The following is a 116,154-nucleotide window of genomic DNA, read 5'->3' on the forward strand; positions in this document are numbered from 1 at the left end:
CATGGGTCTGGAAGTCAGGTGACATAAATCTCACCCCACTTCTGTGACCAGGTCAGGGTAGTGCCTTGGGTGAGTCTCTTCCCCTCTCTGGGTCTTAATAGCCTCAAAAAAGGAATTGGACTAGATGGCTGTAAGCTTCCTTCCAACCCCAGAATGACGTGATTCTATAGCTCTATCTACAAATGTACACGCTTCTTGTTTGTGACACAAAGCCCCACCGAAAAACAGAGTCGGTGAGAAATTATGAAAAACATCGGGTGCCGTGATCATTTGCACACTCTAAGGATGCTCAATTCAATAAATTCCACCCCTGTACCTAGCCTGCCTCTCCAGGGCAACAGAAGATTCAAGGCTGTCAGTGGAGCAAACCAAACAGTCTCTCCCCATAATTGTATTGACAGGATATCAGTCGAGTTCTGATGGCAGGAAGGGTGCACCCTGACAGGTTCTGTAAAGGAGCCTTGAAGGCTATTGTCGCAGGATCCTCTGTTGAGTCACAGAGTTCTGGGGAAATGAGAATCAAGCAGGGAGAAGCCTGGCTCTTTCTCTATTTAATTTTATTCTTCCCAGAGAGTCACATTTGAAGGAAAACTGGCTAACCACACGTCACTTTATACAATAGAATAGATGCCCTTTCTAATGGAAAACACCTGCATCTTCTTGTGGCCACATTAAAACATGCAGTTGTTTCAATCAGCCCCACTCAATAGCCAGCTGGCTTGGTTTTAAATGAGGCAAAGAGTTGTTGAGCTCTTGCTGATAAAATATCTGCTTGGATGTCTGAGGTTTTCACTTTTCACTTGGTTACAGTGACATCTGGCAGACATGTTCTTGAATAACTGATGTGTGTACGTCCCGGTAAATTCCATGGGTGTGAAACAGCAGTGTTGTGTTCGTTCAGGCAGTGTGTCTGCATTTTAAATGAAAAAGAAAATTGCAATCCTATTCACTGGAGAAAACAATCTGAGCAACAACCTCCCAACATGGGGGAGTCAATGACTCTTTCTCAGGTGCTATGTTCCCCCAATACAGATGCAACGTTCAGATTCAGACGGAGACAAAACCAAAATATACTTCAGTTCCAATCATTCTCCTGCAGACACCCCAGGCAGAGGGCACTCCCACCTCTGCTGCACACAATGAGAACTCGCACAGAAACAAGGGTTTGAAAATCTGGGATTGTGAAACTGACATGCCACAGTCAAGAAATCCACAAGCCATGCCTCAACAGAAATTTCAGCAATACATTATTGTTTAAAAAGATTTTTTAAAGGCTCCACCATCTTGGATACTTTCAATCTTCCTTTCTTGAGAGCTGAAAACCTCAAAGTTTTTTTTCATAATTTAAATTTCCTTTAAAATAGAGGAAGCTTTTTGGAGTGGTAAAAGTAAAGCTGGGCTGGGAGCCAGTGAACGAAGCTTATACCACTGGCTCTGCCAGAACCTGGCACAAATAACCCACCACAGACCTCCTCAGCGTCGCCAGTGTAAGGAGGGGTCTGAAGAAGGTAATAATCAAGGTTACTCCTTGCTCTCAATGTTTCTGCAGCTTTTACTTTGGCCAGATTTTAGTAGAAAAATCTGGTGGTGGTGGTCAGTATTGAAATGTGGACATAATCTTCACTGCTACTGAAACTACCTTACGGCCATTCAAGAACTGGAGGGAGAAAAGTAAGAAGGAAACACCTGCTTTCCTGACAGGAGACAAGCTGGGCACGATCACCAGGGCGCCCCCTGCTGCTTGAGCCGAGTCACCGCTGACGGGGCAACCCTGCTCTGTGTCACATGCTCTGAAGACAGAACCCTCAGTGGTGGGTCAGTGTCTCCCGCACGTTTTCCAACCCAAAGTTCAAGTTCAGGAATTAGGACTGAATTCATCTGGAAGCTGTTCAGCTAGTGCCATCCAGAGGACAAATACTGTCTTTCTTGATATGCAGCACGAGCAAAAGGAAAAATGGGAGGGGAAATGTTTACTTAGAGATGTATGTTATACATGTTAAACACATGTATATTGTACATACACATGTGTGTATGTGTGCATACATATGTGTATATACAAGGTGTATATATCTATGCATATACCTATATGTATGTATGTGTCTCTATGGCTATGTTATAGCTTGGGGTGTGCATCACACTTAATTCACCATGGAGAATAACTCCATTACACTGTCCATTTTGTATTTAACTAGGAAGGCGTTGGTCCCCCGGTAACTGCTTGAGTAAAAGCAATGATCAGAGGTGAGGAAATTGATTCTCCCCTTGATCCGAGTGGTGAACCCCATCTGTCTGTGCCATCTGTCCTCTGAGAGTGGCTCTTCTCACCTATAAATAAGTGAAGGATTTTGCTCCACTTTGGGAGGCCTAGGAAGGGGAGGTGTTAGATGGAAGGGTGCCTAGTGTGATAAGCCAGCTTCTCCCAGCTGCTGGTCCAGGAAACAGTTTGGGTAGGGCAAGAGCAGAGAATCCATGTTTTCACAGGAGCCAGTTAACTCAGCTAATTCTACCACGATGTTAAGAAAGCCCAGGTTCCCTGTACGAAACAAACAAAAAACTAACAACAACCAAAACCTCTGGGCTCTAAACAGCTCCTGGCGTTCAGATAAATAATTGTTACTGAATCCACGGTTGTCACCTGCGCCGTCCACCCCCGGAATCTGGGGAACTGCGCACATTTTTAAAGGCACACTGCCCTCCAGTGGCGCAAGGTAAAATTGCTCCATGACCAGCTTCCCAAGCGCCAAACTTCAACTTGACCTTCCCTGAGGCCCCGGAAAGGGGCGTAGATGCCACGCCAGCGTTGGGTGATCACCATTCCCGAAACGTGACTAATGTAAGGGAGCGTGCGATCAAAGAGGCGGCGACCTAGTTGGAAACGGCGGCTCCCTCGCTCGTTTGTGTCTGTGGGACCCCTGGGGCAGAGATTCGCGCTTTTTGTCTCTTAGGGTCGTAATTCTGGTTAAGAGTATGATTGGGTGGAAATTAGCGTGTGATGTGATGCTTCCAAGGGACGTACAGAACACTGGCTACATAACAGCAGCCCAGGCATGCAGGGGAATCGGGACAGGCGGCCTGCACCCTGCGAGGGCTGGCTGGTGGTAAGGAAGCTGGTGGTAAGGGTGCTGCTACCTGTCTGTCACCCTGGGGGTTCACCCTGCGTGAATACATATGCAAATAGCCGCCAACGTGGAGCACTTACCACGTGTCAGGGATCTCGCAGGGATTACCTTATACAATCTTCCCAGTCACTCCCTTTAATGAGTGCCATTATCCTCCCACTTTGAGGATGAGGAAACTGAGGCTCAGCGAGGTGATGCGGCCTGCCCATGACCGCCTGGGGGTCCAGGTCTGTCTGGACCACAGCTGGAGCTCCCAGTGCCAGGCTTGGAGCGGGGCGGTGGGGCTGGGGCAGGATGGGTGGAAACCCCCGGCCGCGTGGGTGCCCAGTGAGGGGACGAGTGCAAGAGGGTGAAGGGCGTGGGGGCGGCTCACCTTGACGATGAGCGAGCGGGTTCTGAAACATGGAATCCCGCACGACCCCCAGCCTCTCATTCTCCATGGCCGGTTGGATGTCGGCCACGGTCAGGGGCCGCCGCGGGGGCAGGCAGATCTGGCTGACGGTGTGGCGCACCGGCTGCTTCTTCTTCCGTCGCGTGAGGTCGTGGCAGGAGGTCCTGGCCTCTGGCATCCTGGGGATCGTGGCGAGTCGACCAGCCGGCTGGATCGAGCGGCCTTCCCAGGTGGGGGGCTGGTGCGGAACTCGGAGGGGCCCTCCGCCGGTCCCAGGACATACCACCCGGACGCCGGGGTGGACACCAGACGCCGGGCTCCCTCCGGAGCGAGGCACACCCACCTCGCGCCGCCCCCTCGTTGCAAGGAGCACTAAGACCTACAAAAGCCCCTCTGGCTCCTGAGAGCGCCTTCTGGGCTCTGCGCTGTGGATTCGAAAAGGAGAGAAAATCACAACCACCCCTTGAGGAAGAATGGAACCGTCCGTTTCCATGGTGACAGGGGACCAATGACACTGGAACAGGGCTGGTCGATTTACTTTCAGGAAACTTTTTGGCGGCCACCTAAGTGGACGTGTTTTGAGTTTTCTTAAGTAGACCTGAGAAAAACCCAAGAATCACCACTGGGCTGTGTTAAAAGCGACGGAGTTCTAGAAGGCCAGCTACACTTGACTTCCAAGTCAAAGACACATACACCCCCCCACTCACCACGACCCTTCTCGCCGCCCCTTCCCACTTCTCCCAGCGACACACACACACACACACACACACACACACACTGCCCGGGGCGGAGCATTACGTGTTTCAGAATGAAATAGAAATCCGCATGCCAAGCCTGATGTTACAGCTAAACCACTGTGTGATCTCAAATTAGTCACCTTTTGGGTCCTCGGTATTTTCTTCTGTGAAATGTGTAGGGGGGGAAAGGCTAGAGTTGAATGAAATCAATGGTACCCAACTTTGTGCAACAGAAAAAAAGGAAGTTGAGAAATACAGATTCACTGAATCAGAATATCTGGAAATGGGATCTGAGAATCTGTATTTTAATCCTTCTTCCCCTTTGGATTTTTTTTTTAAGTTCAAAGCTATGGAAACTTTGAAAGAAGAGTACAAGGAAAACCCATATAGACTTCACCTAGATTGACTGGTCCTTAGTATTTGCCACGTTTACTTTCTGTGTGTGTGTGTGAACATGCACACACACACACTGCTAAACCATTTTGAAAAGATCTGCAGACAGCATCATATCTGACCCTAAATACATGTACCTGCCAAGAACAAGGACAGTCTCACACAGAACTACAATGCTATTATGTCTATGGATTTCAATGTCACAATAATGGTGCCTGGTATGCAGTCTGTATGCAAAGTGGGAAATCTGCACTTTTTAAGAGCTTCCCGAGTGATTGGTGCAGTGTTTTGGGAACCACTAGCCTGGATGATCCCTAGTCTGCCTTCTAGTTCCAGCCTTTAGTGCTGTCATTCACCCATCATTATCATCTTCATTAAATGTGCAGATATCCACAAGGCTCTGGGTAAAGGGTTCACCACAGAGAAGTTGCACAGACAACAAACCTTCACTGCACGGCCTTGCACAGCAACAGTGGACAACACCAGCACTGCCTTTCCAGAGCAAATCAGACAGACTTCCGACTGTCCATCCAAGGCCTGAAGAGGCCCTTGGGTGGTGACAGGTGTATGATGTACGCTTTATGGTTTCTCTAGTCTGCTTCACTTTCAGACTTTCACATAAGTGCGTGTTGTGCACTTTTTAATCAAAGCTGCTTGGCAGCTCACACAGAGGAAGTCAGGTGGTGCAGCAAGGCGCAGGATACTGCAGTAGTAGGAAGATCACAGGTTTGAATCCTAGCTGGGGCCACATAAGTTCCCCGGTGACAAGTTACATGAAGCCCTAGTTTTCTCATCCACAAAGTAAGGCTGATATTACCTAATAACGATTTCCTAAAACAGGGGGTTGTTATAGGATTCCATGAGAAATCTCTTTGCTGGTGTGATTGTCTTCACTATGCAGTAAGACTAAAAGTTTGGGTGGCATGTATACTGGCCTCGACTTGATGGCCTGCTTAAAGCTTTACTTTTAATCATAAGCTAAGTTTCTTCAGGACTCAGTGGAAATGGGAGAATCGGAATAGATCTACAAGGTTTCTTCTACCTCTAACCTCCACCTAAGTTCAATATGCATTAGACTCCACACCACTGACACCCTGCCATCCCCTGACTTCACCCCTTACCTCTGTCCCCGTCACTCACGGTGCTCCCGCTACCCTGGCCTTCTTTCAGTTCCTGCAGCAACCAAGTTCAGGGCCCCTGGATTTGCTCCCAGCCTGGAACACTCTTCCATCGATTTTTTTCACCCTTTTCATTTAGAACTCAACTGTCACTCGTCCAAGGGCCTTCCTTACTATCTAACCTAGCTCTCACTGTCCCTAGTCGCTCCCTATCACATTACTCTGATCTATTTTCCTTAGAGGATAATCTGAAATTATCTTGGTTGATTAGTTTGTTTTCTGTCTTCCTCAGGTTAGCCCTCAGCATCTTGTTCACTCCTAGACTGAAGACGGACCTCAGCAAAAAAAACTGTTGAATAAATGGCATGCATGCACGAATAAGCAAGTCGGCGGAAGGGCTCTGTCCCACTTTCTTAGTTTTAGGATCCCGCTCTACCCTGTCCCACCCCACTCGCAACAAGCCCGGGAGCAAATTGGGCAGAAAACGACGCGAGTCACAGCCCCACAGCCAGCGAGCTGCTACGGCAGGGCGATGCCGAAGGGGGCGGGCCGGAAGTGACACACCCACTTCCGCTTTCGCCACACCAGCACTTCCGGATTGGAAGGCAGGTGGCCACGCGTTCGGAAGGTAAGTGAAAGCGCCTTATAGTTGCTCCGGCTTTTTTCCCAGTTGGCGTGTCTGAGCCGAGAGGTGTGTGGCTGCTGTCTTCACCTCCCCGGAGGCCTGCCTTTGGCCCAGGTCCCCAGGGATGAGGGTGGCGCCTGTTTTCTCCGCAGCCGCTCCAGGCCCCTCCACTCGGGAACCTCTCGTTCGTTCCTCCCTCTCAGCCCCTGAACGCCCACCTCGGGGCAGAGCAGCGTCTCCAGGGCACCCCAAAGTGGGGAGGGGATCGGGACCAGGCTTGGGCACGTCCCTGAAAGGCGGGAAGTGGTATGTTCCGAATAAGTGTGAATAAATGTATATCCATACATATCGAATGCCGGGGAATCATTTGGGAGCCAGACGGACGAGAAGATCCCAGCCCTTAGGAGGCCGGTTCTGTCCCAACGGAGCGAAGTGCAGTAGGCAAGCAGCTGGATTGTTGAGAAACATTGTAACGAGAAGGCGGGACCCAGAAGTGATGAGAGAAAGTGAGTTTCAAACTTAGACCAGTTATAGCGCAGAAAGGTAACGGAGGAAAGGCATTCCTGGGGAAATGAGGTGCTTTTGTAAAGTCCCTGATAACGAGAAGGATCACGGTGTATTCTGGGAACCGAAAGAAGACAGGATGTCTGAAACCCAGGGAGAAATGAGCGGTGGAGGGGTAGGCATGGACTAGACTAGCTCATGAAGGGCATGGTAGGTCTGTAAGGATTTGGAACTTTATTTTAAGAATAATGGAGGGACTTCCCTGGTGGTGCAATGGTTAAGAATCCACCTGCCGGTGTAGGGGACACGGGTCCGAGCCCTGGCCCGGGAAGATCCCACATGCCTCAGAACAGCTAAGCCTGTGCGCCACAACTACTGAAGCCTGCGCTCCTAGAGCCCGTGCTCTGCCACAGGAGAAGCCATGGCAATGAGAAGCCTGCACACCACAATGAAGAGTAGCCCCCGCTCGCGGCAACTAGAGAAAGCCCACAGACAGCAACGAAGCCCCAGCACAGCCAAAAATAAATAAAATAAAATAAATAAACTTACAAAGAATAATGGAGAAGCCATAAGAAGGTTTTAGTGGGACGTGACTATATATTTAAAACGTGGTGCTGAGTTCAAGAGACCAGAAGGAGAAGCATAGAAGGTATTTACAAAAAGAAAGAAAGAAACTAATGGAAGGTAAAAATACTAAAAGGAATTATCTGCTCTGTTCATTGTTATTGAGAGATCCTGAGGGAATTCCCTGGTGGTCCATTGGTTAGGACTCTGTGCTTCCACTGCAGGGGGCACGGGTTCGATCCCTGGTCAGGGAACTAAGATTCCGCCAAGCCACGTGGTGCAGCCAAAGAGAGAGAGAGAGAGAGAGAGAGAGAGAGAGAGAGAGAGATCCTGAAAGATGGGCCAGGAAAGTATCTCTTGAATTTAGTGGCTCTAAGGTCATAGGCACTCTAACTGGAGCAGTCTCAGGGGGCGTGTCTTGGAGATGGAAGCTGCAAAGAAGTGGGTTAAGAAGGGGTTTCTGTGCATCTCTGGGTGACACCAGGGAGGAAGGCCTTAACCAAAGCTCCTGTTGCCTCCGTTGGAGGTGAGATCCTGAGGCTGGTAGTTTTGGCTTATAGGTATCAGTCCATATGTTTGTTATTCCCCATCCTTCCAGCTAGACAATTCTTATAGCTTCTTGACTACCGAGGAGAAAGTAGGTACCTTCTGGTAGAAAAGGTGCTTAAGCATTCAGACTTGAAAGACCACTGACACAGAGAGGTCTCCAGGATCTGTTGTTAAGTGAAAATAGCAAAATGCAGATCAGAATATACAGATGCTGCCTTCTCTGTGAGAAAGGAGGGAAAATAAGGACAGATTATTTTGATGTTTGAACCATGTAAACGTATTACCTTTAGTATTACTTTTAGTCGCAGAGAAATAAAATCTTAAAAATTGAAACCCAGAAGCAATACGGAGCAAGGAGAGTTGTAAGCTGTGTTTGTAAAATTATATTTTTAACCATGTCTTTTGTGAAGTACATTTCTATTCCTGTACTTAAACTCCAGGATGCACGTGCTCTGTATAAGAATTGACATTGGAGCCTTATTAAACTTCATTCCAACTTATTGCAGAACTTGGACATTTTGTTGGACACTAACAAGGCCCATTCAGCCTCTTTCTCAAAGATGCGATCTACTAGTTTGAGGTCAGTGGATACTTGATGTTCCCGCTCTGAACCACAGCTGGGCTAAATGCTACAAAAGAAAAATAGTTTGCTATGAAAGTATAGCATTTGGGGAATGGACCAAGCTCAAAGGGTCAGGAAAGGTTTCTTTCTTTTCTCTCTCTCTCTCTCTTTTTGGTAAATACTTGAAACAGTATGTTTACATCCTTCAGTTGCTTGTTTTTACGCTTGTATTTTTTAAAAATAAATTTATTGATCCATTTATGGCTGTGTGGGGTCGACGTTGCTGCCCGCAGGCTTTCTCTAGTTGCAGCGAGCGGAGGGCTACTCTTTATTGTGGAGCATGGGCTCTAAAGCAGAGGCTCAGTAGTTGTAGTGCAAGGGCTTAGTTGCTCTGTGGCATGTGGCATCTTCCTGGACTAGGGCTCGAAACCGTGTCCCCTGCACTGGCAGGTGGATTCTTAACCACTGCGCCACCAGGGAAGACCTTAATGCTTATTTTTCAGTGAAAGGAGTCTGTATTCTTGTTCTGCCCCTTGCTTTTTAGAAAGTGAACTATTTCAGTTCTCTTTAAAAGAGTAGACAAATAAGAGTAGACAAAAATATAACAAATACCCCTGTACTCGTTACTCCAGTTAAGAAATGAAAGATTGAAGATATAAGAGTAACTGGCTCTCTACTTGTCCCTAATCCCTGAATTTACCAGTTACATTCCCCATGCTCTATTCATAGTTTTACTACATATGTATCCATTCAGAAAAGATACATGAAACGATTTTGTGTTTTGAATGTAATATACATGGCATCATAATGTATGTATTCTCTTAACTCAATATACACGGCATCATAACATTTATATTGTCTTAACTCAGGATGCATGGTATCATAATGTTTATATTCTTTTAAAGCTTTCTGGAAGAAGCGATGCTCAAGCCAAGCTCTGAAGGATGAAAGGAGGCAGGGAGGGGTAGGAGACAGCGGAGAGCGGCCCAGAGTGAGGGAGTCGTGATTTATAAGACCTCAAGCCAGGGAAAGGAGTGGAGCATGTTTGGGGAACCGAAAAAAAAAATAGTCCCGTGTAGCTGGAGCAACAGAGTTTGAGAGGAGAGGTAGAAGATGAGGCCGTGGGGGAACAAGGGCCCGATCATGGCAGAGCACTGTTCTCAATTAACTATATTTTTTCCATATCATAAAGGCAATGGAACCAGACAAGTGAATTACAGTGAGCTTGCTACACATTTAGAATAATGGAAAACTTATAATCATGACTCCAGGCTTGCCATTTGTCCTGCAGTTTCGTTTTTGTGTGATTTATTTTTTCCTCCTGAGGCTAATGTTTAAAATGCTCTGCGAAAAGAAACCATGTGGTTCTGTTTCCCTATAGGAGTAAAATGGAAGGAGGATCAAGCAGATTGGAAACCCACACTCCAGTTTTCGTCTAGAAAAAGATCAAGCATTCTGTACATAAGGAGAGACATGGGAGGCATCCCCATGAAAGATTCAGAGACTCCTCCCTGGCAAAGGAACCGGCTGACATAACTAAGGGTAAAAAAAAAGAGAAAGGATGCCCAGCATCTTGTTTCTTCTGCTTTGAAACAATCAGAAATGTGTGATGAGCCTGAAAAGACCACTTCTATACCGAAAAAGAATAAAAAGAGAAGAAAAGGTGCTTTGGGAGTCTATAAGGAAACAGGTATTGTGTACATCCTGGTGGATAAAGAAAACATTGTGGGGGCTTCCCTGGTGGCGCAGTGGTTGAGTGTCCGCCTGCCAATGCCGGACACATGGGTTCGAGCCCTGGTCTGGGAGGATCCCACATGCCGCGGAGCGGCTGGCCCTGTGAGCCGCAATTGCTGAGCCTGCGCGTCTGGAGCCTGTGCTCCGCAACGGGAGAGGCCGCGATAGTGAGAGGCCCGCGCACCGCGATCAGGAGTGGCCCCCACTTGCCACAACTGGAGAAAGCCCTCTCACGGAAACGAAGACCCAACCCAACACAGCCATAAATTAAAAAAAAAAAAAGAGCTGGTGACACGTACGTGCGCCGAGACAGCGCAAATTGGAGGAAAAAAAAAAAAAAAACCTCAATAGGTTACCAGAGTAATTCAAGGTAAACTACCAATAAAGGATAATTGAGACAGAATTTTTTAAAAAAAGAAAACATTGTGAACACACCCAAGAATTTTAGAAAGCATGTCGATGTCATTTACATTGATGTAAGCAAGCGGCAAAAGTCAACAAAAGGGCCTGAAGCACATTTAGTTACTAAGTCACGTGAAAATGAATCAGAACTGCATGATAAAGTTCGGGGGAAAAAGCATAAAAAAACATCGGAGGAAAGTCACGTCCTGTGATGCTGTCCAGGAGAGTCTGGGTGCAAGCATCACCCTGCCCAGATCAGAATCCCAAGAGCAGGAACCCCAGCCTCCCATGGGCCAAGAAGGTGAAATCGCACAACTACCAGTGTCTGCAGATCAAAGCAAGTCTAAGACAAGAAAGAGGAAGCGTCCAAGTGACCAGGAATTCGAGGCCTTGCCTGCGCCTGAGAGCGCTGAGAACATATACTCAGAGGGATCTCAAGTGATTGGTGAGGTCGGGACTGCAGGGGGCAATCAGGAGTCCAGTGGCCTTAAGAAAAAGTCTAAGAAAAGGAAGAGAAGATCTTCTGTTGATACTGCCGTGGCACCTGCTGGTGAGTTTTCAGTGCTCAGGACGAGCTCTGAGGACACGCGCTTTGATTCAGTGGAAGGTACTGGTACCTTGATTGAAGAAAGTGTGAAACCCAGGCCACAAGAGGAGAAACCCCAGGCCTGTTCGGAATAGGTGCAGAGGTAACGTGTGGGTGTAGAGCCTTCTGATGGTGTGCGTCTTGGGTGTGAAGTCTGCCCGTTACCTCTTTGTTCAGCACGGCCATAGGAAGTGGCAGAAATCATAAAGAGATAGACCATCGAATGTATAGGATGTTGTGCACATTTAACTGAGTAACTTGGCAGGTACCTTGCGTTCTTCATGTACAAAATAAGGCAGTTACAGTCTGTTTTCACTAAGAATTATTCCAGCCCTGAAATTCTATGTATAAGTTTAAAAAGAATTTTAAGACCCCACAATTACCTTGTCTATATGTACAGAGAGAGGAGAAAGGATCAGAGAACTTAGAATGCTACAGAACAGGAAAAAAAACTTGACTTAGGGTTCTCCCTAATAAAAGAAACTTAGATATCGTTCTTTATATAATTATCATTTAAGTATACTGGCCGATGAATAGATGCAGGAATTTTTTTGAAGCACTTTATTTCAGTTCCTGGGAGTTGGGACAGGTTTTCTCCCCTTTTCTACTCTGTGATGTTCTTACATTTGCTAGATTGTCCTGGCTTAAAATAGTTTCACATAGAAGTTAAATGGCAGAGGGCCCAACTCACATCATCCTCTGTGCCCTCTCTTTGGGGACATTTTTAGATCACTGATAATGATGCAGGAATGTTCTCGGCCTGTGGTTCTTAACTTGTATGGGGCTGTGGACCTGTGAAAGCTGTTGACCCTTTGCGCAGACAAATGCGTACAGTTTTGTTTTTGTTTTTGTTTTGTTTCAGTTTCCTGTCTGGGTGGTTAGCTGATGCCCTTGGCTAAGAACACCTTTGCACATCTGGCAGAAAGTCTGTGGGAATGAATTAGTGATAGATACATAGAAGAGTATGTTTTCTTTATACTGCCAAGGGGAAAATATGTGGCCATTGTTAACTGCAAGGAAGCAATTGTAACGATGTAAACCCTGAATATTGACTTAACTAATTAGTAACCATTATTATAAAACAACTCATTGGTGGGGGGGAGGTGTCTTGAGTATCCATGGGTGTAGAAGAGGGCTGAGCTTATGAGGAAGTCAATATCTGAAACAATACAGTTGAGAAATAGTAACATAAGCAATGCCTGGTGGAAATAGGGCTTAAGGCGACATGTTTACCTTCCAGGCAGCCTCTGAGGTGTATCCAAGTTAGTAAAGCTACATTAAAGAGTTCAGACATCACAGACGGAATCAACTCCAAGATCCCTTCCAGCTTTAATGCTGTCTTAGTCAAAGGGAGAGTCACTGTAAGGAAAGAATCTGAAAGCCATTAGGGCACGTGACCTGTCAGTGTTAATCAATCCACTTTTTCTCCTTAGATTAGAACCCACAAATGAAGAAGAAAGCAATTTGGAGTCGGCTATAGATCCTGAAACGAAATATTTATCTGAAGATTCGAGAGATTCAGATAATTCAGACGTGGATTTGGATTCCACTGTGAGGCAGCTCCAGGAGTTCCTCCCTGATATCAAGGAGAGGGCTGCCACTACAATTAAGTGAATATATCGGGATGACTTGGGACGCTTTAAAGAATTTAGAGCCCAGGGTAAGCTTGTGGGACTTGAATATTTGTTGAACTTTTCTATATGCGTAACTAGCCCTGACTTTCTTTTGTGAGTGGTTCATATTTATAGATTCACAAAGAGCATCCCTTAGCTACTTTCAGCTTTATCTCCTTCCAGAATCATTATCTGCACTGTAAAATTACCAAACTGAAGTGCACTAGTTTTCCTCCTCTGTGCCCAACTTCTGGTAGGGGAGGCGAGGAAAAACGGGACTAATGGATCCAGGTGATCCACAGACTAGAAGATCAAGCCCGGAAGAAGAGGGGGAGGAGGTTAAGTGGTTGAGACACTGGGAGGGGGGCACAAGTGAAATCAAATTAAAACACGCATATCAACATCATCAGCTTTGATGAGGTGTAATTTCAAGGATATTAATTTGAGGGTGAGCTGGTTGTAGTGGGCATGGCTTCAGGCAACACCCAGCTTGGTCTCCTTCTTGATTTCACTGTGTTACAAGAACCTCCCAGAAAGCTTATTGGGTTTCAGAATGAACTACAAATGTAAGGTTGTGTACTGCAAGTGATAAAAGATTTTTAAAATAAGTTTAAGATTAGGAAAATGTACTGTGTAATGCAGTCAATAATAATGAGACTTGAGTGCTTTGAGTTATGACGAGGAATAGAACGTAAATTGCAGTGACATTGTCCCCACCTCCCCCCAACATATATTCGTAGAGAATATACATGTTCATGTTTGTGCCAGCCAGTTCCCAGCACTGCCTTGGGGGGAGGAGGGGCAGAGGATAGTGAAGTGTGGGGGGGGCGCTTCTTTTAAACTTTTATTTCAACACTGTTTGAATTTTTAATGAATATCTATTACCGTTAATTTATTTCTTAAATAACTGTGTAAAAAGGAATTGATGACACAAGAAAGGTCACATTGGAGTAGGATGGCCAGGGAAGACTTTGGGAGGACAGTGTGGCTTTGGCCGAACTCTGCAGGAGAGCCAATGTCAAGGGCACAAGCAGGGGCTGCTCCCCGATAGGTGGGGAGGAGCTGACGGGTGCTGTTGTGATTGCTAAAGACAAAACGGTGGTTCGCTTTCATTCATTGTTGACAGTTGTGTACCTTTTTCTCCTTCCCCAAATCCTAGGTGTCGCTATTAAATTTGGCAAGATTTCCGTGAAGGAAAATAAGCAGTTAGAGAAAAATGTGCGAGAATTTCTGTCTCTGACAGGAATCGAGAATGCAGACATGCTGCTGTACACAGACAGATACCCAGAGGAGAAATCTCTAATCACCGACTTAAAAAGAAAATACTCGTTTAGATTGCACGTTGGTAAGTTTAGAACTGTGGCCTCTTTGACCATCTGCAGCCTTCCAGCCTTGCACAGATAACCATGGTGAGTATTGAACACAATGCCTGGCCCGTCCAGTACATGCAGTGCATGTTAGCCGCTGCTACGTTAATAGTATTTTTATTGCCAGCCTATACGTTCAGGGATTTGGAATGTGTTCACGTCTCCCAAGGATAGTGCTTTTACAGATTTTCTAACAAATTAGATGATCAGCTTCCAGCTTTCCTACTTGGTAACAATTACGGTTTTGGTTTCTCTTCTTGACCTCTATTGTGTATTTTTTGCATACACTGCACAAAGTACTCTGGTATACACCAGAGTCTCAGAAGTTTTTTTTAAGTAGAGCCATTTTTGCGCTTTGAGCTGGAACCCTCCTCTTGGAGGTATCCTGGGGAAGTTAGAAGGTCACGAAGCAATGTAGGTTTGGACTGGAAAAAAAAATCTCTCTTGAATTTAAAGAGGATAATTTCTAAGGTGAAATGCACAAAGGAAAACAGAACAGTGAGCCCCTGCTGGGGGATCCTTTCATCTTTAGAGTGGCAAAGCAGGAAGAAGCTTATTCAATTGCAAAGTTTTTTTGTTTATCTTATGGGGAGCTGCTGGAGTGTGTCCTCCACCTCCAGATTATGGTAAAAGCTCTTTGCCTAATAAGGGTCTTTTCCGTGAATTTAGCAGAACAGAAGCTAGAGCCCCTACATACTAAGCATCTAGTTTCCAGAGATGGCCACGGAAACTGGGGATTTTGTATATCTGCTCCCCAAGACGGCTTTCTGCAGGACATAGGAAACCGCACCCTCCACCTGGGGTCTAGGATAGCGTGTGCTGTAAAAAGGGGCCCTTCTGGGTTTCTTTTATAATTGCGACTGTGTTTCATGCCACGCTCCGGTTGTCCCTCTGACCACCTCTCTTCCGACTTTAGGTAAGGGCATTGCCTGGCCCTGGAAACTCATATACTGTCGAGCAAAGAAGATGTTTGATGTCAACAATTACCAAGGCAGGTAAGAAAAAACTTGAGCAGAGCATTTCTCTAGTCTTTGCTGATACTGTAAATCAAAACGTACACAACAAAATCGTGAAGAGTTTCGTGTGTGAAACCAGATGTGCCGTCAGGTGTATGTCTCCAAAGTCCCTTTCAGTTTCCACCTCTTGAATAAATCTTCTGTCATCTTCCCCTTTCTAAATCCCTGGCTTTTACTTTATGCTGTCAATTGTAGCATTCTCCACGCGCTGCCTCTTAGCGTCACCTGTGCAGTTTTCTCGGCAGTCTCCTAAGTTGTAAGCTCCCTGCGAACCCAGACTTTCCTTCTCAGTGTGATGTGTGCCCTTCAGCACTGAGCCCAGTGCTTTGGGTTTTCAGTAAATATTTGAAGGTGGGGGTGAGCATTTGTGTGAGGTCATTTAAGTGTGATTCGGTAACATCAATGCAGAGCTTCATGTGGCGGTAGCCTTTCTGTCCTCCCTTTTTTCCTAAATAAAATACCCAATTATGTTCTGTTTCCAACATTCCAAATAAATCAAATGTAGACTGAGCGTCAGTGGTGGGTAAGCACTCTGCTTAAGGACAAAGGGATGAGGGAGAAAGCATCAGCTCCTACCCTTGAGGGCCCAGACAGCCACCTAGGGCTCAACTACTGATCTCACTTCCAGGAGGCAGATGGAGTGAATCTGTCACGGCCAGTTGGGTCCTACTGAGCGCCGTGATCTTGAATCAGGACATAGGTACTATCAGAACGTAACATTGATATGACCTCGGCTTCTTTTTAAAAATTTTTACCAAAAGAAATAAACCGGAAGTAGAGGAAAGGCGCCTCCACACAGACTGAAACCTGCCCTCTCTTTTTCCCAAGCCCCCGCCATGTACTTTAAGGAAATTCACTAAGGGTGACATTTTAAGTGGGACCAAAATGATGCTTTTGGTAAATGAATGAGGTAACCTGTTTTTCTACCTGTTACATCACTGTGGGAAATGGCATTTTTCAAATAATGAAGGTCTGTCATTCTGATAATAAAGTTCATTCACTGGTACCATATTACTTGTGTTGTGCTGACCATTTACCCTTAAAGTATGTTTCCAACTTAAGGAACTCTTAAGTGAAAAAACCATAGAAAGTCAAAAATCAAAGAATTGTAAGGCTCCAAGGGGCCATGGAGGTCAGTACACCTGTTTCCTCATTTTCGTACACTCTGTTTTTCTCTCATGTCCTCTTTTTTGTTGCTTCAAGGGTACTTTTAAGTCTTGTTTAAATCTCAGGAAGACCCTGCTTGCCTTATAAAGGAAACTGCTAAAAAGCTTGATTCTTAATGGTGAAGGATTTCACATCTCTGTTCACCATGCTCTGCATTTTAGATCCATTTCTGAGAATGCTAGGATCTTACTGTCCCCCGGTAGTTGTGGATCATCCTCATTAGAAATGGTTAGTATTTTATTAGGGCTGCTTTTGTGTTGCATTAGTAATAACATAAACTACCACTTCTGACCCCTCTTCCTTCCCACCAAAAAGGAATTATAAAATGTCATAATGATGGCTTTTTTTCCCTTAAACATTTAAGATGTTTAATCTCAAAATCTGCATATATTATAGTGCACTTTAGTTCTTTTCTTTTAATGTATTTGCTTTTATGTGGGATTGCTGCCTCTTAACTTCCTTAAACTGTGACCGATTTGTGCTAAGGCATCTGTCACATCTTTTATTTTTGTCTGTGTTCGGTCTTTGTTGTTGCACACGGGCTTTTTCTAGTGGTGGCGAGCAGGACCTACTCTTCGTTGCAGTTTGTGGGCTTGTCATGGCGGTGGCTTCTCTTGTTGTGGAGCATGGGCTCTAGGCGCACGGGCTTCAGTAGTTGTGGCTCCCAGGCTCAGTAGTTGTGGTGCACAGGCTTAGTTGCTCCACAGCATGTGGGATTTCCCAGACCAGGGATCGAACCCATGTCCCCTGCATTTGCAGGCAGGTTCTTAACCACCGCGCCACCAGGGAAGTCCCTGTCTCATCTTTATTGAGCACCTGTTGTCTGTCAAGCATTACCGGGTTCCAAAGTGTAGAAAACTGACAGGGTCCCCACCCTCCGAGGACTTCCCCTCCAGAGCTGTGCTGTCCATCCATGTGACCACCAGCCTCATGTGGCCATGGAGCACTTGAACTGTGGTTAGTCCAAGCTGAGATGCGCTGAAGAGTGAAGTATACAATGGACTTAGAAGGCTTGGTGTGGAGAAGAGAGTGTAAAGTATCTCATTCATACTTTTAGGTTCTGATTACATGTTGAAATGGCTGCATTTTTAGTATATTGAGTTAAATAAGATATGTTATTAATTCATTAAAACTAAATAAAATTAGGGACTTCCTTGGTTGTCCAGTGGTTAAGACTCCGTGCTTCCACTGCAGGGGGTGTGGGTTTGATCCTTGGTTGGGGAACTAAGATCCCACATGCCGCATGCTGCCGCTAAATAAAACCCCCAAACACATGGAAGGCAGAGTGGAATGGTGGAAAGTGGTCCTTGGTGATTTGACTGAGCTCCTGGATTAAGCTCACCCTAGGGCCCACTTGTATCTGGACTTTTCAATTGCCTGAGCCAATAAATTATCTTTAAAAAAATTAATAAAATTAATTTTCACCTGACCACTAGAAAATTCTAAATGACATCTGTGGCTCATATTTCCATTGGCCAGTGGTGGCCTAGACGAAGGGTCAGATAAACCAGGGAAGCCACGAGCGTACAGTTGCCAGTGGTGACGGGGGCAGTGAGAGAGCAGCAGAGTGTCCTGTGGGAGAGGACAGCAGGACACCTCCAACCAGGTGGTCAGGGAAGCCCTCTCTGAAGATGCACCATTTAAGCTGCTTCTGAAGAGCTTGCAGGAGCTTTCCAGCGGTGGAGGGAGGCCATTCCCAACACAGGTCCAGAGGCTTCGAGGTGAGAAAGGCCGATAAGGCCAATAGGGTTGAACTTAGGGAGCACCGAGCTTTGCAGGCACAGTCAGAAGTTTGGGTTTTATTGTGTGAAGCCTTTATGGATTTGGCTGGGGAATAGCATGATCAGATTATTTGCCCTGGCCTCTGTGTAAGTGAGCCAGGGACTGCGGTGACTGACTTACAGGGTGCTCATGGTTGCGATGCCGAGACAGGAAGTATCTGGGCTCAGGACCTTGGTAGGACTGCGCTGAGCAGGTTTCCTGACAGCCCGCCCTATACGGCTTCTCCCAGCGTCGCAGCGTGCTGTAGTGAGAATAGTGGTTTTAAGCTTGTGGTTAACGCTTAGCTGTGATCTGTTTTCCCTTCCTCTAAGGTATAGCAAAGGAGATACCGAGAAGCTAAAGATATACCAGTCCCTCCATGGAAACGACTGGAGAAAGATTGGCGAGATGATGTCTGGAAGTAGCCTCTCTGTGGCCCTGAAGTTCTCCCAGATCAGCAGTTGTAAGTCGTGGTCTCTAGAGCCCACTTTGGTGAACAAATCAGCCCACAGTGGCCCAGGGCCCAGGCATCACTGCAGGCCTGTCTTCTGAGAGAGTCATCACTCTTTCAGCCATTCTCTTACTGATTCATTTATTTCTTCATGCATATTGATGCAGCCTTTATTCACCAGACTGATTTCTGCCACACGTTATGTCAGTAGCTTTCAGTGTGACTCCAACTGCCAGGTAAACTGAAACCCACTCAGCCGGTGGGCAGGAGAACCTGGGCCACCAAGGTCCTTTCCCCCAGGTGACCAGGGAAACCATCAAAGGGAGGGCCTGTTAGTCAGGGACGTTTCCCAAAGCCAGTGTCAGTCGTCTCTTGTCTGTTCTCTTCTTTCATAAAAAGCTTCCTTGGTTATATTCTTCACCTTAAAAAGTCCCCAGTTGCTTTCAGAAGACAGTCCTTAGTGGGTGTTAGCTTCAGCCCAGAGGCTCACATGCTCCGGCCCTGCAGGCAGAGCCGTGCAGCGGGTCCCAGCAAGGCGTCTGCATGTCCGCACGTGGTAAACTCTGAGGTGGTGGAGACCACGCCTTTTGTGCCACCAACTCTGGCCACCGGTGCCACGCGAAGACTCAGCACAGCCAATTCTGCCAGTTTCCAAGAAGTAAAGCAAACATCTGGATTTGCACGTGTGTGTGAAATCAAGATCTTTTTTTTCTTGGGACTCTCTTTTTTAAAATAAATAAATTTATTTATTTATTTATTTATTTATTTATTTATGGCTGTGTTGGGTCTTCGTTGCTGTGAGCGGGCTTTCTCTAGTTGCGGTGAGCAGGGGCTACTCTTTGTTGCAGTGTGCGGGCTTCTCAGTGTGGTGGCTTCTCTTGCTGTGGAGCATGGGCTCTAGGCGCGCTGGCTTCAGTAGTTGTGGCGCACAGACTCTAGAGCGCAAGCTCAGTAGATGTGGCACATGGGCTCAGTAGTTGTGGCTCGTGGGCTCTAGAGTGCAGGCTCAGAAGTTGTGGTGCATGGGCTTAGTTGCTCCATGGCATGTGGGATCTTCCCAGACCAGGGATTGAGCCCGTGTCCCCTGCGTTGACAGGCGGATTCTTAACCACTGCCCTACCAGGGAAAACCCTCTTGGGATTCTCTTGATTTTTAAATATTCATCCAAATTGTTATTGGGGAAATAGTAACAATAACATTCTGTAGGCCAGATCGAAGATATCTGTAGCCTTCCAGCTTGAGGCCTCTTCCTTAGCATGACTGTGAGCATGTAGACAAGAAGAGCGAATCATAGAAGCTTTTGATGCCCTGCACCAAGGACTGGCTTTAGGAATTTACAGGTGCTGGGACTTCCCTGGTGGTGCAGTGGTTAAGAATCCACTTTTCCACTTCAGAGGGCATGAGTTTGATCCCTGGTCAGGGAACTAGGATCCCACATGCTGCAGAGCAACTAAGCCCACTCTCTGCATCTAGAGAGAAACCTGTGTGCCACAACGAAGGTCCTACGTGCTGCAGCTAAGGCCGAACACAGCCAAATATTTTTTTTAATTAAAAAAATAGCTTAATGAGTGCAATATGTTAAAAAAAGAAAGAAAAAAAGAAATTCACAGGTGCCTTCATCAAGTACTGTGGTGACGCCATTGTAGCTGTTAATTTCACTCCAGAAACTCTTGGGGAGAGTTATTTATATAACATGAAAGTCGTTTGGTTATTCTCTTTCCACTAAATGTTTGGGAACCTCACAATTTCTTGCAGTAGGTATTACTCTTAGAAACAGGAAGAACAGCTTTCTCGAAGATAAAAAAAAAGATTGCATTAAGAAAGGATTTGTTTTCTTTGCAGTTGGTTGTGTATGTGTGTGTGTGTGTGTATGTGTGTGTGAGTGTGATTGGTCCTTAAAAGGAATCTATGGCCACTTTTGTAGTTTCATTTTGATTTGCATGTAACTGATAGTTTTTTTGGTTTTGTTTTGTTTTGTTTGGCTGCGTTGGGGCTTCATTGCTGCGCGCGAGCTTGTTCTAGTTGTGGCGAGCGGGAGTTACTCTTTGTTGTGGCGTACGGACTTCTCATTGCCGTGGCTTCTCTTGTTGCAGAGCACGGGCTCTAGGTGCGCAGGCTTCAGTAGTTGTGGCATAAGGGCTCAGTAGTTCTGACACGCGGACTCTAGAGCACAGACTTAATAGTTGCGGCGCGTGGGCTTAGTTGCTCCCCGGCATGTGGGAACCTCCTGGACCAGGGCTCGAACCTGTGTCCCCTGAACTGGCAGGCGGATTCTTAACCACTGCACCACCAGGGAAGTGCATAACTGATAGTTTTATGTTTGTGTAATTGAGATGTTGCCCATTGTCTTCTGAAAAGTGTCTGATTTACCTTTTTGTTTATAAAGGCTTTATTTTGGGACTTCCCTGGTGGTCCAGTGGTAAAGAATCCTCCTTCAGATGCAGGGGACGCTGGTCGGGGAACTAAGATCCCACATACCGCAGGGCAGCTAAGCCCGTGTTCCACAGCTGCTGAGCTCACGCACCCTGTAGCCCATATGCCACAAACTACAGGGGCCATGCACCACAACTAGAGGGAGAAAATTCACACGCCACAACTAGAGAGAAGTCCATGCACCATAACAAAGAGCCTGCGCTGCAACAAAAGATCCCACGTGCTTCAACAAAGATCTCATGTGCCGCAACTAAGACCCAACACAGCCAAAAAAATAAAGAAAATAAATAAATTAAGGGAAAAAAAAGACTATTTTTCTAGAGCAGTTTTGGGTTCACAGGTAAAGTGAGAGGAAGGTACAAAGACTTCCTACTTATCTCCTGCCCTACACATGCACGGCACACCCCCATTCTCAACAACCCCCAGCAGAGTGGTCCATTTGTTACAATCCGTGAAGCTACCTTGACACATCTTAACCCCCCAGAGTCCACAGTCCACATTAGGGTTCACTCTTGGTGTTGTAGCTTCTGTGGGTTTGGAGAGATGTCAAATGACAGATACCCCTCATCATCATTTTGTTGTTAATATTGTGTTTGAAAGCAAATAGATGAGCAACTTCAAGACCATCCTTTTATGTCAACAGAAAGAAATCATGGTGCTTGGAGCAAGACGGACACCCAGAAACTAATCAAGGCTGTTGAAGAAGTGATTCTAAAGGAAATGTCTCCCCAGGAGCTAAACGAGATGGATTCTAAACTCCAAGAGAATCCTGAAGGTCGCCTGTCAGTTGTTTGGGAAAAACTGTACAAAGGCATATCCTGGGTAGAAGTGGAGGCAAAAGTGGAAACCAGGAATTGGATGCAGTGTCAAAGTAAGTGGTAAGTTTGAGGCTTCTTACATAAATTTCAACAAGAAGCATTCCCTGCCCCTCTCTCAGCAACTTCCGGAGAGGGGTGGACTGCTGAGGTTACTAAGAATATCTGTAACTAACACGTGGAAAGCCTTACAGTAGGTCAAGAATGATCCTCTCTAATCCGCTGCTCCAACCACTTCAATATCGAAAGCTGATTTAAGTTAGCATTTAACCACCCCTGATTCATTGTGTGGCTTCTTCATAAAGAACTTGGACCTTTTTATTCTATTTATTTATTTATTTAATTGAAGTAGAGTTGATTTACAATGTTGTGTTAGTTTCTGGTGTACTAAGTGATTCAGTTGTGCATATATATTATTTTTTTTGATTCTTTTCCAATGTAACTTATTACAAGATAGTGAATACAGTTTCCTGTGCTGTACAGCAGGACCTTGTTGTTTATCTATTTTATATATAGTAGTTTGTATCTGCTAATCTGCAATTTCAAATTTATTCCTGCCCCCTTTCCCCTTTGGTAACCATAAGTTTGTTTTCTGTATCTGTGAGTCTGTTTCTGTTTTGTAAACAGAACTTGAATCTTTTTAATATTGAATATTGACTTCTGATTTCTTCACTCTGTCCCTTTCTTCATAAAACAAGATTGTTACCTATTTATAGCATGAAAGAAATACAAAATTAACGTCTGGATATTTAGGAGGGAAATCACAAGTGTAGTGATCAGTAATACCTCCACCTTTTTACTTTTGCTTTCTAATTCAGCAGTTCCTCTGTCTTCATCCAAAGCAGGGCAGTCATACTCTTTCATCCTAGAACATCTTTAGGTACATCCATCATGAAGAAGTAGTTTCGGTCCAGATGTTGCTGCATGTTCTTTGCCCAACGTAGCTTTTCCCAGCCCTGGAGGGATTCCGAGCTAACTTTCAGCTGCAACATGACAGCTTGAAGCAGTGGTTCTACAGCCCACGACCCAGGTCTCCTGTGTAAACGGGGCTCCATCATCCTGCATAAAGGGGGCTCCGTCATCTTGACCATTAAAGAAGAATGAAATCCAGAGTGGGCATGTTGTACGTTAAAAGCAAACTGCTAGATTATACTGAGTATTGTTTATATACCTTACCGTTCTGCTGTAGAATATTTATCTTACTAGAAGACTACCCTCAGGAAATAAGGACAGATAATGTTTTGGGGGGGAAGTGTGTAATATGGAGGAACCAGAGCCCTTTCTACCCCTATATCTTAGGCTTAAAAAAAGGAGTGGGGACTTCTCTGGTGGTGCAGTGGTTGAGAGTTTGCCTGCCGATGCAGGGGACATGGGTTCGTGCCCTGGTCCAGGAAGATCCCACATGCCGCGGAGCGGCTAGGCCTGTGAGCCATGGCTGCTGAGCCTGTGCATCCAGAACCTGTGCTCTGCAACGGGAGAGGCCACAACAGTGAGAGGCCTGCGTACCGAAAAAAAAAAAAAAAAAAAAAAGGAGTGGGGGCTTCCCTGGTGGTGCAGTGGTTAAGAATCCGCCTGCCAATGGAGGGGACACGGGTTCGATCCCTGGCCTGGTAAGATCCCACATGCCGTGGAGCAACTAAGCCCGTGTGCCACAACTACTGAGCCTGCACTCTAGAGCCTGTGAGCCATAACTACTGAGCCTGTGTGCCACAACTACTGAAGCCCACCTGCCTAGAGCCCGTGCTCTGCGACAAGAGAGGCCACTGCAATGAGAAGCCCATGCACCGCAATGAAGAGTAGCCCCTGCTCGCCACAACTAAAGAAAACCCACGTTCAGCAATGAAGACCCAACACAGCCAAAAATAAATAAATTATTAATTAATTACTTTTAAAAAAGGAGTGGGTTATAAAGCCTCGGTTGGAAGATGATATGTCAGTGTCTTAAAAAGGAAATGATGAAGGGGAGCCGTGCTTCAGAATCAGCATAATTAAATAACATGCAAGGGTTCTTTTTTAATTTGAAGAAAAAAGTAGGAAACTTGAATGCTGAGCATAGGTTTACTTCATGAAACATTGAAATGGCATCAGCGGGTACATTTCAAACCAGTGAACATGGGCGGCTATTCGTAAAAACTGTCAGTTTCTCTGTGTGTGCCTCATGTACCTCCCTGCTCAAGAAAGTAAATGTCACAGCTCATGATCTGTCCATCAGATTGTGACAGATTTCACTCTTCAAGAGAAGCACTTTTTAAATATTTTTAATTGGGCTGCTTCTCTCATTAGGAACTTCAGGGAACCCTTTCCCTCAGCCTTGAACTTGGGGCCTTAGAGGAATCATGGAGTCATTGATCACTTTAGTAAATCTGTGTAGTTTGGTGTTTCAGCAGCTATAATGGTAATAAGAGCAATATCTCTCTGTTTGATAAACAAGCAAAAATAAATTGAGTCTACACAGCATCCTTTAGCACCTGCAAGCAGGCTTATTCTTTTTTTTTCCTCCCTTTTATTATACTGTTTATTATGGAAATTGTGTAACACACACCAACTTAGAACTCCTTGTATCCATCACTCATTTTCAATAACCATCAACTTTCTATCTCTTTATTTACCCTCTCCCACTTTAAAAAACTTTTAAAAAGGTATATTCTTGATGGTGGTAAATCTTAGCTGTGATGAGTTGCAAAAGTTATAAAGTGGTTCTGAATAAGGACAATTTAAATGAGGAAAACAAAGGACATTTTAATGGAAACTTTACCCCGAAAATAAACTGTTTTTCTTTCTTTCAATGTAGGATGGAAATTCTAACCAAGAAGAGGACAAATGGTCGGGACGTATACCGGGGACTTAATGCCCTACAGGCCAAGATCAACCTCATTGAAAGGTACAGAAATAGAAAGTGACGATATTTTACCCGTTTTCCTCTCTAGCCAAAGAGTAATTGTTAAACAGCAGAATCTGCAGTAAGATTACCACGGTTCATATTCCTGTTCCAGCTCTTTCTATGTGCATGACCTTGGATGTGTTTCCTGCCTTTCTAGTTCTTGGTTTGTTCATCTTAAATGAGGATGATAATAACAGTACCTGCCTCTTAGTGTTATTGGCCGAAGAAATGAAAATGCATGCAAAACGTAGCATGCACTCAATAAACATAGCTCTTTGAGTCTTTAAGGCTTTCACATAGACATTGCTTACTTCTGTCCATTGGAAAATGGAGGTAAATACTTCAGGCCGAGCCCTACTGCTCTCTAGCATGCATTAGTTGGCGTCACTGCTGCTTGGTCTTTAGTTTTGTCTTTGAGTTCCTGGTCCGTGCAGAGTCCTCCCTCCCCTGATCGACAGGGAGACACAGAACTGTTTTACAAAGACTGCGAGTCTAGTGGACCTGGCCTCATGTCCAATGAGGAACAGCAAAGAGCAGAAGAAACCTTTGGATTCTGGCCGCCCTGTCCAGCTTCATTATTCTTGCGCTCTGTCAGGAAGCCTGCTTCTCCTTCATTGGTGGGCTTCCTCGTTCTCCACGCTGGCCTGGCTGGGGTTTTTCTCCTCTACCAGAGACAGCAGAGACTAGCAGAGCCAAGGAGGGCATCTCACGTCAGGCAGGCCTGGGTTCCAATGTGGGTACCCCCTATGAATCATGAAACCTTGAGCCAATGACCCGAGCTCTCAACCCTGATTCCTGGCCTGTGGAAAGGACATAATCCCCTAGCTTCATCAGGTGGTGTTGAGGGTAAATGGATTAGTGGGTATCAAGGTCTTAACCCAGTGTTTGTCACTTAGTAAGTGCTGAGTACACATGTATACTACTCTTGTGTGTCTACATTGAATGGTGAAGTTGTGTTTTTGTTTGTTTGGTTGGTTGGTTTTTAATATTGTATTTATTTATTTGGTTGTGCCGTGTCTTAGTTGCAGCAGGCAGGTTCATTAGTTGTGGCATGCAGACTCTTAGTTGTGGCATACATGTGGGATCTAGTTCCCTGACCAGGGATCAAACCCGTGTGCCCTGCATTGGGAGTGTGGAGTCTTAACCACTCTGCCACCAGGGAAGTCCCTGTGTTTTCTTTTTTTTTTAATTGAAGTATAGTTGATTTACAATGTTGTGTTTAACCTTTGCTATACAGCAAAGTGACTCAGTTATACATATATATATTCTTTTTCATATTTCATTCTTTTCTATTATGGTTTATCACAGCATATTTAATATAGTTCCTTGTGAAGTTGTGTTTTTTACTAGGCTTGGTGGGAGATGCAAAGGGCTCAGGAGGAGGAAGGGTGATTTTTTGGTCTGTAGCTCACCCCAAGACCTTGGGCTGACCTTGGGTTAGCATGCCAGTGACACTGGGCCTGTGTAACAGGGGAGCTGGAGCAGGGGTGAACACGCTGAGGCCTTCCAGCTCTTAATATTCTGTGAGCCCATGAAGATGTGGATCCTGTTGATTTTTGGCTTGAAAACTTAATTTTTATTTTTTCTCATAGGTTGAATGAAATAAATGTGGAAGATGTTAATGAAATAGACTGGAAAGATCTTGCTAGCACCATAGGGTAAGGCCATTTGTTTAATATTAATCTAATGAAAAAATCAGAGAGGAGTTCTAATAAATGCCTCTCAGATTTGAAGAACAGGACTGAAATTCCTGCTGCTTATGGAACTCATCTATAAATTGTATTTGTGTATATATGTATTGGGAACACCCTGTCTACGTACCAGACCAGGTAAATCAGACCAGTCCTCCCTCTGCTCCAACCACCACCTCCACCCCAAGACACCTGAGAAGAGTGAATGAAATGTGTGCAGAGTCTCTTAAAAGCTTCATGGAGCACACCAGCTATGACTGGGATGAAGAACCCATGGTCCCTTTGCCCATAATTAGCCTTTTACCATTTGCCACATTGACTTTATCATCCCTCCCTTTCCCGCTCCCTTCTACAAGGGAATAGAATTCTTTCCCTTAACCGTTTCAGTGTTAGTGGTGGACGCCATGTCCTCAGCAAGGCTGTTATTCTGCATCAGCACAGTGATCGTACTGAGGGCACCTGACACTGATGCACTACTATTGTCTAAAACACAGCCCCCATGCAAATTTCACCCAGCGTCCCAGTCCTGTCCTTTATAACACTTTCCCCCTGATTTAAGATCCAGTCCAGGATCTGTCTCCTTAGAGTCTTCTAAACAGCAGAGTTGTTCTGCCTTTTCTTTTCTTTTTTTTTAATTATTGGAGTATAGTTGATTTACAGTGTTTCAGGTGTACAGCAAAATGATTTCTGTTATAGATTTTTTTAAATTTATTTATTATCTTATTTATTTAATTTTGGCTGTGATGGGTCTTCATTGCTGCGCGTGGGCTTTCTCTAGTTGGGGCGAGCAGGGGCTACTCTTCATTGCGGCTCGCGGGCTTTTCATTACGGTGGCTTCTCTTGTTGAGGAGCACGGGTTCTAGGCGCGTGGGCTCAGTAGTTGTGGCTCGTGGGCTCTAGAGCACAGGCTCAGTAGTTGTGGTGCACAGGCTTAGTTGCTCTGCGGCATGTGGGATCTTCCTGGACCAGGGCTCGAACCCATGTCCCCTGCAGTGGCAGGCAGATTCTTAGCCACTGCACCACCAGGGAAGTCCCTCCATTATAGGTTATTACAAGACATTGAATATAGTCCCCTGTGCTATACACTAGGTCCTTGTTGTTTATCTATTCTATATACAGTAGTGTGTATCTGTTAATGCCTTTGTCTTCTACGATGTTGAAATTGTGGGAAAATACAGGCTAGTCATTGTGGAGAACTTGCCTCAGCTGGGGAGTTTGTCAGACGCTTCCTCACTGTTAGATTCGGGTTTTGTATTTTACACGGGAATCAGTCACGGGGGAGGCTGTGTTTGTGTCACCAGGTCACATCCCATCATGAGGCATGTGGTTCTGATTTTGATCCCCTGGCTCTGGCGGCCTCTGCCACACTGCCCCACTGTAGAAAAGTAAGTTTTTCTCTTGGTGAAAAGAAACGGCCACGGGGAGATATTTTGAGACCACATCAAGCTCCTGTTCCTCTTCGGATTTGCCTCAGTGGTTTCGGTGTGCTGTTCCTTTGCATTTCTCCTCCGAGGAGTGAGATTTCATCGGTTGTCACTGTCTGTCTTCATTGCTATGGTCCTTGCATTTTCAATCAGTTCCTGCCACTGGAGGAGAGGCCATCACTCTGAAGACCTGAGTTCACTGCTGGCCAAGCAACAGAGAGCTGGCTGGCAAAGCACAGTCCCTCTAAGCAATGCAAACTGTTGAGCATCACAGGGCTCAGGGGTTGGTGGGCTTTGGGAGGTGGGGATGTTGAGGGACTGTCTGGCCTTTAGTTCGGGAAGGGTGCTGAGGGGAACAGGGCTGCCACAACCTGGCTGCCTTTCAGAAACGTGGCTGCTGGCGTGAGGTTGTCACTGATCCATTAGGAAGGGTGTAAACTGGTTCTGCTGGTTAGTTATTTACACCTTGGGATTATGGACAAAGAACAATCAGTCCTTTTTTTTTAACTTGGAGAATTGGAATCTTTTCGTGGCAGGCCCTGTTGGGAGTCACAGACACATGCCCATGGTTCCAAACCCTTTCCTCTTCTAGCTCGTCTCAGGGGTGGGGCACCAGCTCTTGGGTGTGGGTCCCTGAGAGGGGAGGGTGTTAGGGGCTTTGAAGGAAGGCTGTCCTGCTGTGTACCCCACCAACTCCCATCCTAAGAAGTATTCATGTCGACAGGTCCCTCCCTTTGTAATATCAAACCCCTTTTGAAAAATCTGACTTTTCCAATAAATGTTTGTGTATCTTGTGACATTGCCACAAATCACATTTCTTAAATTAAAATGGGTTTTTAATGATTTTAAGTAGAATTATATACTTAAATATTGATTGTTCTGGTTAAGGTTTAGAAATCTCAAAACTGTAAAACAGACATCATGGCATCCAGTCAAATACCATTGGAAATAGTACATCCTCAAAGTTTTAATAACGAATTAAAACAGTGAAAATAATTAAATTAGAAGTTCGGTCTCTTCAGGTTCTTTAAGCCTCCCTTGTGAATTGTTTAGGCAGGATTTTAAAGAAAGCATCTCCACCTAATGAGATGTAACACCTTCTTCGTTTGAAAATGTCCAGGTCAGTTATTGTTACTTCTTGAAGCCTGAGCTTTGATCTGCAGAACAACCTGGGTGTGGGGCGCTGTGGGAAGAGGGAAGGCATAGATGCCCTAGATCTTGGGCTTTGCAGTCAGGTGGACCGGGCGTCAAGTCCTGGGACTCTGCTCATAATTTAGCCAGCCTTGGGCAGGTCATTCCCTCACTTGCCTCTGCGTAACGGTTTCCTCATCTGTGCAGCTTTGTAACAGCACCGTGATGACGACGACAGCAAGGAGACAGTGCGTGTCATGCCATGCACACGCGGCGGGCAGCTGCTGCCATGAGGAGGCAGAGAGAGCCCAGCCATCTTGTACTTCCACATACCTAGCAGATCCAGTTATTCCCACTAATCATATAACAACTAGATTAATTAATTACTGAAACAAATATGCCACGCTTTTGTGGCTTAGGAAGTGAGTGCCCAGGAAGTGAAGTTAGTGATTTTCACTTTAAAAAAATATTTAAGATGTGGTTGTTTCTGTCCTACTTATTGTAAATGAAAAGTGGATTTGACTCACCAGAATATCGTAAGCATCCACTTTATTTAGCTTTGTAAAGTAAAAAATCCAGACCCCTGCCTTTGCATTGTGACAAATATATAGTTAGCCTGAAGGTAGTGGTTAAGAGTGTAGGATTTGTGAAATGTTGCCATTGGCAGCAACACGGATGGACCTAGAGATGATCATACTAAGTGAAATAAGCCACACAGAGAAAGACAAATAGCATAGGATATCAATTATATGTGGAATCTTTAAAAAACTGATACAAATGAACTTACTTACAAAACACAAATAGACTCACAGACATAGAGAACAGACTTATGGTTACCAAAGGGTTAGCGGGCGGGAGGTAGGGGGATAACTTAGGAGGCTTGGATTAACATATACACACTACAGTATGTAAAATACATAAACAATAAGGACCTACTGTATAGCACAGGGAACTATACTCAATATCTTGTAATAATCTATAATGGAAAAAAAAATCTGAAAAAATTATATATATATATATATATATATATGTACAACTGAATCTTTCTGCTGTACCCTTGAAAGTAACACAACGTTATAAATTAACTATACTTCCATTAAAAAACACTGATATCAAAAAAAAAGAAAGAAAAAAGTAGAATTTGGAGTGGACCCAATTGAAGTCCCAGCCCTTCCCCCCTATTCACTGTAAGATCTTGGGCATCTTCTCTTGGGTTCCCCATCTCCAAAACGAGGGATAAGCATAGGAGGCCCCACACAGAGTGGTCGTGAGGGTTATTTGTTGCTCTGCGGAGAGCCCTCAGGGTGGGGCTGAAGACAATGTTAGCATCAGCCCCTGTGAGCTAGTGTTACACCTTGTCTTCTCAACTGGTAGTTTAGATTATTCTAGTTTAGACAGAATCCGTGTTGTTGTACTTCTGTTTTTCTTCCTTTTGTGTGTGTGTGTTTAACCAGATGAACAATAGCTTTTCATACGTGTCTTATTTTTCTCACATGTGTAGACATGAGGATTAAGAAAGCTGCTTAGGTCTGTAGACCACCCCTCAATCAATGCACTTAGTACACAGGACTGAAATGATTAATTTTTAAACTGCCACTAACTTTTTGACACCTTTTCCTTTCTAAAGGGGTGTTCCTCCATCTTACGTCCAAAGTAAATTTTATAAGCTGAAAGCTTCCTGTGTTCCGTTTTGGCAGAAGAAGACTTTTCCAGGTCAGTATTTTCGATATCTGAATAGTTAAAAACGCAGCATATGGGGACACACGCTGGTAGTGTGACCTTGGGTAGTGACTTTTGGGAACCTCAGATTCTTCAAATGGAAAATGGTAAAAATTGGCAAATTATAACCCCTACCTGACAGGACTTTCAAAAGTACTAAATGAGATAATGAGCTTGAGAAGTGTGGTCACCAGGCGGCCGGGCGTTTAGCAAGCACTGGGTGAGGAGCTGCGAGTGCTTCTGGATTGCACAGCACACATGCTTACACCACATGCCTGCACACACACTGATCCACAAAAAACTGGAGGTACAGTTTCTTCTCTGCAGCCATTTGTAGGTGGTTTACATATGTAATTCCCAAACCTGGACTATCGGAGTCAGGTGGGGAACTTGGGAAAAAAGATACATACCTGGGTCTCATCCCAGACCCAGTCGATCCTAGTCTCTAGTCTGGGTCCAGAGGCTAGATTTTTCTCTAACAAGCTCACAGATGAGTCGCCAGTGGCCTGCCCAGCATCATTGTTTGGGAACCACTGGTTCAGGTAACACTGCACCCTGCAGTGTGTGACAAAATGCTCCTTGCTTTCAGCGGACAGCACTTCCTGGGTTTGAATCCTGGCTTCGCCCTCCTGACTCTATGACTTTGGATGAGCTTCATGTCTTTATGCCTCATTTGAAACACGGGTGAACAATAGTGCCTACCTCATAGCATTTTTGAGAGGATTAAATGAGTGACTATGAATAAAGCAGTTAGAGCCAGGTCTTGCACACAGTAGTGCCAGTAACAATGCATTGTCATCATCTGTGCCATCCGTCCTTTGACCTTGGGAAGAGGCTTTGTCAGATCATCTCAAGATTCAGTTTCTTTTCTTTAGAGATTATAGACTACCTTCATGAGACTAGTCTACCGTTGCTTCAAGAAAAATTAGAGAAGAAGATGGAGAAAAACGGGACTGAGATCCAGACTCTGGCAACCCCCAAGCCAGTCTTCCTGTTTCGAGACATCTTTTGTTGTGACGATGACAGTGAGGGAGAAGACGGAGATGAACAATGTTAAGCGGCTGATACTCTCTTGTCCATTTTTCTAGGTCTGGTTGTGTTTATGTACGTGTCAATAATGCTATTTCCACTATTGATTTTACTGAAGAAGGTGCAACAGCCAAAGGAAGGGTATGAAAATAATAACATACTGTGGAACATTAAAAATTGATTCACATTTCATATTCAAGTTTGTCTGAATGTGAAAAGAAAGGCGAGTACATGAGTTGATTTAATATTTTCTGTGCTATTATATTGAAAATTATCATATTGAAAATACTTACAACTAATGGTTTTCATACAACAACAGGATCCCAAGTCCCTCTAATGGCAGCAGAGGGTAGTCATGTCCAAGGAACATTTTCTTTTTGTTTTTTTTTTATGGCTGTGCCACATAGCTTATGGGATCTTAGTTCCCCACCGGGGATTGAACCCAGGCCCTCGGCAGTGAAAACGCAGAGTCCTAACCCCTGGACCGCCAGGGAATTCCCCAATGAACATTTTCATGGTGTGGATTCAACTATACGTGCATTCAGCAAAACAGAGAATGTTAACAATTTTAATAATGCATGCCATTTTTTTCTGTGTTTCAGTTGTTTAGATGTATATTTTAGTGTGTGTGCGTATTAGGTAAGTGGTACAGGGACGTTTGTGTTCCTGGAAGCTGGTTTCGGTTCCCATGTGCCTGTCATGGTGTGCGTATCTCATCTTCCCGAGTGTGATTCTAGTGTTTAAAGATAAGTATTTTTCATACAAGATGCCCTCTCAAAGCCAGTCACAGAATTCTTCTGGTGTTTAACTGGAAAAAACAAAGAATCCAGCAGTCTCTTCCATTGCTTCTGGAAAAACTGCCTCTGTTAGACTTCCCTTGCTGGCAAGGGGAATAAAGTGCCCAGGCTTCTAGCCTCATCTGTACAGGGGAGAACATAGAAAGGAAGGTGTGGGTGAGCAATATCCCATACAGTGAGGCCACCCTCTGGGCCAAGGTGCAGCACCCTTGTCTCCTGAGTGTAGCATCATGCTGTGTGATGTTGGTTAATTCATCCACAAAGCTAGACATGTTTCCAAGCTTGCCGTCATCAGAGAAGGAAGAATAGAGAGAAACAAGTTTAGGAGTCCTCATTCACCAGTATATCCACAGCACCTATCATGGTGTTGTGCAAATAATAGACACTCGATAAATATTCAGGGCACAAATGAGTATTTTCTTTTTAAAAGTTAATTAATTACTTTATTTTTGGCTGTGTTGGGTCTCCGTTGCTGCAGAGGCTTTCTCTGGTTGCGGAGAGCAGGGGCTACTCTTCATTGCAGTGCACGGGCTTCTCACTCTGGTTGCTTCTCTTGTTGTGGAGCACGGGCTATAGGTATGTGGGCTTCAGTAGTTGTGGCCCATGGGCTCATTAGTTGTGGTGCACAGGCTTAGCTGCTCCGCAGCATGTGGGATCTTCCTGGACCAGGAGGTGAACCCATGTCCCCTGCATTGGCAGGCGGACTCTTAACCACTGCGCCACCAGGGAAGTCCCAGAACAAATGAATATTTTCTTTTTAATAAGCATCTTGCCTTTAGTCACCTCCTTCTATCTGTCAAACATACCAATCTTCAGGCTGATGGGAATATAAATTACATGTTCCTTTTGGAGGACAATCCGGTAGAATACATCAAAGCCTTAAGAATGTACATATTCTGAGGTCCAGCAATTTCACTTCTAGGACCTAAAGAAATAACAGAACTAGTGTAAAAGAATGGCACATTTATAATATGGAAACTAGAAAAATGAATGTTCTTTCATAAGAAATTTACTATATATGATGGTGTATTCCTAGAATGGAATATTAGGCAGTAATTAAAGAATGATAATGAGGGACTTCCCGGGTGATGCAGTGGTTAAGAATCTGCCTGCCAATGCAGGGGACATGGGTTCAATCCCCGGTCTGGTAAGATCCCACATGCCACAGAGCAACTAAGCCCATGCACCGCAACTACTGAGCCTGCACTCTAGAGCCCGCAGGCCACAACTACTGAGCCTGTGTGTCACAACTACCGAAGCCCACGCTCCTAGAGCCCGTGCTCCACAACAAGAGAAGGCACTGCAATGAGAAGCCCACGCACCACAACAAAGAGCAGCCTCTGCTCGCAGCAGCTAGAGAAAGCCCACACATGACAACAAAGACACAACACAGCCATGAATAAATAGATAAATTAAAAAAAAATAATGATAGTGATAGATTTGTTTAACATACAAGGTAAACAGTATCATCAACTAAAATATATACTGTTTTTCATTCAGAAGTGTACATATTATCTTCTTAATTTTGTAACAGTAAAAAAAAATAGGGACTTCCTGGTGGTCCAGTGGTTAAGACACCTTGCTTCCAATTCAGGGGGCACAGGTTCGATCCCTGTTGGGGGAACTAATATCCCACATGCCGCGTGGTGCAGCCAAAAAAGAAAGAAAAATGTGTAAATAGAGATGCATTACAGAGTAACGGAGGAATTAAACCCAAAGTGTTGACAGTGGTTCTCTCCGGGGAGTGGGATTGTGAGTTTATAGGTTAGAAGTCTTGACTTGCAAGTGCCAGAAAATGAGACTCAGATAGCTCAAAGGAATCTGGGGACTCTCAGACTGAAAATCCAGAGGGAGAGGATGGATCCAGCTACTCGGAGTCCCCAAAATGTGTTTTCTTGCTGATTCTCAGCTCTCCCTTCTCCAGAGTCCACTTCATCTTCAATCCACACAAGGGGCCCCTTGGTCCTGAGGGGTGCCTTCATAGAGCCCCATGTTATAGCATCCTTATTATTACTTAAATAGAGGATGCCATTCAGAGAAGAGAACAATAGCTCTTGCTTAAGTCCTGGGTTTCGTTCCCAGTGCCCAAATTAGAGCTTGTGCCCAACTCTGAGCCATCACTGTAGCCACAAAAAATAGGATGGTCTTCAACCCATCTGGGCTCATGTCTGGAGCTCGGATTTAGCTCAACCTGCCTTAAATGGCTGAAAGGGTAAATACCCCTGTGGACAATTGTTCCCAATTGTCATCTCTATTCTGCATTGTTATCACCATACAAACAAGCCATGGTGTTAGCTATCTTTTTTATTTTTATTTTTATTTTTGCGGTACGTGGGCCCCTCAACGCTGCGGACCCTCCCGCCGCAGAGCACAGGCTGCGGACGCGCAGGCCCAGCGGCCATGGCCCACGGGCCCAGGTGCTCCGTGGCATGCGGGATCCTCCCGGACAGGGGCACGGACCCACACCCCCTGCACTGGCAAGCGGACCCCCAACCACTGCGCCACCAGGGAAGCCCAGTATTAGCTATCTTTGATTCTATACAGGTAGAATCAATTACCACTTTCTGCTACACTCCCCCAACTGCCCCCAACTTCTAAATGCTCATGTTCCTCGAGACTTTTTGGACTCTTCACATTCTCCCGGTGCCTCGAAATAACATCTATGTGCTGATGGCTCCCAAATGTGTAGTTATAGGTCAGATTCTCCCCCAAACTCCAGGCTAAAATATTAATCTACCTACCTGCTATTTCCATTCAAACGTCTGAGCTGTTTGACCATAAGGTTAAAAAGGACTTTAGTTTCTCAGAGCAGTTTTAGGTTCACAGCAAAATTCAGAGCAAGCTACAGAGATTTCTGATATACCCGCTGCTGCCCCCCGCCGTATGCATAGTATCCCCCATTACCAATATTCCCTACCAGTGTAGTACATTTGTTACAACTGAGGAACCTGCGGTGACACGTCATTATCACCCAGAGTCCATAGTTTTCATTAGGGTTCACTCTTGATATGTACATTCTATGGATTTGGACAAATGTATACTGACATGTATCAGTCCTTTAATATCAGAGTACTTTCACTGCCCTAAAAATCCTCTGTGCTCTGCCTGAAAGCTCAGTCAGTTCACAAAGAAGATACAATAATTCTCAATCTGCACATGAATAGATTTTCTAGGGCTTCCCCAGTGGCGCAGTGGTTGAGAGTCCTTCTGCCGATTCAGGAGACACGGGTTCGTGCCCCAGTCCTTGAAGATCCCACATGCTGCGGAACAGCTGGGCCCGTGAGCCATGGCCGCTGAGCCTGTGCGTCCGGAGCCTGTGCTCCGCAACAGGAGAGGCCGCAACAGTGAGAGGCCCGCATTCCACAAAAGAAAAGAAAAGAAAAGATGTTCTACATCATTATTCATTAGGGAAATACAAATGAGGCACCATTTTAACCCATTGGGATGACTGAAATTTAAAATACTTACAATAGGGATAGTATTGACAAGGATGTGGAGCAAATGGCAGTCTTATACTTTGTTTATGGTAATTGAAGATGGTCAAATCACTTTGGAAATGGCTTGTAAATTCTTGTAATGTTAAAGACACACCTACCCTGTAATCCAGCAATTCCACTCCTGCATATTTATACATGTTAAATGAAAACATATGAGCATAAAAAGACTTGTACAGTAGTGTTCACAACGGCTTTATCTATTAACAGTGGAAAACTTGAAACCACCCAATATTCATCAGTAGATGACTAAAAGAAAAAAACCCAATCGTGGTGTATTCATTGAATGACACCCTTCTCTGCAATAAAAATGAATTGCTGATACATACAGTAACATCTGTGGACTTCATACACTTCCTGTTGAACAAAAGCAGATGGTCAAAAGAATACATAGTGTATAATTCCATTGATAGAGTTCTAGAATAGTCTAAATTAATCTATGATGATAGATATGTTGATAGAAGTCAAATCAATGTTTCCATTGGGTGAATGGGGAGAAGATTTTCTGCCAAGTGTCCCAAGGGCACTTTTCTGGCAGGAAGAAAATGTTTTATATCATGATTAGAGATGGTTACATGAAATTATGGAGTTGTTAAAATCTCTCAACCATACACCTAAAATGTGTACTTATTGTGTATAATTATATATAAATTATATAAAGTTGACAGAATAATGGACTAAGAGGCTACAATGAAGGTTAATGATGATGAAGTCAATAGAAATTATAATATAACAAATATGTTAGTAATTCATTAAGAACAGATCCATTTCAAATAGAAATAATGTGTAACATGTTCTTGGAATGTTGATGATCCAAATAATGATGAGTAATGAGTCAAATGATCAAACTGGAAAAAAGTACTGAAATTTTGACATAAAATACTGACATATAAAACTCACAATCTGTATCTAAAAATGAGAAAATCTATGACAACCTAGTAGTAATGTGTTATCAATTCCAAGTACTTAGGTTCAATCATTACACCAGAAACTTTATGTGTTCTGAATTCTTACAGCTTATCTGTGAAAAAAGGCTTGATCCAAATTTTTTAAACTTGACAATCCTAAAATGTGCATATTATCAAACGAAGTATTAATTTGAAATGTTCATAAACACAATAAAATTTCATCAATCTTACTAGAAAAGAGACTGAATTACATTTGTGTTCCTTGTATAGAAAATGATCTTCAACCTCATTGCTGAGATAAAAGTGTATGAAGCCCAAATATATAACTTTTATAGAGTTGTGTTTGCAGCTTAAATATTTTTTTTTCTGAATTTTTAGTATTTGTGGGGTTTGTCCATTTAAAAAATTTGTAATTTGTGCTATTCATTTCAAATAAATATTAAAGACACCCCTCAAGTTGTGTAAACTTTGGGCTCTACAACTCCTGAGCATACCTTGGGTCAATGAATCTCTGAGTATAAAAAGCAATTCACGGAAAAATGCATTCAGTCTAATTTGATAAAGCTCAAAAACACGCTAAGCTTCAAATATTTACAGATTAAAGACAAACGTGGTAATATTATAAGGAAAGACCCACAGCGGGCTCCAAAGCAGGATGAAATTATGGCTTCAGTGGCCCTAGGCACTTTTTGCCTTCAGGGGCACTCTCCTCCTTAAAAACACCAAAATTTATATTTTATGACTGTATTGGTATAAAGACAAATAAATGGTAAATATTAAAAGATTTTCTTCAACGTAATATTCCACTTGTTTTTCTGATTTTATAAGAAGTTAAAACATTTCTGTGTGTCCCTAGCCCAAGCTACCCTGTAAAATGGAGGAGCCCCTCTGTTCAGGATTCACGGTAATATTCCGTTTCTTACACTGTGGTGAGTAGCTTAGCATTTTATAAATATCCTTTCATGGCTACTTTAATAAAAACGTATGTAATACATTCTTCAAGGATACACATTAAAATGGTTATCTCAGGGAAATAGAGATTCCGGTGATTTTTTTTCCATCTTCTCTTTCAGAAAAAGTTTTTTTTTTTTAATAGCCAGCCAGATCCCTATTTTACAAAAGTATTAATATTATTTTAAAAAGGATACCTACCCAATTTATAGTGCAATATAGTTCCGCACAGTTTTGTAACTTTCGTATTTAAACACTGGATTTGAATTTGGCCAACACAGTCCGCCTGACAGAGAAAAATCTAGAAACGAGAATAACAGTCTTTGCCTCCCGCTGGGATTGTTAAATTTCCATAACAGGCATCGGGGCTTTCCGATAAGCCACGCCCTCTTTCTGGAATGTTCTTCAGCAGGACCCTGCCCACTTCTTCCCTGGCTCACCCCTTCTCATTCTTTGGTTAGGGTTTTCTGCTCAGTAAGATCATCGCTGGCTGACCGGTCTGGATCGGGCCTAACTCAGCCTCTGCTTTCCTTTAGAGCCTTGATCAGAACTAGTAATTATTTGTTTTTCTGTCTCCTCTATTAGAGTATAAGCTAGTGGTGACGCCTCATCGTCGAAGTCAGCAGTAAGCGTTAAAAGAAAAAACAAAAAATGGGTAGGCTTCCCAGGGGGTTTTACTGTTATATTCTGTACTGTTTTTCCTCTTTCCAATACTTAATGTATCCCTTTTCTATGATACAAAGTATATACTTCCCCCAAAGTACGTGTTGATTACATATTATATTTTAGGTCTCTAAAGGAAATCGAAAGAGAAAAACAATTCCTTCGCAACCCGTAACACCCCTGCTGAAACTCCTGAGGCGTCTAAAAGGGAAGAAAAAGGACTGGGCAGAAAAGACAGCAGGGTAAGCGTCCAGGTCGCCCGGGGTGGGCGCATCGGTGGGCGGCCGCTACCGGAGAAATCCGGGTCAAGGCCGTGGTGGAACCTCGGCCTCAAGCTTTCCCCCAGACCCCGCCCCTCACGGACGCTCCTGATTGGGCGGCCCTGGGAGCCCGGAAGTGACGCCACGCCGGGCTTCCCGGCCTCCAGGCGGAGCCCGGGTGTGTCTCTTCCCAAGCCCCGCCCCTCGGGGCACCAAAACAAGAAAGCGGCGGCCGGGGCGGGGCCTGCGGACGGCCGACGCCACGCAGAGGGCGGGTCCTGCGCTCGGGGCTTCTTCGGTTGGGTGGTCGGTTACGGATGTTGGCGACTGATCGCAGGCCCGCACTTCCGTTCTCGGCGGACTGTTGAGTTGAGGCACGGAGGCGGAGGCTGGTTAGCGGCCGGGGGGAGGCCGAGACGGGTGAGGAGAGCGTTGAACTCACGGCTGCTGGCCCGGTGAGCGTGGGAGTGCGCACGGTGTAACCGTCGCAGCGTGTGAGGCCCGGGCGGGTGGGGTAGGGGCGGCGTGAGCTCGGCCGCGTCCCTCAGGACAGTTGCGGCGCCCATTGGGGCGCCCTCCGGTCCTCTCCCTTCGCGTCGTCTGCAGTGCCGTCCCGTGTGAGCTCTTCTGAGTCTGGGCGCTGCGTAGTTTCTGTGGGAGTGAGTGGGGTGTCTCACTACAGAAAGTCTCTGTCCGCTCGGCGCCCCCTGCTTTCTCCTGCTGGGGTTCGTGCCTTTGGAGAGTGTGCCCCTCCCGAGTGGCCACCTGAGCCCTCCCTGCCCCACCTGAAGGCGATGGAGCGCTGACAGCCAGCCAGAGGGCCCTTTGCCGTCCTCCCCACCTTCCAGGAGCGACGATGTGCCAAGACCTGTGTGGCCCAGAAGGAATCGGGCCCGAGGCTCGAAGGAAGAAGAACCCTTGGCTGGTCAGTCAAAGCGGCAGAGGTGTTAGCTACTGACGATCGTAGGGCTGAACTCACCTGCTAATTGCGGGACTTAATGACAAAGTGCCTCGCTGTCCCCAGCGTGGGGACGAGGTCCCCCGTGGAGCCACTCCCCCTGTGGAGTCAGAATGGCAGTTGCACTGTTTCTTCATTCCTTGTTAGATCCACAGGCATGTTGTCTAACCTCTGGGAGCTTGAGCCCTGTCATCAAATGGTAATATTGGTGGTTCTTTATAAGGATTGATGTGAAGCCCAGGTGAGAGAGCGAGTCTAAAAACCACTTCCTCAGTTTTGTTTTGTTTTGCTTTTTCAGAAATGTTGGGGCCCAGAGTCTGGTTATATATGAATGCAGATCCTCACCCATTCTCAAATAAACCCAGGAATCTCGACTGAAAGGATGGCTTCGCTGTAGGCCATTACCCCAGGTAATTATTTGTTTTTTTTTAATTTTAAATGTTTACATGTTTTATTATTTATTTGGTTGCATTGGGTCTTAGTTGCAGCAGGCGGGCTCCTTAGTTGTGGCATGCGAAATCTTAGTTGTGGCATGCATGTTGGATATAGTTCCCAGACCCAGGGATCGAACCTGGGCCCCCTGCATTGGCAGCACGGAGTCTTAACCAGTGTGCCACCAGGGAAGTGTCGGCAGTTATTTGTTAAATAGACATTTAAGACTTTTTTTTTCAGGCACTTAATATGTGCCAAGCACTGAGAAGTAAGACAAAAGAAAAAAAATACAGAACGGATCCTTGCCCCCTAACACACGCAGAATTGCTGAGGATGGAGCTTGTAGGTGGGAGACAGATAAGTAAACAGCTCAGCCTAACATGGTAAATGCAGTGATAGAGACCATGTACAAAGTCCTGAGGGGATAGAGAAAAAAGTCATCAAAGACAGATTGGAAGGGAGGGAATGAGTCAGACAAGCCTCCAGGCATGATGATGCTCAGAGGTAATTCTCAAATCTGGCTCCTCCCACCCCCGCCCCCGAAATATTTACTTATTTATTTATTTTGGCTGTGCTGGGTCTTAGTTGTGGCTTGCGAACTCTCAGTGGCGGCATGCATGTGGGATCTAGTTCCCAGACCAGGGCTCGAACCCCGGCCCACTGCATTGGGAGTGCAGAGTCTTACCCCCTGGACCACCAGGGATGTCCCCCAAATCTGGCTTTTTATCAGACGTACTGGTGGAGTCTTCTTTAGAACGCATCTGAATTTTCTCAGTGGTATCTCACCATGTGCCTTTGCTAATTTTTTTTGCCAAGTTCCTTTGGTGAGTCTGAGGCACATCCAGGGTTAAGAAGCAGGCAAAGGTATGAAGAGTAGGTGTCCAAGGCAGATGGAAGAGCTTCCATAAAGGCAGGTAATGCCAAACACCAGGAAGCATTTTAGGAAGTGCAAGTGAGGGGGAATGTCAAGAGATGATGCTGAAGCCAGGTCATGGAGAGCCTTGTGTGGTGAGGTCAGAAATTTTAATTTTATCGGCCAAAGGTAGAGGAGTCATTTGTGCTTTTAGAGTCTGGTTTTGGCTTTGGCCTTTGGCAGCACTTTGGAGGAAGAATTGATGGTGGATCAAACAAGAGGCAGATCATTTAGGTTTCTTCTGTAATCCAGACAAATAATGAAAATGTATTGAACTAAGGAAATGGCAGTCTCACTGAGAGTAAAGTACAGAGGTAATCAAGGTGGTAGACTCTATAGAACTTGTAGAGATGGGGGCTAAGGGAGGATAGCATAGGAGAATTCACAGGTTACTGGTTTAAAAAGTGAAGTCATGGTAATACCGTGGATACAGAGAATACAGGACAGATAACACATTGACGGGAAGGACTTTGTTCTGTTCTGGTCCTGTTTACTTTGAGGCAACTGTCAAGTGAGTATAGATTCACTGTACAGTTGGATATTGAGTACGGTCAGCCTTCCATATCTTTGGGTTTCCCATGTGTGGATATAGAGGGCCAACTGTGTTCCCTGTACTCCACTATTTTATGGAAGGGACTTGAGCATCTGCAGATTTTGGTGTGCATGGGGGGTACTCCTGGAACCAATCCCCTGCAGAAACTGAAGGGCAGCTGTATATCTTTGTGGAATTCTAGGCTAGGCTATCATTTATTGAGTAGCTGAAACACAAACATGGCATTGAGTTTTACCTACGTTCTCAGTCTTTGGGGAAGCTTCATTATAAATAGTAGTTGAAGAAATAGGTTGAATTGTCACCCACAAAGAGGATATTGAATGAAGGGTTAGAGTCCTGAGGACAAACCTTTGGAAATGTTGATATGAAGCAGGGGGAAAAGGAACAGATGATTATGGGGGCTGGGTAGAGGAAGTGAGAGAAGAATGGTGTGTTGTCGTAGCTAAGGAATACATGCTTAGCAGTTTCATATGCTTTAGAGGAGTCCATTAAAGAACCTACTGGATTTGGTATTAAAGAGATTATTAGGGACTTTTGTGAAAACATTCAGTGAAACATAAGGTAGAAGCCAGAGTGCAAAGGAGCTAAAGAAGTGAATCTAAATTATTTTTTCAAGGGGAGTTCCCTGGTGGTCCAGTGGTTAGGACTCGGCGCTTTCACAGCCGTGGCCCGGGTTCAATCCCTTGTCAGGGATCTAAACTAAGATCCCTCGAGCCGCTCAGCGTGGCTGAGGAAAAAAATAAATAAAAGCAATTGTGAAGAAGTTTAAAATAAATAAATTTTCAAAAAGTTTAGCTAAGAAGGATAGAAGAAAGTGATTGTTATTTGAAGTTTCTGGCCAGCTATTATTGATAAATGATATCCCCTGGATAAGTCAATAGAAAATTACAGTTATACCTCTGGTGAAGCATCCTATGTTATTGGCAAAAATACTGTCTCTCTGATGCACAGGAGCCGCTCTTACTTCTGTCATGCAGCTTGAGGATTCCCTGGACTCCCCCATTTGTGGTTCAGTAATGATTCCAAGCAGTAAAAACACTGATGAACTTAACAAAACTGTCCTCCAGAAGAACTGAATTGTACAAAAATTTGCAAGATTCATAGTCATCTACCAGCAGTTTTCCCTTAAAAGAAAAATTTCAGTATACCCTGTTCAGATTTTTTTGGGCTTAGCTATCAGGCCAATGATGATTTTAGTTTTAGGAACATAACCACACCCACTTATGGCCTTTGAGAGAACTATGGAAACATGTTTCTATTGTTGATTTGCTGTAGCACTGTTCTCTCTGTTTTCTAAATTCCATGGCACTTACCTGTTATATGGCAGTAACTCCTATCTACATTGAGAACATTTAGTTTGCTTTCTGGAATGTGGAAGTAAGCCAGCTCTCTGAGTGAGTGAAATAAAAAGCAGCCTCCATAATTTTTTTTTTACTAGAAAGTTTATTTTGGTAACTAACTTCTCTGTTAATAATTATTTTAAAGTATACAACATTTTGGGCTTCCCCAGTGGCGCAGTGGTTGAGAGTCCACCTGCCGACGCAGGGGACACTGGTTCGTGCCCCAGTCCTGGAAGATCCCACATGCTGCACGGAGCGGCTAGGCCAGTGAGCCATGGCCGCTGAGCCTGCACGTCCGGAGCCTGTGCTCTGTGACGAGAGAGGCCACCGCAGTGAGAGGCACGTGTACCGCAAAAAAAAAAAAAAAAAAAAATGTATACAACATTTTATTTGTACTTCAGTACCTTGATTTTTTCAAAGTTGCAGTTGACTGCAGTCTTGTTTCCTGCTCAAGTCAAGCTTGAAACAACTGATGTTTGAGAAATCTTCCCTGAGTTTCATTTTCTGTCCTTGCATTGTCTAGAAGGGTGAAACTTGTTGAATTAGATTACATCACTGGAAAAACACAGCTTCTGCAGACTTTTAACTTCCTGGTATTATATTACTGGTTTTTCAAGTATGAGAAGTTCTTTGAGTGAAATTTATATTCTGCAGAAACATAGTGTCTATTCTGTTACTTCATATTCCCTAGTTTGCAGCACCCTTAAAAAATGTAATTGAATTAGAATTAGTGTTAGGAAAGGGCAGGTCTCTCCAGCCGAACTAGCATATTACTTTTTTTAATTTTTCACACAAGGACTGTGTAACTCTTACTATTTTTCTGCTCTACTTTTCAGGAAGCTCCTAAATTAGGCCTTACTGAAATTAAATTTCTTCTACATAAGTTTTGATTTCTCTCCCTTTCTAAATTGCCTTCGAAAATGTCTTTTTCTTTATACTTTAATGTTGAAAGCTGCCCTGAATTCTTTTCAGAAGCCTGAAGAAAGTATACAGTTAATATTTAATAAATTTTAAAAATCAGTTCACAAGACAAATACATGTTTTTGATTGTACAGAAACTATAAATACTGTCAAGATGTGATCAGTTTCCCATTAGCAGAGCTTATTATGCACTCTGAATTTTTGGGTGGTAATGCATTCAAAAATGTAACATTGTCAAGTTTCTGTACCCAAGTATTCAATGACTTGGGTCATGTTTCTTAACCTTTTATTGTCCCTTCTCCCTCTCTGAAAGGAAACGTTTAAGACATTTCTTTCCTATGAATTTCCCATGAATTTTAATCCCACCAATATATATTATATACTTCTTTACGTAATGTCCATATACCTGTGCTTTATATGTAAAAAGAGTAGGATGTGTTCCACTAACCAGTTCTCATCTCCTTGAGGATGATGTCACTCCTGATGAGAATGCATGGATTAGGATCATCCAGTTAGGCAATGAACTTCATTGGGTTTACAGTTGGGTTTGTAACTTTTTTCCCATCAGGCTGATATACATTCATTAGATAATGAAGGTCAAGTTTTCAAGACCGGTTTTGTTGGGTAATTTCCTGGCCCAATTACCAATAAAATGTTTCCATATGATAGAACATTTGGTTTGATTTCCCTTGGGTGTGGTTTTCTCCATTTTTGTCAAAGACTGGCTAATAGCTGTTTGGCTAATACATTGAGTTTGTCTGATGTTTTTCGCATGAATAGACTGGGGTTGTGGGTTTGGGGAAGCATACTGCAGAGTTGAAGTTCCTGCCTCATCACTTTGTGTCAGGGGTTACCAACATGACTTAACCACTGGTGATGTTAACCTTGATCACTTGGTTTGAGGTTGTGTTTGCCAGGTGTCTCCACCATAAGTGTGATTTTCACTTTGCATCCTTTCTTATTTGGAAGTGTTTCACCAAGTCCAGCCCTCGCTCAAGGTAGGGTGGGATTAAGCTCCACTTCCTGGAACGGGGAGTATCTGTATATATTATTTGCAATTCTTCCATAAGGAAAGTTTGTTCCTTCCCCCACATTTGTTTATTCATTCATTTGTATCAGTATGGATTCATGTATATTTATACTGTGGGTTATAATCCAATATTACATTATTTTGTTACTCAGATTGTTTCAGCTTTGGCCGCTGGGAGCTCTTCAGGTTGGTGTCTATTATGTCCCTTTGACATGCCCCCATCCTTTTGTGTTTTGTGCACGTTGTTTCTGTTCCGGGCTTCCCTGGTGGCTCAGTGGTTGAGAGTCTGCCTGCCAGTGCAGGGGACACGGGTTCGAGCCCTGGTCCTGGAAGATCCCACATGCTGCGGAGCAACTGGGCCTGTGCGCCACAACTACTGAGCCTGCGCTACAGAGCCTGCAGGCCACAACTACTGAGCCTGTGCTCTAGAGCCTGAGAGCCACAACTACTGAGACCGCATGCCACAACTGCTGAGGCCCACGCACCTAGAGCCCGTACTCCACGAGAGAGGCCACCACAATCAGAAGCCCACACGCCACAACAAAGAGTGGCCTCTGCTTGCTGCAGCTGGAGAAAGCCAGCACGCAGCAACGAAGACCCAACACAGCCAAAAATAAATAAATTAACATTAAAAAAAGTCCCCCACTATTATTGTGTTACTGTTGATTTCCGCTTTTATAGCTGTTAGCAGTTGCCTTACATATTGAGGTGCTCCTATTTTGGGTGCATATATATTTATAGTTATTATATATTCTTCTTGGGTTGATCCCTTGATCATTGTGTAGCATCCTTCCTTGTCTCTTGTAACATTCTTTATTTTAAAGTCTATTTTATCTGATATGAGTATTGGTACTCCAGCTTTCTTTTGATTTCCATTTGCCTGGAATATCTTTTTCCATCCCCTCACTTTCAGTCTGTAACTGTTCCTAGGTCTGAAGTGGGTCTCTAGTCGGCAGCATATATATGGGTCTTGTTTTTGTATGCATTCAGCGAGCCTGTGTCTTTTGGTTGGAGCATTTAATCCATTCATGTTCAAGGTAATTATTGATATGTATGTTCCTATTACCATTTTCTTAATGGGTATGGGTTTGTTTCTGTAGGTCGTTTTCTTTTGTGTTTCCCACTTAGAGAAGTTTCTTTAGCATTTGTTGTAGAGCTGGTTTGGTGGTGCTGAATTCTCTTTGCTTTTGCTTGTATGTAAAGCTTTTGATTTCTCCGTTGAATGTGAATGAGCTCCTTGCCAGGTAGAGTAATCTTGGTTGTAGGTTCTTCCCTTTCATCACTTTAAATATATCGTGCCACTCCCTTCTGGCTTGTAGAGTTTCTGCTGAGAAATCAGCTGTTAACCTTATGGGACTTCCCTTGTATGTTACGTGTCGTTTTTCCCTTGTTGTTTTCAGTAATGTTTCTTTGTCTTTAATTTTTTGTCAATTAGAGTACTGTGTGTCTTGGCGTGTTTGTCCTTGGGTTTATCCTGCCTGGGATTCTCTGCGCTTCCTGGACTTGGGTGGCTATTTCCTTTCCCATGTTAGGGAAGTTTTCGTCCATCATCTCTTCAAATATTTCCTTGGGTCCTTTCTCTCTCTCTTCTCCTTCTGGGACCCCTATAATGTGAATGGTGTTGCATTTAATGTTGTCCCAGAGGTCTCTTAGGCTGTCATCATTTCTTTTCATTCTTTTTTTCTTTATTCTGTTCCACAGCAGGTGAATTCTACCGTTCTGTCTTCCAGATCACCTATCCGTTCTTCTGACTCAGTTACTCTGCTGTTGATTCCTTCTAGTGTATTTTTCATTTCAGTTATTGTATTGTTCATCTCTGTTTGTTCTTTAATTCTTCTAGGTGTTTTTTCTTTAATTCGTGTAGGGCTTTGTTAAACCTTTCTTGCATCTTCTCGATCTTTGCCTCCATTATTTTTCCAAGGTCCTGGGTCATCTTCACTGTCATTTTCCTGAATTCTTTTTCTGGAAGGTTGCCTATCTGCACTTCATTTAGTTGTTTTTCTGGGGTTTTATTTTGTTCCTTCATCTGGTACAAAGCACTCTCTGCCTTTTCATTTTGTCTGTCTTTCTGTGAATAGGGTTTTCCTTCCCCAGGCTGCAGAATTGTAGTTCTCCTTGCTTCTGCTGTCTGCCCTCTGGTGGCTGAGGCTACCTAAGAGGCTTGTGCAGGCTTCCTGATGGGAGGGACAGGTGGTGGGTAGAGCTGGGTGTTGCTCTGGTGGGCAGGGCTCAGTCAAACTTTAATCTGCTTATCTGCTGATGGGTGGGGTTGCATTCCCTCCCTGCTGGTTGTTTGGCCTTAGGCAACCTAGCACTGGAGCCTACCTGGCTCTTTGGTGGGGCTAATGGCGGACTCTGGAAGGGCTCCCACCGAGGAGTACTTCCCAGAACTTCTGCCACCAGCGTCCTTGTCCCCACGGTGAGGCACAGCCACCTCCCCTCCTGCCTCTGCAGGAGACGCTCCAACACTAGCAGGCAGGTCTGGTTCAGTCTCCTATGGGGTCACTGCTCCTTCCCCTGGGTCCCAGTGCTCACACTACTTTGTGTGTGCCCTGCAAGAGTGGAGTCTCTGTTTCCCCCAGTCCTGTCAAATTCCTGCAATCAAATCCTGCTAGCCTTCAAAGTCTGATTCTTCAGGAATTCTTCCTCCCGTTGCCGGACCCCCAGGTTGTGAAGCCTGACATTGGGCTCAGAACCTTCACTCTAGTGGGTGGACTTTGTGGTATAAGTGTTCTCCAGTTTGTGAGTCACCAGCCCAGCAATTATGGTATTTGATTTTATTGTGATTGCGCCCCTCGTCATTGCAGCTTCTCCTTTGTCTTTGGATGTGGGGTATCTTTTTTGGTGAGTTCTAGTGTCTTCCGGTTGATGATTGTTCAGCAGTTAGTTGTGGTTCCGGTGCTCTCGCAAGAGGGAGTGATGCACATCCTGTACTCCGCCATCTTGAACCAATCTCTGAAATTAATTTCATTTAACCCTTTTTACTTGAGTTTGGATGGTGGAGGCTCTGATGGTAGTATAAAACCCCAAATTGGAGACAGTTGAAAACTGTACGTTTCAAACTTAGTAGGAATAGGTTTGTAGCTATTATATTTGCAGCCATTACAGTTTATACTGCCTTGACGAGCAGTGAGTTATGGGCAGCAGTTCATACACACATGTGCAAATTCATGTGTATATATACTTCCAAACCAAGAGAAAATTCTTCTCTATATGAGTTTTTCTTATTGGTATGGACTAATATTTGGGGATTTCTAAGGTTTTCAGGGATTTCTGGAGCAGGGCCTCAGGGAATGTGAAAGGTTTCCTGAGCTTTTTACTTGACTCCAGTACATGATTAGAACACTCCAAAATCTGTACTTTGAAAACATTGATAATTCTATGTCTCTGTGTATAATTTCCCATCAGTACTGTATAGTTTTGAGCCGGCTTTATAACACAGCTGTATGTTGCCTTATGATGTTTATTACTAACTGCTTTCATTTCATTATTTTTCATTATTTTTCATGTGTCACAGGTAAAGTTTTTACGAGTAAGCCCAGATTGAGTTTAGCCAGTGATTGATAAGCTGGCCAGCAGAATGTTCTGGATGTGGTCGAGGCACATTGTAAGTTGAAGACATGATCATTAGTAGGAAATGTACCCATTCTCCACCAGAATAGGCCTGAAGTGTTGTGTGTTTTTTTTTTTTTCTTTAGTCTTTCCATGTCTTCTTTTCTGGATACAGGTACAGAATGAGCACATGTTGTTGGTGTACACCAGGTGGTATTTCCACCATTGACTTCCTGCAACGCTATGCATCCAAGACCCACTCCAGTGAATTTCAAACAGCTGATGAAGACCTCTGCTACTGCTTAGAATGTGTGGCGGAATACCACAAAGCAAGGGATGAATTGCCATTCTTACATAAGGTACTTTACATTAATTGGGCAGTATTTTTCAGAGCTTGATAACTAGGAAGAGAATAAATTTAAACTCTGTTGGAAGCATTCAGGGAACTGAAAACGTGATTTAAACTGTGAATGCTAATATACGTGTAGTATGTAACTCATAGCCTGGTAGATAGTAGGTGCTGAATAAATGCTTATTGATTGATGGAATTGAATTGAAATCTAAAGCAGAATTTTATAATCCTCCACTTTTAGACATTTTGATGTGAAACAGTTTCATGAAATGAAGTGACGTATGGGTTTTTTTTGGGTTCATGTTTTAATGTCGTTGTGTTTGACTTTCTTAACAGCCAGGTATCTGAATGGCTTGGGTTATTCTTTTATTGGCTAATAGTTCTTTTTTTCCCCTCTTTTCATTTTTTAATGTTAAGTGCTATAAATCAATAAAGACAAACATTTTTATCATTCACAGGAACCAAAGTGAAACATATAATTTTAAATATGTGGCTTTGAATATTGGTTTATTATATTTATCTGATGAGAAATGGAATACAGACCATAGAGTTACGTATAATAATATAGAAGAGAGGAGGGGGATGATAAGTTATGAACCTTTTGAGGAAAACTTTACGTTTACAAAGTTGCCTAGCGATGAACCTAACCAATGCCTTTATGCTAAAGCTGATGTTTCAAGGTAATTACCTATGGCTGGAACGTAGGAGGGAAGTCAGAGAAGGCCCAGCTTGTGTAAAGAAGCTCCAACTTCTCATTTCCTTTTCAATAGAGTATAGTTGACAGTGCTGTTGATAACAAAACTCTGCAAGAGCAATGTTGTAAACATCTCATGCTCTATGTACTCATGTTCATGTATCATAAAAGCCACTTTTATGTTCAGTGACTGTTTTCTTTAAATCTAATATAAGAGGTTGAGTCGTTTTTTTTTTTTTTTGGTACGCAGGCCTCTCACTGTTGTGGCCTCTCCCGTTGCTGAGCATAGGCTCCGGACGCGCAGGCTCAGCAGCCACGGCTCACGGGCCCTGCAGCTTTGCGGCATGTGGCATCTTCCCGGACTGGGGCACGAACCCGTTTCCCCTGCATCGGCAAGCAGACTCTCAACTGCTGTGCCACCAGGGAAACCCTGGTACTTCTTTAAACTTCTGAATTTTTATGCTTAGGAAAAGGCTTTCTAGAAGGATCGTCATATCCAGTATATTTTGTTGCTAATAAGATATAAAGCACACTGCCCGTTTTTCTTTTCCTGTAGGTTTTATGGGAATTAGAAACCTCACGTCTCATAAATCACTTTGAAAAGGCCATGAAGGGAGAAATTGGAGACGATGACGAGTTATATATAGTAGACAACAATGGAGAGGCACAGCTGTTTGACCTTACTGGCCAAGACTTTGAAAATAAGCTTCGAGTTGCTCTTCTTGAAATACTGAAATATCCTTATTTGCTTTTACATGAGCGTGTTAGTGAGTATCTTGGGTGTTTCACAGTTGTATCATTTTTATATTTTAAGAATTGTAAGAATTTGGGTTTATCTATATTGAAAATCTGTTTCTTAAACATATACTTAGGATACATTTTTTTCCAAACGTTTTATTTTGAGCATTTCCAAACCTAGAAAAGTGAATTACACAGTGAATACCATATACACACCACATAGATTGTACAGCTGCTGATATCTTGCTGTATTTGCTTTATCACATATTTATTCTTCTATCCATTCAATTAATTTTCATTCTTGGAATTTGTCTGTAGCAGGGTTTTTCATACTTGGAACTGTTGACATTTTGGACTGGATAAATCTTGGTTCCTGAGGGACATGCTGTTTATTGTAGGATGTTTAGCAGCATCCCTGGCCTCTCTCCACTAGATGCTGGTAGTGACTTGCTCTCCCCATTACCCTAGTTGTGACAAGCAAAATTGTCCCCAGATATTGCCAAACGTCCCTTGGGAGTTGGGGGTCAGGGCCAGTGGGGGACAAAATCGCCAGGTTGAGAACCACTGGTCTGTAGTAGTTTTCAGTAATCACAATGGCATAGCATATTATGTCTGCCTAGATTTTGGCCATTTATATTTGCATTTCTTAATATGAATCTCTTGAAGACATTTTCCTGATCTGTCAAATCTAACGAAATAACAGTACCTTTAAGGCACCCACTACTGTATCTAGTCCACATTCAGATTTTCCCAGTAGTTGCAAAATGTGTTTTTAGGATGATTTATTTAAATTAGAGTCCAATCAGGGACTGTGCATTTGGTTCCATTTGGTTCCATATTTCTTACATCTCTTTTAATCCAGAATAGTTTACTTTTACGTATGTGTGCACAGGTATAGATATAGTTAGATAAATAGATAGATGGATAGATAGATAGATAGATTTTTTTTGTCATAACTTTGACTTGCTGAGACCAGATGGTTGCCCTAAAGAATAATGTGCTTCCTGGACTTTTCTGATTTCTTCCTTGTCATGTTATTTGACTTGTTTCTCTATCCTCTGTATTTTCAGTAAATTGAAAAGTATATCTAAAGATTTATTAGATAAATCAGTTCTTTCTAAATAAATTCAAAATAACTAGATTTTTAAATTCGAACAAGTCATTTTTCAAACATTTATTAAAGAGTACCATATCCAGAAAACTATATAAGCTTGATTTTTCATAAACTAAGCATACTTGTGTAGCTGGCACCCAGGTCAGAAACAAATCATCATCAACACACCAGAAGCTCTCCTCTTACTTTTCCAGTCATTGTCCCTCCTTCCCAAAGCTAACCACTGTCACTACAATATTCTTTGAAGCTTGACAAAATAAAGTTGATTCATCTGATATGGTAAACGTATGAGTCTATTCAGTATACTTTTGAAAGAGTGATGAAGAAATTTCCATGAAGCAACAGGGATTAAGATAGTGCTGGTACAGATAGACTCATGGAGCAGTGTAGAGACTCCAGAAGTAAACCGAATATATTTGGGGAATTTACTCTTTGCTGATGGTAGCATTTCAAACCAGTGGAGAAAATGGATTACTCAGTAACTGAGAGTAGGACAAAATAGTCATTTGTGGGGCAAAGCTGATTTTATCCCTGTGGTACAAGATAAAGTCCTCATGGATCAAAATGTAAAATGCTAATAGAATTGGACCTATAGCCATACTTCTAAGAAGGTGCTCTCTGGAGATAATTATGCCCAGTGTGAAAAAAGATGTTTGTACTAGGAAAGTCAGAGCAATTCATAGGCACACACTATGATCAACCTACCGGTCTTTCAGCAGCTAAATATCATTCCTACATTTACAGCATTTTTATGCCTCAGTTTAAAAAAAAAAAGGAGCAACTTTTCATTTACTTACAGAGCAACTGAAGGAGCCAAATTTAGGGAATCTTGATACGTTGATAAGATTTATGTCTTAGGTTTACTGCCTTATTTTTTCTATTTAGATGAATTATGCGTTGAAGCACTTTGCCGGATGGAACAAGCTAACTGCTCCTTTCAGGTTTTTGACAAACATCCAGGGATCTATTTGTTTTTGGTCCATCCCAATGAAATGGTGAGTGTGAGTGTTAGGCAGTGGAAGAGGGGATATTTTATTTTTGCACCTATATTACAGATAACTATAATAGAGGTTTTTGATGTGTACTTTGTTTAAAATATTTGCCAAAGTTATTCTCTTGTTGTTGTAACATTACTGTAGTTCAGGAGGGGGTGCTGGGGGGCTCAAAGAAGAGGGTTAAAAGAGTAGGGAAACAGTTCTGACAGGTGATGCTTCAGTTTAAAAGACACATGAGGGAATAATCTGAACTTTCAGTGTGTTGACCTGAACTAACGAAGAAGGAGAGTTCTCTCTTGCTTTTCTTGCTTGCCTGCCCCGCTCCAAGCACATGGAAATACCAGTTAAAACACTTGAAATAATTATTTTGCTAATAGATGAGATTTTTAACAGGTGATGGGGTAGAGGGGAGAACAAGGAGATTCAGTTCTTAGGTGCCAAACAGGAAGAGGAACATGAGAATCAGAACAGTAGGTAGACAGAAGCAGAGAGCAACACCAGAGGCTTGGAACCTGACTTTGAGCTGGTTGCTCGAGTTTGAGGACTTAACATCATGTGGCGAGGCAGCGTGTGCAGTAGGACCTGTGCACATTGGCCTCTAGAACTGAGTTACAACGTTAAGACAATAGCCACGAAGGGTTGCTCTGCCAATAGAAGGATAGTAAAGAGGCTTTTTTTTTAAGTGGCGAAGAAAGAACACGGTAATGGGGTTTCCAGTCAGAATGGTGGTGAATTTCTGTCTCCTTTGTGCCAAACCCAAACAATGATAGAAAAGAATTCAAAAAGTGGAATTCTAAAAGGTATAGTCACACTTTTTAAAGGGTAAATGTTTCTTTGGACCAGTAATGGAACAGAAATACAAAGTGATACATGGTGGAAACCTGTATGTCGGCCTGGGTAGCTGTAGGTAGCAGGGGACTGAGTTTGTGCATGATAATAAGAATTACAAGTCTACTCCAGGCAAGGGTAGAACCAGAGTCGAGGCCTGTGCTTAAAATAAGGGTGGGGCTTTCCTGCCTGTGAAAGAAGACTGACAGAAAGTACAGCCAGCTGCTCTCCGGGACTGGCTTTCTTAAAGCTGCAAAGCAGTAGAGGAAGCAGGTCCAGCTGAGCAACCAGGACCTGGGCCAAGCACTTGCAGACTGGGTGACTGGGTCTGCAGGGCCAGGAATGACTGTATTCTTCATTATATATGTGTTTTTGTAGGTGAGGAAACTGAGTCAGGAGACTTAACCACAGTTACACAGGCTAGTATGGTGACTGGGATTTGTATATAGGCAGCCTGATCCAGAGCCCTAATGCTTTTTTTAAAGTTTTTATTTGAAAATACTTTAAAATTTTCAGAAAATTCTCAAAAATAAAAAAAAAGTAGAAAACACCTGTATATTCTTTAGCTGTATTCACCAATTACTAATGTTTCACTCCATTTGTTCTATCATTTGCTTTCAGTTAACTACAAAGCTGTTTGTTTTCTGACCATTTGAGAGTAGGTTGCATGTATCATAGCCTTTTGCCCCTAAATACTTCAGTGTATATTTCCTAAGAATAAGTATATTCTCACAATATTATAAACTTCAGTGACTTTAACATTGACACAGTAAGGTCTGTTTTCCAGTTGTGTCGTGTGATCCAGTGTACTTTGTAGCATTTTCCCCCTGTACTCCAGTATCCAGACCAGGATCAGGATTTACATGTAGTTGTGTTACTTTAGTCTCTCTTAATCTGTAACATTTCCGCAGCCTATCTTTGTCTTTTATGACAATTACATTTCTGAAGAATAGTCATTTCTGCCTCCCTCCCATTTACAAAAAATAGAATGCTTTTCATTTTGGGTTTGTCTGATGCTTGCACATGGTTAGGCTTCGGTTATACGTTCCAACTGGAATACTACATAAGTGAAGGATGCTATGTCCTTCTCAGGCTGTCAGATATACGGCATGCCATATCATCCGGCCTCTCATGGTGATGTTAATTTTGATCATCTAGTTGAGGTGTTGTCCAGTTTCTTCACTGTACAATGTCTATTTCTTAAGTACTCTAAGATCACATAAATACCTTACTCCTCACCAAAATGTTCTCCTAAATTTAGCATTACCTGATGGTTCTTCCCTGAGCCAGTTTTTCTAAGATTGCAAAATAGTTTCAACCCCAGCACTTTACACGTTTACCAGTCAGCACTTGACATTGATTATACTATAATCAAGAGCCATTTTCCCTGCTCTTCATTTATTCATCTGTTTATCATAAGTTATAGACTCATTGATTCCTTTGTATTTTTTTTCGATAGCTTAAAATCCATTACTTAATTATGTTGGCATAGAGCCCATTCTTTTGTCCACTAGTTCTATGTTTTGCAAACTTTTCTGCCCATAACCTAAGTAAAAATATTCTTCATCGAGTTCACACACATATAGACATACGTGACCTAAACATTTCACAAAACAGTACTTACTGTTACTATGAAGGACGCCCACTGATTTTTTTTTAAAATTTTATTTAGTTTTTAAGGTTGGTTGTGATCACTAAATTCAGTTTGTAGTGCAGAATAAATTTAAAATCACTTCCCTATGCTATATCGCCATGTAGAGGTGACCTTTGATTTCTTCTGAGGTTTCTCTTTTCATTTTTCCTTTTTTAACTTTCTATTATGGAACATTACAAACATACAAAAATAGATTGGTGTAGTGAACCCCCACATATCCTTCACTGTGCTTCATCTGTTATCAATATGTGGTCAATATTCTACTCCTGTTTAGTTACCACAAATCTTAGACATCAGAGCATTTCATCCATAAAATACTTTAGTTCGTGTATCAAAAAGGTAAGTGCTCTTTTAAAAGAACAATTACATCGACACACTTATAATAATAATAATAATATATTTCTAGTCAGTATTTGAGTGGAAGTTACTCTCTCAAAAATGCTTTATCAGGGTTAGATCAAATCAGGATCAAGTAAGGTTCACATGTCGCATTCCAGTTGACCCTTGAGCAACAGGGGTTTGAACTGCATGGGTCCTCTTATACACAGATTCTTTTTAATAGCATGTAGTATAGTACTACACAGTTCGAGGTTAGTTGAATCCATGATGCAGAACCAGGATATGGAGGGCTGCCAACTATGTTATATTCGAATTATATTAGTGTATTCAACTACGCAGAGGGTAGGTGCCCCTAACCCTTGTGTGTTGTTCAAAGTTCAATTGTAATTAGTATCTTCCGTCTTTTTTTTTTTTCTGTCATCATGGACCTTTTGGTTTATTTCCTTTAAATGTCTGAAAATCATGTATTTTTCCTAAAGTACTTTATTCTATATGATAGTTTTTTTCTTCCAGTTTTATTGAGGTATAATTGACATACAGCACTGTATAAGTTTAAGATATACGGTGCAATGATTTTTTTAAAGTATTTGATGTATCTTGTGTCCTCTGTAATCTGTAGAGAATCTTATTTTAACTGTATTCTTTCTGTAGACAATTGTGTGTTAAATGAAGTAATGAATGTGTTACACTTTTAGGTTTCACGTTGGGCTATCCTGACAGCAAGAAACTTGGGGAAAGTGAACAGAGATGATTATTATGACTTACAGGAGGTTTTGACTTGCCTTTTTAAAGTTATTGAGTTGGGGCTTTTCGAAAGTCCAGACATTGATACTTCTTCTGTCCTTGAGAAGGGTAAACTGATTCTTCTGCCTTCACACATGTATGATACTGCCAACTACAAAAACTATTGGTTAGGTGAGTATTGTTCCTACACACATATAATTAGTATTTTCCAATATTTCTTACGATTATCCTGCAAGGGAAGGGATCTCTTCTGGTAATCTGATCAAAATTGCTAAATAAAGGATTTCATAGTTCACAATTCTTGTTCTGTCATTAAATTGACTATTACAACATCTTGTCTTTAAACATTTCTTATCCTAGAAATCATCGGTGTAAGAGGTACATTTTCAAGTATGGCAAATAGATCTTTTATTTAAGGCAGTATTAGATGTTACCGTATTAGCACAGCAGCTGAACTTAATAGGGTTTTGATCTCTTGAAACAGAGGTTTAATACCTCTTTTCCCATCTGTAAAATATTTCCTGGGAGAAAGCGATACTAACTTTGGTTTTCATCAAGTTGTATATTGACTTAAAGTAGTTCTGTCCTACTTCATTGATTCAGAGTCTTACAGTCATGTGTATATTTGGCAGTGACTGGTACTTGAAATATAGTGATCTTAAAATTTAAGGGGTCTTTGATATTATGAGATGCAAATTGTGTGGTAGTCATTTTGGAAATGGTTTTCTAACCAGGTTCGTGCCATTTTCCCTTTTTATTCAATCTAAAGTTCTGTTCTTAGGAGGAGGAGTTGTATATGAATATCTCAGACTTCAATGTCTGAGGCACTGGATACTGTTTGGTTTCATCTTACTGCCTTGTTATTCTTTTTGCCAACTAAACTGGAGAAGACATTAGAACAGTTTTATTTAATCAATTCAAGAAAACTATACGTGATCTTACAGGTATCTGCATGTTGCTGACCATTCTTGAGGAGCAAACCATGGATTCACTGTTGTTGGGCTCAAACAAACAGAATGATTTTATGCAATCAATACTTCACGCCATGGAGAGGCAATCAGATGGTAATAAACTTTATTTGCTGACTATTGTGATGATGGTGCACTTTGAAAATACTAGTGTCACGGTAAGAACTTGGGTGTATGATGTGGAGGAAAGAAAGAATGACCGTTTTATGGTTTTGGTCACAGAGTCAGAATTTTTAATAGGAAAGGACCTTCAGAGTTTAACTCAGCACGTTACTTTCATAAAAGAAGAAACTGAAGCCCAAGGAAGTTAACTTACTTTTGAAAAAATTAATTAATTAATTTTTGGCTGTGTTGTGTCTTTGGTGCTGTGCATGGGCTTTCTCTAGTTGCAGCGAGTGGGGTCTACAGATTCCTTCTTTAACATCTTTATTGGAGTATAATTTCTTTACAATGGTGTGCTAGTTTCTGCTGTATAACAAAGTGAATCAGCTACACATATACATATATCCCCATGTCCCCTCCCTCTTGCGTCTCCCTTCCACACCCCCATCCCACCCATCTAGGTGGTCACAGAGCACCAAGCGGATCTCCCTGTGCTCTGTGGCTTCTTCCCACTAGCTATTTTACATGTGGTAGTCCATGCCACTCTCTCACTTCGTCCCAGCTTACCCTTCCCTCTCCCCGTGTCCTCACGTCCATTCTCTATGTCTGCATCTTTATTCCTGTCCTGCCCCTAGGTTCTTCAGAACCTTTTTTTTTTAGATTCCATATGTAAGTGTTAGCGTACAGTATTTGTTTTTCTCTTTCTGACTTACTTCACTCTGTACCACAGACTCTAGGTCCACCTACCTCACTACAAATAACTCGATTTCGTTTCTTTTTTATGGCTGAGTAATATTCCATTGTATGTATAGCCACATCTTTATCTGTTCATCTGTCGATGGACACTTGGGTTGCTTCCATGTCCTGGCTCTTGTAAATAAAGCTGCAGTGAACATTGTGGTACATGACTGTTTTTGGATTATGGTTTTCTCAGGGTATATGCCCAGGAGTGGAATTTCTGGGTCGTATGGTAGTTCTATTTTTAGTTTCTTAAGGAACCTCCATACTGCTCTCCATAGTGGCTGTATCAATTTACATTCCTACCAATAGTGCAAGAGGGCTCCCTTTTCTCCACACCGTCGCCAGCATTTGTTGTTTGTAGATTTTTTGATGATGGCCATTCTGACTGGTGTGAGGTGACACCTCATTGTAGTTTTGATTTGCACTGCTCTAATGATTAGTGGTGTTGAGCATCCTTTCATGTGTTTGTTGGCAAACTGTATATCTTCTTTGGAGAAATGTCTGTTTAGGGCTTCTGCCCATTTTTGGATGGGGTTGTTTATTTTTTTGATATTGAGCTGCATGAGCTGCTTGTAAATTTTGGAGATTAATCATTTGTCTGTTGCTTCATTTGCAAATATTTTCTCCCATTCTGAGGGTTGTCTTTTCATCTTGTTTATATTCTCCATTGCTGTGCAAAAGCTTTGAAGTTTCATTAGGTCCCATTTGTTTGTTTTTATTTCCATGTCTCTAGGCGGTGGGTCAAAAAGGGTCTTTTATGTCATAGAGTGTTCTGCCTATGTTGTGGCAGGCGGATTCTTTACCACTTCACCACCAGGGAAGTCCCCTCTTTAAGAAACATTCCATAATTGTCTTCACCTAACTAATGACTTTCTTCCTTATTTGAGAGCTTCCTAGACATAAGACAGCTTCAGTAGAGGATAAAAAAGTATATGAGCAGTTCTACACGAACGACTATGATAAAAAAAAAGTAGACTCTAAGAGCCCTGAGGGAAATAAAGCAGAAAGTTCTAAGGCTGACAGTAATTGGGTGAGTTAGAGCACTTGCCTCCTAAGAATACTGCGGAAGATGACAGGTGGTGCTAACAGTGAAGCCATTCTGGTTCTCACTTGGAAAAAGCCAGCTATCTGTTTTTTTCTGTAGGTGGTGTATCTTTATGTGAGTGTCAAAAATAAATCTGGAAAGAAAGAATAGAGTAAGATCTTACAGATGCTTGACTGAGGGCTTCTAATTTCCTTAGAAGACATTAAGGAGCAAGTGAAGGTCTTTGAGCAGGGCAGTGTTTTGCCCCTGCATGTAGAGAAGAGGGGAAGGACCGGGCATAAGAGTGTGTGAGTAATGGGAATTCCTGCCAGTTGGATGGAATGGAGATAACAACAAAGCCATGTTGAGAATGGATGGATAAAGAGTATGTATCTCTGCTTATCCAGTGGATGAGGGGTTCAGTCCTTTATTCCAACCGAATGACACACACAATTCAGGATTTCTCATATCATGGACTTTGTTTAGATCTGAAAATACCAAGTTTTTCTTTCTCTCCCTTTTTTTTTCTACTTTACCTCTGTTATTTATTGAAGGATGGGAGTATAAAGGTCTGGAAGAAGCAGAGGAGGAACGATTCTTTCAGGTTGGCAAATAGGGTGAGAAAGTTGAGTTTATCTGGACTATCTCAGTTTGTTCCACACTACAAGATTTCTTAACAGAGGTGTATTGCTTTAAAAAAAAATGCAGACATTATTTAAAAGTTTGCCAGGTTTCTAAAACCTGTAGTTGACAACACTTTACTTTAAATTACTTCCTGCTTTGCTTTCAGTTTTGTTGCTACCCAGGTAAAGAATGCTTAATTCTCAATATATTTTAGTCCCTTTCTCTAATTGTGTTGTAATTTGGCAAATTACTCCATTGTGTTTCAGATGATAGTGTGGATCCTTTCTGGCCAGCGTTACACTGTTTCATGGTGATTCTGGATCGTCTTGGATCTAAGGTCTGGGGTCAACTGATTGATCCTATTGAGGCATTTCAATCCATTATCAACAATGTGAGCTACAGGAAAGAGATCCAGAACATACGGAACAGCTCTGTGAGGTTCGTTCAGTTCCTGTGTCAGGATTTCCGACAGTCTGTATGAGGAAGTCTACTATAATTGACTTTAACAGTAGGATTTTTCTCTTCTTTTTACCCTTCATTTCAGTAATTTCTATTTGTTCTTAATATTTAAGGACCAAGTCAGAACCGGAGTCATATTTAGATGATATGGTGACTTGCAGCCAGATGGTATACAATTATAACCCTGAAAAGACCAAAAAGGTATAAAACATTTTGAGAATTCAGATGATATTGTATTGCCTTTATATTGTATAGTCAGTGTTTTACGTGGTTAGTTGCATTGCTGATTTTATGATATGTAGCTATTCTGAATCAACTGTTGCATAAAACAGTTTCTGATTGAACAGTAGCTCATGAGGAAAAATGGTCTGTAATGAGAGCATGCACAGTTTGAGAGATTAATTTTTAAGTACATTTTGGAAGGGTAGAACATTTATGGCATGAGGGAGATAAATCACATGACTAGAAATCAAAACCAACTGAAGGAAAGAGGTCCAGAGTACATGGAGGTTTTGTAAATTTAACCTTTTCATGAAAGCTTCACCTCAAAATTGGACTGTTTTCAATTTCTTGGGGGTCCATATATGTACATCAACACAAGGAAAGTTGAGCAGTGTATTTTCTTGTTGGCAACTTTTGTGTTAAACCTGTCATGAATGGTGCTTGTTTATCTGAATGTCAGTATCTCTTTCATGTTAGGATTCAGGGTGGAGATCAGCCATTTGCCCAGATTATTGTCCTAACATGTATGAAGAAATGGAAACATTAGCTAATGTGCTTCAGTCAGATATCGGTCAAGACATGCGTGTTCATAACAGCACGTTTCTGTGGTTCATCCCCTTTGTGCAGTCCCTCATGGATCTTAAGGATCTGGGTGTGGCCTATATAGTGGAGGTTATTCATCATCTGCATTCTGAAGTCAAAGACGTCCTCAACCAGACGGACGCCGTGTGTGACACAGTCACTGAGTTTTTCCTTCTGATTTTGGTGTCAGTGATTGAAGTGCATAGAAATAAAAAGTGTTTGCATTTGCTGTGGGTTAGTTCCCAGCAGTGGGTGGAAGCCATCGTAAAATGTGCCAAGCTTCCCACCACCGCGTTTGCTCGGAGTTCTGAGAAGTCATCTGGAAACTGCTCCAAAGGCACAACAATGATATCTCTGTCACTGCATTCAGTGCCATCTAACTCTGTACAACTTGCTTGTGTGCAGCTGATCAGAAGTCTCCTTAAAGAAGGCTATCAGCTTGGGCAGCAGACTCTTTGTAAGCGATTCTGGGATAAGCTCAACTTATACCTACGAGGAAATATATCTTTAGGTTGGCAGTTGACTAGTCAGGAAACCCATGAGTTACAAACTTGTTTAAAGCAAAGTATTAGAAACATAAAATTCAAAGTGCCTCAGTGTAGCACTTCTGTGGATCTGACTCCTCCATGTAAAACACCTCCTGCATCTTACAATAAAGAAGAAAGTGAACAAACAGGGAAGAAGTCTAAAAAACAAAGGCACTGTCTGGAAAACTCCAGCCCAACATTCTCTAAAGAACCGATGAAAGCTGATGCATGTCAAGTGAAAGAGAGTATTTTCAGCAAGGCACATAATGCCATAGAAGAGGATAATGAGCAAACTTATCTAAAAGATTTGAAACTCAAAGACCATCTCTCAGCTGAGTTGTGCTTGAAGCCGAGTAGTAAAAGGCTTGTGAATGAAAGAGCTCGAGGCCAAGTTAAAATAAGTACAGGGAAGCATAAGTCTGTAAAAGAGAATTCCTCATATACCCCACAGAATTGTACTTCAAGAAATGGTCCAGAAAAGGTATTTGACAGAGGAATAATCACATCAACAGGTTTGTTGACTGATTCTAGCAATGACTCTCTGGAAAAAGTGTCCACATCAGATGAGGATTTCTCTTTAAAGGATGATGCTCTTGGCAAAACCTCAAAAGCAAACACTAAGGCACATAAAGATGAAATCTGTGCTAAGTTATTGCATGTAATGAAAAAGCAAGACAGGAAAAGTACCACTTTAGAGGAAAACCTGACTGTATCTAGCATTGAAAGTTTCTGTTCACAGAAAGATACAGGAGCTCAGAAAGGAGATGGCTTCATACACAATCTCTCTTTAGGCCCTAGTGGTGTTCTGGATGATAAAAATGGACAACAAAAACCTGAAAACAGTTTACTGCTGAAAAAGAAACAAGTACAGGAAGAAGAGTTGGGCATTTTCTCCACCCCTGATATCAGTTGTCAAATACTAGAATGTCATGTTGGTAATAAAGATTTGGTCTCATTCACAGAAATGACCGATATTTTTGTGGAGAAAACACCTCCCTTTAAAGATCCTGTGACTGGACTTGAATCAAGAGATACGGGAATTAGCAAGAGTACTGTTGAGTTTTCTTCTGATTTAAGAGAACAGGTCCTTAGCATCAGTCCTAAGTCTGACCCTTTAACAGATTCTCAGATAGACAGAGACCTCCACATATTATCTTTAATAGCTCAAGCCAGTGTTATTAAGTTCCCATCAGGTTCAACCCAAAGAAGTTTATCCCAGCTACAAAGAAAAGTTAAAGATGATAGAAGATGTTTGACAGCCAACCAAAATAGTGTCAGGGAAACCTGCTCTGGACACGTCATTATTATTTCAGAATCTGATGAAGATGATGATGATGATGAAAGAATTGTGGGTTTTAAGAAACACATTAAACAGGGTAAGACATGCATTGAGAAAGGATGTCCAGAGCATCATACTTCAATAGCTAACACAAATGTGGAACAGAATGTAATAAAGGAAGAAAATACAAGGTCCCTTTTGCGGTTTGAGGAATCGGATTCTCATTTTTTTGAGTTTGAAAGTCCATGTGAAGTGTTTTCAGTTCGGCAAGATCAGAGACCAGACAACAAGAATTCAGTTCAAGAGAATGAAGAGAATTCGTGCTTGACTCATGTAGGGGATATCACAGATGATTGGGGTTATGGTCCAGCTTATGTACCTGAAGAGGTCATTAAAAAAGCAGCAGAGGCAGCTTTGAAGGAGGGAGAACCTGAATGCAACAGTGACATAGAGGAGGATAATATATTTTTAACACAATGTGATCCAGAAGATATGGATTTATGTTCACAAATGGAGAAAGAGAATGATGAACTCATTGAAGTAGTTCATGGAAGAGATACAGTCCAGGTAGAAGAAGATTCTGTGAGTCGGCCTCAGTTGGAATCTTGGAGTAGCACAAAATGTAAATACAAAGATTGTGTGGAAACACTGGAAAACCAGGGTGAATACTGTTCCAAACACTCTGAAGCTAAAGCAGCAGATGAAGATACATTTCGTAGACCTGGCTTGCCTCTCTCTTCATCTAAACCTTCGAGACCTCCCACTGCTAAGATATTTACCTCCAGTAGTACTTCACGAATTGCTGGTCTTTACAAGTCTTTGGTAAATACGTCAGCGCTCTTACCAACTCTGCAAAATAAGTCAAGTGGGGTACAATCTGCTTTGAAAGTACCACAGCCAGTCTCTGTGGTGTCTCAGAAGCCAGTGGCTGAAATGAAGGGTTTGTGCAACGTTCTCCAGTGTCATACTCCAAATAATTCCAACAGGCAAGGCTACAAAGTTCCATTTTGTGAAAACAGATCTTTTTCACCTTCCTCTCCGGTAAACATTTTCTTGTCAGCACAGTCCATCTCTGACACCTTCGTTAAAGAGGTCTTAAAATGGAAATACGCAATGTTTGTGGACTTTGATCAGTGCGGACCCCCTTCAACTCTTTGTCAGTCCATCACAAGACCTGTGCCTGTGAGATTTCAAGATGGTAGAGAATATTTTAATGTGTTTTTCCCTTTGATGATCCTGAATACTTTTGAAACTGTAAGTATATGTTCTAATCGTATACCTTCAGACTTTGAAATTACGTTTCTTTACCATGCTGAGTACGGCTAAAATAACTGATCGCATTTTGATTTAGATGTAGCTTGTAGATTTCATGTTGAACAGACATTGTGCCCCACACTGTTCTAGATGCCGGTGATACAGAGGAAACCCTTAAACTCTGCCCTTCTGGAGCTTACAGACACAATTCAGAGTGCTAGTTTACCAAGTCCAGAGGTGGCACAGGAGGAGGAAACGTTTTTCGGTGTAAAATAAGGGAAGACTTCTCAGAGGACATAGTCTCTCATCTGCGTTTATTTTTTTGAAAAGTAGTGTAAACCTTTACTGAAGTTTTCTTGAGGAGGTAGCAAAGGGCAAGTTACACTGGTCAGCACAAAGCAGTAAATCCCAAATTTCTCATCTGTCTTCCCAACTTCTTAGGCGTCATAGCAGCCTTTAGCTGCCCCCCTACCCCAACACATCCCATTCTGGTTCTTCTCTCTTTCTTACTGCCTGACTGGGATTGCCAAGAAAAATATAGGATTCCCAGTTAAATTTGAACCTCAGAAAAACAGTAATTCTTTAGTGTAAACATCCACCTGCACTTTGAAGGATGTTTTTGGTGTTCTCACAGCAGGTCGATTTTTCCTTTTTTTCAAATTGGTTAAAAAACAAAAACCCAAAAGGTGAGTGTGCAACAAGACTCTTCAAAACCAAGAGCACTGAGGTAAATACCCACGTATTCAGTCAGCAGATCCTCGGGTGCCTGATACTTGCCCAGTACTATCACAGACCTGGCGGGGGTAAAGTGGTGAACACGACAGACAAGGCCTCTGCCTTCTGGGAATGATCATTTCAGATCGGGACAAAAGGCTCTAGAGTGCTCTAGAATGATCTAGAACAAAAGGGAGCAGGCACTTGAGACTGAAAGGTGAGACGGCCTCTGTGAGCGATGGTATTCACACCGAGACCAGAGTGAGCAGAAGGAGTTGGCCATAGGAAGTATATCGCAGGCAGAGAGACTGCAAAGATCCAGCTTAGAATTGTTAAAGGCAAAGGAGATGTACTGCACAAAGAGGCAAGTTGGTGTCAATTTATGCCCTAAATTTCAGCCATTGTCGTAAGAATTATTTTACTAGTGTTTCAGAACCATTAGAAACAACTAACTGATAAAGGCTCTTCAGTCTCTCTCCTTAAGAACAATGTGAAATAGTATTACAAGAATGATTTTCTTACCTTACAAAATCGTTAGTTCAGTGAACAGTGTATACAGTTAAATAAGCTGGGGAATATACAGAGATTTTCTTCATCTTGGAGCTTACTTTTTTCTTGAACGTTTATCCTTTCCAGAAAACACTAAATTGCTTAGAGGCCATTCATAGCCCTTAAATTTAGGACACATTTGTGATTTTATTTTTCCCTTAGTTCAGAAGTATTTATATGTTTATCTTTAAGATTTCTTCCTTCAGGACATTTCTGTAGCTAGAACTTTTTCAAAGCAGAATGAGCACAAGTTCCGTTTGTATATACACAAAGTTTAAGATAGTCAAATACTTGTGGAAGGCCCATTATTAAAAAAAAAAAATCAGCCACTCTCACCTCCCCAAGTAATTATTTTTGATCCTTGAGGGATCCTTTTGTTATTTACTTCCATATTTCTAAATAACATGCCACTATTTTGACTTGTTAATTTTTCAGTACTAGACATTTTCTGTAATTACCCACTACAGGAAGTACCCTCTCTTCCCAGCCCTGTGTTCACACACACCTCTCCTGTTTTCCCATCCTCACTATGGAGTAGTCTTGTAATTTTTAGGTCAGTATTTGTTATTATTTTGACGATATAAAAGGTGTCCACTGGGCTTCCCTGGTGGCGCAGTGGTTGAGAATCTGCCTGCTAATGCAGGGGTCACAGGTTCGAGCCCTGGTCTGGGAGGATCCCACGTGCCGTGGAGCAGCTATGCCCGTGAGCCACAAGTACTGAGCCTGCGTGTCTGGAGCCTGTGCTCCCCAACTAGAGAGGCTGCGATAGTGAGAGGCCCACGCACTGCGATGAAGAGTAGCCCCCGCTTGCCGCAACTAGAGAAAGCCCTCGCACAGAAACGAAGACCCAACACAGCAAAAATAAATTAATTTAAACAAAAGAGAATAAGGTCTTTGAATTAAAAACAAAAGTGTCCGCGACTAAGTCATGTGGTAGTTGTAACTACTTTTCGTTTCCGACTCTTTGCTTTCTCTGGATTTATTGTTTACTTAATTTTCTATGTACGTATTACTAATTTAGCTTCAGGCTGTCTCTTGGATGTTTAGGCCTCTCAGTATGATCAGGCACATCAGATAGTTGATAAATTTCATCTTCTTGGTTTAGGATGGTTAACCTGAAATGCTCACCATCCTCATCCTAGGGCTTGCATTTCCTTCTTTCCTGTGTTGGATCTTTGTCTCCTGTACCCAGGGTTGTCTGTTTTTGTCACCCTCTCATTTTAGTAAGGCACATCCTTCAAGCTTCCTGAGAAAAGAATGTGTAGGAGATAAATTTTGAAACTTTGCATGTCTTAAAATTTCTTTCTATTTTGCCATCTCTGTCTTTGTTGTTGTCATCGTCATTCTCCTTCCTTGGAGACTTTCTCAGCGTCCAAGTCTATTGAAACAATTTTTGAGCATATTTTTAGTTTCACAGTACTCTTGTCCTCTCATTATTCCTTTTTATAGGATTGTGTGCTTTCTTCATGTGCACAGTATTTTTTACTACCTGAAGTTAATTAATGATAAGTTTAAAGTTTGTTGAAAGTTTTCTTCTCCTTTCATTGTCCCTGTTTTCCCAGTTGCTTTTTTCCTATTCATTTTAGTGTCTACAGACCTTTCATGTTAACTCCTTTCTTCACATGTCTAATGATTTTTGTTGGTTTACTCACATTTAAGAACAGGATACTAACAAGCAGATTGGAGCATTGTTCATAATAGCCAAAAGTTGTAAACAGCCGAGATGTCCATCAGGAGATGAATGGGTAAACAAAACATGGTATATGCCTACAATGGAATATTAGTCTACTATTAAAAGGAATGACCCGTTCTATGTACTTTTACCTGTCCTTTGATGAGCCTGGAAAATATTATGCTAAGTGAAAGAAGCCAGGTACAGAAGGCCACACATTGTGTAATTCCATTTATATGAATTTTCCAGAATAGGCACATCCGTAGAGACAGAAAGTGGATTAGTAGTCGCCAGGGGATGGGTGAGGGAGGGGTGTGGGAATTAGGACTGACTGCTAATAGGTATAAGGCTTGTTTTGGGATGGTGGGAATGTTCTGGAATTAGATAATGGTGATGGTTACACAAAATAGTGAATGTACTAAAAACACACTGTAGTGTGCACACTTTAAAGTGGTGAATTTTATATTGTGAACTATATCTCAACTTTTTAATGCTATAAGAAAAGAGGATGCATTTAAATAATGACAGGTCAAAAGAGATGCTTAGGAAAAGAGATACTTGTACTAAAATGGTCCTTTATTATTTGCACTGTGGAAGTCAAATGTGATCTGAAGGACACCATCACATGGTGAAATCCAAATTAGTTTCATTCTTTATATTAAGATTACATGCTTGGGTATAGTTATAATCTATATTTTGTTACATGTAAGATTTTAAAACAGATTAGAAGCTCTGAGTGAAAGGGATAGGCTTGTTGACCATTTGGCATTTTATTGGGAAGCCTCATCCCCACCCTCATGTCACTGTTTTTAGTCTTTTCTTTTCCCCTCTTAGTGAGGTCAGATTTCCCCAAGAAGAATCTTCAGATCGATTGCCTGGAAAGCATAGGCTTGATGGGGAGCTGACTGTGGGGTGAGGGTGGGGGCAGAGGGAAAGGTCCAGGCATTCAGTATCTAAATATTTGCTTAATTCCCTGTTTAAAAATTATTTTATTTTTAAAATTATTTTATTTATTTTTGGCTGTGTTGGGTCTTCGTTGCTGCACGTGGGCTTTTCCCTAGTTGTGGCGAGGGCTTCAGTAGTTGTGGCTCAAAGACTCCAGAGCGCAGGCTCAGTAGTTGTAGTGCATGGGCTTAGTTGCTCCACGGCACGTGGGATCTTCCCAGACCAGGGATAGAACCCGTGGCCCCTGCATTGGCAGGCAGATGCCTAACCACTGTACCACCAGGGATGCCCCCCCCCACATTTTTTTTTTTTTAAGTACAGTATCCCCTCTCTATCTGCTGCCCCACAGGCAGAGACGGTCACACTTTATAGAAGTGAAACCACTCTAGCTTTTTGCTAGGAACAGGGATGGGCAGTCTCCCTTTAGCCCTCCTCCTCCTAGAGGTGTATGTCAGACACTTCCTTCTTAGAGTTCAGCTTCTTGGACTTGCTGAGTTAGTTAACCATTCATCCATCTGCTTACCAGCTTCCCAGATTTTGATACTCTTGCCTCGTCTTCTGTTCTCTTCATCCTAATGAATTAATCCTGTTGTGAAAAATCCCTTGGGTGTTTTAGTGGGGTTTCAGGGGAATGAAAGGAAATGCCTGTGTTCAATCTGTCATCTTTACCGTGAAGTTTTATCTTGTTCTTTTTTTCTTATTTTTGCAATCTTGTTCTTTTTCTTTAACCATGTAGTGAAACAGCATTGTTTTAGCATTTGTAGTTTATATAGGCCAACATTTATTAATGGTATTATTAATATACCTTGATTCCTTTTTTTTTTCCCACTGTAACGTGTGGCTTGTGGGATCTTAGTTGCCTGACCAGGGATTGAACCTGGGCCCTCAGCAGTGAAAGCACTAACAACTGAACTGCCAGAGAATTCTCAGATACCTTGATTACTTTTAATGTTTATTCTTTCTTATAAGCCAGAGACTGTGGCATCAACCACAGTCTTGGGCCAAGGCTTCTTATCCTCATTTGGATGTAATTTGACTTCGTAATATTGTTTGTTAATGGAATGCTGAAGTGTGTTTAGAGTCCTTTGACAGAAATGTGGTTGGTATCCTATTTAGGACATGAAACGCAGTGTTTGGTTATCCAGTTCTTATGTCTTATTGCAGGTGGAATGCAATGACATTGCGTAGAATTATCCCTTGCCCCAAAGGGCAAACGAGCAAATTCAACTTTTAGAAATATGAGTCTCTTGAATAAAAAAAAAATCCCACAGGACTCAGAGGCAAAAAGTATACAAGTCAATTTTCACAACAAAGTAAAGGAGCTGTTACAGTGGAGGATTCCTGGACTGAATGTCAATATTATGACATAGTATGAGTCTGTTTCGTGTTTGGTAATTGCAATCATTGTTGCTTTTGTTGTGGTCATCCATTTGCAATGCTTGGTGTCAGTTTATTTATCTCTTGTAAAAATAAAATACAGTGTGTGGGGGGAAAAAAAGAAATATGAGTCTTTTGTGTACTGATGTGACTGATAGAGGATATATTAGTTTTTAATCCTTAGGTTTAACACACAAAAATATTAGATAAATGTGCACTATTTTGACAGGGACCAATTTTTTTGGTCAGTTTTGGCAAATACTCTATTTTCTTAAAGTTTTGGTTTGCTGGCTCTGTCTGCAGTCCCCTTCGGTTACCTGTGTGTGCATGCACGTGTATGCAGAGTGTAATTGGCAGCTGCTTTTTAGGTTGTGTAGACAAGGAGCAGGCAGAAAGGGGGCCCTTCTGGAGTACCAGCTGTGATTCTTAGTGCCCACACCCCTTATAGGGAGAGTGCACCATTTTTAGCTAATTTCCTGTTATAATTTGTTCTGTGAAGGAAACAAAACAGGTTGATATGATGAGCGACATTGGGAGGCTGCTTTTGAGATCGGGCTGAGAGCCAGGAGAGGAGGGTTTTGTGCAGAGGAGGGGGGAGGGTCAAGACTATAATGCTTTGAAGTAGGCCTAACTGAGCATGTGTGAGCAAAGAGATTAGGCTGATGTGACTGGAGTGAGGTAACTTAGAGGTAAAGGGAAATGAAGTAAGATTGCAGAAATCAGTCAAGAGCTGGATGGTATACAACCCTGTAAGTGCAGGTTGGGGTTTCATTCTCAGTACAGTGAGAAGATGTTGGAGGATTTTTAGTTGGTTGGTGTTTAGGCTGGGGGAGTAGCAATATGTAATAGTTTACTTTTTTGTTTTAAAGAAAACATTCTTAGTTGCTCATTAGAGAATAACTGTAGAAAGGTAAGCATAGATGCAGTAGACCTGTCGGGGGCTATTATAATAGCCCAGGAGAAAGATGATGGTAGCTTGATCTAGGTGGTAGCTATGGAAATAAAGAGAAGTGAATTCATTGGGCGTAAATTTTGGAGATAGTACTCAGTACTTATCTTTTTTAAATATATATAGAAATTTATGTGATTCATTTTTGGCTGGGTTGGGTCTTGGTTGATGCACACAGGCTTTCTCTAGTTGCAGCGAGCTAGAGGAACTCTGCATAGCATCCCCCATTATCAACATCCCCTACCAATGTAGTACATTTGTACAACTGATGAACCTACATTGACACGTCATTACCACCCAGAGTCCATAGTTTTCATTAGGGTTCACTCTTGATTTGTATATTCTAAGGGTTTGGACAAACGTATAATGACATGTAGCAGTCCTCTAATATCAGAGTACTTTCACTGCCCTAAAAATCCTCTCTGCTCTGCCTGTTCACCCCTCCACAGTCTCAACCCTGGCAATCACTCATCCTTTTACTGTCTCCATAGTTTGCTTTCTCCAGCATGTCAAATAGTTGGAATCACACAGTATGTAGCCTTTCCAGATTGGCTTCTTTCACTTAGTAATGTGCATTTCAGGTCCTTCTGTGTCTTTTCATGGCTTCATAGCTCATTTCTTTTTAGCACTAAATAATATTCCATTGTCTGGTTGTACCATAGTTGGTTTATCCGTTCACCCACTGAAGGGCATCTTGGTTGCTTCCAAGTTTAGGCAGTTATGAATAAAGCTGCTATAAATATCCATGTGCAGGTTTTTAACATAAATGTAAGTTTTCAGTTCATTTGGATAAATAGTGAGGGCACTATTGCTGGATCCTACAGTAAGAATATGTTTAGTTTCATAGGAAACCACCGAACAGTCTTCCAAACTGGTGGTACCATCTTGGGAATTTCCTGGTGGTACAGTGGTTAGGACTCTGCACTTCCACTTGCAGGGGGCACAGGTTTGATCCCCGGTCAGGGAACTAAATCCCACAAGCCACGTGGCTCAGCAAAAAAAAGAAAAAATAAAAAAAGGTGATGGTGCCATTTTACATTCCCACGAGCAATAAATGAGAGTTCCTACTGTTCCACATCCCCGTCAGCATTTGGTCCTGTCAGTGCTCCAGATTTTGGCCATTCTAATACGTGTGTAATAGTATCTTGTTGTTTTAATTTGCATTCCTTTGATGACATAAGATATGGAGCATTTTTTCATATACTAATTTACGGTCTGTATATCTACTTTGGTGAGGTGTCTGTCCAGGCCTTTTGCACATCTTTTTCATCAGGTTGTCTGTTTTCTTACTGTTGAGTTATTTTTTTCTTTTTTAAATAAATTTAGTTTATTTATTTTTGGCTGCATTGGGTCTTCATTGCTGTGCACAGGCTTCCTCTAGTTGCAGCGAGCAGGGGCTACTCTTTGCAGTGTGTGGGCTTCTCATTGCAGTGGCTTCTCTTGTTATGGAGCACGGGCTCTAGGCATGTGGGCTTCAGTGGTTGTGGCATGCGGGCTCAGTAGTTGTGGCTCACGGGCTTAGTTGCTCCGTGGCATGTGAGATCTTCCTGGACCAGGGATCGAACCTGTGTCCCCTGTGTTGGCAGGCAGATTCTTAACCACTGTGCCACCAGAGAAGCCCTTCTCCTTCACTATTAAAGGATAATTTTTCAGCATTCCGAATTCTAGATTGGTAGGATTTTTTCTTTCAACAGTCTAAATATTTCACTACTCTCTCCTTGCTTGCATGGTTTCTGAGGAGAAGTTAGATGTAATTCTTATCCTTCCTCCTCTATAGATAAGGTGTTTTTTCCCACAGGCTTCTTTCATGAATTATTTTTCCTTTATCTTTGATATTTCATATTCCTGAAGGTTGAATATGATATGCCTAGGTGTAGTTTCTGGCATTTATTCTGCTTGGTCTTGGAGCTTCCTGGATCTGTGGTTTGGTGTCTGATGTTAATTTTGGAAAACTCTTGAGTCATTATACCTCAAATACTGCTGCTTTTTCGCTCTCTCTTCTTCTCGTATCTCCATTATGTGTATGCTGCATCTTTTGTCATTATCTCACAGTCTTGGATATTCTGGGGTGTGGTTTTTTTTACCCATTTTTTTCTCCTTGCTTTTCAGCTTTGGTAGCTTCTATTGCTGTAGCCTCAAGCTCAGAGATTGTTTCCTCAGCAATGTCCAGTGTACTAATGAGGCCATCAGAGGCATCCTTCATTTCTGTTACAGTGTTTTTGATCTCTGGCATTACCTTTTGATTCTTTCTACTTTCCATCTCATTCATTACATTACCCATCTATTATTTCATGGCCTCCTTTTTTCATTAAACTCTTAGTATATTAACTATAGTATAAAAAAAATCCTGGTCTGATAATTCCAGTATTCCTGCCATATCTGACAGGTTTTAGTGCTTCTTTATTCTGTGCAAACTGTGCTTTTTGCCTTTGAGTATGCCTTGTAATTTTTTTGTTGCAAGGCAGACGTAATCTACTAAGTAAAAGGAACAGCAGTAAATAGGCCTTTAGTGATATAGAAATGAGGTATGGGGGAAGGAAGACCATTCCATAGTCCTATGATAAGGTGTCACTCTTTTAGTGAGCCTTTGCCTCTGGACTAAGAACTTTACACCACATGCTTCTTAGTTTCCCCCCACCTCCTTGGGTGAGACAGGATGGTTAGAATGGGCTGGAGCTGGTTTTCTTCCCTCAAGTAGTTTAAGCTCTGATAAAATCCCAGCAACTTTGACTCCGGAAAAATAGCATCTCATAGATCAGGCCTTGTTAAGAAGGTCAAGAATGCTCTGGTGTATTACACAATGGTTCCTTTACCCCAGTCCCCACCAACCCCCCACCCCCGCTGGAAGCACACAGGGAATTTTCTCCAGTGTTCACTGTGAGGGCCTGTTCGAGCTCCTAGAGGTAAGACTCACCAAAGTGTGGAGTCCCTTTTATGACTGGGTCCCCCTAGAGTTTTTAAGAGAGGTCATGCTGAGCCTCCAACAGTTTGTCGCATCCAGTTCAGGATTTCCTCCTGGCATGGAGGTTTCTACTTCAGAGTTTTCTGCGCTGGCAAGTTGTGATTGTCTGTATCCACCTTTTTGTCTCTTTTTACTTGTTAGGATGGAGTGGCGACTTCTAAGTTCCTTACATGCCAAGCTGGAAACCAGAAGTCCCAAATTAATTTTTAATGTTTGTGTCACACAGGAGTTCTAGGTTCTGGATTTTATGGTTGCTTACTTTGGAAAATTTTGCCGTTTAACATTGGCTTTTCAGATGTTTTTGCTTTCTTAAGTTGCTTTTTTTGCTTTGCGTAGGTGGCACAGGAATGGAACAGCTCTCCAAACAAAGAGAAATTCCATCAGTTGCATTTACGAAAATTTCCTGCTGATTATAAAAAATACTGGGAGTTTGTGGGTAAGTTCTTTTTTATGTAACTTGGGCTCTATCATATAATAATTGGAGATTGCTATTTGAGGGAACATAATAATTGCTTGAATTTTCTGGGATATAGGTTTCCTGAGGTGAATTTGTAAGCTCTTACAAAGAGTATGTTTAAAGTCTTTACTTAATGAGGATAATTACTGGGACAGTTATAAAATTCATGGTTTTAACCATTGTGCTAGCAGAATACCACAGGCCAAAGTGTCCCTAGATGCTGGGCAAGGGAGAGAGAAGGTGAGTGAGGGAGTTTGATTGGCGGGGGCGGAGGGGGTGTTGACATGATCGTGCGTACAGATTCTGAGTAAATCTCTCTGCCGTCTCTGCTCTCACTTCATGAGTTGTCTGGAGCATGTGTCACAGTTATGTCTTAGTTATAAATAAACCAAGCATTTAGAACCCTTTAAAATAAAAAGTATAAATTCTCCGTCTGTCTCCTTCCCCCTTGCAGTCCATCCCACTCCATAGATTCACTTAAGAAAAAAAGCGTGTACATATATTTGGGGGGGAAGGTATTATATGTTCACTGTAGATTATTCAGATAATATTAGCCAATAGTAAAATAAACATCACTCACAGTTCCCATCATTCAGAGATCATCTTATGAACATAGTATTGTATATCTTACTGCTAGACTTCCTATTCATCTGAGTGAAGGGTGGGTGGGTAGGGTTATTTTACCTAAGTGACTTTTTTCATGTATTTATTCAGCAAATATTTACTGACTTTATACTACCTGATAGTGTATGATTCTAGATGCTAGGTATGTAGCTGTGATGAAAACATAAAATTCCACCTTCGTGAAGCTTACATTTGTCTTATTTTCATTTAGTCTATTATAAATGTCTTTTCAGAGATAAATAATAATAGCATGTTCAGTGTTTGTAGTTATTCCATTGTAAGTGTATTCCATAGTTCTCTTTAACCAGTAATTTCTAGTTAGACATGTACATTACTTATGATTTTTTACTGTTACACTGAATAAATCCCTTTGCTAGATCAAACAGTGTGTGCATTTTAAGACTTTCGGTTCATATTGCCTCTGTCTACCAAAAAGAATACCATTTTCACTTCTGACATAAGAATGTAAGAATGTATCTCTTCTCATTTGCTAGTTTAAACTTATCCCCCAGTTTTATATGGAACATGTATCTCATTTGAAGTTGTAGTTTTTGTCCTCAAATATTTATTGGTCTTTTATATTCTTGGGGGGGGCGGATAATTGTCTGTTCATGCCTTTTGTCCTTTTTTTTTCTCTTAGGGAGGTTATTTTCTTACTTGTATGCATTGTTAATTTTTTTCAATTTCATTATTTGCTGTTCAGTTTCACATGCAGTTTTTGAGGCAGACAATTTTTATCTTCACATGTTCAAAAATACCGTATTTATTTCTTTACTGTTCAGTTGGTTTTAGAAATCAGATAAATACTTCCATATTTTCTTGTAGTAGTTTTATATTTCTTTCTAATATTTAAATCACTGATTTATCATCCATTTATCTTGATGGTATGATAGAATCACATAGCATTTACTCTTGTGTCTGACTTCTTTCACGTAACATGTCTTCGTAATTCATCAATTTTGTGTGCATCTTTGGTATTTTTTTCATTGCTGTGGTGGTATTTCAATATGTGACTGTGTCACAATTTTACTGTTGATGGACATTTTTGTTATTATTATTTTAAAGAAGTTTTTTTTGTCAGTGCCATGCAGCTTGTGGGATCTTAGTTCCCCGACCAGGGATTGAACCCGGGCCACAGCAGTGAAAGCGCCGAGTCCTAACCACTGGATCGCCAGAGAACTCCCGTTAATGGACATTTTTTCAGCAGTTTAGGCCTGTGTGTCAGGGCTCTCCAAGTCCATGCCCAAGTTCAGTGATTCGCTAGGAGGACTCACAAGAATTATATTCCTGCTCATGGCTGTGACTTACTATGGCAAAAGGATACAAAGCAAAATCAGCAAAGGGAAAAAGGAAACCAGGAGCAAGTTTCCAAGAGTCATTTCCCAGCGAAGTCACACAGGACACACTTAATTTTCCCAGTAGTGGGCTGCGACAACCCATGTGACACATTATCTACCAGGGAAGCTTAGAGACCCAGTGCCTAAAACACCCTCTGCCTAGCCCACATTCATGACTTTCACAAGTAAAGTGGGTGTTTGACATAAGCTGTAGAGAAAAAATTTGGCAAACAGGTAAGGTACAGTGAGCCATTGTCATCAGCAAATGATGAGAGCTGTCTGGAAAACCAAGTTCCCAGATTCCAAGGGGGCCAACCTTGTAAGCAGGCCTTTCTAATGATAGCAGCCTCAGGCCTTCTTCTACACACAGCATTTTATGAATAATGCTATTATGGTCATTCATGTGTCTCTTCGTGTTATGCGAGGGCATTTTTGTGGAGTCTGTCTCCTGAAGTGGGTCTCAGAGTCTCAGGGTATTATGCATGAGCTTAACATGAGTAGATAATGCCAAGCTAGTCGTGCAGAATGACACACCCCACCAGCGTATGGAAGTCACGTTGCTCCATGTCTCTGCCAACACATTTGTGTTGATTGTGCTGTTCATTTTAGCCATTGTAGTGTGTGTGTATTGATGGCCATTTGTGGTTTTATTTTGTAATATCCTGGCTATCAGTGAGATTGAGCACCTTCTCATATATTTAGTAGATGCTCAAGTAACCTCTCTAGGGAAGCACCTATTAAAGACTCTTGTTCATTTTCTGTTAGTTGTCTTTTCCTTACTGATTTGTAGCAAGTTCTTTATGCAATCTGGATATAAACCATCCTCCCACTTTGGCTTGCATTATGTCTCTCTTAGTGATGTCTTTAAAATTCTTATTTTATTCTTGTTTAGACTTTATTTTTTAACATAACAAATGCATCTGTGTATTTTTTATGGTTAATGGTCTGTGCCAAAGGTTTAAGAAACCTTTCCCTGCTGCAGGTCATAAATATATTATCTTAACATCTAGAACAGGTGTCAGCAAACCACAGCTTGCAGATCTACCCTGTATCCTGTTTTTATACTGCCCAAGAGTAAGGTTCTTACATTTTTTTAAGCTTTTGAAGAAAAGATGATGATGAATATGCAACAGACACCATGTGTAGCCTGCAAAGAAAAATCTGGCTCTTTACAGAAAGTTTGCCAATCCCTTTTCTAGAGGCTTCGCTGTTTTGCCGACCTGGAATGGATTTTGTACACGAGTAAGATGTAGGGGCCATGTTTCATTTTTTTTTCCCTAATGGAGATGTAATTACCCCAGTAGTGTTTATTGAAAAGATTATCCTTTCTCCATGGTCTGCAGTGTCATATTTGTTACAAATCTAATGTCCATTTAATGCACTCGCCTTTTTCTGGACTCCTTTCTTCTTTGTTGGATCATTTGCCTACCTTTCTGCCCATATCACATTGCTTAATTTTACTTAATTAAGCTTTATTATAAACATTAATGAGCAAGTCTGCTTACCTTGTTTGGCCTTAAGAGTACGTTGGCTATTCTTGTCCCTTTGCATTACCATGTAAGTTTTAGAGAAAAAAAAGATGTGGACATTTGTTAAGAATTGACATCTTTCTAATACTGATTTGAATACGATACATACTGTCAGTTATTTAGGTTTACTTTCAGTAATGTTTTACAGTTTTCTAGGGAGAGGTTTTGCAGATCATCATTGGTTAGATTTTTTTTCTTTTGGTGTCATAATTATTTAAGTGACTATCTCTAATAGAGATGGACCTAAAAATTCATAGTATTTTTGCTGATAATTCATTATTTTGTTGCTAAAGTATGAACCATGATTTCTTAATATTAGATAGCTAGACAGTGTTCAAGTTTTCCGTTTCCTCATAAAGAACAATTTATTTCAGCCTGCTTGAATTAAGATCCAAGTTAGGTCCACTCACTGACATTGTTAATATGTCTTCTTCAATTACAATTGTCTCATGGATCCCTCCCGCTTTGTAATTTATTTTTTGAAGAAATTGTGTTGTTGACCCTGTAGAATTACAGGGTCTGTGTCTGTGTCTTGCTGATAGCATCCCCCTGGTGGTGTTTAGTATGTTTTTCAGTCCTTTGTACTTTTTGTAAATTGATAGTTGGATCTAGAGGCTTGATCAGTTTCATTGGACCTAATATTTTTGGCAAAACTAGTTCATAGCTGAGGTTGGTGTGTTCCTTTATCAGGAGGTGCTTGATCTCTAATTTCTCTTTTTGTAATACTTATAACCGTTGATCCTTAATGCCTAGATTAATTATTTTACTAAAGGATACAAAATGGTGATATTTTTATTTGATCATTTCTTCATTTATTTGCTATTGTAGTTCTGTAAAGAAAAAGTGCTCCATTTTATTTGATTACTCAGTAGTATACTTTATAAAGAAGGGTAGAATAAGTATTGATACTTGACTCCTGACCAGTTTTCAAAATAATGACTTAATTCTCTGCAAGTGCTGGGTTGACCAGTGAACTTTAAAAAAATGTTTTTTCGTTATGAACACATGGCCTTAAATACACTTGTTTCACGTCTTTGTAATTGGTTTCTTCAAGTTGGCTCCTGAGCCCTTTAGACAGGCTAGTCTTTGAGAGCTTTCTTGCTACCTGATGTAGCCGATACCATCTATATGTTTTATCCTGTATGTGAGCTTTCAATTTTCTAACTAGCCGTAGTATCTTTGGGTAGAAAAAGTTATTTCAAGATCAGTATTGGCATGTTATATGCTGTTTACAAGTAATACATGTAAACATAAGGATACAGAAAGGTTAGAAGAGGAAGATTGGAGAAAGCTACTCATGCAAACCCAACTAAAAGAAACTTGTTTTGCTCTGTTAATACCAGACTAAATAGACTTTACGGCAGAAGAGCATTATTTGAGATTAAAAGCGAGTATTTCACAATGATAGCAAGTTCAGTGAACAGAAGATAGGACCATTTTGAATACCTAATAAAATATATAAAGAAAAAACTGATAGAACTAGAGTGTACTCTTTACATATATGTGAGACCTTTGAACCATTCATTTTTTCTTTTCTTTTAGTTTGGAAATTATACGTCAACTTGTACCTCTTTTGCCATTTAGTAGTTTAGGTGAACACTTAGAGCGTACATGATTCAAAGTTTACAGATTTCATCGATACTTTAAGTGTCTCCATAGATAAGGCAAAATCTTAAAAAACTTTAACCCTGTTTATCTGTTCCACTTTGTATATTATTATTGTTACGTATTTTAACTCTATATTTTAAACTGTGTTATACATACAGTTGGTCCTCTGTATTTGCGGGATTTGCGTCATCGGATTCAAGCGTGGATTGAAAATATTCAGGGAAAAAAAATTCCAGAAAAACATGTTTGCTCTGCACCAGCACCTATTTACATACCACTTATGTTGGATTTACAACTATGTCCATAGCGTTTGCATTGTATTAGGTATTATAAGTAATCTAGAGATGATTTAAAGTGTACTGGAGGATGTGCGTGGGTTATATGCAAATACTATGCCGTTTTACATAAGGGACATGAGCATCTGAGGATTTTGGTGCCTGCGGGAGTCCTAGAACCAATTCAAGGACTGTACTCTGTGTAGTGCCTTGTGCAGCCCTTTTTTGTTTGTTTGTTGATTCTAGTAGTTCATGTATTCTCTCCTGGTGCTTTGCTTATTTCTAATATGTTGGTCATTGTCTTTGGAAAGCTATTTAAAAAATAATCAGGGGCCTAGGATGATAGGATGTCCTCTTCCAGAGAGGATTTTTCTTTGCTTCTGCCAGGATTCTGGGAGTACTAGCAATGTGGGATCAGCTTAAAGGATTGAGCTTTCCTGAAGTACTCGGGTGAATTGAAGCTGCCTTCATTGTTGGGTGTAGTCCTTCATGGTCCCTACCTGAAGCTTGAGGGCTACCAGGATGCCTACTTTATCTATGCAGGCCCTGGACTCCAGTTTTTGTCTCTTTTTTTGTACAAGGCTATCCCAGGTACTGCTCAAATTCCTGGCTGCCACTCCCTGAGGAGTTCAGATGTTTCTAGGGAAAATACTGGGCTGACCCTTACGGATCTCCACCTTGTTCTGGATCTCAACAGAGTGATTCTTCATTGTTGTATTTGCTCTCTGATGCCTTCAAATAGACATTTCTTACATGATGCATTTTTAAAATTCTTTTTTGACTTAGTAGTTCAGTCTACTTAATCCTAGTACTTCGTGCTTTGGTTCAATATGTTGCTGCTGGATTTGGCAGTTGGTACTGAACTTTTTTTTAATTTTAGAGCTTGCTCTGTTTTCCCAGCCCCATTTATTTTACTACTGTCCTTTCCCCCTTGTTTGAAATGCCACTAGTAGGCTCAAAATTCTTACGTGTACATGGATCTGTTTCCAGATTTTCTCTCGGGATTTTGAAAGCAGGGCACAAAAGTGAAAATTCCTTGATTAAAAACTAAGGTAAACTTCAAGGAAAATAAATGTATTAGCTACTTTTGAATATTATGACTTCATCTATTTTGGCTTTGTAGCAGGTTTTAAGAAGACTTTTATAATGCTGTGTGATCAATATTTGTCAATGCTGACTAGCTTAGACTATCATTTTGAAGTATGTACAAAGTCCGCTAGTGCTGTATACTTGCTTGAATTTAGTACAAGCGTTTAATATCCTTTAATCTCATGTAAAATAATTCTGTTAGAATAAATGCTGGCTTCTTCTTGTGTTATAGTTTATCTTGAGGAATGTGAACTAGCTAAACAGCTTCATCCAAAGGAAAATGATTTGGTGTTTTTGGTTCCTGAAAGACTAAATGGAGAGAAGAAGGATATAGAGAGACATCGCCTGCAAGTTCCCCGTGAACATTACTGTGGCTATGTTCATACGTTCCGCCGCACTTCAGTCAGTAAGTACCTAATGAGACATGGAAGAGAAATCTGTCAGCAGCTCATCTTTTCATCTCCCTCTAAATTAGGCTTTACTAGCCATGTATTTGCTATACATTTACCAGCCCTCTATTTGCTGTCCATTTACCAGATGTATGTTTGCTCTATGTTTACCAGACTGTATTTGCTAGGTTGATTACTTACCATTCAGAGTCCTCTTTTAGTTTTTCTAGACTCAGCTGGAAAAGGCCCAGCACGTATTGCTTTAGACTTAGGATTTTAAAGCTTTCTTTTGTAATGTCTTCTCCTTCTAGTAAATGCCTTCATCTGTCAGTGTGTTTGTTATAAAACAGACAGTTTGCAAACCATCTGTTTGTTAAATCACATTCCAGCCTTGGTTTGGGGGCTAATTATTGATGAGCAGACCAAACACAGAACTAATTGTAAGGCAACTGGAGGGGTTTACTGTTTCATCACTCCCATCCATTGTGGTGTAGGGACTTCTCTCCCTAAGGTAGCATAACAAAAATAATGTTAGCTTGAATTTAAGGACTACTGACTGTGGCCAGCCAGTGTGCCCTGTCCTTCCTGTACACATTTATCATCTTTTCCCAGAGCCCTGCAAAGCAGAATGGTTTGTTCCCTGCTCATTGGGAAATCAGAGTTCAGGGATGTTAAGTAACATATCCAAAGGCATCCTTACTATTAAACACTCGGTGCAGAATTGAAACCTAATTTTGTTTGACTACGAAGTCCACATGCTTGATATATGCCAAGCTGCCTTTTTGACATTGCTGCTCTCTTAGTCTCTGTTACGGGAAGAGAATATGTGATCATTATTCCTTCCCCTTTTTGTATCATACCTTAAAAATAGCAACAAAGCTCTTAGAGTTTAACATCGTGCCGCATCCTAACTGGTGTGCCATGTCCACTATTGTGTGGTCAGAGCTCAGTTCTTTGTGCAAGATGCGTTGAGCACCAGGGATATCTAGCTTCATCTGTGCTTTCAACTCTTACAAGTGGTTACATTTGCCAAAGTTCTGTTTCTAAGATTTAGCAATGGTTTCTGTCTCCTTCCCGGAACTCCTCATGCATCCAACTACCTGACGTCTCCATTTGGAGATTATTAGACATTTCAAACCTACTCCAAAAGGAAGCACTTGATTTACTGCCTGACACCTGCTGTTGCTCCGTTTTTTCCCAACTCAGCATGTGGGACCTCCATCCCATTCTTCCAGTTGCTCAGCCCAAAACCTCAGAGTCATCCTTGAGTCCTGCTTTCCCTCGCATGCTCCATCTAATGCATCAGGAAGTCCTGTCGGATCTTCCTTAGCCATATATCCTACATCCAAGTGCCACCTCTCCTGCTGCCTCCTGGCCCACGTGACCATTCACTTTTACCTAGATTTTAGCCTCTTAAGTTGTCTTCTTGTGCTTTTTCCATTGCAGTTTATTCTTCATTCGCGATAAGTGATTCTTTTAATGTGTGACTTAGCGTGTGTCACTTACCTGCGCGGAGCTGTCCTGTGCTCTTGACCTGACTCAGAGTCATGATCAGAGTGGTTAACTGCAGAGCCCTCTGAAGTGTAGCTGCATTTACCGTCTTGGTCTTCTAGCTCGCTTCTCCCTGCTTTTCCTTCTAGCCATTCTGGCCTTCTCCCTTTTGTGAAAATAATCCAGGCACCTCGCTGCCCCATTGTCTTTGCAGTTGCTGATTCTCTGCCTGTAACCCACTTTCCCCGGTTACGGGCATGGCTCACTCACTTAATGCCATGGCTCTGCTCAAATATCATATCAGGAAAACCTCCCCTGACTCTCCTGTCTACAACAACACTCCCTCACAACCCTCATCACTTCCTCATCCCCCTTCTCGGCTTTCTTCCTAGCACTTACCATCACCTGACATGTTTATTTGCTTATCTGCCCCCTTCTTCTAAAAAATAAGCCTCCAGAGGACAGAAATGTTTCCTGGTTCTTAGGAGGCAGTCAGTAGATACTTACTGAGAAAATTATTTAAATGATGTATAAAAAACATGTTACAGGGCTTCCCTGGTGGCGCAGCGGTTGAGAGTCCGCCTGCCGATGCAGGGGACATGGGTTCGTGCCCCGGTCTGAGAAGACCCCACGTGCCACAGAGCGGCTAGGCCCGTGAGCCATGGCCGCTGAGCCTGCGTGTCCGGAGCCTGTGCTCTGCAACGGGAGAGGCCACAACATTGAGAGAGGGCTGCATACCACACACAAAAAAAAGTTACAAAACACCTTGTTCTGAATAACCTTTTTAACTGGACACTGTTATTCACTGGTAACTGAAATTGCTTTTTCTCCTTCTTGATAATAGTGCGTAATGGGAAATCTGAGTGTTCCCTTTCCATCCAGACTCAACATAATTTACCCGTCAATTTAAATGAATTCGTGAAATGTCTTGTAATCAGCTCTCTGGTGACTACACAGAGGAAGTTGAAAGCCATGTCTTTGCTGAGTGGTCGGAACCAACTGGCCAGAGCCGTTCTGAATCCAAACCCCATGGACTTCTGTACAAAAGATTTACTAACTACAGCATCTGAGAGAATTGTGAGTGACAGTCATTTGATAACAGGGAAAGTCAGAACATTTCATGTCAAGATGTTAAAGCATGTTATTTTTATCTGTCACACATTCCCTGTTGTCTACAACAAAGACATAGTCACCATGTGTGCCCAGTGACGTTTTTAGTGCTTAGTTTTCTTTAATATTGCAAAGTAGTTCTTTGTGTTAAGTTAGTCAGCTTACCTCAGGAAAAAAGGTAGAGTCCAAAAGGGAATTGAAAACATGCTTGCAGAGCAGCATTAAAATGTGAGGTGAACATCCTACTTAACTGTTTGTTAGGTAATTAAATACAGGAGTAAGAGGAGGTTTAATGGAATGACTTTTGCATTTGAATGATCAGTGGAGCATTGACTGGTACTGTTGTCAGTGCGACGACGAAGTTGTGATTTTTGTGTGAACACATATTTCTCATTGTTGTAAGAGTTGGGTGTAAGTTCCAGGAAATTAACACAGAGACAGGCGGAAGGAAAGGAATGTTATTTGAACCCCTGTCTTGTGTTAGGACTTTCATATGCATTTTCTCAGTCAGTTCCCACCCTCTAAGGAATCCCAGATTTAATGATTGTCAAAGCCTGAAGCCCAGAGAGGTTAGGAGTTTAGAGACCTAGCGTTTGAGTGAAACTGAGGTGTAGACTCAGATCTGACCCCAAATCCCTGTTGTTTTGACTGTATCACTTGTGTTAGGAAAGGAAGTCTTGGAATGTTTTTACTGTCTAAAGAGAGGATTGACTAAAATGGGAAGAACCACGGAATAAAAAGAAGAAAAGTACAAAACAGTTTATTGTGATCATCTTTATAAGAATCACAAATAAAAATATAGTTGTTGTGGTTGTAGGTGGACTGAGGCCTGTAGACTCATCAGTAGCTCTTTCCAGTAGTGAAAGTGGTTCTTAGATTAAGGGTCATTTTGGGGTTTTGCCTGATCATCACCAAAGCTTCTGTCTGACAAAGGTCAGCAGCAGTTCAAACAGATGTCTTCCACTCTCTCGCTCTCCTGTGCCATCCCAGGAAGAACCGCTCGTTCTCACTAGTGTCTTTTGTATAGATCGCCTACCTAAAAGATTTCAATGAAGACCAAAAGAAAGCGATAGAAACTGCATATGCCATGGTGAAACACTCCCCAGCAGTTGCCAAGATCTGTCTGATTCATGGACCACCCGGGACAGGAAAATCAAAAACCATTGTGGGCCTCCTGTACCGCCTACTGACAGAGGTAGAGTGTGCACGAGGGCATCGGTGCCCTTAATTGAGTATGTTGTTTCACTTTACCGTGTAAATAAGTACTAAAGTGTGTTTTTCCCTTCACTTCTGTGTATCTTTTTGATACTGTGTGGAACTATATCAGATAAAGCGGTAGCAGAGGTAGAGAAGGTTATAAGAAATAAAAGGAACAGAAAATGTTATCTTGTGTGAAACTAATTCTAAGGGCTAGAATAGTGGTCTTCGGGCTTTATTATAGGTCACGGCTAATCCCAGGAGACAATCTTGAATGTATTCCTGGGTTACATTTTGGATTGAACATTGAATAAAATAAGTGGATAGTAAGGTAAGGCTCAGAGAAGTTAGATTTTATGCCAGAGTAATTTATTTTTTCGGGCACACCATGCGGCATGTGGGATCTTAGATCCCCGACCAGGGATCAAACCTGGGCCCTTGGCAGTAAGAGCACTGCGTCCTAACCACTCGTTGGCCAGGGAATTCCCAGCCAGGTTAATTTTTTAACATCAGTGTAAGATGTAGGTGCTTTTATTTACTTTTAACTAGTTATTAGGGGAACTTTCAAATATATGTGACAGTAGAGAAGAACTATAACACTGCACAATAGAGCTTATCAGTATTGTTTGTTTTCTTGTTTGTTTATTTGTTGCAAATTGTCGAACCAGAGGAGGGGGCATTCAGATGAGAACTCCAATGCCAAAATCAAACAAAACCGTGTCCTTGTGTGTGCACCTTCCAATACAGCTGTTGATGAACTTACGAAAAAAATTATGCTTGAATTCAACGAGAAGTGTAAAGACAAGAAGAATCCTTTAGGTATGATACTTATGTGGGCTTTTCATTTGTTTTTGTTTTCAGTGTTTAGTGTGGTAACTTTGAATGACAAAGAGCAAGCCAGTTCTGGTCATTTTTTCTACTTGAGGCTGTGGCCCATGTGTACTTACTGCTTTGTTTACTGAATATTTTGGAGCATTTATTCTGTGCCAGGCCCTGTGCCGTTTGAAACACCTTAGAGCAGCCCTTGATTCAGTTGTGTAGGGGTTAGGGAAGACTTTTAGAGGAAATGATATCTAAGATGAAACGTGGAAGAGCAATGAGGAAGTGAAGTGGGGAGAGGACTCTGGTGGAACTTACTGTACATAAAAAGGACCAGAAGCCAGAGAACCGTGGATGGTTCAGTCTAGCTAGAATATAACGAGGTCCACCAAGGCAAGGGCTTTTAAAAATGTGTTCATTGTAGTAACCCCCGTGCCTGGAACAGTGCCTGGCACTCAGTTGGGACTTAGTAGATGTTTAGTGACACAAAAGCTAGAGCAGTCATCACTTATGGTTACCGAGTGCTCACTATGTGTCAGTACTCAGAGTAATCCTCTGAGCCATGCAATAAATAACCTATCTACATTTTATAGGCGGAGAAGCTGAGGAGTTGAGATGTAAAGTATACCACAGGGACAAGTCTTTTCAGTACAGTTGACAGATTGAAGAGCATTGCCACCGAGGATTCGGAATGCTTGAGCGAATGTGTAAAGTCATTTCTGTGCACTTAACCTTAACACCTCCTCTCACACCAGCCATCCTGAGTGGCGTGGTTATGGCTCTGGGTCGGGCTGCTCTTCTAAGCACATGTATCTCGTCTTCCCTAAGCAAATTTTATTTTCCTTGATGTTACCTGGCAGTGACCTAAATCAGTTAAGATTCAATTGGGTTGCAAATAATAGACACTCCAACTACAGTGGCTTAACTATGATAGAAGTTTATTTCCTTCTTACTCAGAAGCCCAGAGATGGGCAGCTGAGGGATGATACTGGCGTGATGACTCTACTTCCGAGTGTTCAGAGACCTAGGGTCTTTCTACCTTGTTGCTGCACTACGTGGGACCCCCCACTCCTTAGTGCACCTCATGGTCAGAAACAGCTGCTCCAGCACCAGTATTCCCATCTAGCAAGTGCAAGGAAAAAGGGACAGATATACTAGCTGTGCTTTAAGGAAAGTTCTGAGACGCTGCCAGTAGCACCTCTGCTTATTTCCTTTTGGCCAGAACTTAGTCCCGTGGCCACACCAGCTGCGGAGCAGCCAGGATGTGTCGTCTGTCTTCGCAAGGATCACACATATTTCCCCTTTTATTGCACATGTATTAGCTACATCTAGAGGTCATTTGCTTTTAAAACTGAAAATGCATTGTGAACGGCAACTTTTCTACTCACCATTATGTTTGTGAGAACTATGACTTTATGTATCGCTGTATATGGATACGGTCATTCATGTTAACTGCTATAGGGTGTCTCATCTATGAGTGCACAGTTCATTCGTTATCCATTGATAGAAATGTAAGTTCTTTCCCTTTTTTTTTTGTTATTTCAAACTTAATTCCTGTACTTGTGCCTGTTTCTCCAGTGCAGGATGAAAACGTTTACTGCAGTGACTGAGTTGTATTGTGTTGTACTGTACAGCAGCTGAAGGGAGTACACTGGAGTACTGTGTTCTTACTCACGTCTCCTGAGTATTCATACAGGCTGCTAGGGCAGTGCTTTCACACTGTGGCTTGTGACCAGTTAGTGGATTGTGAAATCAGTTTAGGGAGATCAGAACCAGCATACTTACACAAGATAAGATAGAACAGAAGAGAACAGAAAAGATTAGAGTGTAGGTAGTGAGGGGTAAAGTATTGTTTTGTGAAACCTGTTTTATTGGTGAGGTATGAGTGTACTGGCTTTCAATGTGAAGTGTACCTCATACTATAGATCACGGTCAAAAGAGTTTATAAAAACACTGGTCTACTGTATATATACCTAGAAATGAGAATGCTGGGTTGAAGGATTTGTGCTGATTCTAGATAGTGCCCGGTTCTGCTCCAAAGTAGTTGTATCAAATTATACAACCGAGAACAGTTCCCGTGTGGTTTTCACTTTCCTTTCCCTGAGGGAGAGTAATAAGCCCTTTTTCAGGTGTGGGCTGACAACACGAGAAGGCTGGGACGAAGGTGGCACAAGTGTAGTGTCTAGGTTGGATTTTTAATATTTTTGTTAGAGAGAAAATGACATCTCTTGTCAGTAAAGACGGCTTTTTTCTTCTTATTCAGTACTTTCGTTTTTGCTTCTTTTCACTATGTTCAGTGGTCCTGGGTGTCCTTTACAGAAATACCTTGGACATCTCACCATTAAGTGTGATGTTTGTTCCTGGGGTTTGGTATATACGCTTTTATCAGGTTAAAAAAGTCCCCACCTAATTATAGTTTTTTAATTAATGGGTGTTGAATTTTACTGCATGCAGTATTTTTTCATTCATATAACCCTCCCCCTCATCATATGGCAGTGCAAGCACAGAGTCCTAACCAGGGAATTCTGCTTTTCTTTTCTTTGTTTCTTTAATTCTTTCTTTTCTTTCCTTTCTTTTCCTTTCCTTTTTTTTTTTTGTGTGTGTGGTACGCTGGCCTCTCACTGTTGTGGCCTCTCCCGTTGCGGAGCACAGGGTCTGGACGCCATGGCTCCCGGGCCTAGCCGCTCCACGGCATATGGGATCTTCCCGGACTGGGGCACGAATCTCTGTCCCCTGCATCGGCAGGCAGACTCTCAACCACTGCGCAACCAGGGAAGCCCCTTTTCTTTTCTTTCTTTCTTTCTTTTCTTCTTTCTTTCCATACCCTGAGGCTTAAGGGATCTGAGTTCCCCGACCAGGGTTTGAAACCAGGCCCATGGCAGTGAAAGTGCCGAGTCCTAACCACTGGACTGCCAGGGAATTCCCTACAATGCTTTACTAATTTGAAAATATCTTTGATTCCTAGAATAAGGTCTGCTTGGTTGTGTACTATTATTTTTTTACCACATTGCTGGATTGCTATTGATTTTTTTAACTGACGGCAGCCTATAATTTTTCTTTGTCATATCTTTGGTTTTAGTATTGAAGTTATACAGACTTTAAAAATGAAGTTTTCAGGGCTTTCCTGGTGCCATAGTGGTTGAGAGTCTGCCTGCCGATGCAGAGGACATGTGTTCGTGCCCTGGTCCGGGAGGATCCCACGTGCCACAGAGAGGCTGGGCCCATAAGCCATGGCTGCTGAGCCTGTGCGTCTGGAGCCTGTGCTCCACAACGGGAGAGGCCAGAGCAGTAAGAGTCCCGTGAACCACAAAAAAAAAAAAAAAAAAGGAATTATACAGACATTTATTTGGGATGTTTCATATATGACAGGGAATTACCTGTTATTTGAAGGTTAATTTGTTTTTAGTGTTGTTTTTTGGGGGGCTTCTTGTTTGTTTGTTTTTTGTCTGTTTTTTGACAGATGGGTAAGTTTCTGTGTGCTGAATGTCTTTAATTGTTGGTTTATTCAAGTTTTCTACATTTGAGTGAGTTTTGCTAATTCATATTATTCAAGAAAAATCTCCACTTCACCTTAGGTTTTCAAATATATTGGTATAACATTGTTCACTGTATTCTCATTTTTAAAATCTCAACTGTATTTTGGTTGGGTCACCTTTGTCATTCTCTGTATTATGTGTTTAAGCTCTAAGTCCACATGTGGCATGGGCCTATAGTTGGAAAGTCCTAGAAGAGAGTTTTTTTTCCCAGCTAAGCCCAGGCCAATATAGATTCATGTCTTTTTCATCCCTCCACCACTTGCATGCCCTCTTGCTTTCTAGTGGACGTTAAAATCCAAGCCCCCATTATACAATTTCTATATGTTGATTGGAATGGTAGTTTTGCTGATGTAGATATTTGTCAAACTCTGTAGAACTAAGGATTTTTAAATCTCTGCATTTGATTGTATGTAAATGAAAAAACAAACACCTAAGCATCTAGAGAGTGACCAGCCCTCACCCTGTTCCCTCCAGGGAAGCCACAGCAGCTCAGGGGCTTTCACCTCTGTTTTTCACCTTTCTCTTTGTTTTTGGCCCCTAGGAATTTCTCTTACATCCTTCTGAGCTCACCCTGCAATTTAAAGGATGTCTGTTTTAATTTCTGGAGCATTTTTAGATGCTTATAGTGGCTATAAATCTCATCCACCTTTCTGGTAGAAACACAAGTTAGCAATTTTGACACCTTCAAGTAAATGTTGGTCAGAGAAGATGGCTTCAAATTTTAGAAGAATGAGCTGAACTAGGAACAAAAATATGTGTGAACAGTTGTATAATGAGTTCATTTATTCATTCAGTGTATGTTTATTGTACTTACGTGCCAGCTGCGCTTCTAGGCTGTGACCAAAACAAAACCTGGTTCTTATGGGACTTGGATTCAGTGGAAGGAGATAGCAATCAAGTATGTGATGTGTCAGATTGGGATAAGTGCTAATAAACGCTGCATGATTGCTATAGTTTAGTAGTTCAGTGAAGCATTGGGAGACTTTTAGATTAAATAATATCTGAAATGTGCTAACCTAAAATTAAAATGTGGTTAATAAACCAGTTAAATGATGCTGACAGTTTTTGGAATTACCATATTCCAGAATTTCCAGCATCTTGTGTCCCTTAGATCCTGGAGTGGCATTGTGATGTGGAACAGTGTTTCAAAACCGTGGTTCTCAGTATTCTGCAGAAAAGCATTTGATGGTCCTGTAAGATTCTGTTTGGGGAATTCAGACCTGCATTAATAGAGAAAAGTCTTCATCTTCGAAATATCCTATGGTCAAGAAATTTGTTTTATTTTCACTCGCCATTTCCCAAATACATCTTACCATGGAGTGATGTATAGAACATAGTTTGAGAAGCATTAGTGTAATAGAATCTCAACTCTGCAGTGTACTGCTTGTGCAACCTCAGTAGCTTTTATTAGGTGGAAATAAATCCTTGCCTTATAGGATTCTTATGAAGCAAATCTAAAAGAATGTGTGTGGAACCTCTAGCGCAGTTCCAGGTATTTGGTTGATTAATAGTTCATGTTAGCTCCTTTCTCTGATTGTTAATATATTTGCTTAGAAATAATTATTATGTACAGAAATTGACAGCATTCTTATTAACCTCTAAGTGTGACTTCTATCAACAGGAAACTGTGGAGATATAAATTTAGTACGTCTAGGTCCAGAAAAGTGTATTAATACTGAGGTCCTAAAATTCAGTTTGGAGAGCCAAGTTAACCACAGAATGAGTAAGTACTGAATAAAGGTATATATAAATTGATTTCTGTTTCTTTTTGTATGGTAGAAAATGGCATGGGCATTAAAGGTAATTTGGAGACCCTAGAAGTAGTCTAGTTTTGAAAGCTAGTTTTCCTTCTCATTTGTATGCATATGTGTGTATTTGTTAGAATCAACAGCTTTTTATCTTTTTTTTAATGAAAAAGACTTACCTTCTCATATTCATGAGATTCACAGAAGAAAGGAATTTCTAGATCATCAACTAGATGAACTTTCTCGCCAGCGTGCTTTATGCCGAGGTGGAAGGGAACTACAGGTATCTAAACATGTCTTGATCAGTGTTTTTTAAAAGCTCATAGATAAACTAGTTGGTGAGTATTTGATGCCATTCTTTCATTGTGGAATAGCATAATTTGTGTACAAAAATGTACACAGAGATGGTATGCCTTACATTAGGGGTTAACCTTTTTTTAAAAGAACAAGATAGTAAGTATTTCAGACTTTGCAGGCCACGTGCAGTCTGTTTTAGCCACTGAACGCCACTGTTAATAGCATGAAGGCAGAGTAGATAACACGTAAGTGATGCCCCAAGGGTTGGCCTGCTTAAGCAGAAAGCGTACCTGCAGTACTCTGAACAGAACTGAATCATACACACTATTAAGAATTTATTGGACTTCCCTGGTGGTCCAGTGGTTAAGAATCTGCACTTACACTGAAGGGAGCTCAGGTTTGATCCCTGCTCAGGGAACCCTAGTTCCTCATGAGCATCCCTCATGCTGCACAGGGGGGCCACAAAAAATAAAAGAATTTATCAAATTAGCACCTACTGATTGAAGCATGGGGTGCTGGTTGTCGGGTTGCTGGACAATGAGCTGATGTTTAAAAACAGACCACAAGAGAAAGCGAAATAGAGAAGTTTATTTTCACAGGTCTTGAGGAAGGTATAAGGCATGTCTCGTGGGGCATGACAGGCAGGTCAAGGGAGAGTGCAGACAGAGAGAGGCAGGCCCTGGCGCACATGTCATTATCAGAGTCCATGCGTGGAGTACTTTGGGGTTCCCAGGCTAGGGCTGGATTGGCCAATTTTAACTGAAAGAGCAGGGTTTTGGTAAGTAGCTTAGAGGGTCTCTTATCTAAAGGGCATATAAGGGGAAGGCACTGGATGGCAGAGGAGACTGTTGATCACAAGAGCTTATGTTGGCTGGTGGGCCGGTGACTCCACGGGCTTCCATCTAGGGCGTGCATGTGTGTGAAGGGGCCTAGTGTTAGTTTGGGGTCTCTGCAGGCTGCTTGGCCAAACAAAATGGATGCCAGGGCATCAGTACCATGGAGTAGCTTAGCTAAACTCTGACACACAGCAATACAGAAAGACTGGTATAGAGAAAACACACTGGGCGAATCAGTTTTTCATTGGTAAAGTACTGGCTCACCCTTTTGAAATGTGAGGCAGTCCATTGGAAAGCATTTTAAAATGCTTAATTTAATTTTAATGATGGCATTCTGATTTTTTCCAGAGGCAAGAATTAGATGAAAAAATGGCCAAAGTTTCACAAGAAAGGCAGGAGCTTTCTTCTAAAATTAAAGAGGTAAGTAGTTCACCTGTAGCACTTTACTGGTATTACTTTTTCTTTTTTAAAATTATGAAATAGTTCAGACAACCTGTGGTCTTTTCTCAATTACATTTAAAAATTTGGGGGAATTCCCTGGCTGTCCAGTGGTTAGGACTCTGCTTCCATTGCAGGGGGTGTGGGTGTAATTCCTGGTCAGGGAACTAGATCCCATGTGCTGCAACTAAGAGCCCGCATGCTACAACTAAAAGATCCCTCATGCTGCAACTAAAAGATCCCACACGCTGCAGGGAAGATCCCACATGCCACAACTAAGACCCAGCGTAGCCAAATAAATAAATAAATAAGTAACTATTTGAAGATACAGGAAAAAAAATACACATCTGAATTCAGGTAGAGTGACAGTGGCTGGGATGTGGCCCAAGAAATATAAGCACCTTTTTTCTCAGTTTTTGGCTGAAAGCATACACTCCTTTTACTTGTTTCTGATCACAAAAAATCCTTCTATAACATGTATAACTTTTCCCAGTTTTCTTTGGATATAAAAATATCAACTAACATTTATATTGGTCAAAGCTAGAATGAGCCAGGTGTGTACCCCATCACCAGTATGCAGCCCTTAATGAAATGAATTAGCAGTCAGGGAAAGAGAGGGTAATACTCAACCGGTAATGGTATTTGTATATTTGAGCTGAGGTTTTCCTCTTGAATGTATTATTGACTTCTCTGTGTGACTAAATAAATATAATTGAACTTAATGTGTATTTCCACTAGCAGTTTGTTTATTTAAATCAAAAGTTATGTGGAAAGCTTTTTAATAAAACTTTAAGCTGAGCCCAAAATTAATCTTCCCACATTTAAGGATGAAGTCCATGTTTACAAGTATTATGGTTTTTGCCGCTGATCACATTGTTCTGTGGGCCATTAAATTAATTGTACTTGGCAGTTTTACTCATTAGATAGCTGAAAGGAGAGGTATGTGACAGTTAACATGTGAGCACCAGAAGGCCACAGTTGCCACCCTCTCTTCACATACATGCCTTGGCATCCATGGTTGAATCTATCACATGTTCAGGGATGATTCACGACAGCTTTTTCAGGAGGGGAGATAGGCTACCTGAATCTATGATGAGAGTACTAGTTTATTAATTTGAACACTGAATGATATGCATTGTGAGGTGTCATTCATACTGTTAGTCTCCATCACAGTTTATTCCATTATAGTCTGGACCAAGGTTGTTGGATTTCACTGTGGAACTAGAATGCTTGTCAGTTTCACAGGCGTTTTTGTTGGTACTATCCCTTATAAAAGAACAATATTACATACTTAAAAACTAACAGCAAAGTGTATGTTCAGGCTTAGTTCTGATCCTGGTTTTACTCAGATAATTGCTTCACAACTCAGTAGAATTACTTAATCTTTGCTTATTCTGATACCTTCCCTCATACGTCAGGCTGTAAGAATTGTAATCCACTTCGACCAAATTAAACCTGAATAAATTTTTCTTAATGTGCTTATTATTAACTCATGTTCTGAGATTAGACTCCACTGCAAAGTGTTCTTTCTGGTGGCTCCTGATTATCTTGAATGTTTCTTCTCTTTTCTAGGCTTGAGGTTCCTACCTAACATTTACTAGACATTATTCTGCCACATAATAAGTGTAGTTAAGAATTTATATACAACTGAATGTTGATGAACTTTTATTCTCTTAGGTTCAAGGATGCCCACAAAAGACACAGAACATCATCATCTTAGAGTCCCACATCATCTGCTGCACACTGAGCACGAGTGGTGGTTTGCTGCTCGAGGCTGCTTTCCGTGGGCAAGGGGGTGTCCCCTTTAGTTGTGTCATTGTTGATGAGGTCAGTAAGCAGTCGGCCATACAGCTTTGCTAGGAGTAAAGAGTAAGTCTTAGATGAAGAGTGGCTGCCGAGATGTTGACAAAGTGGTCTTTGCATCTGATTTTGACCTGCCATTACATATGTATTCTCTTATGTTGAAATACGCTGCTAATGACCCACCACGATGAAAATTGCTTTTTCAGTATTGGGACTGTAGTCTTAGAGATTCCTGATTGTTCTTCATAAAATCCCTCCCAAGGATTATTCTAGCTCCTGCTTGGGATATCTCTGGTTACCTTTTGTTTTTTTTTTTTTTGCGGTACGTGGCCCTCTCACTGTTGTGGCCTCTCCCGTTGTGGTGCACAGTCTCTGGACGCACAGGCTCAGCGGCCATGGCTCATGGGCCCAGCTGCTCCGCGGCATGTGGGATCTTCCCGGACCGGGGCACGAGCCCGTGTCCCCTGCATCGGCAGGCGGACTCTCAACCACTGCGCCACCAGGGAAGCCCTCTGGTGACCTTTTGAAGCATTTTTAATATAACTCTGGACAGCTCTGAGCCACCGTATTTTCAGCTAACATCTTTATTTCTACTTCATTCATTGAGCAAACATTTATTGGGTACCTACTGTTTGCCAGAATGTAGAGCCAGAAGACAAAAGAGATGGAAAATGAGGTACAGAGAACCCATCCAGGAGATCCAAGATCCAGTATTCACCAAAACGAAGGAATAGAAAAGATGGAAGTGATGAAATAATTGAAGGAAATGTCATTGAATTGAAAAGAAGCTTGAGTCTTGCAACTGAAGTGGCCTACTGAGGAGCAAGGAAGAGAGAGGGGGTGGGGCACACAGACACACAGTCCCCCCAGCCATGTACCCAGCAGGGACAAAGAAGACAAACTGGGGACATGACATGGCCCTTCTTGCTTATGGGCTGCTTCCCAGGTGGTAGTGGCACCTGAGTGGTGGCTGACTTCAAAACGTGTGTGGGTTTTTTTCCCCCGCTTCGGCGTTTAGAATGTTTTTGTTGTTTTGTTTTCTAACCAAAGGAAGTTCTTATTTTTGATCTTTGGTGCAGAAGGAGAAACTGTATGTTTCTGAATGGTTAGGACACTTGTGAATTGGATAGACTGTATATGGATAAATAAATAATAGAGATAATTCTGATTATGTCTCCATTCTGTACTCTCTTACCAAGGCCGGACAGTCTTGTGAAGTTGAAACTCTTACTCCACTCATACATCGTTGCAACAAGCTCATCCTTGTAGGAGATCTAAGCAGCTCCCTCCCACAGTCATTTCTATGGTATGTTTTTTCACATTCGTGTTGCTTTAAAGTGGAAGGGGCTTGTTTGGGTTTTTTTTTTTGTTTTGGGCGGTGGGGCGGTCTTTCTTGGATCATCATCTCTTATTTGCAAGGATAAATAGGGAATGGCTGAGAAAAGAGAACCACTGTTGAGAGCCTTCATAGTGAAAGTCTCCGGAAATGTTCCTTTGTTCATAATGTGCTTATGTGTGTGTGACAGGAGCAGTGTGAGTGTCACAGACCAGAAGTTTAGGAGGAGGATGTCCCATGTGCAGTGGGCTGTTCCTTTGGGAAAGGCAGTGTGCAGCTGTTCTAAGGGCTGTATCTGATTTATTTTAGTAACATAAACACCAAAACAATAATAAAAGAAAAACTTTAAAAGCAGGGAATAGAATCCAACCTCCTGATTTATCTTTCAATATGTGCAAATTTGAGGAAAACAGTATAAAGAGAAATTATTCTTACAGTAACGTTTTCAATTTTAGGATTCTGTATCCTATAGCACAGGAAAATGCCGGTGTCCCTCACATCCTCTGAAAGGGAAGGTGGTGAAAGGAAAGAGGTTGTGGGCTGTGCTTGTGGGAAGATGAGCACCAAAGTTGTGGTTCCCTTCACTTCGTTTCTTAAATCTCACTAAAGATGGCTCCTAGAAATGCACAGCAGAATCAGGATTCAGATGTTTTGGGTAATCTTCATAGGTCTAGATGACGGTTTTGAAGTTTAATGAAATTTGAGCATTTTACTGATACATAGATTATTTGTACAAATATAGAGTAGTGGCTGCATAAACTGTCCCAGAGAACAGACCATTTTCACAGCATTTCTGTTACGTTATGGAAAGAAAGCTGGTTTTTTTGGTTAGTATTGTTTTTGACTTTGGAATCATCAAAATGATAGTGCAGTTCTTTGACGTCTGGACACTCGTGCGTGACTGTTCAAGGGAGTAGCCTAGGAGCGCCCATGTCCCTGAGTGAAAACCTTGTCCATAGGACAGAGCTGCTGTGGGGGGTTCTGCTTGTGGAGACCTAGGAGGAGCCAGCTCTGCCCTGCATTCTTTGAATAGTGGCAGTATTTCAGAAACCTACTGATTTAACTTCCTGAAGGGCCTTAGCACGTGGTTAGTGAAAAGGGTTGTCGATAGGCCTCAACTTCACTGTCTCCTTTGGTGATTGATTAAGAACAGCAGAAATGAGAAAAATCCATTCGGGCTTTTCTTACTGTTTCAAAAATAATAGAGGCTTATTGAGAAGATTCAGAAAATAATTACAAAGTTAATTTTCTCAGCATGCCTTTCTAACCCTACGGATAAGTACTATGAACAGTTTAGTGAGTATTTGAACAGTTTGTGGGCATGTGTGTTGACTTTTTTTCAGTCTGTGTTCATTGAGTGCCAGGCTAATTCAAGCACTGTTTTTAAGTTCTGGCGTCATGACAGTGACGAAAATTGACAAAAATCCCTGGCCTCTGGCTTCCCTGGTGGCACAGTGGTTGAGAGTCCGCCTGCCGATGCAGGGGACCCGGGTTCGTGTCCCAGTCCGGGAAGATCCCACAAGCCACGGAGCGGCTGAGCCATGACTGCTGAGGCTGTGTGTCCAGAGCCTGTGCTCCGCAGCGGGAGAGGCCACAACAGTGAGAGGCCCGCATACCACAAAGAAAAAAAAAAATCCTTGCCCTCATGAAGCTGACATTCTAGTGGGTAACAGACAGTAAATAAGTTACTAGATTCAGAATGTCAGATGGCTATAGGGAATGTATAAATTTGTGTATATGTATGTAGTTTTTTTTTTTTTTAATTTATGGCTGTGTTGGATCTTCGTTTCTGTGTGAGGGCTTTCTCTAGTTGTGGCAAGTGTGGGCCACTCCACATCACGGTGCGTGGGCCTTTCACTATCGCGGCCTCTCTTGTTGCGGAGCACAGGCTCCAGACGCGCAGGCTCAGTAATTGTGGCTCATGGGGCCAGCTGCTCCGTGGCATGTGGGATCTTCCCAGACCAGGGCTCGAACCCTTGGGTCCTGCATTGGCAGGCAGACTCTCAACCACTGTGCCACCAGGGAAGCCCTGTATGTAGGTTTTGACCTTGTTTAAAGGTGGAGGAATCAGTCTGTACCAAATTACCTTTTTTTCCAGTCAGTAAATAGATCAGGGATATATGTTCATGTCAAAACATAAAAATCTCCATCATTTTGTAGGATGGACTCAGTTTTTTTTTCTGGAAGTAGATGTGTTACCTCATATAAACCTCTTTCTTTTTTCACAGAGTGAAATAAATGAGGTTTTTTAGCTAACGAATAGATAAACTTTGGGGGGTATAGATGAAATTGCCAAATGTCTACTAAAAATATTCTCTTTAATTATACAAACCTATTTAATATCACATATGTAAATAATCACATATATAACTAATATAAATAAGAAGTAACGCCTGTTTTCTCCACTCTGATAGTTTGTGAAACAGGTTTATTAAAACTTTGCACATACATCTTCAACGCTCATATTGTCAACGTCCCTCATAAAGATTGCATCATCCTAGTGGGTTTTCCAGAGCACATTTTTTGCTTCTAGATTATTTAAGACGTAATACTTTTTGAATCTTGATATGATGCTACCATTGAAAAGTATATCCCAAGGTACGACCGTGATAACATTAAGACAGTTTTCTTTGTTTGTCAATTAAGTCACTGTGTTTCAGATCACATATTTGTAACCCTTTCTTGGATTTATGAAATCAACTTAGTTGCCTGTGTCCTCCACTAGAATGTAAGCTCTGTGACATTTGATCTTCACTGTAGACTGTCAGCACCCCAAATTTTAGCTGCTTGGTATATGATGGATGGATGAAGAAAGTGGTCTTTCAGAGGCTTATTTACAATGGCATTCATTATTTCTAGTTGTGATAGCATAGCCCAGAAATAATTGTTAAAATCTGTGTTACAGTTCTTTGCTGCTTTTATCATTGATTCTTTCAGGGGACCCCTGTTAGCACCTATAAAATAGCGAGAGTTGTGGTCATTCACAAGATCACATCTCGTTCATAAGCAGTATGTGGGTTTTCTAAATAAGGGGAAAATACCTTAACTTTTGTAGTCAAGCTACATGGCTTTTCTAGGGCTGGAGTCGGAAATATCTTCTCTCTCTGAATCTTTGGTTGTTGGTAATACCTTGTACATTTGAGAGGTCAGTGATTGTTTTTTTTCTTTTTTTAATAGTGGGAAAAGTACACATGAATTCTTGCAGATTATTGTTTTGTTTTCCTCCTTTCAGAAGTCCCAGGAGTATGGCTATGACCACTCGATGATGGCCCGCTTCTACAACCTTTGGGAAGAGAACGTGGAGCACAACGTGATTGGCAGGCTGCCTGTCTTACAGCTCACCATTCAGTACAGGATGCACCCAGACATATGTCTCTTCCCTTCTAATTACATTTATAACAGGAACTTGAAAACAAATAGGTGAGCTCTGTTCATTGCATGTTCACCTGTTTTATTTGTAGGTTTGGCTGCTTAGGAAGAATAGCTCTTTTGTTGTGCTTTTAGGTCTTGTTATTAAAAACACAAAGGTTTAATAATTTTAATTACAAAAGTCCTATTGATTGTAGCAAATGCAGATAAATGAAAAGAAAGGGATAAACCCAACCCCTATTGATACTACCCAGAAGTAATCACTGGTAACATTTTGTTATATCTACTTCCAGTCCTTGTACTATGCACATCTTTTTTTTACTTTTTCTCCTTTTTTTGGAGGAAAAAAGCACACCATGCTCTACATAGTATACTGTAGCATGCTTTTTTCACTTACTGTATTATGAGTAACTTTCCAATCATGATTGTTATATTTTAATTTACATGGGTCATTCTCCCTAGTACTAGAATAGAAATGAAATTCACCTGCTACCTCTCACTAAAATATGTTATTTACAAGTATTTAATTTTATTTAAAAAGAAGGTCCTTCTTGTCCTCTTAACTTTCCCTTGCTCTCTTCCACAGAAAGAACAAATAGTAATAATAATTCTAAAGCATTTTCTCTTGTAATTTGACTTGCATTCTAAATGGTGGCTGCTCTTTTGTAGAATGACAGAGACCATTCGGTGTTCATCTGACTGGCCATTTCAACCCTAGCTCGTGTTTGATGTTGAAGATGGTTCAGAAAAGCGGGATAATGAGTAAGTTCTCCTTTTTCTTCAGTCCCCACTGATGGTCCCAGAATTTTTGTATTGTTTCTGTTCATATTTAAATTCAAAATACTTTCCATATAAATCTCTCTGCCTAGTGTCAGTGCACAATCATTTTCTTTTAGCTGGGTTGATAACTTCACGTTTTCAATCATAAATTACTGATGTCTTTATATATTTCAGTCTTGATTTTTTTTTTCTTAACTGGGTAATGGGGGTTATGTTACCTAAAATGCGGTCAGCACTTCAGTAGATCCATGCTGAGATCCCAGCTGTGAGTAAAACAGACGTGGCCCCAGTGCAAGGCTGCTGTGGTCCAACAGGCGAGACAGACATTAACCAGGCCATCACCGTGGTGATTAATGGTTCCAGTTGGGTTAAGTATTGTGACGGATAAGTACAGATACAGTTGAATCAAGGTGTGAGGCAGAGGGTGGACAATACTTCCAGCATGTTGGATTGTGAATCAGGTGGTTTGTGAATGACAGCACAAAAGGAGCAGTGGTTGCTAATTAGCAAGCACCTCAGAGGAGCCGGGGCTTCTTGTGAGAGAATAAAGGAGGAGGAGCCCGGAGGCTGCATTTGTTAGCACAGATAGAAATGCCACCCCTGCATCATGACGTATGAAGAAATAGAAATTCCACCTCTGTGTCAAGAGAGAGCTGCAAAGCAAGTGGTGTCCTCCATGAGAATAAGATATTAGTTAATAGTGGTGGAAGGAGGGGCCCCTCAGTGAAGAAGTTAGAAATACGGAGCAGTTGGCTGGGGGGTTGCTATTCCAGAGGGACTGTGGAAGTTGTAGTGGGGTCTGTTGGAATGGAGCAGGGGATTGAGAGTTTACCGCATAAGTATTATGGAGATGGATGTTCACGGGAAGAGAGTTGGCCTGAGAGGTGACCAAATAAAGCTTTCAGGTATGGAAAAGAAAGCTAGCTGACTGGCTTGTCCGTATAGTAAGTCTTGAAATTAGAATAGTGAATATTTAAGGCTTTAAAGTGAGACAGATAAGGTAGCCTCGGGAATAAAGTTGCGCGTGCAGGGCATCCCCCAGTGTGCACACATGTTGCATTTGGTATGGTGATGAGGGAACGCATTGTAGTTCAGGAGATGAGTTGGGAGTGCAGGATGAGGCCAGCAAGGACAGAGGACGTGATCCTGCTGTAGGGCCCCGTGTTTGTTCATCTCTGGGAGCCGGGTCACATTTAGTCCGTGTGGCTGCCATCCTCTCGGTCATGTGGTGCATGATCTGCATGACCTGTGGTGGGGAATGCAGGAAGGTAGTACATCTGAAGCACTTTTCTCAGTGTTGGGAAGATAGTCAATCCTTAATGTTAGCTATTCATTAGTCATATCTTCATTATTATTATGAATACTTTCGTTCTCACTGTGGCTATCCCTGTTTTAATAAGTGAAGAAACTGGTGCCTTAACATCACGTAACTCGAACCACTTTTCTCTCCTACAACTTTGTGTTTCACTGGGCAGTTATTTTTATATTTATTCATATGTACAATATTAATGGTCATTATAACAGCCTCTTTGAATCACTGCTGACTGAATAAAGATGAAACCTACCTATGTACCCTTTACTGTAGTGGAAAACCAAGTGGAACTTAACTTAGCAATTGGACTGCTATTAGTTTTGATGTGTTGTATTTTTTTGTTTTCATCTTATTTAGCTCATATGTAAATGTTCAAGAAATAAAACTGGTAATGGAAATAATTAAACTTATGAAAGACAGAAGAAGGGATGTTACTTTCCGAAACATTGGCATAATAACCCATTACAAGGCTCAGAAGACGATGATTCAGAAGGATTTGGACAAAGAGTTTGATAGAAAAGGGTGAGGCATCTCTATTTTTACAGAGATTTTGAGTTTTTCTGTTGAATTAAAAAGAAGAAAGAGGGGATAGAAGGAAAGAAGCAAAGGAAACTTAACTCTAGGGAGTGGTCTTAGACCCTGGTAGTATAGAACAAGGAGACTAGGACCCTGGCTCCATAGACTTGTGCTGGGAGGGAGTGTGGTTACACGTGTAGCCCCTGCAGATGGAGTGCCTCCTGCCAGTTCAAATGTCATCACCGTTACACTTGACAATGGAAGTGACTGAGAAATTCTTCAGGCCTTTACCTTTAGTTGGATGACTTGTTATCTGAATTCTAACTCTACTGAGAATCATGTATTCACATTTTCACTTACAATAAATTATTTAACCCTTTTAGTGCCTTCATGTATAGGGTGAAGATCATGTTTTTGTCTCCTTTATGCCTCAACAGTAAAATAAAAAAATTAAATATTAGAAATCCATTAACTCAAAAGTTTCTGCACCTAGAAACACACAAAGTACCAAAATTGACTCTAGGAAAAGCCAGAAACTTTGGATAGACCTATTAAATGTAAAAAGAGTGAGTTAGTAATCACTTTCCAACAGAGAAAAACAGAGGATCAGGCTTCACAGGTGAATTCTGTCCAACATTAAGAATTAGCACCAGTCCTATGCAAATGCTTCCAAAAAATAGAAGGGAACACTTTCTAACTCATTTTATGGGGCCATTATTACCCTGATACCAAAGCCATGGAGACATCACCAGAAAAGAAAACTATGGACCAATATCCTTTATGAATATGGATGCAGAAGTTCTCAACAAAATAATGGCAGCTGAACTCAACAGCATATTAAAAGGATTATTTACCACAGCCAAGTGGAATTTATCTCAGGAATGCAAGGTTGGTTCAACATATGAAAATCAGTCAGTGTGATATACCGTATTAAAGGGGGAAACCCCACATGATGGTGATCATCTGAATAAATGTGGAAAAGACATGTGACTGAATGCAGCAACCTTTCATGATAAAGATACTCAACAAACTAGGAAGAGAAGGGAACTTCCTCAACCTAATAAAGAGCATCTATGAAAAACCCACAGCTAACACATCATACTTGATGCTAAGATTGAAAGCTTTCCCCCTATGATGAGGAAGGATGCCACTCTCTACTTGCACTACTTCTGTGCAGCACTGTATTAGAAGTTCTATGCAGAGCAATTAAGCAAGAAAAGGAAATAAATGGCATCCATATTGGAAAAGAAGAAGTAAAAGTGTCTCTTAACAAATGGCATAATCTGGGACTTGCCTGGTGGTCCAGTGGTTAAGACACCATGCTTCCACCGCAGGGGGCATGGGTTTGATCCCTGGTCAGGGAACTAAGATCCTGCATGCTGTGTGGCCACAAAAAATCCAAAAACCAAAAAAAAAAAAAAACACAAAAAACTAACAACAACTACAAAAAAAAACAAATGCCATACTCTTACATCTAGAAAAACCTAAAAAAAATCTATGCAAACTACTGGTCCTTATAAACAAGTTCAGCAGAGTTGTAAGGTACAAGATCAGTATACAAAAATCAGTTGTATTTCTTTACACTCTAGAGAAGTCTGAAAAGGAAAATTTCTTAAAATTCCATTTACACTAGCATCATAAAGAACAAAATACTTCGGAGTAAATGTAACCAAAGAAGTGTGAGCTCATACACAGAAGGACAAAACGTTGTTGAAAGAATTTAAAGTACTAGATAAATGTAAAGACATTTCATGTCCATGGATCGGAAGACTTAATATTGTTAAGAGGGCACCATTCCCCAGGTTGATCTACAGATTCATTGTTACCTCTGTCAAAATTCCAGCTACCTTCTTTTACAGAAATGGACAAGCTTATTCTAAAATTCACATGGAAGTGCAAGAGACCCTAAATAGCTTGACAGAGAACAGTGTTGGAGGGCTCACACTTCCCTCTTTCAAAATTTACTACAAAGCTATCAACACTGGTACTGTCATAAGGGTAGACATATATAGACCAATAGAATAGAAGTGAGATTCCAGAAATCAGTCCATACATTCATGGCCAGTTGATACTCAACAAGGGTGCCAAGCCTACTCATTGGGGAAATAATACTTTTTCAACAAATGGTGCTGGAATAACTGGATATCCACCCGCAAAAGAATGAATTTAGACCCCCGTCTCACACTGTATAGAGTAATTAACTCAAAATGAATGAGTGCTCTGAGTCTAAGAGACAAAACTATAAAACTTACAAGGAAACAAAGGTAAATTTATATGACCTCAGATTAGGCAACAGATTCTTAGATATGATACCCAGGCGCCAGTAACCAAAGGAGAAGTAAATCGGCCTTCATAAAAATTAAAAACTTACGTGTTTCAAAGGACACACTATCAAAAGAGTGAAAAGACAACACACAGAGTGGGAGAAAATACTTGCAAAATATTTATCTGACAAGTCATATCCAGCATATATAAAGAACTCATACAACTTAATAAAATGATAATCTAACTTTTTAAGCGGGCAACGGATGTGAAGAGCATTTCTCAAAAGAAGATAAACAGAAATCCAACAGGCACATGAAAAGCTGCTCCACATCATTTGTCATGAGGGAAATGCAGATCAAAACCACAGTGAGGAGATATCATTTCACACCCACCAAGATGACTATCATTACAAAAAAAAAAAAAAACAATAACAAGTTTTGGAAGGGATGTGGAGAAATTAGAATACTTACACATTGCTGATGAGAAACTGCAGAAAACAGTTTGGCAGTTCCTCCTAAAGTTGAACATAGAATTACCACGTGACCCAGCAATTCCACTCCTAGGTACATACCTGAAAGAATTGAGAAAGGGTTCACACAAAAGCTTGTACATGAATGTTCGTAGCAGCATTATTCATGATAGTCAAAAAGTGGAAACAACCCAAATGTCCCAAAATGGTACCTAGGTAAGAAGTAAATTGTGTATCTGTACAAGCGAATAGTCAGTCGTGGAAGGAATGAAGTACTGTTACCAGTCTACGACACGGATGAACCTTGAAAACATTATGCTAGGTGAAGGAAGCCCAACACAAAAGGTCCCATATTTTATGATTCCATTTATATGAAATTTCCCATGTAGAAAAGTCCATAGAGACAGACAGTAGATTAGTGGTTGCCAGGGCCTGGGGAGGGGGAGATAGAGACTGATGGCTGATAGGCACAGGGCTTCTCTCCTGGGTGATGGACATGCTATGAAATTAGATAGCGGTGATGACTGCACACTGTAGTGAATGGACTCAACACCACCAAATGGTGTGCTTTAAAATGGTGAATTCTGTGTTATGTGAATTCTACTCCAGTTTTAAAAGATAGCACTACAAAAGTAAGAAATACTACTGTATAAATATGTATATTTAATAATTATCTTTTTTCAGCAAATATGTTTCTCTCTTCGTAAATAGGCCAGCAGAAGTAGATACCGTGGATGCCTTCCAGGGTCGTGAGAAAGACTGTATTATTGTTACATGTGTCAGAGCAAATGCCATGCAAGGCTCAATTGGGTGGGTAACTGTCATCATTGATTCTTTGCTTGTTTATGATCCAGAGTTAGATCTTTTTAATCACTGTTAGAGAATACCATCATTTGCTCTATTTTCTTTTATAAAAAATTGAGTAATATCATGAAGGTTTCTTTTTTAAGTTGTGAAGTTGATCCACTGTTAGGTCTGCTTCTCTTGGTACCTTGTGTATTAACCCATGTCACAGTGTGAATCTGTTGTTTCACTTGATAAGAGTGAAACAGATTATTGAATCCAGTATATTTTGCAGGGGCATGCTCCTCTCCATGGTATGTGTCATAATTGATCTACTATCATATTTTTAGGATCTTTGAAGGCTTAAAAATCATACCATTAAAATTTCCAATATCTCATCCAAGTCAAAATAGGAAATCGACAGACAGATGCATCACTTTGAAGGAAAGCACTGGGCCTCTTGTTTGTTTGCTGTCCTTAATGGGAATTGCTTCTGTGTCGGGTCCTGCACCACGAGCTTAAAGCAGGAGCCCAAGAAAAGCTGTCTGAAATGCCTGTGTCTCACCTACACTGACATGCCGAGTCTTTCTGAAGAAAGAAGTAACTCTTTTTTTTTCCTTCTATTGCTTAGGTTTCTGGCAAGTTTGCAGAGATTGAATGTCACCATCACACGAGCCAAGTACAGCCTCTTCATCCTGGGACATTTGAGGACCCTGATGGTAGGTACATTCTAGAGGACCGGGGAACTCCAGAGTTTGCTCATGATGACTGATACCGGGTTGAGGTTTTGTTTTTATTTTTCATCAAAGTGGAAATGATTTTGAGGCTACAAACAATAATGAGCCTCTTCCCACTGGTTGTTTTGTCCTCCAGCAGCTTCTTCCTGGGAGCTTTTATAATGCCTAAACCGCTCACCCTTTCTTAGCCCAAGACCCAGGTATCCGTAGTGTACTCTCAAGATGAGCTTTAAAAAAATTGTATCTACATCGTAGAATTGTTAAGAAGACATGTAAACCCATATATGTAAAGTGCTAGAAGATGGGTTAGCACTTAGTAAACACTCAGTAAATGTGGCTATTAGCCTAGCTTAATGCCAGAGAGAGGGGGAATTTGCAGGAAAGTGCTTGGATCTTCATTTCTGTCTTGGCACTTAGAGCAGCACTGCTTGCTGTTTCCCTTGAGGGGTGAGTGGCATCAGAGCTCATCCATGCGTACAGATACTCCTGTAGAAGGAGGGGCAAGTTTACATGTGTAGTCGACAAATAGTAATAGTACAGCTTAATTTGGTGAACCACAGCTAGATAAAGCATGTATTTGCCTGCCTCATTAGGTGTAATAACTCAGTTTCTCTAATTTCTGTATTTAACAGAGTCATTGTTTTATCTCAGGAGAGGTGCCAACTCAGTAGGATTTTCCCCTGTTTTGGTTAGTTCCACCAGAGGGCGCCCAAATACAGTCTTTCTCATTCAGCTCTTACCTAGATTTGTGGTCTTCAACCTTTGTTGTTTGTGTACCCCCTTGAAAGAATGTTTAAAAGCTGTGTATCCTCCGCTTTTAAGTTTATATTGAAAATGTTTCATCGTTAAGTGTTGATAAAGATTTTGTTTCTAATGTATTGTAAATATTTGACATTTTAAAAGAAAGCTATTAAAAATAAATCCATTATGCCACTCTGAAATATATCCAGTGGAATAGAGAGCAGTGCTATTCTTTCTGCTCTTTAAAATTGAATTGCCATTTATACTGTTTAGGATAAAATTCAGTGGGGGTAGTTTATATATTTTCATAATTAAAAGTCTTTCTGTTAATATGACTATAAGGCTTTTCTGCCACAAAAACTTTACATGTAAATTTGAAAATTTAAAGAATTGGTTTTCATAACGATTTGGGGAAACTGTGTGAAGGGTGTGTGGAACCTCTGGACTGTTTTGGTAACTTCCTATGAATGTATAGTTACCTCGAAGAGTTTTTTAAAAAAGTATATTTTTCCTGTGACCATAAGGATCTGAGTATTAACAAATGATATCTTGTCAGTTGAGTAACATATTAACAATTACTCTTTTCACACAGTTGAATTTTGATAATGTTCAAACCCGAAAAGTAAAATGTTTATAGAGTTGTGTCTCTTAGATGCCCTGATTGCAGGAGCCTTCATGGGCACCCCTCTGTTTACCACCCCCTCTATTTGACACCCAGGCGTGTTTACCTCCCCTAGCTGTGTGCCCTGTGGTCAGATTTGGGACAGGTGAGACTTGTGGTTGTGAAGGATGGAGTGGAAGGGCAGAAAAGCCCCAGGAGGACATAGGGAACTGGGGTTTGGAAGCTGAGGTTTGGAAATTGATTCCCAGAAAACGTGCTCACATCCCCCCGAGTAAGTCTCTGTGAGCCCCAGAGTCACCGTCACGCAGATTTGAAGACCACTGACGTCTAGCTGCAGTATAGACGTTATTATCTTCACTCTGGGAAGCCAGTGTGACAAAAAGAGACCGACAGAACAGAGTAGAAAAACTTCCAGTTTATCATTTGGACTTCGCAATCCAACTTGCATATTTGTCCTTGGGCTTCCCCCTTCCCGAGCCTCTTTTTTTTTTTTTTTTTTTTGGTTTTTCAGCCCAGTTTCCCTTATGGAGATAGAATCAGTGATTAAGGCACTCGGTTTCCTCTGAGAAATCAAGACTAATAGCCCCTTCTCAGAACTGTTTTTGTGATCTAGGGATTGGATTAAACAGCAAGTTTAGGTGCAGTAGAATTGGCAGCAATAGCAGCAAGGCCATCTGCTTTACATCTGCTTTCCAGCCACAGGGTAGGACTCTCAAGAGCTCTCCTGAGTCAGGGAGATCTGAGCCTGGTACTGCTTACATGCACCTTCCTGATGCATGCGGTCACCGTACCGTGCACTTGATTTACGTGACTTACTTTAAAAGGCCCTGTGAGGTCTGCATTGCCACCATAGTTTATCAAATCCAAGAAGCCAATAGTTATATAATGTGCGTCATTATTTTATGCTCCACTATTGAACTGTGACACTTTATTTTCACTTAGAATTTTTGTCTTATAGTGACTGAAAGAACTCTTTTAGACTTTAGACAGATTTTTTTGGGTTGGCCAGAAGGTTCATTTGTTTTTTTTTCTGTAGCATCTGAATGAACTTTTTGGCCAACCCAGTGTCATACCACTCTTGTTCATACCTAGGAAAAACAGCAAAATAGGTAGACTAAGATACCCCTGAAAGCATCTCACTCTCAGACTAACACTCTGGTCGTCCCCATTCACCATCCCATGTACCCTTGCTGACGCTCGAACCATTCCCTGTGCAGTCAGAGGCGTGTCATGAGAGGGCCCCACTGTGGTCCCGGGGTTTTTTCCAACTTCTGATCTCCATTCTCCAAGTTGTAGTGCTGGTACTTTCTTGTCTTATCAGAGGATGTCTGTGGAAAGATTTTTCAGGCAAGAGCCAGGACTCATTCTTTTTAGAAGTGGTTTGTTGACTAAAAGTCAAGCGGTTGTAGTCGCCCAGCCATGAATTCCTCCAGGATTACATACATGGAAACTGCTGTCTGGCCTAGAGGCACCCTAAAGTCAGAAATGGTAGAATGTGAAAATAAAGTGCATTTTATTTATTTTATTTTATTTCAACGCACATTTTAGAGTCATTTAAATAAAATACTATTCATACCTTACAGTGAGGAAACAGGCTCAGAGAGGTCAAGTGATTTGACCAAGGTCACACAGCAGGTCAGTACTATGTATGCAGCTTCACTGCTATACCCTTACCCACCTTCATGAATAGTGCAGGAGCCCCCATGAGGGGAGCTATCCTTTCCTTCTCTTTCCTTCAGTCTCTGTCTTTTTTTCCTCCCTCATACTCTCTCTTTCTTCTGTCTAAAGAGGCCCAAGTTCTGATGGTTGTAAAGAAGCAATTTATTGCTGAGGAAACTCTAAAAGGAAGAGAGGAGAGATGCGTGAGTTGGGTTTTTGTTTTGTTTTTCCGTTTAGATGTGCTTTTCATAATTTAAGCTCTTCTAGAAAAGAGACACAAGTGAGACAACATCTTTGGAATAGTTATCTCAGCAGATTAAGATGGTTTAGCCCTTGGGAGTTTGGGAAGCCTTTGGGAATTTGATGCAAGCTGTGGTCCTCTTTTTAGAACAGTCAGCATGCACTCAAGAGTTAGAGCTTTCTGAAACCAAGCCTTCCTCTTCCAGAATGTTAGCCTTGGCCGGAGACAGGCAAGACTCTAGGGTCAGCAGTGTCAAAGGGAACTTGGTGGGATGACGGAGCCCTTCTGTGTCTGTGTTGTCCAGGATACTAACCGTAGTCACATGTGTCTGCTGAGCACTTGAAATGTGGCTGGTGCAACTGAGGAAATGAATTTTTAATTTTATTTAATTGAAGATTAAAGAGCTACATGAGGCTACCAGCAGTTGGTACAGATTTGCATGACAGCTAATTCACCACGTGGCCTGAGTATCAGTGGTAAAATGATGGAAGTACTTTCTTAGAGGTGGTTCCCAGTGTTCTGTTCTAGCAGCATGGCTTTATAGTTTTGTATTCGACCTTATTTTTCCTTTCAGCCTTGTCTGAAAAGTAATGGATTCTTGAGAATCTGTTCACGAAAGTATACTTACTATTTGTTCAGAAGTGAAAGCTGGAACCTCTGCTTCCCAAGCATATGAGTGTTTCTTTGGGTTGTAATTTTCTTCCTTCTCTTTGTTTCAAGGAAAACCATCATTGGAACCACCTGATTCAGGATGCGCAGAAGCGTGGTGCCATTATTAAGACTTGCAACAAAAACTATAGACACGATGCAATGAAGATTCTGAAACGCAGGCCCGTACTGCAGAGAAGTCTGACTCACCCTCCTGCTATCACCCCAGAGGTGTCCAGACCCCAGGGCAGAGTGCCCAGCAACAAGCTAGACAGTGAATTTGCCAAGATGTCTCTTGCTTCTTCCCTGTACCCCTCACCCTCTGAGTCCAAAGAAGCCACTGTCACTGTTACTGCAAAGGACCCTGAAAGGCCACCCCTTCAGGACTGGCTTCGGGACCCACGACTGCTTAGGAGGATGGGCTTGGGCTGTGAAGCCAAAGGGAAGTGCCTCTGTGAGCTGCAGCCCTCGAGCCCCCGGTATCCTGGAGCAACGCCTCCCTCTGGAGAGCCAGGCTCCCCCGGAAGTCACCAGGATCTGACCAGTATCAGGCAGCAGGCCCCCGCCAAGGGAGCTGCTGTGAACAACCACAGACCTCATATGCAGTGTGATCCTCCAGCTGCTAGTACCAGTACTTCCACGAGTGAGAGAAGATGTGCCCAGGAAGGGGAGGCACTCAGCCACAGGAGGGAGACCAGGGCCTTCACCAAGGGGGATCAGGAGAGGCGTGGCTCTCTGAGCCACCACACAAAGAGGAACTCAGGCTGGGACGAGAGGGGACTGGAGGAGGAGGACAGTAGCTTGAAGAAGAGGAAGCTTTTGTAGTGGAGCCAAATGAGACTGTCAGCCACAAGCATTACTGCACATTTCAGATGACCAGCTAGTAGGAATGTCCAGATAAGATTATATTTTTTTCCTTAAAGGAGTTTGTGTGCTGTTGGAAAACAGAAAATGTATCCTAACACATGGGCCTCTTGGTCATCTTCAGTACATTTTGTCAGTTGCAAAAGCTTTCAGAAGGCATTTGTGTATCAGTAATAATGTCCTCGAAGTCGAAGACTTAAAATGTTGATCTCTTGTTCTTCTGTAGGAAAGGTCAGACTGGAGGATTTTAAGAGGATGCTGTAAAAGTTGGAATGTATATTTGTATAGCAAATAACAGGATCCTCTTAAAATTTAATCTGGTAGACAGCTTTTCTTTCCCCTGCTTAAAATGTTAATCATTTTCAACGGAACCAACCTTATATTTTAAAAAAAAAAAAGATGGGAGCAGGGCAGTTCCTTTCAGAGATTGTTGTAGCAAACAGATGTTTTTAACAGCCCAGGTGGCCTGAGAGAAGTGAGTCAATGTGTTGGGTCAGAGTCCTGTTAAACCAACTGGAGTGTCCTGGGCAAGACCCTGGGAAGCAGAGCTCTGTTAGGTGAAGTTCCACTCCTGCACCTTTTTAGACGAGGCACCTTGGCACAGGATGTTACATTTCTGTGATGAGTTTGTCTGCCCATTGTAGTCAGCACGTAGTTCTCTAGCTAAAATTCTCATTCTTCGTGAGATAGAAGAATGTGAAATGAAAGAATAATTCTTGAAATGTCATTCAGATCCCCCCAGCATATTGTGAATTTCCTGCAACTGGTGGGTTACAAATCCAGTGGTTGCCAAGTATTGGAGCAGTGCTGGGGTGGCTTGTGGAAGCCTGGGGATCACCAAGAGAATCCAACTCATGAAAATCTGGATGTTTAACATCTTCCCAAGGGATACTGGTCACCAGGCAGCTTGAGAACCAGTTAGGGCAGACCAGATACAATATTATAGGCAGGAGAGAAACATCCTCTAAGAAGCGAAGGATGGGAGAGGAGTGCAAATGCTTGGGAGTTGAGAACAGGGAGAGAGTTGACAGATTGCCTGTCATCTTTGGAAACCATCGTAAGTGACGCAAATACACCGCTGTGGTGGAAGATCTGGTTAGAGGGGTTGTGCTTCTGTGAAAGGAGGTGGCCATGGTGGGTGGTGATTTGAGAGACTTGATGGAGGGCAGGGCTGCCTAATGTCAAAGTCCAGTTTTCCAAGCGCACACACACTGATGTTGAGGTATCACAGACTGAGAATCTGTGTTAGTAACAGTTGACCATTGTTTGAACTAGCGGTTTGTAGTGAATGCTTTGCAGCCCTAGTTAATTTGGGGGAGAAAGCATGCATTCCTGAAGACGAATGTGCACCATTTGAAACTTTTTCAGTCATCTGCTTTTTAAGCAAAAAGGGCTTTGTGTTCATCAGGAATTCTACTGAAGCAGGTTATTAAGAGCTTTCAAAAAAAAACATTTGGTTGCCAAAGGTTTAAGCATGCTACTTCTTTGTTACCCTTGTCCCTCCCTCTGGTTTCCAGACCTCTGCTGATGGGATTGAACACTCCTGTCACTCGGGGAGCACGTGCTCTGTCCCCACAGTTAGCCCCTGCTCCCTGTTGACAGAGGCGGGCTGAGCCCCACTCTGGGTAGGGGCTTCGTAAGCTTCCTGCCTGGCCTTTGGCAAGAAAGCTCATTGTTTCTTTAAGTTTACTTTCCTGCTATCTTGGTAAAATGCTTCATTTAGCAGACACTTGTAGTGACAATGTAGAGAATCTAAAACCTGTAAGCTTAGAGAAGAGGCATGCTGGAAAGAGCTGGGGTCAGGAACTTCTCCCACTCCGCTCACACAACACGTGAAGTAAGTGCTCCCCACCGTACGTACTTTGCTGCCCCACCCAAACGATGTTATTTCCAGTTAAGTTTGGTGCCTGTTCTCACACGTTGTGTTCACTTTTGGTCCACCTTCCACCTGGTCTGGCAACGTGAGAATTAGTGCATCATCTCTGGTAATGAGCAAGCCTGTGTCCTGACAGCCTCTCCCAGCAGGAAACAGTCATACCTGACATTGCATTGGAATCGATTGGTGGTTCCTGTTGATGTATGTATTTGCATGAAGCATTTCATATGTACAGTGTGGCCTTTCCTGATGTGGCTGTCAGTGCAGTGTTGTTGATTGGTGGTTAACCTTACTGCAGGTGAAAAATGCAGCTGTTAGTTTCGTCCTTGCCCTGGCGTTAAAGAAAGTGGCCTTCTTTCAGTCTTAGTTCTTTGAACATGCATATATTGTACTTAAAAATTTGTTTTGCTTCTTTGTATATAATTTGCTTTGGATTTACTATGCATAGTTTATTGAGTTTTTGTTTTCATGTATTATCAGGAGGAAATTTGATAAGTACATGTGATTAACCTGTAAATGAGTTATACAACAAAATTGTACTAAACTATTTTCTAAAGTTAGTTGTACAGATAATTTTTTGGCTGTAGTTTTGATTTGTTCTATGCTCTGAATTCCTAGCTGGGATTTGGCAAGCAATAGCCCTGTTGTCTTTGTTAAAACCTGAACATTAAGGGAAAATGGCAGAATTAAAAGTGGAAACAAGAAAACTGACGTGGTTTAGGAGTTATGTGTTTTTGAATGAAGGTTCAAGGTACTTCCCAGATACTCCATTTAGTCTGCCATTAGATTTATTTTATGCCACAATTATCTGGTGGGGATTTGTTTTATTCAGATTTCTCATCCAGTCCACAACCCCAGCTCTCCTTGCTTCTCAGCTGTTCTTGGAATCTTACCCGTAAGGTTGCAGGGTGCACTGTGGCTAGTTGTGGTGTCAGTTACACGTTGACGTTTGGTCCAGAAACGCACGCTCACCTCCAGGCTAAGATTGGGGAGCGGGTGAGAGAGGAGGGATGGATGAACAGTGACCCACGAAAGGAGCTCCCGGGGCACCAATGGGGGCGCAGGGAATAGATGGCCAAGTTGGGGTCACCACTGCTGGTTACAAAAGTACAACTCGTTTTATAAAAGCAGTGGCTTCAGTGGGTGCAGTCAGATGTGCTGTGCTCCGCCAGGACATGGGCACCATCAGCTTCGCTGTGCCTCCCACTCATTCCGGATGGAGGCACCAACCACCCACGAGCGTAAAGTGACATACGTGTTCTGGGGCGAGATCAGCTTGCCAAGTGACCTGATGGGAGGTGAGCGCTCTGCGATGGCCATTTTATTTGTGGAATTTGTTACTGCAGCAGCTGGAGCAGTGATTTTTAAAGTCCCTCCTGACCAACACGCGCTGTCACCACCATCTCCTGGGGTTCACCATTTATTTTTTGAGGAATAAATAATTCAGGGAGGAAACTAAAATTTAGCTTCAGCTTAAATAGAATTCCCAATGTTCTGCAGCACCGTGAAGGCTGGTTCTGTACAAAGGGGGTCCCTCCATAACTCTGAAAGGACCTGAGTTATCGTCACCCTGTCCTGCTGTACAGAAGGCATTTGCCAAGTCAAATGGCATAAATGGTGTCTGCAGTTGGAAGGTGCTCGGAACCACAGGAGCTGCCTTTGTGCTCTCTTTGTTAGAGCTTGGGCCCAGCCATGCTGGTGGACACTGTTGCCTTTGGTCTAAGGAGTCTTGCTGCAAATCAAATTGTTAGTAGTTTTCAGCCTGGGAGGTGCACTTTGGAGTCACCTGGGGGAACTTCAGAAAAATTCCCACTCCCGGGCCCTACTGTAGAATTCCTGATTTCATGGGTCTGGGGGCAAGTACTTGTCGCCTTTTCCTTTTTTAAACTTAAGCTTAAACTCACTCCCAGGTGTTTCTGTCGAGTGACCAGCCTTGCGGCCTGGCTCCTAAGGGTTCAGGAGGGAGGGGGAGCAGCCTTGGGGCCCATCAGGGTCACGTCTGCCTTCCTCAGTAATGGTACCCCCACGGGCCCTGAGTGGGGCGAGGCCCACCACCAAAAACCATCTGGCCATCTCTGCTTTTGTTCAGAAGGAGATTCCCAAGGGCTGCAGAGTGGGGCTGGGGAAGGAGGTCTGGGAATATATCCAGAGAAAACCATAATTTGAAAAGATACGTGCACCCTGATGTTTATTGCAGCACTATTTACGATAGCCAAGCAACCTAAATGTCCATCCCCAGAGGAATGGATAAAGAAGATGTGGTACATATATACAATGGGATATTACTCGGCCATAAAAAAGAACAAAATAATGCCATTTGCAGCAACATGCGTGGACCTAGAGATGGTCATACTGAGTGAAGTAAGTCAGAGGCAAATATCATATGATGTCACTTATATGTGGAATCTAAAAAAATGGTACCAATGAACTTATTTACAAAACAGAAATAGAGTCATAGATGTAGAAAACAAACATGGTTACCGGTGGGAAGGGGAGGGGGAGGGATAAATTGGGAGATTGGGATTGACATGTACACACTACTATGTATAAAATAGGTAACTAGTAAGGACCTACTGTATAGCACAGGGAACGCTTCTTGTTAGTCTGTAACGGCCTCTATGGGAAAAGAACCTAAAACAGAATGGATATATGTGTATGTATAACTGATTTGTTTTGCTGTACAGCAAAAACTAACACAACATTTAAAATCAACTATACTCCCATAAAAATTATTAAAAAAAAAACACAAAACAAAAACCACACTGCCACCATTCAGGTCACAGGGACATCTTATTTGGGTTCCTCTGGTCAGAGGGATGGGTTTTCTATGAGGATTTTCCCACAGTCCCCGCTCACACGGGCCTCTTTTCCTGGTCCTCCAGAAAACTACAAAACATTGCTGCTGCTTCCTTTACCAAATACCCACCCTGGTCATTGCAAGTATCTGAAATAGTTAATTCTGATCTTTTTTTTTATCGTCTACTGCCATAAAAAGGCATAAGGGCATCACTGTTTTTTTTAAGTGCATTTATAAATTAAATCTTTTATTTTTTTAAATTAAACTTTTTTAGAGAAAAAATTGGAAAATTTTATTTGAGCCGAATTTGAGGATTCTAACCCAGGAAGAGCATCTCAGAAAGCTCTGAGAACTGTTCCCTAATTTTCTTTTTAAGCCCTTTAATTGCCACCTCTTCTAGTATTTAACCTGATCTAGTGAATCTAATAAACTCATAAACACGGTGAATCTCTAGTTCTTTTAAAAATACCATTTACATACGGACACTAATATGTATAAAATGGATAACTAATATGAACCTGCTGTATAAAAAAGTAAAATAAAATTCACAATATAAAAAAAGAAACCAGAAAACCTGAGGTTTCTTTTCCTCACATCAAAAAATAATAATAATAAAACAAATAAATATCATTTAATACAATGTTCTTAAATTTTCCATTTAATCCTAAACTGAGTTATTTAGTAGGTTTCTAATTGAAATAACAAAACTAATCTGAGATGAATATGCCAAATTCTCTTCAATGTTAAAAACGAGCCATCAAACACACTTTAACACATACAATTTGATCTAAAAACATCACTATCGTTTTAATTTACTACATCATCTCAGATTTAATTTTCAGTCTTTACAAAGTTAGAAAGCAGCCACTAAGGGAAGTTTTTATCTTCCTGCGTGAATTAAGGTTGGCATCCAAAGCAAGTTAAAAAACAAATATGTGACCTGGGAATGGTGTATGTCCACAGTGATTCTCAGACCACTGATTGGCACAGACCTGGCTCTTAAAACTTTTGTGAAATAAATCATACACATCAGAGTGTATATAAGTGATGTAAAAGGAAAGACATAATAAAATAGACACTCGTGTACCCCCCACCCCATCGTAAGTAACGGCACTGCTGACATCTGGAAAGGTCACTCCGTGTTTCTTCCAGACACTCCGCCCCACCACCCCCTTCCACCTAGTTGTAACCCGAATTCTGAATTCTGTAGTTTGTATAAAGTTTCACTGCACACCCCCAAATTATATTTACTTAATTTTGAAGTTTATGTGTTATATACAATGGGTATTCTGGAGCTGACTTTTCTCCCCCTCATCCTTATATTTCTGAGATGACTAGCCGTTATCCACTCTTTTTGGGTGGAGGGTAGTATTCCATTTTAGGAACACACCCCAGTTAGCCCGTTCTACTCTGATGGACTTTGGGGTTGTTACTGCTTTTCCTGTCACATTCCTCTGGTACCCACGTAGAAGAGTTTTCCCAGGCAGTGCTCAGACCTTTGTCACGTAGGGACACAGGACAGGAAGGCACTCCAGAGCACCCAGACGTGGATGTTTCTGGGCTTGAGGCTGTGACATCAGAGCTCCAGACAGCAGCA

The 116,154-nt window shown here is 41.9% G+C and overlaps 2 pseudogenes across 2 annotated transcripts; both read left to right on the top strand.

Annotated features, from left to right (window-relative positions):
- The first annotated feature begins 12,509 nt into the window (after positions 1-12,509).
- LOC308611140 (transcription termination factor 1-like) lies at positions 12,510-38,995 on the top strand (annotated as a pseudogene). The gene is made up of 13 exons: positions 12,510-12,538; positions 12,718-12,944; positions 14,057-14,242; positions 15,181-15,259; positions 18,541-18,671; positions 21,736-21,970; positions 24,699-24,788; positions 25,223-25,405; positions 26,381-26,446; positions 30,662-30,747; positions 31,629-31,778; positions 38,518-38,557; positions 38,809-38,995. The product of its transcript is annotated as a transcription termination factor 1-like (transcript).
- Positions 38,996-40,142: 1,147 nt separating this feature from the next.
- LOC308611142 (putative helicase senataxin) lies at positions 40,143-109,884 on the top strand (annotated as a pseudogene). The gene is made up of 25 exons: positions 40,143-40,223; positions 48,730-48,913; positions 50,157-50,367; positions 52,338-52,447; positions 55,964-56,183; positions 56,957-57,076; positions 59,738-59,909; positions 60,044-60,131; positions 60,630-63,794; positions 73,299-73,398; positions 80,114-80,287; positions 82,606-82,838; positions 83,899-84,066; positions 84,737-84,887; positions 90,045-90,146; positions 90,315-90,451; positions 91,650-91,721; positions 93,417-93,566; positions 94,742-94,848; positions 98,111-98,298; positions 98,917-99,009; positions 100,697-100,861; positions 104,301-104,399; positions 105,004-105,091; positions 109,093-109,884. The product of its transcript is annotated as a putative helicase senataxin (transcript).
- Positions 109,885-116,154: the final 6,270 nt, after the last annotated feature.

This window comes from Mesoplodon bidens (genome assembly GCF_964165515.1).
Source record: "Mesoplodon bidens genome assembly, contig: HAP1_SCAFFOLD_158, whole genome shotgun sequence".
In the NCBI taxonomy this organism is placed as follows: domain Eukaryota; kingdom Metazoa; phylum Chordata; class Mammalia; order Artiodactyla; family Ziphiidae; genus Mesoplodon; species Mesoplodon bidens.